General features: G+C 38.7%; 3 protein-coding genes across 7 annotated transcripts; all 3 read right to left on the bottom strand.

Moving 5' to 3' along the window:
* Nucleotides 1-20,111: 20,111 nt before the first annotated feature.
* On the bottom strand, nucleotides 20,112-53,211 carry LOC104013318 (macrophage mannose receptor 1). Of its 4 annotated transcripts, none has more exons than XM_009465806.2 (30): nucleotides 53,059-53,211; nucleotides 50,276-50,674; nucleotides 49,267-49,440; nucleotides 47,652-47,810; nucleotides 46,743-46,856; nucleotides 44,614-44,760; nucleotides 42,157-42,339; nucleotides 41,451-41,608; nucleotides 40,944-41,054; nucleotides 39,691-39,806; nucleotides 39,102-39,250; nucleotides 38,407-38,606; nucleotides 37,969-38,096; nucleotides 37,265-37,352; nucleotides 36,553-36,688; nucleotides 34,409-34,447; nucleotides 34,139-34,302; nucleotides 32,948-33,015; nucleotides 32,417-32,517; nucleotides 31,617-31,759; nucleotides 30,345-30,450; nucleotides 29,336-29,532; nucleotides 28,788-28,890; nucleotides 27,886-28,115; nucleotides 26,526-26,691; nucleotides 24,822-24,974; nucleotides 23,165-23,281; nucleotides 22,730-22,897; nucleotides 21,516-21,551; nucleotides 20,112-21,165 (listed from the first exon to the last, which is right to left on the bottom strand). In XM_009465806.2, exons 1-30 carry the CDS (start codon nucleotides 53,126-53,128, stop codon nucleotides 20,966-20,968), a joined length of 4,323 nt encoding a protein of 1,440 aa, XP_009464081.1. In that variant the 5' UTR covers nucleotides 53,129-53,211; the 3' UTR covers nucleotides 20,112-20,965. The 4 variants fall into 4 exon arrangements, with proteins under 4 accessions (XP_009464081.1, XP_087632232.1, XP_087632238.1 ...); XM_087776106.1 differs by having other exon boundaries at nucleotides 37,265-37,349; XM_087776112.1 differs by having other exon boundaries at nucleotides 50,276-50,540; nucleotides 53,059-53,194.
* Nucleotides 53,212-55,339: 2,128 nt separating this feature from the next.
* LOC104013329 (macrophage mannose receptor 1) lies at nucleotides 55,340-90,781 on the bottom strand. Of its 2 annotated transcripts, XM_087776141.1 has the most exons (29): nucleotides 90,625-90,781; nucleotides 89,258-89,431; nucleotides 87,956-88,117; nucleotides 87,068-87,181; nucleotides 85,324-85,470; nucleotides 83,870-84,052; nucleotides 82,808-82,962; nucleotides 81,410-81,523; nucleotides 80,095-80,210; nucleotides 79,037-79,185; nucleotides 78,001-78,200; nucleotides 76,575-76,702; nucleotides 75,161-75,248; nucleotides 74,418-74,562; nucleotides 72,062-72,097; nucleotides 71,798-71,961; nucleotides 71,224-71,291; nucleotides 70,232-70,332; nucleotides 69,748-69,887; nucleotides 68,464-68,578; nucleotides 67,665-67,846; nucleotides 66,899-67,001; nucleotides 65,148-65,377; nucleotides 63,026-63,191; nucleotides 61,511-61,657; nucleotides 60,305-60,421; nucleotides 58,820-58,987; nucleotides 56,977-57,006; nucleotides 55,340-56,413 (listed from the first exon to the last, which is right to left on the bottom strand). In XM_087776141.1, the coding sequence occupies exons 1-29, from the start codon at nucleotides 90,683-90,685 to the stop codon at nucleotides 56,169-56,171; spliced, it is 3,948 nt and encodes a 1,315-aa protein (XP_087632267.1). In that variant the 5' UTR covers nucleotides 90,686-90,781; the 3' UTR covers nucleotides 55,340-56,168. The 2 variants fall into 2 exon arrangements, with proteins under 2 accessions (XP_087632267.1, XP_087632273.1); XM_087776147.1 differs by lacking the exons at nucleotides 55,340-56,413; nucleotides 56,977-57,006; nucleotides 58,820-58,987 and adding an exon at nucleotides 58,997-59,843.
* Nucleotides 90,782-92,957: 2,176 nt separating this feature from the next.
* LOC104013327 (macrophage mannose receptor 1) lies at nucleotides 92,958-128,237 on the bottom strand. Its single transcript, XM_009465817.2, has 30 exons — nucleotides 128,090-128,237; nucleotides 125,818-126,219; nucleotides 124,723-124,896; nucleotides 123,011-123,169; nucleotides 121,992-122,105; nucleotides 121,380-121,514; nucleotides 120,338-120,520; nucleotides 118,537-118,694; nucleotides 117,751-117,864; nucleotides 117,301-117,416; nucleotides 116,847-116,995; nucleotides 114,293-114,492; nucleotides 112,871-112,998; nucleotides 112,279-112,366; nucleotides 110,325-110,469; nucleotides 109,302-109,337; nucleotides 109,008-109,183; nucleotides 108,337-108,404; nucleotides 106,623-106,723; nucleotides 104,443-104,579; nucleotides 103,292-103,406; nucleotides 102,510-102,706; nucleotides 101,181-101,271; nucleotides 99,592-99,824; nucleotides 98,827-98,992; nucleotides 97,502-97,654; nucleotides 96,951-97,067; nucleotides 96,579-96,740; nucleotides 94,483-94,515; nucleotides 92,958-93,833 (listed from the first exon to the last, which is right to left on the bottom strand). The coding sequence occupies exons 1-30, from the start codon at nucleotides 128,145-128,147 to the stop codon at nucleotides 93,664-93,666; spliced, it is 4,278 nt and encodes a 1,425-aa protein (XP_009464092.2). The 5' UTR covers nucleotides 128,148-128,237; the 3' UTR covers nucleotides 92,958-93,663.
* Between the last annotated feature and the right edge of the window lie 12,469 nt (nucleotides 128,238-140,706).

Below are 140,706 nucleotides of genomic sequence, written 5' to 3'. Positions count from 1 at the left end.
AACATGAGGCAGTTTCTGAGGAAATTCTTCTTCCCATGGATTTTTGGATGAATTCAAGGTTTTATTGAAAATCCTCCAAAAGACCATGGCTTTAGTTAATTTTATTGTTTAATAAAGCTCAGAATTTTTCATTACATTTTGAGTGAAATGAGCATCAAACTATAAGGCAAAACTTATGAAGAGAAAGATGGGAAATGAAATGAAAGAAATAATCAAAAAGATACCCAGAGCCAAGGACCATAAGGGCTAAGAAATGCCCCACTAGCTCTGAGCAATGTTTTACCTAGCTCAGCATTCTGTTGCAACAACAGAAAATGCTACTTCGACAATGCACGCAAGACTGGCACTGTCTGTGGTCTGTTTCCCTCACATTCCCAGCACATGTAGTCATTACAATTAGCTGTTTGTGGGTACACCCATGGCTGTTGCCTTTAGTACATGCTTATAAACCTGTTTTCCACAAATTTACCTAAACTCTTTCTGCACTGCCTGCCTTCATAAGATCCTGTGCTAAAAATTTTCAGAAATTCACTACCCACTGTGTAAAAGTGCATTTTCTTTCATCCCTTTTAAACCAATCTCCTACTAGTTTCAGTTAGTGTGCTGTAAAATTTGATCAATAACAGTTATGCATCCATTTTATCCACAACCTTCATGGTTTTGTAACCATCACTGATATCTTTCATCATCATTCTCCAGTCCAGATTTAAGGATTTTCCTTCTAGTTTCTCTCTCATAAAGCAGTTGCTCTATCCCTAAATCATTTTACTCGCTTTTGTATCTATTCTAACCCTATATCCTTCCCAATATGTGGAGACTCCAACTTCAAACAATACTCAAGATGTGGGTAGTATGCTACACTCTTGCACAGCTGGGACTGAATGCACCTTTTTGTCTTTTTTTAGAAGAACTAGGAGAACTCTTTCCTTTCCTCATGTATTTCTGAGCAAGTACTGGTAGCAGGCATTTGATTTAGTTAGTCACCTTAATATAAGACTGCTCCTGGAATCATTATATTGTTTTCTAGGTCATCTGAACTTTGGTATTGATGCATAAAGGCAGTAATCTGCAATGGTTTTTGCCCTTGTCCCACATGTTCTGTAAGGTGCTTGTCTCTAAAAATCAACACAAGAAAAATGTGTGCTGAGTTGGGGGGTGGTAGATAAATATAGCATGCCATACACTAAAGCTTATGACTACTGAAGCTGACGGCAGGAAAAAACATATCTTTATTTCCAAGAGTCCTGTCCCACAGCATGTTCATCGCAATCAGAAGTTAAAAGGAGATGCTTCTTGCTGCTGACATGACAGTAAGCTCTAAATACGGATTCACCTGGTGACCAGTTAAGCATTTCAAAGGCATTTACTCAAACTACAAATAAATGTTGCTTGGATTTACTACAGTTGCAGGTGAACAATGCATTCTGTGTTCTGACAGAAAATCTTGTTTCTTACCATTTTCTTGGTGTCTCAGGGAACATTCTTTTTCAGCCGTTATTAATTTCATGCAGCCGTTAGTTCGGTAAAGTCAGAGTTGGTATTGCTTCCTGTTGACCATACCTTGAGAAAATTACCAGAATGCTTTTGTAAGAATAATTATTTATAATCCAGATATTTTCTACAGAACTTCATGATATTTAACAAACTGAGATATGACCTTAGACTGAGTGTGAACAGATTCAGTTCTAAAAGATAATGTTTAGAGTTGATAACTGACAAGTTTTACTTGGCAGTATTCTCTCCAGTTTTCCTAAGGAACTGATGCTTGTTCGAATGACTTCTCTCTCTCTCTCTCTCTCTGAAGCACTTAATCCTCTCCCCTTCCTGAAGTTCCTATTTTTCCAAATGCTCCTTGTTAATATGTATCTAACCCACTAGATGCAATCCTTGGTGCACTTAAGAAAATATCATGTCCCCAAACTGGAACTGTTAAATTAATTTGCTTACTTTCAAGCTGTTTACAGAGAAGTAATTTTCCTTTTAAGTTGTTGTCTTTCAGGCTTCAGCTAGCTCCATATAAACACTGGATACAGTCTGCTTTTGTTTTCTTCTGGCTTTTTTAGCAACATAGCGCATTTTCAACATACAAGTCACTTGGAAACACCATTAGTCTAAAAGCAAAAGAAATTAAAACAGTGTAAGTATTGTCTCACGGGAAACATGACTATATTGTCTTTAAATTGTAGTGACTGCTTCCAGTTGTTGTTAACACGCTAATAATAATGCAGCAATAACGCAGCAAGAGTTTTTTTGTGTAAGACAGTGACACAGCACATCATACTGACAAAGGGTTGAGAAATGCTCCACAAATAAGGGAGTCACTGCCCAATGGAGTTTAGAGCTGTTACTCATTGCCTCAAGAACACATTAAAGCTGCTTTAGGTACGACTAGTTATACTCTCCAAGATCTCTGAGTTTGTACCTAAACAGGAACTGCCTAAACTAGGAAATACTAAACATATGTATAGACATATCCTACCTTGTCAGTCCTGGCTGATTCTGTTGGCTAGGGTTGCTAGGGTAATACATTGAATATATTACTTCCACTATTAACATAGTTCAGGAAAGAGCTGCTCTGGAGTGAGCCAGTGTGAGAGAAGACTAGCTAAATATACTAACTTCCTTTGTAGACTGAAGTATATTTTCTTATTTGTCAGCATGAATTCCAGCTGCTGATAACTAGATATGGGACAGCTGAGCTGCCAGGCACCAAGACATTAACAGCCTCAGTGAGTGCTGTGACCCTCTGAAGCACTGCTGCACACGAGAGTGGACATGCCTTGCCATGGGGATTTGCAGAAGTGTGACAGTAAACACAGTACTATGTGCTAGAATACAGAAAATGCTAGCAGTACTAGGTAACACCTAGCTGCTTAAGGGTCGTAAATTTGAGTGTATACATCAACATAGCCAACCTTTGTTCTGTTAGCCTACCTAAAACATGATTTTTCCCTGTATGAACGCATTGGCTGATAGTTTCCTTTAAAGTACCTATGTTTCCCATCATCTGCAAGACAAAATACTCTGTGTTTGACAGGGATGCATGAGGGTCATCATTGATGTAATTTTTAAGGTTCTTTTCATCAACAAAATGGCCATTCATGCTTTTAATTCTGATGGCCCTCTTACAGTGGCTACAATCTAGACTGCCACGCAATAGCACACAATCCCAGCAGCTCAAATAGGAATCCAGCCTTATCCACAGATAGGAAACTGGAGAGAACAGTGGTACACCTAGACACTTGTCCCATGATGTTTTCTTTAAATGCTCATATGAAATAAATGTTTTTGAAATTTAATTTCTAGCCTTGGCTACAACTCACATTGGGAACTCATCCAGGATAATATTACCCAAGACTAAGAATCTTAAACTGGTATGTAAAACATCTTCATAAAAAACATCTTCATAAGTAGTCAGTTTAATAAAGAATCCATTTAATTTGATAAGAATGGAGCTCTTAAATCATGTTTCACAGAGGGCCACACATGAAACATTAAGGATGACAACAGCATAATTAAAAAATATTATCGAGACAAAGAATTCATTTAGTTTGATTACATACCATTGTACAAATATGGAAGACAGCTGCAACACTATCACTAAAACCTACCAAGCTTTCATTTTTAATTTGCTAATTGAGCCAATGAATATTCATGATCTCAAACTCATAGCAATTCTGTAGTTAATTTCTCTGCTATTTGATTTGCAACATTGCCATAAAAATCCAGACTGGTAGGAAATGTCAAAGAAAACTAGCAGACTGTGCAAATTTGCCTTCTTCGCACATTGCCTCTTACTCTTTACGCAATAATAGAACATTATACTGAAGACCCTGCTCAGACTTAAATTCATGTCCTTTTGAACAGGGAAAGCAACTGACCACAAAAGATGTTTATCATTTAGAGCTCTATATTAATTGTATCTTTCTCTGAACCGCTATAGTTGAGAGAACTGACTTTATATTTTTTGCTTAAAAGATGGCACTTGCAGTTGCCCGCTGTTTTTCTACTACAAACATAAGCAAAAGATAAAACAGTAAAATTGCTGAACATACCAAGTACTGCAATGACAACTCTGCATAATGATTGCTTAAGGTTAGCAATAATTCTAGATTACTTTCTTAATGGTTTAATATAAAGCATTGGATTAATGTTTAATACAAAAAAACTTCTAAAAAAAGTGTGACTAAATAATGAGTGCTTTAAACTGTGTAATTTGAAAAGATTTCTTTGTCTGTTAGTCATCTGTCAAATATAACGTTATAGTTATTTGATACGAAAGCTTTTAAACCATGTTTGGTTTGTTTAATAATACATTGTGGGACATGCCCAAAAGATAGAATTACTGAAACCTCTGCTGAACTTGTAAGACCATGATGAATTTCACTGACAAAAGTGTTTGTGTAAGTGCAATTTATGACATTCCAAAACCAATTTAAATATAGAAAATAACTCACTGGTTGGGACTGACATTTGCCGTGCAAAATCCATCACGACAGATGTCTCAATTCCCTGAGACATTTTCTCAAGGAAAGACAGATAAAGTACATCAGCTAGATACAAATTATTGAACTTGAATTCATCAATACACCTCATCTATCATATTTATATAAGGCCCCAGCCCTGCCAGTCACTGCAGGATGTGCAGCATAGGGCACTTGACTACAGTGAGCAGAGCCTACACAGAAGCACAAATAAACCCAGCTTACATTAGGCAACCCTCCATTTTTAGCAGCAGTGAACTTCCAATAAATTTCTCAGGCAGCACCTGTACATGGTTACAGGCTTTTTTACATGTAGGTTTCCTATTTCAGTTTTGAATGAGATATTTAAACTGTTTTTACTAAACTGGAAAAAAAAGGTTAGAGTATAATTTATTACAATATAAAGCAACTTTGCATTTTTCATTTTACACTGACTAAAAGTCAAGCTACATTTCAATGAATATGAGGACGTCTATGCAGTAGATCAAATGAAGGTAATGATTGATTCAATTTTGTGTACAAACAATGATAAAACCTGAAACTAATTATGACTGGAAATAGTCAGTGTTCCTTGACTTTTTTAGTTTCCAGGCAGGAAAAATATATAGCAACCAAAGAGCAAGAGAGGATATCACTACAGGGATTTTTGTTTGGTCCAAAGATATTCTTTCTTTTGCATTTACAGACACAAAAAAAGCCAAACTAAAACAAACCTTCCCCCCAAAAAAACCACAAAAAACTGTCAATAGACAGAAAGCTTATTAACAATATAAGAAAATATATAACCACAAAAATATATTCATACCAAACAGAATCCTAAAGTCTTGCCCTGTGGATTACTAATATACTCTTATACAAACATAATTTTCTTCAGCAATTTAACAACTGGGCTCAACTGCCTTTTAAATCGCGTCATGACTTGGGTTTCACAGACATACAGTTAATAGCACATCAGGAAACCAGCAATTATGGAAGTTGTCCTACAGCTCTCTCCAACACTCCTGTTATTCTTAACCTTCTCTATCTTCCTACAAAATCCTTTCTCTAGCTACTGTAATTATCTCCACAAGTCCAGGTGCCAACTTCTTTTCCTTCAGTTTATCTACTTACTTCATATCTAAAGACTGTCACAGATCAAACTGTTGAGCAATACAGCCAGTATTAAACATTTTGGAAAATTTAACTACTTGACAATGAAAAATCCTGCAGTGCTGCCCCTGTGACATGCATAGTCCCACTGCCATAACAAATCCCTGATTCTGTCTGTCCTGACCTTAAGCCTTTCCCCTAACTACTTTTCCTATTCCTATTTTTCCTTAGATATGACTTAAATTTAGCTATAGCTTAAAATTGCAAATTCTCCCTGAAAGCAAGTGTGCTAGACTTTCTATTATGCAACTGAAAATAAAACGGTTAATTCTTTACACAATCTTTTGATTACTCAACATGAAACCTATACGATATGATCCTTCTTTGTAGTTTGGAAAAAAGTAACATGAAACTAGGAGTGTAAACTACTGTATTAATTTCAAAGTTCCTATTATTACAATAAAACAGTCTTTGATTTAATAAGAATTGCAGTGTTTCCCACTCATTTCAAATTACTTGAATTGAATAACAAATATCTGGTATCTAAAGCAAAAAGTAACATGTAAAGTACTAATGAGATAAACAAGAGGGAAATACAGTCTACTGCTAATAGATTATTTGCCTCAAAATTCCTATTTTTGTCTTGAATGTTTTTTCTGCGATAAAGTAAGTTTTGTTAATATTTATTCAAACCTGTTCAGTAAACATGGTCCTGTCAAATGAAGGGATAGCACCTTAAGCAGAATTTGTTTAAACAGTCCTTGTTGTTCATCAAAAACAACCATTTCAGTATGACTCAGGAAAGCCCAGTCATTTCTTCAATGTAATTATTTCATCTGCTTTCATCAGCCTTTTTGTATTCATTTTCCTTTCATTTTCTCCTGCAGTGTAGACATGTTGATGTACCCAGTGACATAGTTGTATAGTCATGTTAGTAACTATGAAATGTGTTTCCTAGTATATGCTTTAAAGGATGAAACCCACAAACATTTTGGGGAGTAATGAAAAGAAAAAATGCTGTGAAATAATGGGTTTGTTCCAATTCCACTAGAACCTTTAGATGCAATATTATACTTTCCACTTTATATTATTCAGTAAGAGTAGGAAAATATTTCTTCAGCTGCTCACTGTCCTGTAACTGCAGTTATGGAGAAAAACCAGAAGTGCTGACATGGCAATTGATGTTTCTGATGGTACAGACAGCTTTTAGATATCTCTCATTTCCACAACAGTTGAAGGACAGCATTTGTAGTCACATAGCTAGATATAGAGTACATTGTTTATTTCAGGAGGCTGTAGGTTTATCGGTCAAAAAAAAGCTGAGGTTCATTTCCTTCTAAAGAGACTGTTAATTTAGTAGGACAGATGGCTTCCTCCTGCAAAGCCTGAGAAATGACAGAAATGACAGAACATCAGAACACTGGAAAGAAAAAAAAAATGAGCACATCAACTAATCAGAAGACACGCATCTCTGAATAAGTGATAAGGTGTTTGAATGGATGGTGATTAGAAGGCTGCTATGCCAAAAAGCATTATTAGTTGCCCTACCCTAGGTCTTTATAGGTTAAGCAAAGGGCATTCTAAGTATTCTCAGATGTGAAGGACAAATTAGCCTGTTCTGTATTTCCAGCATGGTTCAAAGGTAAAGACAGTGCTGAAGGTTCATTACTTAGTCTCAAAGGCAAAGATTAAAGGATGTTTTTAAGGTAAGTGAGAAGCCACAAAAGGCCCAGAAAGGAAATCTTGCAGGAAATAAGACAGCATTTTTCTAAAACAAAGCTGACACTACGAAAACAAAGCTGGGAGACTTTTTAATATTTGTTTCTGTTGTTGATGGTAGTGGGAAAATATGTAATCTCTTTATAAAATAAATGAGATATGGTAGAAGAATAGCTTGACAAGAATTGATTCAGATAACTCTTACAATCTCTGGTTTCTGATTAAAGCAGGTAATTACCATGTTGTTTTCTGGCCTTGTAATCCATGAATCACTTGTGCTATATAAATATTTATTTGAATACAGGCAATTTGGCATAGACCTACATACTTGCTAAGCACCTGAATCAATGGAAAAGTAGTATCTTAAAGTACAATCAAGTCAAACACTCAAAGTTTTTCAGAACACCAGCACACATGGTTTTCTACTCATGTTCCGAGCTTCTATTAAAACACTAGTATGGAAGTCCTCAAAATAGTCTCTTAGTAAACGGAGCTAGAAGTCACTCCTGATGAAGTATATTTGTGCCTTTTAGTGTTAACAGAAAGTGTCTTCTTGTTAGTAAAATCTGTCTCTGTGAACGATTCCATACAAATAAACAGATCATATTTCAGGTTTGTGCTTCAAATGCTGGAAAACCATTAAGTAAGCAAGCATGGAACTTGAGTGCATTATTTTCTTCAGTAGAATACACATGGCAATGTCTTAGGAAAACCTACATTTTCTTTTCCAAGACAAAATTAAACATTGATGTAAACTGTCAGAATTCCTCAGTGGTAGACAAAGGAAAGTTAGCTAAGTATTTTAGACAGTAAAATAAACTCTTTGAAGGAATCATACCAGTGGACATATGCAAGGGAGATATGCGCATTTTATAGCCCTCTGAGATACTCAGTGTAAGGTATTTAATCTCTTCATGTCTCTGAAATGACAACACACCTTCTTTTGTGAAAGCGCTGATGAAGACAACAGTTTGTTGCTCAGAAGTCACCGTTTCCAAACAATGGGGTACATATGCAATAGCCGAGAGTCATGTGCCTTTTAGAAATATTTCAGGCATCTGACATGTTTATTTAGAAGATATGTCACAGAGTCATACTGAAGATACTCAAGAACTTGAAGCTTATTCTTCAACTGAGTGAAGCTCACTTCTTTTCAACTTTGTCACTAATAACAACAATAAATAGTAGAACAAGCATTACTACAGCGGCTCAGACCAGAAGTCCGTCTAACAAATTGTCTTCTCTCTTATAGAGGCTAATAATGGACGCTTACAGGTGTATACAAATAAGTATATCCTGAATAATTCTTCCTTGCTACATCATCCTGCTTTCTTTGAATTAAAGGTTTAGGAACCTCCTGAGCCAGAGGTCACATGACTGTATTCAACACATGGACCTATCCTCCAGAAAAATGGAAAATCCATTTTTGACAACATGCCATCCTATGGCAATTAAAAAGCTCATAATTTTACAGGCTTCCATAATATTTACCCTTAACCACCCTAAACTAAATTTCTTGGCCTAGCAAAGTGAAAACTGATGTTCATGACTTCTAGGCAGGTACTTCTACAACTTCAAAATAGTCACTGGGCAGAATCACATATCCTTTTCCTGCCAATATGTCTTTTTCTTTCTGAAACTGAACAATTTCTCTCAGTTTTTCAATTTGTCTTTCCTGTCTTGTACCTGAAAGCTCCCAGTGCATTTAACCTCTTTGCGTCCAGTAACTCCATCACAATGTTGATCATTTTGGTAACTGTTTGTCATGGCATATGTATTTTTAGCATTAATTTTCCCAAATACATTACTTTGGCTTTCATAACACTAAATTTACTTTCCATTTTATTATCTCATAACTCAGCAGCAGACAAATCTTCTGCAGGTGTCCACAAGCAAGCTCTAATTTTGACAACCATGAATAATTATGAGTAATCATTAAACACCATCATCAGCTCTTTCTTCCAGGTGACTCAGGGGTTTTTGAATAGCACATGACCTATATTCTCCATATGTTTATCGGGCCCTTCTAGTAGAGTTTTTAGGCCTCATTTTGCAATACAAAATACGCATTTACTCTTCTGTAAACTATGATATGTATTTCCTAATTCTTTCCTTATTACCATTTTTACTGGTCTACCTTGGAGAAAATTAGATTAGCTGGCTTATAGTGCTCAGGAAACAGAGACTGTTTTACAGACTGATGTGGTATTTGTGTTCTGCTGTTCCTTTGGCACTGGAGCTGTTTTCAAAAACAGGTTATGTAGTAGAGCAAACAGCAATTTTGAATTCTTTTAGAACAACTTCTAGGATATTTTTTCCATTTTTTTCTTAAAGTATGACAAATTTGAGGAGAATGTGATCAGTATTACAGTGACGTTCACCCACCATATCATGAACAAGGCCTTGTGTTCTTGGGATGGATTAACCTTCTGTTGTGAGTTTTCATTCCAAAAAGCAGTGATGTATGTGTACATGTACATGTGCTGTCTGCGTGATAGTCCATGTGATAAATACAAGTCTATGTGCAGGTAACTGAAATCTTCCATTATTACTCCTTTCTTTATTTGAAGTCTCTCAATCTGCTGTAGTCATAGCATCTTAGTGAACAGTTAAGAAGACAACTAAAAAGAGGAGAAAATTAGAGAAGTACTGTTAGCAATTACACTGATGCTCTCTGATATGTCAAAGTCATATTGCTTCTAAGTGCAATTCCATTTCACTTCTTGAAAAATCTGTAAAGAAATAAATGTACTTCATTAAAGTCTGGAAAAACATAAAAACAACAAAACAGACATTTACTGGAAGACAGCAAATGGACATTTACAGAAAGACTAGTGATGCAGTAAGACATCTTCATCCTGACAGTAAGAAAAAAGAAGCTGGAAATAAAAGTGGCCATATTTATACCCCCAAGAGGGGCAAGTCTGGTGTGTAAACAAGTTTCTGAAATTGAGCCAGGAGAATTCCTGTCAGTTCTCTGTCACTAATGATAATAAGCTAATGTACTTTGCATTTTTGTAGACTTTTCAGTTTTAAGATTTAAAAGCAATTAACTGATCTCGAGAATGTTTCTGCAAGATAAACACACATTATTATCCCTTTATTAGTGAGGGAGACGCTGGGGCACGCAGTTTTTGATTTGTCACATAATGAACTGATTACCAGAACCAACAGTGAATCACCCACATGTCGTCTGTTGCTAATATTGTACAAACTGACCCTAAAAGCGTATGTGATGACAAATGCCTACCTGGAACATTAAAGTGATGGTCCCACAAGACCTGTGAGAAGGAAAAAATAAAAAAGACACAAAAAAGAAACAGAAGAAAATGATCAGCATTTTACTGCTTCTGCTTCATTTACATGTCAAACATAAGAACTATAAGAAAAAAAATGTACACACCACATTAGACTAGAAAAAGAGACAATTTTAACTGGAGAGAGAACACCAGGGCATTATCCCATTCATCATCTAAAAAATTAATTATGAAATCTGAATTGCTTTCCTCTCATTTCCACTGTAGTTCACTCGTTTGCCTGCAGGTTCTGCCTCTCAGGGTCTTACCTATTTTGTTTCAAGCAAACCCTGCGCCTGCCGGGTTGGCAGTCCCTCGCAGGAGAGCGCAGCCTGCCTTTCTCTGGAGGTACGTCCTGGACAACTCCAGCTGAGGTAATTCACACGGCGCCTCGTTGCCCTGCAGAGAAGAAAGTCTCCTGTCATGCCACAGATGTCGTCTTTGGCTCCAGAGTTTCTGTCAGCGTTTACTCCAGTTAAAACAAAACAAAAACAAAACAGAAGCACCCACCCTGGGCTCGCTGCCCGGCCGCAGCCTGCCCCTGGCTCGCTAGATGGCGCCGCCGGCTTCTGCGGAAGATGGCGCTTCTCGCCCTGGCCGCCATCTCGGGCGCGAAGCCGGCGGCGCCCCCGCGCAGTGAGGCTAGCTGCAGGGCGGCCGCTCCGCTCGGTCGATCTTACCGCTGCTCTCTTCTAATCGGCCTCATCTGACCCCCCAGCCCCGACCCGTGAAAGACGAGAGACCCCCAGCCCCAGTGAGCCGGGCTGCTTCCACAGAGGCCAGGCACCCTGGCAGCGCCCATGAAGGCAGCAGAAGAGGCTCCCCTGCTCCCTGCCAGTGCGTGTAGGGCGGCGGGGATGGGAGCCCAGCTGCCGCGGGGCCTGTGCTGGTGGTGCGGGTGTGGGGGGAAGCGAGAGTGAGGGATGGGCGCAGCCCCCAGGCTGGGACGCAGGGTGCTCTGCACCCGGCCTTAGGGAAGGCTGTGTGTCTTTATGCCCAGGGATGCACATTAGCAAGGTGTAGGGCAACAGGCGGCTGTGCGCGGTGGAGAGGTGTGCAGGGCAGAAGAGGGATTTTGGAAGTCTCCCTTCACTTTGAGGCACCGTCACTTTGTGAGGCTTGGTTTGCCATATCGAATGCCAGCATGGCTGCCTGTTTGGTAGGGAGGGATGGCCAGGTCACGGAGTTGAGGTTGGAAGGGAAACCACCTGGTCCAGCAGCTGGCACCAAGCAGGGCTGTGAATATCGCTGAGCCTGGGGACTCCACAACACCTCCAGGCAGCCCGTGCCAGCCTTCAAGGCACACACCGAATCTGGGCTCTTTTACAGTGCAGAAGATACACTCTCTGATGGTCACGCCTCAGCCCACTGGCCAGAGTCATGCGGGACATGTAGAAAGTGGTTCCGGAGGGGGAGGACCCTTCCCCAAGGCCTTCAGTTGCTATGCTGTTCCAGGAGGTAGAAATAAAAGCTTTCTTGACAGCCATGGCTAGTCTTCAGCGAAGCCCTGTCCTCAGTTCCTGGCTCATGGAGTACTGGGATGCCACTGCAGACTTGTCACCTTGATGTCTGTGTGGTCTTGTAGGAAAAGTGTTTCTCCATTTTGCAGCTTCTGCAAAAAACCCTGAACTTGACTCAGCCAAAGTTCAGAATAATGTAAACCATGCATGTTCTGTTTCTATTAAAGACGGGATCAAATCAGGAAGTTGAACAATTTCCTCTGGCTATATAGCAGACATATGAACAAGGAATTATGAAGTTAGGAACAGCTGGGAACTGCTGAAACCCACTGGAGAAAACTAATGTTCAGTTAGGAAAAAAATCTTGTTTCATTGCGCTTGTGCACCAATGAACATAAAACTGTATCATTTGTTTTAGTTCCAATATACTTCTCAACCATAAAACTTTGCAAAAGATTCTGAAGTTAAGTAACTGTAGTAACCAGGCCACTCTTTATTGACATGATCTCTTGATACGGTATTCATTGAAAAATGGTGATGTAATACTTTGATCTCATTCTAACATATAAATTTGGAACTTAATACTAAAGTCACAACGGAGAAAGAAAATGGGGGGGAGAAGAGAGAGTGCTTCTTAAGGAGAGGAAATAACCTACATATTGGTGGTTCTCACCGCTGCCAGTAACTGGAAGCAGTTAGCTGCTAAAAGTTCAATTGGACATATTTCGGAGGTTGAGAAGGGAGGGGCCAATGTTCTTCTGACAATATTTGAAAAAAATAATTGTTGAGACAAAGTTTACAAAAATGGCACTGATTTTCCATGAGTAGGGAAAATAAATGGATTCTCCAGTTTCCTGAATTGTGCTGAAGACTTAGGATTTTAGTCTCTTTTCTCACTTTCCTTGTTCAGCTGGACTGACATAGATAGTGTCTCCCTGGGACTACAACTGAGTGTCTTCCACAAAGGACTTTTTACAAGTATCTGGAAGAAAAGGAGATAAGAAAGACACTTTTTTTCGTTGGGAACAGTGCCAGGAGACAATGATACTGTGCGAGTGTTGGCAAGCCAGGTTGTCAGAGGTTTGGGAGTCTCTGAATAGCCAGTGCCAGTTGCACAGCAAGAATCGAACTTACTCTTCTCTGGGTAAAAAACTGGGTGGATGGCCAGGCCCGAAGAGTTGTGGTGAATGAAGTTAAATCCAGTTGGCAGCCAGTCACAAGTGGTGTTCCCCAGGGCTCAGTATTGGGGCCAGTTCTGTTTAATATGTTTAGCAATGATCTGGACGAGGGGATTGAGTGCACCCTCAGTAAGTTTGCAGATGACACCAAGTTGGATAGGAGTATGGATCTGCTTGAGGGTAGGAAGGCTCTACAGAGGGATCTGGACAGGCTGGATTGGTGGGCCAAGGCCAATTGTATGAGGTTCAACAAGCCTAAGTGCCGGGTCCTGCACTTGGGTCACAACAACACCATGCAATGCTACAGGCTTCGGGAAGTGTGGCTGGAGAGCTGCCTGGCAGAAAAGGACCTGGGGATGTTGACAGCCGCCTGAACATGAGCCGGCAGTGTGCCCGTGTGGCCAAGAAGGCCAATAGCATCCTGGCTTGTATCAGGAATAGGGTGGCCAGCAGGACTAGGGAAGTGATCGTTCCCCTGTACTCATCACTGGAGAAGGTGCACTTCCAATACTGTGTTCAGTTTTGTGCCCCTCACTACAAGAAAGACATTGAGGTGCTGGAGCGTGTCCAAAGAAGGGCAACGAAGCTCATGAAGGGTCTAGAGCACAAGTCTTCTGAGGAGTGGCTGAGGGAGCTGGGGTTGTTTAGTCTGGAGAAGAGGAGACTCAGGGGAGACCTTATCGCTCCCAACAACTACCTGAAAGGAGGTTGTAGCGAGGTGGGGGTCAGTCTCTTTTCCCAAGTAACAAGTAATAGGACAAGAGGAAATGGCCTCAAGTTGTGCCAGGGGTGGTTTAGGTTGGATATTAGGAGGAATTTCTTCACCAAAAGGGTTGTCAAGCACTGGAACAGGCTGCCTGGGGAAGTGGTTGAGTCCCCATCCCTGGAGGTATTTAAAAGACGTGTAGATATGGTGCTTAGGGACATGGTTTAGTGGTGGACTTATCATAGAATCATAGAATGCTTTGGGATGGAAGGGACCTTTAAAGGTCATCTAGTCCATCCCTCCTGCAATGGGCAGGGACATCTACAACTACATCAGGTTGCTCAGAGCCCCATCCAACCTGGCCTTGAATGTTCCAAGGACGGGGCATCTACCACCTCTCTGGGCAACCCGTTCCAGTGTTTCACCACCCTCATTGTGAATTTTTTTTCCTTGTGTTCAATCTAAACCTACCCTCCTTTAGTTTAAAACCATTACCCCTTGTCCTATCACTAAAGGCCAGCTAAAAAGACTATCCCCATCTTTCTTATAAGCCCCCTTTAAGTATTGAAAGGCTGCAATAAGGTGTCCCCGCAGCCTTCTCTTCTCCAGGCTGAACAACTTCAGCTCTTTCAGCTTTTCCTCACAGGAGAGTTGTTCCATCCCTCTGATCATTTTTGTGGCCCTCCTCTGGACTCGCTCCAACAGGTCCATGTCCTTCCTGTGCTGAGGACTCCAGAGCTGGACGCAGTACTCCAAGTGGGGCCTCACCATAGCAGAGTAGAGGGGCAGAGTCACCTCCCTCGACCTGCTGGCCACGCTTCTTTTGATGCAGCCCAGGGCTGCAAGAGCACATTGCCAGCTCATGTCCAGCTTTTTGTCTCTCAGTACCCCCAAGTCCTTCTCTGCAGGGCTGCTCTCAATCCCTTCATCCCCCAGCCTGTACTGATACCAGGGATTGATGTGGCAGTGTTAGGTTTATGGTTGGACTTGATGATCTTAAAGGTCTTTTCCAACCTAAATGATTCTGATTCTATGATTCTGTGATTGCTTAATGAGCAGTCGGAGGGCACCTTATTATGTTAGGAGGCACGTTTGTGAAGCACACTGCCTTCAAAAGTCTCCACCAAACTCTTGCAACGATCTTCTATATGACATGCATAAAAGGGAAAATGAAACCCAAAGATTCAGGGGAATGAAGTCATACAGCAGGGAAAAAAGGAGGAGAATGTAACAAGATGCAAAATAAGTTCGTTTGAAAATTATTTATTAATCGAGTTCAAGTAATGAGCCATTTCTAATCACTTTTTACCAGTGGAACATGGCATCATTTGAAACAATTAGGAAAGTAATGCCACATAGTTCAGGAATGTTTCATACTTTGTAACAGGACAGCGCTGGGTGGAGTGGTTGAGATACACAAGATCTTAATGTGTAATGATGATTAAATGATATTGAAGATTTATCTATGACTAAAGCATGATACTGTAAACAGAAATGGGGCTTACATAAATTAAAAATAAATTCTGTCCAGATTTAGCTGAACTAAAAATGGAAGAATTCTCAGTAAACAGAGATTATCAGCCTGATGACCAAAAATACCAGTCTTCTATTCTAGTTTAGCATTAAGATAATGAAGATAATACAAAATGGATGGGAGAAATGTAAGGAGAATGTAGCCAAAGTGGTACAGTGGTTTTATGGCAGTCTACACAGAAAAGGAGAGGGAACTTCTAGCAGCAGCACTCAGTATGAGACTGAACAGGACTCTTATGCTCAGTTTTTTCTTCCTCAGCTAGATGCATCAGTGATGGAGATAGAAGCAGCAAAGCCCTCATTTCTGATGCTCAGCAGAACTTAACTTTCTCAAGGATTCATTGGTGTACTGTATACATCAGCTGCTGCTCAGGGAAGGAGAATTGGGCGTACTTTAAATACAGAGATTGTACCAGGACTATAAGCAGACACACCTCACTGATTTCTCACCCATCCTGGCACTGGGCTGGGAAGTGTTCACGAGAATGCAAAGGCAGATGGTTGCCTTGAGAGTTTATTTTAGATGTAGTTTCTTTGTAGTTAGGGTCAATGATTTGTGCTTTCATAGGAACTTCTGTCAATGTTCTTAATATTTTCTTAAGAAATGCTGCCTGCTCAATTTCCATTCTGAATTAGTATGAAAAATAAAATCAACAGACACTTTTGAATTTAACAGAAGTTTTGTTTCCGAAAGTAATGCTTTTCAAGTGGGGGTGAGGGGAACTCTATTAGGACTGGCTTTGATGGTTGTTTTCTGAAATAGCCTGGAGCTATTGACGTTAAAGGTAATCAACAACAAAACGATTAGTGTGTGCTGTGCCAGATTGCATAAGATATCAATTAAGAATTGGATTCTGCAGAACTCAATTACTGGGAGATAATTGGTTTAGGCTTTCTCTGTGCCAGTGAGAGCCTAGAGGTTCTCATCAGCCTCTAGAGTAGGTGAAGTAATTGCACCCTAATGAACCCATTTTTCTGTGTTGACCACAGTGGGGACCTTGGGTGAGTAGTTTAGCTGGATATGTCTACATTTTACATATCTGCATTATGTGAGATGAAGTCAATCCCCTTCAGGTGTCTTAGATAGATGAGCCTATGTATGAAAGAGATTATGTTGTCATTGCAAATGATTATGATGAACAATTAGGAAAATATTATGTGAAAATGCGTCCAGAATTTTTCTTTGTGTGACTGTTTCCACAAAACTTGTTTGTCTTCTTCTTCTAAAGACACAGTAACATTATTTTTAGAAATGTAATGATTAGAAGTTCATTGTAATAAGCAATTTAACACCTGGATTCAGTCTTTATGCTTTGTCCAAGTGTGAAGCTTTAAAATACGTAAGTAATGAAAAAACCCTTAAAGTATAACAGAGTACACTTTACTTCTGTTTTCCTAAATGTTTAAAGTGCTTAAAATACTCAAAAGTTTGACAATTATTTTTATAATTGTAATGAATGAATTTGCATATTACAAATTTGATATATTTCATAAAGGGTATGTGTAAACCACATGGCCCAGATCTGGTCCAATCTGTTACATACAGCAGTTTATAAAGGTCAGCAAAGAGAAAAGTAGGCCCACTAACATCTTCTAAAGGCTTTAATAAACAAACAGGTAGCAGAATATAAATTAATTAATCAAAATTAGTGCATACATAATTGATGGCCTGTAACAAGAAGATGAATTATTTCATGACTCCTTTTAGGATTGGTTGTTTAACAGATACCAGAAGGGTGGGGAGAGAGAGGACTAAGTTTTATCATCCTGGGTACTGCATTTACTATCTTCAGGGGCTCATGATTCACTGTGATGCTACTGCGGGTCTTTCTCCTGCAAGGCATTCTGATGTAACCATGACTTTCTGCATTGACCTAAATGTAACCGGGGAAGTTTACAGATAAAACCAACCATGGCCAGCAATGCCAGTCCTGTTGTCTATACTAAAATCTTCCGTTCTGTCAACAGTTTAGTCCATTATGCAGCAGTAGTGTCAGATACAAAATGTTCTAATAGATGCAAAAGCAAACTAGCACAGAAAACTGAAAAGATTAGTTCTCGAAGGGCTGACTTCATAACTGTGAGACAATAAATAAGTTGTAATTCCATACATCCCTGTGTTTTTACTCTGGTATTTCGAACACCTATCATACCAACTCTTCTGTGGCCACAGCTGAAAAATGAAACTTTTCCTTTGGCTGCAAGAAGACTAAGGATTCTGTATTTCCATTACTGAATTACATTTTCCTGTCACAAAATGATCACAGTCTAGCTACAGAGGAGGTGGTGTGTCCTTCAGAAACTGATGAGGAAAATCAGGCATTATTTATTTATGGAAATGAGAGGAAAAATCCTACACAAATACACACATGCACACCAATATAAACGCTTCTATTTGACAACAGTTCTGGGATGTCTGCTGTTCTATACTCTGAAGCTAATTTAAACTGCGGCATTCATAATAAACAGTATTTTTCTTATCCCAAGCACTGAACTGACAGTGGTTTTAAGTATAGAGGACTTTTTGAAGAGGAAAGAGAAGTGTGCAAACAACTGACTTGGGCAGAGACACTGGAATTAAGCATTGAAAGGGGTAAAGGTCTCCTGCCCTGTGCAGTTTAACAAAGTGCAACCCAGCCCTCTTCTGTGTCAGAGGAATGCATGAGGTGTGTGGCCAATCTCTTGGTTGTATCTGTATCCAAAAGACAAATACAGAGGAGTCAGAGTGTTCAAATGCATTGGTCTCTGCCCCAGTGCCTGTTCAGTTGTTTAAGACTCACTAGATTGAATGATCCGTCCTTGCTATGGCAATGCTGTCCCGCGATGCAAGCAGCGAGTAATGATGACAGTGCCTGCCTGACATGAGCAGGTCTGGTCAGGGCTGTGGCCCTCCACTCTCCCCTCACCTATTTCCACTGCTGTTCTCACCACAGCTCTCTCTGTCTTTCCTGCTTTCATAAGAGGCACTTTGGATCAGCCTTTGCGGTGTCTCAGTGTCTTGTAGGAGGATCAGCAGCATACCTGATGCCTAGCCTGTGGTCCTGTCCATTTTGTGATCAGGCATGATGTTCAGTCTAACTACAAGAAAGCTGCACATAAAAATGTATGTATATCAAAGGATTTTCATATGATAACATGGATAGCTGGCATACAGAGCAGCCCAACTCTTGAGCTCTCCGTGCTTCCCGCATGGTGGTGATACCAGCCAGGCTCCTCCTCTGGAGGTCCTAGGCTGTGCTGAATTTGATCACCAGAACACCTCTTTTATGAGTTCCCAATTTTTACAGTTAACTTACAAATAAATTTAAAAAATTTAGTCTCTTCTATTGTATGTTTCCTTTTTTTCTTTTGGGAAAGGTAATTTTAATTTATTGGATTCACTAAGCTGGGCATATATATGGTAGGATCCATCAACCTATACTGTTTGCAAGTATAGAACAGGAAAAGCACTTTCACTATTTACTCATCCAAAAAGCAAGTGTAACTATGTATTCCCAGATTTCTGTAGCACATACCAGGAAGCAGTTTTGTTTCTAGTCATCTCCATGGGAAGCGGGTGGTGTTTTTCTCGTTTGCACAGTTTTGTGCAAAGTTCTCTCAGTTATTTGCTATTTCCCCCTAAAAATAGCAGTGACTGGTTCTTTATCAAAGAAGTTGGTATTATGGGATTTATTATAGTAACTTAAGGAATTTCTTTTTATTTAAGGGCTTTTATCTCTGGGCTTTACAAAGTGTTCAAAGGACATTAATTGTAAAATTTACTTTTGGTTTACTTAATTTTAAGTGCTATTTTAAGTAACCTGTAGGGGGGTTTTGTTGGTTTTGGTTTTATTTTTTACCAGGTCTCTTGGTTAAGTAATGTCGTACAGACATACCAGAAAGGGAAAGCCAAACAATCTTTAGACGTCCTTCTATATCTGCGGTTGGTGAACCTTCTTTACAAACTTAGCCAAAGGTGTAGAATAATGTGTGTCCATCCAGCAAAGGAGTGCAGGGGAAAAAAATGAAAGCTCAGGAGGAAACATGTTAGCAGGGGTGCCCCATGTTTTAAGATAGCCCTTGATAAAACAACTGAAGTAATTATTCCTAAAGGAAGGAGGTACTTCCATTCTAAGTAGCTATCATCAAAAACATTTTTACTTAGGAGCCTTTATTGTTTACTGGATATCTAGAAAAAAGGTAAATAATAGAGGTAATACAAGTGTGTTCTCAAGCTGCTCAGGCATAGGCACAGATGTCCTGGTGCAGAAATCTATTCCACATGTACCACTTATTCCGGATATTCTCTTCTTTTTGAAAATCTTTAGAGTGGGATCATCTTCTTGTCAGTCAGAGGCCTTAAGCATAGGGAGAGGGTAAGAAATTCTGACTACAGTTCTCACAGAAGGGCCAAAGATAGAATGTTTCCCATTACAGAAGCTCCTCTGCTCTAGCTCTGCTCCTCCGTATGCTTCTTCACTGAGGCCTGTTAGTGCCACGTGCCTGTAGCTTGGAGAAAGGTGTTTTCATAACTCGGGAGGGATGATGCATGTCTTAAAATATGCAGAATGATAAACTGCCCCCTGAGGCAAACGCTGCTATTGTGTACAATTGAAGAAAAGCTGAAAGGGGATCTAGGCAGTACTTTATCAAATGAAACTACAACGAAAAAATAGAAGAATTTATTTTCAGAAAGTATATCAATGATTTTATTTATCTAAACTGGAGAGTTATATAATGCAGTATAGGGTAGCCAGTTATTATACATGCTTGGATTTTAAAAGGGGCATCTCTGCATACTGAAAGCATCATTACTGAAATAAAACCCAATGGAAAGATCATCTACTGTTGTATTTTTATTATTAATTTGAACCTGGCAGAAAAATGTTGATATTTACAACAAAAGTGCAAGGCTGCAGGAAATGGCATAATTATTCCCAAAGTTCAGACTAGAAGTAAGCATAAAGGAGTCTTTTCAATTTTTTCCCCTCTTTCCATCTATTTTTTGGTAAGAAAATAATATTTAATTCACAGATGCAGGTATTATAATAGGTTTTACATGAATGAAAATATAATGTCATAAACTGAAAATGATGAAAATCTGAAATGAGCAGTGTTTCCCATCATAGTCTAGATAACACTGAAGCAATACAGCAGGAAAAAATAAGGTAAAGATATGAGCAAAAAGGAGACTCTCTACATTGAGTTAAATAAAACAATTTCACGTAGTAAATATCTGTCAGAGTTTTGCCCTAACACCTCTGCAGCCAACTGTTCAGCCATCCTCATTTGTGTGAAAAATGTATGTGTACTCCTCAAACTTAACAAACAAAAGAAACTAACACTTTGGAGGGAATTTTGGAGGGAGTATGTATGTGTGTGTATTTATATAAATCCATAAACTTTATATTTGTGAAGAGAGAAGACTATTATCTGGGTAGGTAAATGCAAAGCTGGCATCAGGTTTCATGGATTCATAGACTGTTTTTTGTTAGTTGGAACATACAGGTATTTTGTCAGACTACACGTCCGTATGTGCATCTTTTTCTTGGATATCCGCAGTTGCTTCTGGTCCACTCATTCTGGTTGAAATGTCTAGCTGGTTTTGTCTTTTCTTCCTCAAGTAGAAATAAACTATACTTCCAGCTGCAACTATAGAAAAGGCTAGAAGAACGAACAGCCAAATGATGCTGGAGGAAAGTACTTTCTCCGTTTTCCCTTCTGTAAGTGGATGAAATGGAATAAATAGCTTTGATCTTAAGAGATTTCAGAATCCAGTAATAAATGGTATTTCTTCAACTAAAAGTCAGACAAATGCAATATGTGTGTAGATTTTCAGTTCAAAAACTGGGGTTTTTTTTACTAACAAAACCAAGTAAAAAATAATTAAATCTGATCAAAAAGCAGTTTACTTCAGAATTACCTCTATTTCCTATATCTAGATACAGATGAAGTTTATGGACTCTTTAGTTTTAAATATTCTCAAAATTCATACCTAGAAGCTATAAAATTATATTCTTGTTATATTTGAGCATCTCCTTGTAATTCTACTTAAAAGGAAGTATGCTTACCTGTATTTTCTGGTGACATCCCTGTGCTTTCAGGAGCTTTCAGAAGGAAAAAAACATGTTTATTCTGAGTGCTTTAAAAAAAATGAGTCATTTTAAAGTTCCTAAGTCCAGATGCTCCTGACAATTCCCCCTAAATCCACTTGCTGATGACAATTGCTCTCCCGGAGAGATGGAGCTAAGCATGTGTAAATCTCTAGTAGAATGCTCTGCTCTTTCATTCCAAGAGCATCGGACCTCCTTGGTAGAGATACCCAAGACATGAGAATAGAGCCAGATTTCTGTTACTTCTACAAGTGTTTTCAAATATATTCATTTCTACGAAACTGCCTACAAGATCTTTCATAATTTTAAGGTGTTTTCTGAAACGGGAAAAATTTCCTGAATGGATGTCTTGAGTGTTAGAAATATGTCATGAGCATTTTACTTGAGCTAAAAAGAGTCTTCTGTGAATTTAGCCCCTTCTGTCAGAGACAACCATTCCATGTGGATGTGGTTCCTATGGTAATTGCACTTCTTAAATTTATGAGGTAAAGGAAAGGTGAACAGAAATATGAAGTTTAACTGAACAAAATGTTCGTGTTCTGGACCAGTTTCATTTAATCTCAGTTGGTAATCGAACTCATGCATTTTCTTGCAGATGATAATTTTGCTATCAGGGGAGTACCAGCATTTTATTAAACAGGATTCTGTCACACTGTAGATAAAGAGTGCCACAAGAATGTATGTTATCTTATTCCTCTAATCCATCAGCTCAGAGGACAGTAATGAAAGGAGTTACCAATCCCAGAATTTCTACAAGACAGAGTTTTCATTGCAGTCATCAGAACAAGATTTTTTTTTTGGAGAATATATTCAGCTGAAATTAAAAAAAATGCTGCTTTTGAACTTAGATTGTGTGATATTTGAGGGAAACTTCTACTGAAAACTGACTTTTTATTAAAAATGAGGGGTCTTTGACCATTCTTTTGCCTACACATAGGGGTCTGAAGTATTCATGAATGCTGCATGGGGCTGATGGTAATTTTACAGGACTTATGGGAGATGCAGCCTTCTGAGGAGGCAGTTGGAAGTCATGTGGGGGTCCTCAGTATTTAGGTAGCCAAATCCTGCTATTTGTTTGCACACAAACCTGTAATGGTTTACATTGTTACGTTACACAATGAACATACACTGTCAGGCATTATTAATCTTAATGTATTAGAAATATTGCTTACTTTTTGTTTTTTTACAGATATATCCTTTTTTGAAAGAACAGACGTTGGTGTTCCAGTAGCCAGATAATGCACATACTTCTCCACACTCTTTATGCCTTTTGTTTGAAGGTTCTCCTATTTGCCAGTTGACAAAGTCCATTGAAGATTTGTCTGTCCATACCCACTGTCCTAATATTTAAAATGAGCATATGTGTATAAAATACAGGGGTTCAGATAGATAGAATAAGTTGTGATGGGGAAAACAAACATTTATAACACAAATAGGTAATTAAATGTTTCAGTTACATTTCTAAGCATATGTAAGCATGCTTTGACATAAACTTTGTATTTTTTTTATGTATGTGTACATTCAAGTATACAAAGTTGCTTTATTTTTAATCTAACATATCATATTGTATGATGTGGTAATGTATGATTAAATATTGAAGATATTACCTCTGTCTTTTTCCTTTAGCCCTATCCAAAAGTTTGGTGATTTTCCATGGAGTATCTTAATGGTGTCTGACAGAAAGTTTGCTTCAGAATAGTCTCCTACTGATACCAAATTAGCAGCTGAAAAAATATTAATGAACACATCACAATGTCTCATTTTCTTACAGCTTAAGTCAATAAACACATAAAAGATATGCAAAAGGATATAAAAGACACTAATTCTTGCACGTAATATTAACTAGTCTCGTTATGGTTATTATATCGCTATATTGTATTTTGAGCATGACTGTGAGCTGTATGGATGCAAATCAGCACAAAGACAAGGATTTTTGTTTAGCCTTTGGTATTTTAGAGAAGAAAAATTGCTCTCCTGCAATACTTTTTGGACAGGCCCAACCACACCCCAGAATGTGATGCAAGTAGGCTGAAAGTGGTACATATGATGTAGTTAGTCAGCACCATGCATGTTGCCACTACAGCTCTGTCACCCACCAGTGGCTGGGCAGCATTTTTGGCAGTGCTTGATGCTGTGTACTGCAAGGGTAGATAGGATGTGTAAGCAGCTAGAGGCTGTGGTCCAGAAGATATCCAGAAGTTGATTTATAATTGCCATATGCCCTGGCATTACAAATACACAAAGCTGTGTTGGGGTCATCAGGAAATGACCACCTTCCTGGCCTGGCCAATGGGTAGCGTGTAGGCAAAATTGCAGGAATTTAGAATATGGACCAATGTCCAAATGCAACCTTTTATTCTGGTTATTAGTGTAATGATTACTTCTTCTAGCAGTTCTGTGATTTATCTTTGTACAGAACCATTTCAGGAATTCTGTTGTCCTGTAGCTGTAAAGTAAAATGCCTTTGCAAAACTACTTTTCTGTTTACTCAGTCATAGGTCAGTGTTTTCATACACATGAGGAAGTGCTGCTAGAAATCCTTGTATTCTCTCTTACGCTGAAAAGGCTATCACTCAGACATATAGTGCTAATATATAGGATGTTTCCTATTCTTACTCACACTGAAATGCATGCTGCATCACAGCAATTCTCAGTGAATAGCCAGGAAAAATTGGAAATGTGGAGTAAAGTGTCTTTTTCTCTCCTCTGATCTACATACAGCTCTTCTCTCCAGATCGTAGACAGCAGTGAGAGCTGTTCCAGAGCAGGAGCTGCATGGCTGGGTATGTTTTACTGGTTCATGAAAGCTAAATAACTCCTCCATCTCATTTGTTGTCCAGTCAGTGAGATCCAATTAATAAACTGTGCCCTGGAACTAACAAAGACAACTTTCCTATGAGTTTGTGTCTCCTAATTTACACTGTGTGTGGATTCCCTCTTGTTTGGGGAAGAGAAAGCTAATCCTATGGTCTGAGCCTTAGTGGGACTATAAAAGTGTTTTTCTCTCTACCCAATTACTGATTTCCATGAAACTAGTAGGAATTTCATATTTTTGAGATATTCATATTTCACCTGGTATTTGAGATGTCGGATGCCTCTGTCTTTGACAAAGTATCGTTTTATTGTGAAAAAGCATGCTCAGAAAAGCAAGCTAAAAAGCATTAAGTTTGAAGTTTTAAAGTAAATTAAGATTTGCTTAGCAATATCACCCATTATTTTTTGTGTTTAATTACATCTTCAGTCTTTCTAAAAGAAAACACTCACCTAGTCGGGCACATTCCTGATGAGCTTGAGACCAGCTTCTTTTCCTGGAGGCCTCAAAGTAATAGCAGTGACCATGGAAAGGTATCCAAGATTTGTGTCCTATTGATTCCGGGCATTTTCCAGGAAGTTGCGGTGGCTCGGTAGGGGCCATTACTGATAAGAGATCAGGTAGTTGGAATCCAGTTATTTTATAAAATTTGTTTTTCCCATTATACTGGGAAGACAAAACTAAACAGACTATATTAGGTTTGTCATCATAGAAGAAATGAAGCATGTACTAAAAAGAGCTTGAATATGGCTTTGATTTTGTGTTTGAGAGCATATTTTGCTTCATTTTTATTTATCAAGGTGATCAGAAATACACTAGTCTATAAGAAGTATAGATTCTGTCTAATGATGATTTTTGTAGTTACTCTAGTCAATAAAATATTTAGCTGGTTTTCTGGCATAGATATCTGCCTAATTAGTTAAAACTGCTATTTTTAAAATGTCTTCTGACACTTCAGTCTCATTTTTTGACAGGGTCAAAACCTTATAGCAGAAACTGTGATTGTGAATGAAAGTGTTGGTATAACTAAACATGGCTTGCAGGATTTTTTATTAAACTGCATCCTGAATAAATTCCATAGTGAGTGATATAATAGGAAGATTTTGGATGAGAAGATAAATGCAGATGGAACGAAAATTAAATGTTCTGCCAAATTACATTTTCTTCCTGTGAGACTTCTACAGTCTATTTCTTTCCCTATTAAGGAATGTTCAGCTTTCAAATTAGATTTCCAGACTATTAAAGTGCAAAGAGACATTATATATAAAATCTGGGGATTTTTGTCAAATTACAACATCTTAGAATGTAATTTGGTATGCAATTTTAAATTTTCTAGTGATTCAAGATCTTCCATAATGTTGACAAAACCAAAAATATAGCTAAATTGTGAAATCATATTTATACTTATTTCCATAGAAATTGTAGAATTTTGTGCTTGGAAGGCTCCTCAAGGGGTTATTTACTTCATCTTTGTGCTCACAGGTGACATGAAGTTGATATATAATTATATAATTTCTAACGGATGTTTGTCCTGTCTGTTCTTAGCAACCTGTAGTGATGGAGATTCCCTGACCTGTCCAAAGTATTTATTAAAGGCTTCTGTACTGATAAAATTAGAAGGTTTTCCTTGCTTTATTTAAGTCTGTTCCAAATCATATCAGACATAAGGAAGAATTTGATTCCATTCCTTAGGGCTCATTTTTAATATTTAAAATTGATAACCTGGTTTCTCTTAGTCTTTTGTCCAACTCCAATTATAATCTTTCCTTTAAATTCTTGTTTCCTGGTCATCTGAAAACCCTAGGTCACTGAGAGCCTTTTCAAACTTTGGTGCCCCAAACTGGATACAGAATTTCATCTGATACCTAATCAAAAGAGATCTCATAGCAAGAGAATTACTTTTCCTATTAGAATGAATAGTGAAGAAGTTCAGGAGTATTCAAGCCTTTGTTTCTTAGGGTTTTGGTAATTATTATTATGAATTGATTTACTTCCAGGAAGAATTCGTGTCAATATTTAGAGCTAGTTAGTTAGCTACTCATGTCTTCCTATATACTAGTGTATAAAACAAGTATTTTTCCAGTAGCTTACTATATTTAGCACAGTTGATAAATCTACACACCCTCTAGTTAAAACACACATATTTAATTGCTTACCATCTGATTTTTTGCAGACAGAAGAGAGTTTTTCCTTGCAAGAAGCTGTCTTCCAGGTGCCATCAGTGTCTAGGTAGACACATGCTAATGTCTCTTTTGGTTCCCCGCTGGACCACTTGCTGTAAACTAATCTCCATCTATCAATCCATTGATACTTGCCATTGGTCTGGAAGCAAAATCTATATCGTAATTTCAAGGTTGCTAAGAGTGACATAGCTACTACACAGGATCCTCAGGAGGACTCTGATGTAACCAGTATGGAATTGTGTGCTTACAATGCCCCCTTTTTGCGCTTGTAAATGCTAACTGCAACAAAATGTGCAGTGTCTGTTATCCACAAATGTGAATGCAGAATGATTTTTTTTTTTGTGCCCTCCAAAAAGTATCTAACATTAATTCAGAGCATTTTTCAAGCACTGAGAAATGGAAGGGAAAAAAGAAAGGAGGCATGAGAGAAGGCATAAAACTGGGAGTCAGATAAGACATCATGTTGGTATGACCACCCAAAGGTCTGCGTGGAAAATGGGAGTGTGAGTAGGAGTGTTCTTAACAAGCAGCGCTGATCACCATAGCTTTTGTTGTAGTTATCGTGACTGTGATTCACGGGGAAGAGTGTAGCATGTCAAAACACACCTACCATCCAAATGTTCACCCTCCCCTGTCATACAACTGATGTAGACATCTCACAAACAGAAAGGATTTTTTTTTCCATAATATTCTAAGTTCTTAATGGGAGCAATTACACCAATTGCATTTTCAAATAAAAAAATATATCCGTTGGTCAATATGTACCGTATCATATAGCCTCCAGATTCCCTTAACTAATTTTTCCTCCTGTTTCTGTTTGCAACTGTATTTTGCTACTACTACCATAAATGAGACTACTCTAGTAGAATGTGTGAGCATAAACATACATGTAAAAACCATTCCTTTGCAGGTCTCAGATGTGCGACCCGAGGTATCCTGTCACTGATCACTGAGGTACATAAACACACGGGAGGAGGGCAGGATGCGTGTTGTTCCTGGAATATCTTTTAGATTAAAATAAACTCAAAATGTGGGAAATTTTACAATTTATATTTGAGACCCTTTAAATGACTCCCAACAACACACAGCATTGTTATATACTGTTTTGCAGGAGCGTTTCCTTGTGCTGAAGCATGTAAGAGTTCTTAGTTCATTAAAATCTCCACTGTATGAGTCTTATTTGAAGAACTCCAGCATAAATGGGTACTGTACTGATGTAACATGCTGTTTTCAGCACTACACTGTCAGCAGTTCCTATAGGTTACAAGATGAGAGCATAAAGATCAGGTCCAGTGTCAGCTTGGCTACCTGTATGTAATGTATGTGTTCTTACCACATTGCTGTTAAGACCAATCCACAGAGGCTCTCCATATTCCTGTGCAAGTAAGAACAACAGTGCCTGGCTATATGGGTCTAAAATGCTGGCAAGTTCTGAGGCATTGTTATTGCAGTTCTTCTGTGCTTCCTCCCAATTCATTTTGGAATGGGTGACAGAATAGCTAATGCCACCAGAATGGTCAAAAGCAAAGTCCAGCGTTGCTGATGACTTAAAGAGTTCAGGATCTGTCGGAATAAGGAAAAAACCCACCCCAAGAACAGTTAAATCTGGAGGCCGCATATTTGACTTCAGCGACTGAATAACATCTTCATTATTTATAAACCTAGCAGAAAATTGCTAATGGAATGGAATACCTTCTGATTAGTTGTTTATAAGTAACAGATAACTTCAAAACAACAGTGAACTTTCTGGATGAAAGAAATACATTTCAGCCTCTGAGAATTTTGAATCAGTAAATTCACAGTATCTTATATTGCAGAGGTAAATTAACTCCATCAGTCAAAAAACACACCTACCTTGCGTGTTTTTAAAATACTCTTTGTGGCTTAGCAACTTTGTCACTATCATCAGGTTTATTTGGATAAATGTAAAACGTACCAGTTATGATAATCTATAGATCATTATGAACTTATGTAATTAAAATGTTTGTGTTTTTTAGCTATTTAATTACACTTTTAAAAATAAAATAATTTTGCTTTCCTAAATTCTGATATTTTATCATTCCCTCCTCCAAAACATTGCTAAGTAACACTGGGATGCAAGATGAGCCCTTAGGTTTTCCTGATCCTTTACTTAAAAAAAAAAAAAAAAAGATAACTGACCTAAAGCATGTTAAAGAAGAAAAGTGATTTTAATCGTGGTGTTATAGATTTCAAGATTAGTGATACAGTACTCACCACTATTCTTCTGGCATATATACCCTGTGGACTTATAACACTCCTCATTGTTCCATTTTCCGGTGTCATCAGCATGACCTCTCTTCAGAGAAACACAATCGAACTGTTGGAGTAAGCGAAAGAGTATGAGTTCATTGATATTAGAAGTTATAAAAGAAGCTATAAAACATAGTTGTATGTTATAAAAGTTATAAAAGAAGTTATAACCCCCTAGGTAGTTTCACTACGTGTGTTAACTTCTAAAATTCTAATGTTGCATTTACATTTTCTCCAAAATGAACAGCAAATTACTATGAAAAAGAAAACTTTATTCAATCTATCCAATCTTTATTCAATCTTTCAATTCAGTGTGAATTCAATGCCATTTTGTGCTCTGAGATAGCTAGAATACTCAAACATTGAAACTTTTTATTGCTAATCCCAGTGTAAAGATAGATGAACGACTTGGGGAGAAGGCTGAGGCAAAGTCCGTGGCAAAGTGATCTATTTACTTGAAGTGATATTGCTCCTCAGATTTAACTTCATGGTAAACACTCAACAGTATTTACCTGTTGCAGATTGTGGCCGTCTTCTGGATGTAGACTGGGAAACAAAACAGGTTCTACAAGTTTTGGGGAATCTGGAGCCCAGTTTGTATAGGAGACAGCACTTCCATCAGTCCAAACAAAGTTGAGTTCACTGAGTATATCATTCAAGCCAATCCAGGGATCATTTGAAACATCCTTCAAATGGTAAGTGAGAAAAGCTGGGAAAAAAGCCAACAGAAAAAAAAATTAACATGTCATGTCATCAGTCAAGACATCAGCTCATAAACAAATCTCTAAGTATTTTGATTAGTTCAAGTCTTGTAAATACATTTTAATTAGCATTTGATCAGAAATTCACCCAAGTTTATTATTTCAAGGTTATGGCAAGCCTTTGCCTGTAAAAAGTCTCAAAGAGTGAAAGTATTTGGAACTATGAAGCAAGACTGGAAAGAGGAAAGATACAAAAAAACCTGCCTGACCACAGTATTATCTACTGAGTTCACTTACTTCACTTACAACACTCAGGATGAGCTGATTGACTGATGGAAATGTGTAGCTGTATACAGCTGCAAATGGAAGCCCGGGAACATAGGCAAGGTGAAAACGTGCCTTCCTCTGACATTCTACTGCTGAATTAAGTTGCAGAATTTAGGCAGTCATTTCAGAGAGGTATAGTAATATATCCCTTTCTATTTCTGGCAGAAACAGACCATGGATTACTTTTCTTTCTCCGTCTAAAACTACAAATGCCAGGTCTGAATTTGTTATTTTATGCTAATTCATACCCTATAAATAATATGAAGCAGTTTGCATGGAACAGGAGGAAGCAACCCTTAGCATCACTAGCATGCCCTAGACAGATCGTTCCAGTTCTTCCAAAAATGTTTCATGCTATGGGCATATAACCCATGTTGAGTATATATATTACGCATTTACATACTATCTCTTTTTGCCATGTTCTTTTTGCAGGAAATGACCAGTGTATACAGACTAAATCCTATCTATTACCTAAAGAGCTGTGGCACTATACCTTGTACTTGTTCATTATGTATGCTCGCCAGGTTTCCTCCAAGGCTCATACAAGTTGTTCTTGCAGTATGCCAGTATTCATAGGAAGAGCCAAAAAATTTGTAACACTAGGGAAAAATTAGTATAGACTCTTAGTGAGTGGCAGCAAAAGGAATTTAGGTTTGAATTGCACTAGTTTAAGTAGAAATTAGCCCAACTCAGACCCACAAAATAATTTTTCAAAGTTAACAAGGACTCAGCTCTGGAACCTAGTCAAAACCATTCACCAATTTGAAACTTACGCTGTGTCTTTCTGTGAGGGACTGAGAAAATCGCAACAAAACTCAACCAACCATTTACAAAACACAGTAGGAGTCTGATGAGAATCTAATGTGTTAACCAACTCAGAGATTTTGAGAAGCTGTACTCCATCATTAGTAAAAGACAAAGAAGTGCTGACTCTATAAGAAAGGCCCAGCCCAGGGTTTAATGTGGAATCATCTGAGCTTTCTGAAAAACGTTTTTGACCTAGAGCCTATGGTCAGTGTGCTCTCATGTGTGTATTCAGCCTTTTTCATTTTACAGCTCTTTTATTAATGGAAGTATATGACTCATGATTTCTTAAAAAGTGTGTAGTGATCACATTACCAATACACATTCACCCTGAAATGGTTTTGCTAATTAGGAGTGTGCCTAGTGTGTCCTCTCCATGTTTACAGCTCACCCTCTGCTCTGTGGCACGCCAGCAGCACTGTCAGAGAATTATCTTGCATAGTTTGTGGAAGATAACAACTCTGAAGACTGTAATAAAAATGCAAAAAAGGTACACTGGCATAAAATCCACTGGTGTGAGTATCCATGGGTGCTTTCATAGCAATATTGTATATACTAGAAAATAGAACCCTTGCTTAATAAGCACATGAAGTTTGTCCCTTTTGGGAAGAGACAAGCATTACATTGAAGCCGGTTTGGAAAAATTTGGCCTTATTTCTGACTCATTCCAGCTCAAATGACTAATTTTACGCTATAGTTGGTACTTTCAGTTGAATTCAGTTCAATTTTTTTTAAACTATATACAATGTAGCAGTTTTTCCAATGTATCTCAGATGACCAATTAAACAATTAAAAATCTGTAAAACCACCATTTTGCAAGAATTAGGCAACTGGTTCAATTTTTAATGCGACTTTGGATAATCACTGTCAAAAGATATCTGAGATTTGAAAGGCCTCTTGTATATCTTTAAGAACCTTCCCAAGGACTGATATGATTGTGCTTAGATGGATGTTATCATACCTGGTTTTTAAATAAAAGCCAATCTTCAGGACATCCTCCAGGAGGTGAAGGTACTGCTGAAGGAAGTGTTGCATTTGTAAAATTCCTGTGCCTCTCACAAATATAGCCATTTGAAAAACCACAGCTGACATCATTCCACAAGCCTGAAATCAATTTAAATATAGATAATAAGACACTGAATAAGATTGAAATTTGTGGGAAAGTGCACTGGCTTCCGTGCTTGTAGGTTTGAAAGCAATCTGCCTGGGAATGTGAGAGAACATCCTTCAGCTCAACTCTACCTCCTATCATCACTGGTTACAGTAGGACCTTGGTCCTGCTGTGACTGTGGAAGTAGTGGCCATGCAAGAGGGCTGATATGGCAGCTCCATGACCTCTGAGTAGAGCCCACCAAACAGCTTGGTTGCACTGAAACATGCAAGTGTAAGGTAACACTTTATCGGTGAAAACACTGTAAAATGTGAAACTCCATATATGTTCTATTCATTTGCTAACTATTCTCTAATTATTTTTTTGAAAGACCAATTTGCTCTTGACTTGAATAGAACATATTGTTTGTGCAGCTGAAAAATCAGTGATCAAAATGTCCCTGCATTCCCCATTAAAATCAATTTCTTATATTCCACTTTTATGGCTAATATTGCCCCTGAAGAAACCTCAGATATAATGACTATACTTTATTATGCATATTTTCCCAAATTGCTAGGAAAGAATGGACTAAAGTTGGCAAGATATTTTTAACAAACAAGGGAAGAGCAGTGCCCATAAAAATACTTTTAAAAAAAAGTTGTGGAACTCACCATCCTTTTTATTTAAGATCACACAATTTTCTTGAGTATCTGCAAAGTTGGGCTCACCCTGTGCCCAAGCTGCATAGTGCACCAAGCTTCCATCCAACCAGCTGAAAAAAAAACCAACAACAAAACAGTAGCAGTTGCTCAATGTTCCTGGAACAGTTCAGAAAAATCTACCTTAACATGCTAAAAATATTAAAAAAAAAATACAGCTGAGTCTGTCTGTAAATTGAGTTTCTATTAGGATTAAAAGACCTTAGATAATGAAATGCATGTCAAGTCAAAGAGCAAAAATACCTTTATTTTTAACAGACATTATCTATGTATTCATAGCATCTATATTCCCTATAAAAATGCCATTAAAAACAGTGTTTTTACAATGTAGTTAAACCAAAGGAGAGCACACGTTTCAACATGCAATTTAACTCTCTGAATCTGCGTTTAACTCCCTTGCAGTGGTCCCTCCAGAAGGATCTCTGGCAGTACAAAACTTCTACAACCGCTGTTTATGAATCTTGATGTATCTTTTTCACCTACCTAAACTGTCGATCAGCATTCTGAATTAATCCTATGAGATACGTCTCCAATTTGCCATTTTTTAAGATCTAAACACAAAAATGTACTTTTAGTTAGTTCTTTCTAATATTTAGTAGTTACCTAATATGAAAAAGTGTAAATTTTGCGCTATGGAAGCAAATAGATGAATACACATTGTATAAATGAATGTGTAGTCACCAGAGAGGACCCCTGTTGAAGTAAGTACCATACAACACATACTTTTGCTTTATTATCTTTATTGCTGCTTTCCCAGTTTTGGCTGCATTACTGGTATGATCGAAGCTTTCGAAGTTTTGGTCTCAATTTGAAAAGAAACAAGGAAGACTTGAGAAAAAACTTAGTATAAAAGTTTTCAGTACTTTCTTGTTCTCAAGCAGCCGGGTAATTCCTGTGTCTCAAGCTGTCTGTCCTCTCCTTTCATATCTTTTCCCACATAATAAAAGAAAGCATCTAATAGTGTGAAACAGAAAGGAGCTTGTGTGGCCACTTTGGTATTAGTAAACCAAACAGGATTACAGCAGAGGTTTGAGGCAACATCCATGCTGTTGAATTGTTAGCATGCCTCTGCCACGGCTTTGGCATGTGCCCATCAGAACCATCTCAGACAATGTGTAGATAGTGCCCTTGAAACACATGAACAGTTTTGATATGTGTTGCAGGAAAACTAATTCATGAAGGTCCAAGTTCATCAGTCCCTGACCTGGACCAGGCTAAACCTTTCTTTGAAAAGTTGTTTCGTTCAGCAACATGATGCGGTATGTGACCATCAGAGCTACGCTGGCAGTAGCCTCACATCTACACATAACACTGTATTCTAGAATACGATATTCAGATGAGAGGTAACCACCCTAGCAAAGGGACAGTTTTCACAGTATACACCTAATCTGCCTGTTCATTGCTCCTTATACATGTTTGGTCGTGGGCAGAACTCTATTTAGATTAGAATATACAAGAATATACACACCCTAGTAAATGGTAAATTCTTTTATATTTATTTTCCTAAAGAGAAGCTCTATCTGTAGAATAAATATTTTTTCATTGGACATTTAAATCTAATGCTAATAAAATGTAGTAATATTGTGCAACAAGCACATTCTCCTGTACTTCACAAGCATATGCAGCAGGGTATATAGGCCATATATGGTATAACATAATCAAATTTCCTCTTACACATTTCCACAAAAATTTTCTTTCACTGTTATTTCCAATAGTAGCAAGATCTCCATGATTGCTTTTGCAGAATGTTCTGGCTTTCTCCATAGACGTCTTTTCTGTGCTGAAAAAATATTGTTTGTCCCCTTTTAAAATCCAGCCATCTTCCGTGACTTCATATGCTGCAACACAGAAGAGGAATCTCTGTATTCTTCATGGTCCTTACACAAAGCTGATGTTGTTACATGATACCACCCTTTAGATAAGAGAAAATAAGCAGAAGCTTACTGGCAGAAGAGCCCAGAGGTTCTGGTTTCAAGGGTGTCCCTGTAATGAAATGGGAAAAAAAATGAAGATGTAAAATGTTTCTCAAATGTTGAGCCACTATAAGTGTTCAATTAGTGGAAATGATCTTTATATCTATCAATTTTCCATATTTTACATATTCAATGCAGAATATATTTATGTAGTATCTTTGGTGCAAAGCAAAAATGGATGTTTGGGGAATAACAGATGTATTACAGCCCTGCATCTCTGTCTTGGTAGGTTTTTGGTAAGTGCATCTTGTACATCCTGAATGTTGCCTAAATGAGGTGACTGGAGTTAGTCTGAAAGAGTACTTGTTTCTGAAAGAATACAAAAGAGTGAAAATACCTTACTTCAATGTTGGTATACTTTGCACAATACTAAGATTCTTTATAGACATTGTCTTGTATCTGAACAAGAAATTCAAGTACTAAACAAATGTTTGCCTCAAAATATTTTAAATTTTATTAGTATCCATTTGTTTGTGAAACTTTTTTTTTTTCTGTGAAACTACTTTGTGAAGAATCACATTTGACTGAAAATGCATCAGCTTTTGAGAAATAATTTAAATGAAAAATTTCCACATCACACAGAGTGGGATATTGGAGCAATGTATCTCTAAACATGCAAGACCAAGAGCTATACAAATGTAAAACAAATGTCACCTTTCTAATTTTTTTTCCACAGGAATTCATCATAATGTTTGTGTTGCTGTATGTGTAACTACATTAAATGAAGTGTGTGACACACACGCTTGGGTAAAAAAGTCATGTCACCATTTAAAAATAATCTCTTGTATTGTTTGTGAAAAGATTTAAAAGAAAAAAAAATATGTCTGTTCTGGAAGTACAAAGTATTATGACTATTTCAGCACCTTTCAGTATGACATTATGCACTGCTGACTAATGATGGTAATTTCTTCAGGTTATAATTTCTGCCATTCATACACTAATAATAATTAACAGTATACAACTACTATTGACACTTTTGCTAATGATTTTTAGTTGTGCTGGTCATGCAGGTGAGGAATTACAAAAGAAGTCACCAGGAAAGGTATCTTCACAACATCTCTTTGAGATAGATTCCTATGACTATTGCTTTTTAAGCATGAGAAGCTGAGAAAATGTGCCTTGGTTAGAAACAGATTATTTTGAACAATTCGCCAGCACAGACATGATCTTAGTTAGAAAACTATCACTTTAAACATTAACCCTTACTGCTTGTGTGAAGGAGCCTAGAGAGCCACCAAAGCAACTCTCCTGTTAGTCTTGGAAGTAAAATTTGTGATTCAATACAAAACTATAATTGACTCCTCTCTTATTTCACTGGATATCTTTCTCAACAGTAGTTACATTTTGAAAAAAAAAACAAAACACAGAAGTGTAAACATAGATTTTGCTGCTAGTATGAGAGGAAGATGTGAGCCTGCCTATTGTCGTAAAGCATATAAATTTTGAAGCTTGGATTACCATCTTTTCATTACCGCAAGCCTGTTGTTACAGGAGTTTCTTTACGTGTCATCTTACAAAGAGAATGATTCTAGTATGCTGGTAGTCTTGTTTAAACTAGAGTAGGTGACTATGTGTCCTTGTGTAGCATTCAAGCTACACCTGAGCAGAGTAGTGAAGTTTCACTTCACAAAGGATACAGAGATTTAAAGTAATCTTTTTTTGCAAATTGCAATCCTCTCTTTCTCCCTCTCTGCCCCCTTAGCCTTCAACTTGGAAATTCCCTACAAGTAAAATTTCCAAGAAACATACACTTTCATGTCAGTCAAAGCTTCCGTTTTCACAAAAACCTGCTTTTGGGCAGAGCGTTGGATTTTACCAGATAAGCCCTTGAGGTTGCTTTCACGTTATTTTTTACAAATCTGTATTACATAAACAAGTATATTTTCAGTGTAGCTTATCATAATATATTTTTAAATAAAACAAAGAAAAAGTTTAACAACAGTTGAAACATTGTATTCTGAAAGTATGTCTATGTCTTGACCTATTTTTCATTATGCAAAATTCCTGTGAAATCAACCAAATTTTCTACAAGCATGTAACTTGCAGAACTTTCTGTTTTGATAGATTCAGCTTAAATTTCTTCCTAATGTGAGTTTAGAGTAAAAAGTAACCTACCTTTCTTTATTCCACAAATCCAGTTATGACTGTATTCACAGTGCAAATTAATCCATGACATGGAAGGCTCTTCACTAATTGCTCCACAATATTCAAATGCAGTATTGTAAAAATAATGATTTTCCTTATAGTTCACCTACAGAAGAAACACAACTTTGGTTATTATTCTTGTCATACAGGGAAAAAAGTTGTACTCTGGAAGGAAAGAGAAGTAGCACTGAAGTTTCAAACCACTCCTTACTTTCCTTCTATGTCTGTGCAGCCTACGTAGGCTATTAAAGCAATATAGTCACTCTGCAAGAAAAAAGAAAGGCTCTGGGTTTATGCAGCATTTAACAGACTCCAGCAGTCCCATGAGAACTCAAATCAAATGAGGTTATAAATCAATAGCAGGGGAAAGGAACATGGCAATATATCACCAGAGACTAATAAAAATCAGGAAAGACCTTTCTCATATATTTGCCACTTAGATAATTGTCTCTGTAGCTGCAACTAGTACTCCATGTTACCACTGTTGTGATGGTCTAACTTCAGGGTTTATTGGCCTTTTTCTTTCCCAAACCGGTATGAAGAATAATGATTTAGAGTTACCCAGTGGCAAGGTAGACATTTTGGGGAATTCTTATACAACTTTCATCCACACCAGTCATGGAAACAGCTCCAACAGCAAAAAAGTCAGAACAGAAAGAAACTGGCAAGGTGAAACACTCACCGGGGATCCATCACTCCAGGAAAGCCCACCATCAGGATCCAAACACTGCAAACCTATCCAGAAAGGCTGAGATGATGGGAATTTTCTTCTAGAGTGTGAAAAAATGTGTATAGAAGAAGAGGATGTATGTGGTTAGCTCTGTTAAATTTTGCAATATGGGGACAATAACTCTCACACTTACTGAAGACTTTAAATAGAGTAGAAATTTTAAAAAGAGCAAAATGCTGTCGGTCAGCAAACTCCCATTAGCACGTAAGTTCATGTCAAAATTTTCTACTTTGCAAATGTTTGTGTTGAAAACACAGCACATTTTTTTTCTTCATTGATGTTGTGATTATAGTGTTCTTTGAGAAATAAAAGTTCAGGTTTGCTGGAAGTCACAATTTAGTTTCAAAATGGTTCAGTGAACAAACTTAGAAATGAGTCGGACAGAGAAAGATTCAAATTATTGGGTTGTTGGGTTGGTTTTTTTTCTAATTTAAAAGTTCTGAGGATGATGACAAATTTTAGGAACTCAAAAAATGTCTTTGAAAATGGTACCCAAATGAAATATTTTCTCAGTTCTTTTTCTTATGACTATGATGATAAACAGATACAGATTTTCAACTAATTATCTCAGGAGCAACTCAAGAGTATTTTTATTTATTCCTATATAAAGTATTGTTACACCAAAATATCAATTATTAGATATTTTATTTAGTTACGTTATTAAGTTTTCTATCAGTGTTTGCTCTTCTTCACTTCTAATGGCAGCCAGGTCTCCTCCTATTTCTCTGCAGAAATCTCGGGCTTCAAACCATGTTTTCTTTTGATTTTCTTCTCTCACAAAAACCTATGGATAAATTTTAAGGTAGAACACTGTGTTTACAGCATGTTGAAGTAAATGTACTGATGGCCTTGTATAAGCAAAATAGGAAAACGTTCCATTGCAATTATCATATATAATATGGATTAAAGAGTATGCTACTTGTATAACCTTATGTATCACTGATAGAGTGATAATTGCAGTGATTTCCATGAATAGTTGTGTAAAAGCTTGCTACATTTGTGCAATAACGTGCCATTCTCTGAAGTTTAGATGCCCTATCTACGTGGTGCTCTTCTGTTTCATGAGTAGGATTATTGGAAAAATTAATACTTACTCTGAAGCATGAATTAGTGCTATTGCTTGTATCCCAGCCCAAGGGACATTTGGAATCAGAAACAGTTTCAGGAGCAAGAGGAAGAGTAATTTTTCTAGCTAGTTTTTTGCAGAGAAATTTTGCCTTTACTTCACAGTTCTGAACATCCCATAGTCCAGCTGCATTTCCAGTCCTTAGGGCAACACAACCAGCTTCATTCCCTTTGTGAGACATAAAAGAAAATTGAAATGTGTTTTAAAGTGGTTCCCCTGACATTTTTACAGCTCATGTGATTCATTTACAAAAGACTGAAACACTGAGTGTAGTGTCTGCTCAAAGGACCAGCTTTGTAAAAAGAGGAAACCAGCGAGTGGAGTCCTTCATCATCTTCCCTCCCCTTTGAAAAGCTTTACAAGTGCATGAACAACCCCTTGCCTGCCTCTTTCCTATGCCACTCACTGCAAGAATTTGGCAGCCTGTCACCCAGGCTGGAAAGGATTTCACCCTTTCCACTTAGTTTGATTTTGCACTTGTAAGCAATGAGGAGCCAGAAAAGAAATATTTTTGTGGCAGCTTATATCAAAGACACTCCTCTTTCAAAGGCAGAATGTTCATATGTGTCATCATGGATCTGTTTTAGCAAAGTTGGGAAACAGTTCAGAATTACAACACAGAAAGTTCCTTAGTAGCATAAATTTACTCCAATGGCAGAGTACCAGGCATTGCCGCGTTCCAGTTTGTGTACAGAACACCTTCACCAGTCACCCACTTGAACATCCCTTGCTCTTCCATGTCTGAGAGACCAATCCAAAAATACTTCTCAGAGCTCAGACCAACGAGGCTGGTCAGGTAAGCTTGCTCATATCTGAAATGACAGGAGTCAGATGGGGGATTAAAGCTAGCTTTCCCTTAGTCTGCCATTTCTCAGCATCCTAAAGTGCACAGGACTAGAATGAATAGAGTCTCAATTAGGTTTCCTTTTAAGTGGAAATATGTTGCTTAACTGGAGAGCAGACGGACTATCTTCAATAGCAGGGAAGCCGTGCTATACTGAAAAACTGCTCCTTACAGACCAGGAGCAGCTGTGGTCTGTTTTTTCAGAGTAAAGTACTGGAAAACATGAATGTGTAAAATATATTTAGTTAGAAAAGACCTACTGTATTTGTTTTTTTTTTTTTTTCTCCAGAAAAAGGATATTCTGGTTTTCTGGTTTCACACTTTTTTTCCAAAAAAGTTCTCAACTGTTTTATAAAATTCCAAGATTATTTCATCAGATGTACAGGTTTTTTTAAACTCTTTTCATACCTGTCTCCTACACTTGTTAAATAACCACTGCTCCTTTCGCAGGTTTTCTTTGCTTCTGGAAATGTTACAGATGTATGTCCAACCAGGTAGCAGTAAAAACCATGTCTTTCCCAGCCCTGTCAAGAATATGTGGAATATATTTGCAGTAAAAAGAGCATGTGTTATAGTGCTTGAATTTCAGCATCTGCTCTTGAATCAACATATTTTTAGTATAACCTAATGCAGTAATATATTAATTTGAATTCCAGTGGACTAATGGAGATTAAGCTTAGTAAACATTCAGAAAGAAGAGCTTTAATGCATATGAGTCCCCCTTTTTTGACTGATAAATTTTAACTGATAAAAAAGTCAGAAGCACACAGAATGGAGAGAGTATTCAGAAGCGGGTGAGTAAAATACTTCCTTGCTCAGAACCAAAGAGAGTAGTCTGTGTTATAGTGAGATGTTGACTCAAGTTTCCTGATGTTTCTAGGTTAAAAGAACAGTAACTAGACTAATTAATTGATTTAACTCATCAGCTCACCTAAAAAGTCTGACTGAAGATGTAGAATAAAAACTGCTGAAAAGCAAAATCCTCAAAATTACAGCTGAATTCCAAGTTACTTTTCCCTTCTATACCAGCTCAAGATTTGCTTGCTGCATCCGAGAAAGGTAAATAAAATTTGTGTTCAGTATTTGCCTTCTGCCTAGTTCCATCTAGCACAATGAGCCTCAGCTCTGTTCCCCATATGGGGTTGTGGGAAATGTTACTAAATATGGAACGGTAGTAAATAGGAAAGTAAAAAGAGGGAAAAAAGAGAAGAAGAAAAAAAAAGCAGTAGGATAAAATAACTTGTTCAAAACAAATTGACTCATGAAAGCAATTTGATTGTTTTGATTTGGCTTCAATAATGAGATTTGTCATCATCTTGCATCATGTCACATAGTCCAGAAATGGTTCCCAGTCTCTACTATGTCTTAGATAACCGCAGATGGCTGTAGAACAATATAACAAATATGCAGAAAACCACAGTAATGGCTTTAGCCTCTTTCACAGACAGTCCAGAGAGATAATGGGCCTGACTCATATTGACTAAAAAAATTTCAAAATAACTTTATTTTAAATAAGGGAAAGTAGTGAAAATTATCACCCTGAATTTGATGTACAACCACACTTGTTAGGAGAAAAAAAAAAAAGATAGTTTCAATGTCAAGTGGAGCCTGAAAACAATGAATTTTTGCTAACCAGATTCTTGATTACACTTCCTTCTTACCTTCAGGCAGGCAGGATCAGTCTTTACTGTCCCAGAAACACCTTGTAGTGGGTGTCTTCTGCAGATGTAACCTAACTTTTTGTCACAGGCACTGTCTGCCCAGTATCCATCCTAGATGCAGTTTGGGAAGAGGTGAAAAATAGTGAGGCAGAACCTGTTTTCTTTAGAAACATTATTGATTTTTTTTTTTAATATTGCTTCAATAGGAGAATAAAGATCTGTACTTTTTAATGAGTTCCAAGTATTTATGCTTAATTGTGAGGTTATGTTAAGCTAAGTGTTACGGGCAGACTGTTAAGGTTTGCTTAGCATATAATGTATACTCACAATCAGATACGAACATTTATCTAGTTATTTCTAATTGAATTTTAAATTTAATTTAGAAGAACCATCTTTCTGAGTGAATAAAGATACCATTCCTCGATTTGTTTCTAAGTTGCATTCATTAAAAAAAATAGAAACAACAATCAAATAGTATAGTGCTACACAAATGCGTAATGATTCTACCTCTCCTGCCATAATGACACAGTCTTCTTGCCCATTGATTGCATGGGTTGGTTCTCCAGGCAGCCATTTGGTATACGTCACAGGAGTCCCATCACTCCACTCAAAGTACATTTGAGTGTTGAGGTCATTCAGACCAATCCACAGCTCATCCGCAGCTTCTAAGAACAGAAATTCACCTCTGTTAGTACCGGAGTTGAAACAGTCCATAGGAGCAAGATTTTATGGAGATGAGCTGAAATTGCCTTGTTACAATACAAATTCACCTAGACTAAATGACAGTGGAGTTCATTTTAAGATCTAATTCACATTCTTATTTCAAGAAGTTAAAAAAATGACATACCAGCAGGAAATGAGATTCCTCAGCTTTATCAGTAAAAGTCCATTACTGCATCTACAGCTACAAGGTGTCTGAGGCAGATAATGTGCCCAAATACTGCCGTAACTAGAGCTGTTATTTCCTTCAAGTGATTTCATGCAGTGAAAAACAAATGGAAATCAAAATGAAAAGAACAAAAAAGAAAATGAAGAGAGCACTAATGATTCCTCTTGTGGGTTTTTGGTGCTTGGTTTTTTTTGACCTATATATCTCTGGGCTTCCCTATAAATATTCTTATCGCACAAATAAGAATTTTTTTAAACATCCTGTAAGATTTCTAATGATATAATTCTCCATTTGTACCAAACACTGCACTATAGAAATACTCACTGTAGCCAAGCTGAGACAGTATGAAGCCATGCTCCTCAGGGTTGTGGATACTGGCCAGATTGCCATTGCTCTCATTGCAGGAAATCAGGGCTTCTCTCCATACTCTGGGCTCTCTATGAACCATGAAACAGTGATGTCCATAGGGCAACCATCCTTCTGGGCATTTAACAGGCTCTGCATCCCCTCCAAATCAACAGATATTTCAAGTTTTTAAACAGTGCAAACGGAAGTCTAGACTAACTGGAATTACATTTGAAATCAGTTAATTAGCTAATTAGAATGAAAATGGAGTGATTACAAATAAATGGTACTTCTATTCGTTGCTCATACATATAGAACATTTTAGTCTGTTTGCTGTTGCACACTGCACTTTTACAGAAAACACACTGCATTTAAACAAAAGAGGAAAATAATGGCGCCAGTGGTAACTGGGCTTCACTAGTGTGAAATATTCACTTTTGGACAGAGCAATATTTTGGAATTCCATGTATAGTGTTTTCACACAATATACCCTACCCAATTATGCTTCGCATATTTCATAAAGGCATTATTACCACAGCACAAATAATCCTCTGCACATGTGCCTTTCCATACTAAGTCTCATTAAATAAATCAGAGAGCATAGTAGAAAAGTGGTCTGAAGGAACTTGCTCTTCTTTGCCATCTTTCTAGAATCATAGAATCATAGAATCGTTAAGGTTGGAAAAGACCCTTAAGATCATTGAGTCCAGCCGTTAACCTAGCACTGCCAACTCCACCACTAAACCATATCCTCAAGCACCACGTCTACCCGTCTTTTAAATACCTCCAGGGACGGAGACTCAACCACTTCCCTGGGCAGCCTGTTCCAATGCCTGACCACCCTTTCGGTGAATAAGTTTTTCCTAATATCCAATGTAAACCTCCCCTGGCACAGCTTGAGGATGTTTCCTCTCATCCTATCACTTGTTACTAGGGAGAAGAGACCGACCCCCACCTCAGTACAACCTCCTTTCAGGTAGTTGTTGGGAGCGATAAGGTCTCCCCTGAGTCTCCTCTTCTCCAGACTAAACAACCCCAGCTCCCTCAGCCACTCCTCAGAAGACTTGCACTCTAGACCCTTCACCAACTTCATCATTGTGCTTCTTTGGACACGCTCCAGCACCTCGATGAACTTCTTGTAGTGAGGGGCCCAAAACTGAACACAGTACTCGAGGTGCGGCCTCACCAGTGCCGAGTACAGGGGCACTATCACCTCCCTGGTCCTGCTGGCCACGCTATTCCTGATACAAGCCAGGATGCCATTGGCCCTCTTGGCCACCTGAGCACACTGCCGGCTCATGTTCAGGCGGCTGTCAACATCCCCAGGTCCTTTTCTGCCAGGCAGCTCTCCAGCCACACTTCCCGAAGCCTGTAGCATTGCATGGTGTTGTTGTGACCCAAGTGCAGGACCCGGCACTTAGGCTTGTTGAACCTCATACAATTGGCCTTGGCCCATCAATCCAGCCTGTCCAGATCCCTCTGTAGAGCCTTCCTACCCTCAAGCAGATCCATACTCCTATCCAACTTGGTGTCATCTGCAAACTTACTGAGGGTGCACTCAATCCCCTCGTCCAGATCATTGCTAAACATATTAAACAGAACTGGCCCCAATACTGAGCCCTGGGGAACACCACTTGTGACGGGCCGCCGACTGGATTTAATTCCATTCACCACCACTCTCTGGGCTTGGCCGTCCAGCCAGTTTTTAACCCAGCGCAGAGTGCACTTATCCAAGCCATGAGCAGCCAGCTTCTCCAGGAGAATGCTGTGGGAGACAGTGTCAAAGGCCTTACTAAAGTCCAAGTAGACAACATCCACAGCCTTCCCCTCATCCACTAAGTGGGTCACTTTTTGTCATAGAAGGAGACCAGGTTAGTGAAGCAGGACCTCCCTTTCATAAACCCGTGTTGGCTGAGCCTGATCCCCGGGTTGTCTCGCATGTGCCGTGTAATGGCACTCAAGATGATCTGCTCCATGACCTTCCCTGGCACTGAGAAATTTCTAGGTTACAGGCAATCCCACTGAGAAGGTGGTTTGAGCCTATTGGTGCCATCTTTCCAAGACTTCAGTGATAAGCCTTGGTATTTTCATTAGAATGCACTGCAGGAAAGGTGAGGCATCTCTAACTTTATTTTCATGTCCATGCAGTCCATGGTACCTTTGTGACAGTGTATGGCTTAGACCAGTGCCTCTGGAATCATGAATAGTAACAACATGAAATAAAAATTGCTTGTGTGGTTACTGGGTTCCAGGAACATTTCCACTATTTAAGTATATTTGGTTAAAGAAATAACAGTATGCTTTGTTCTGTGCCAGTCATCAAAGCAGAAAAACAAATGGCAATGCTTTTTTTTTTTTATTTTAAATAGCCATGAAATTTCATTTTAGTGACACAAATTCTATCTTTATCAAAGAGTTTTTATTTGCTTGACATACCTGATGGAAGAATGAAAGGATCCAGTGTGGAGTTTTCCTTTTTACAGATATAGCCAACTTTCAGCTCACATGGCTGGTTTTCCCATTTTGCATCTCTTCTGGGATTTAGTACTGCACAGAGTTTCTCAGGCTCAGGCTCAGGGCTTCCTTCATAGAATAAAAACCAAATTATTTTTTTTGTAGCACAGGTTTTATGTCAGCAGCTGGAAGAACAATTTACTTCCAGCCTTTTCATGTGTCAATTATGGACTCATGACTTCATTGCTACAGTTATTTTTCTACCAGAGATAAGGAAACATGACTTAAAAGTACCCATCAAAACACTTCTTTAGATGCTTGTTGCATAATTCACACTTCCTGCCATATTTGATTGCAGAATAGTGGTCTCAAAAATACGACATTCCTATGTTTTGTGAAAATTGTTGGCTTGCACAGAAGAGAAATGAAGCTTTGAGCCTACACTGATGGAAAGGCTGCAGCAAGTCCTTTCCTTGCCCCCCCACCTGTTTAATCAGCCTGTGCACAGGAGTCAGCCATAGATCTGCTGAGGAATATGTAGCTCACAACCAGTTGCAGAATTATGTTGTCAGTAGATGCTGGACTGAAGAGTCCAGACATTGAAGGGGTACCAGGTGCTCCTACAGTTGCAATGCCATACACACACAGTATGAAATCAGAGTTCATGATTTCACAGCTCATGAAACGTCTAGTTTTATACAAAATTTGTGGTCAGGACCCACTTATGCTGGCAGTTGAGTAGGGAGTGGTGGGAACCTAGACTGGTCAAAGCCTGAGAGGGTAGGCTTCCTCTTTATGGGAGCATGTTAAATGACTTTTAGTATCTAAAGCTGTGTTTAGCAGAGTGCAAAAATAATAATATGGAATTCCTAAAATGAAATATAAGGCACATCTGTTGGATGAGGCATACCAAATCACATGTGAAAACAAATCTCATTTCCACAATGCTCTTGCAGGGGAGTATTTACTTTCTATGTCAGGTTCTGGTCCAGCAGCTTTCAGTGGTGTGCTGGAACAAAAAAGTTACACTCAGGCCCTTTGGAACGGTCCTTTTTGCGTGTCCCTTTGGCAACTTGGCTGCAGAGTTGCTCCTTACTGCAAGCCAAGTCTCCTCACATGCCCTCACACTTGCTGTGTGTCTCTCCCCTGACTGCCTCTGCAACGAGCCCTCCAGGAGGTTCTCCAAGACCACTGTCCTTGGGGAATGGCCAGTGTTTTCCTCTTCTCAGAGGGGTCCACAGTGTGATGACTTTTTTTTTTTTCCTTCCCCCAAAAGATACAACTTATAATAATTTTGCAGTAAACTGGAAAAGTGTAAATTAACTCATCATAACAGCCGTCATGTGGGGATACAGGAACTCCAAGGGTGTGGGCTGCTTGACCTGAAAGCAAACTGCTCTTCTTCTCTGCAAAGCTTAAGGAATTTGACCAGGTCAGCAGAAGGTAGAAAACCCTCTACCAGACTCAGCAACTCTGGGCTTTCCCTTCCTCTCCTGTGCCAGATAAAAACAGATGGCACCTTCGAGACTTGGGGAAGGCCAGAAGACAGAATATGTGTGCATTTATTCAGCAAGCAAACATTCAGCATTTGCTGCAACCAGCTGTTGCCATGGCAATCATTAAGTGACTTTCAAAGATAAACTGCCAATGCTGTGAACTCTATTTACAGTCTCTCTTGAATGTTAAAGAGGAAAGAAGAAAGAGGAAAAGCATACAAAGTGAAGGGGAAGCCTTTGAAAGACTGAATCTCACAAACAGCTGAGTCCTTGCAGGATGCAGGGTCTGATAACCCTTGTGAGAGTTGAAGAGACCCAGAGGTTTTAACTGACTTAAAGGCATTCCTAGCATGCTACAGCTCAACTAGTGCTTTTCACTTTATCTACTTCTGATAGGAGATGAGTTTATTTAACTCTTCTACTTGAAACTCCTTGTGATATATCCAGTGAAAAAAAAAGCATCATTCTCAGCTTTTTAATCTCACATGTCTCATAAGCCTTTCAACTCCATTTCCTCATGTTCATGGGGAATACTACAGGACAGCAATTAATAAGCATTCAGCATTCTGGCAGGAAAGATTAATTCCAAAAACTGTTAAAAAAAATGATTACTACCTTGTGCCCAGTTAAAGTATCTGAACGGAATGCCACCGCTCCACTGCCAGCCGCTGTTGAGATTCAGGCTGTTAAGCCCAATCCAGAGAGAGGATCTCTTGCTGTCAATCAAATCTAGGTAACCAAAAGAGTTGAATTCTAATGAGATTCGTTACGAAATGCTCTGCATTTTCAAAGTTTGGAGGAAGATAATAGACGTCTGCTTAGTGATTTCTAAGTTCAGTACAGAATCCATGTTTACTGAGAATAAACCCAGAGAGTTTATTCTGTAGTGAAAGGATAGAGAATGGCAAAAGACTATTTTGTATATTAGTTTATCTGAATTTAATGCTATTCTACAGTTATAGGTAAGCAATAAGCTTTGAAAACTGAAACACTGAATTGCTATTGTTAATATTTATGTTACAAGTTTGCTTGAGTGTGAAGCAATTGATACGGGGCCTTCATTATACAGTCTATGCATAAATCCAGAAAGTCTGTAGATTTTGATAGCATTTTGTATGAAATTTGTATGGTATTTCCAAAAATCTGTTTCATTAGATATATGTGAAGAATACTGATTTCTTAACACAAAAGTCATATAATGACTGCCTCCTATAATGACTTTCCTTCTTGTAAGGACACCTTCTGGTGTTTTCAGAGCTTCAGCCAACTTTTGCTTAATTAGCTGGAAATTCTTAACTTTCTGTGAAAAAATAATAGAAATAATTTCAAATGGCAATTCCACAACTTACAAAAGTTCCTCCTGTAAAAAGCTTAATTTACAGTAATTGTGCTATTTCTCTAGCAGTACATATACTATTATTACATCAGCTATTCATTGTAATGTGATTAAGGCACTGAAACATTTGTAATCAGTCAAAAAAAACATTAGACACTCTTTTTACAGGGTCTTGCTTATTAGTTCACCTCGTAGATACATTTGTTCATGTATCTCTGTGACACTTAATAATTCTGCGTTCTGCTGCTGGCAGCTCTTCCTTGCTTGGTGCCACGTGAGAGCTGACTGGTAGTTTATCTGGTAGTAGGTTCCTGTCAAAGGATCTGTACTCCAAAATCTGTCATTGTCTGTGTGAGAGAAAGAAAATTTAGTATTGCAGTTTGTTATAAACATCTTACACAAAATGTTATGAGAAAATTTAACTGTAAGCTTACTTGTGAAATGAGATTCTGGAGCAAATAAGGCTCAGACCCCCAAAACCCATACTCTTCCATTAGCTTGCTCTTTGTTAAGTAAAAGAGGGTTTGCCATTGACATTAGCAGAGATGGGCCTCTCATCCTTTATTTTCAGTTTCCCCTGTCAAATCTGATAATCTCCAGGTGAAAAAAAATAGCGTAAAGAGATCAATAAAGCAAAAATGTACCTTGGTCATTATCTACTCTGAAAACCTGTTCAGCAGCTCATAGGCTATGCCCAAATTAATTCTTGGCTGAAATACAACTGAAATGCAAACATTTCCAATGATGGAAAATTTGCTTTTCAAACTGTGCCATCATTAGTTACATTCACAACACTACAGGCTTGGGGAAGAGTGGCTGAAGAGCTGCCTGGCAGAAAAGGGCCTGGGGGTGTTTGTCGACAGCCAACTGAATATGAGACGGCGGTGTGCCCAGGTGGCCAAGAAGGCCAATAGCATCCTGGCTTGTATCAGGAATAGCGTGGCCAGCAGGACCAGGGAAGTGATAGTGCCCCCCTACTTGGCACTGGTGAGACCGCACCTCGAGTACTGTGTTCAGTTTTGGGCCCCTCACTACAAGAAGTTCATTGAGGTGCTGGAGCGTGTCCAAAGAAGGGCAGCAAAGCTGGTGAAGGGTCTAGAGTGCAAGTCTTCTGAGGAGTGGCTGAGGGAGCTGGGGTTGTTTAGTCTGGAGAAGAGGAGACTCAGGGGAGACCTTATCGCTCTCTACAACTACCTGAAAGGAGTCTCTTTCCCCTAGTAACAAGTGATAGGACAAGAGGAAATGGCCTCAAGTTGTGCTGAGGGATGTTTAGATTGGATATTAGGAAAAAATTCTTCACCAAAAGGGTTGTCAAGCACTGGAACAGGCTGCCCAGGGAAGTGGTTGAGTCCCCATCCCTGGAGGTATTTAAAGACGGGTAGATGTGGTGCTTAGGGACGTGGTTTAGTGGTGGACTTGGCAGTGTTAGGTTAGTGGTTGGACTTGATGATCTTAAAGGTCTCTTCCAACCTTAATGATTCTGTGATTCTGTGATTAGGCTGTGAGTAGCATCTCAGTTTTCAGATGGTTTTATGCTGAATGCAGTCATATTTAAAGCATACTGGTCTTTTCCTGGGTGTTAGCTACTGATGGACACATCCAGACAACTTTCAGCCTCACTATAGGCTCATAGGAAACATTTTTGTTTCTTCTATAAGGAATGTTATGGCATGGCAGACACATTTTTTAGTAAAATAGTCATTACAAAGTTTTTCCCTTCCATATTAGTAACAGCATCTCAGTATTGATATATTTACCTAACAGTGTTGTGTTATAGCATCTATGTCAGCATTTGGGACTTACTGCCAGTTGGACAGAACCCGTACAAATGGTCCGCATCGAAGTCAGGTGTTGTTGCACACCACAGCAAGCCGTCTGACCTGCCGGCAGCCGTGCACCTGGCGTGCCATTTGCCAGCCAGCTGGAAGGGGAAGACACATGGAGCTCCGTTGGCGTTTCCTAGCAGTGTAAACACATCTGAGGGGGCAAAAGAGAAATGATAATATAGATAATATAGATAGGAATCTGGGGGACCCAATTGTCTATGTATCTGTACTCTCCATAAGACTATGTAGAGAAAGTGTTACAAGCGTTACACCAGTGTAACTGGGGACCTGCTGTCACCAGCAGTATCTTCCAAGGAAGTTCTGGGTAGGTCTTGCAATTTACCATTTACTTATGATATTGCCAGCTGTAATGGCTGGAAATAGAGCAGTTTCATACTGTAGTCAAGAACTATGGAAAAACTGTAGTGATTTTTGTCTCACGTATTTAAAAATAATTTTCTAAATATAGCATTATTTTTTTTTCATGTAGCTTAACTTCCCGTCATTCACTACAAACAAATCATTGATTTAACTGCTAAATGTGGTGGGATTCTTTGTCACCTGAAGTCTTGTAGAGGAACTGAATGGTAGTATGCATGGAATTATTTCCTTATATTTACTATAGGACTATTAAAGATTTTTGCCTTTCATCTAACAATCTTAATATAATTTCACTAGTACTAGTATAGAGTTAAATAAAGCACTTTTTGATTAAAGCTAACAATTAAAAATAGCCTACATCCACATTTTGCTTTAAAAGTAAAGAAAAAAAATAGCACATTTTGCACATACTACATGCTCTCTGAAGCTAAGCACCTGTACGTCTCCAGGATGGAGGAACACAGGCCTGAGTATGTGAATGAATTGTCCTCCAGTCCGTCATTGCCTGAGGTGGAACAGCTGATGTTAGACTAAGAGGAGCAGAAATCAAAAGAACCTTTCCGAGTGCATTCAAGACACCATCAAAATTAACCTTTAAACTTTACCTTCATGGCCTTTAGAACACAAATCATCCATGGTTCCATAGATCTTCCATTTATTCGTTGTCGCTGATCCTGTGTTCAGCACAATATTGTCTCCTTTTCTTTTGCCAGCACTGAGAAATAAATCTTCCCCCTGGATTGCCAAAGTTGTATTTCTGCACTCCCATTTCTGGAATTCACTTTTCTTGTTGCAGGGGTACAAAGACATTTTAGCCTGGTTTTGCTTGTAGGGCACTCCCAAACATTGTGCAAATGCCACGCTCATCACCTGGTGATCAGACACCCACCTGAATTTTTGTAACTCAGTGTTTTTATTGCAAGCAGCTGTTGTGACTGCATGAGAACTCTGAGCAATTAAACAGAGCTTAGTATCCTCATTGTATATTAAAAATATTTCATTGTCTGCAAAACAAAATAATCAGAATTAATGTATTTATGATGAGCATCTGGTGAGGGGAGCTTGTGAGGGAAGAGATGTGCTGTTGATTCTATGCTGATCTGACTCATGTCAGGAGACTGTAAATCTGAGTCACTTTTGCAAAGATCAAACAGCATTTTCAAGACTTTTATCTCCTTCTCAGAAGGAAAAATAAGTGCAGCTCATATAAATACAATACAGAGGAATAAGAGCACATAAAATACATTATGACAGCTTCAAAAATATCATCACTACAATGGAATTTTTATGAGTATAGTGGATTTTATTTTTCTAATTCCCTCCTGAAATACACATTTCTTTCAAGATTTCCAAAAGAGACTTTACTGAAGATTTGCAAGTTTGCCATCACTTCATGGACTATAGATTTGGTCGTGTTACATAAATCTCCACAGGGCTGCATTTGTGCTTAATACAGTTAGTGAGTGAGACTTCTGTGACTCTTGTTCCTTCTGTAACTGGCATGTCCTGTTATGGTTTGGGTTTTTTTTTTAGGATGAAAAACTGTGGAACAGTGACTTGTTATCTTGCCTTGTTCCGGTATGCTCTCATTAGTACGTCTGTCATAAAAAGTCAACATAATTCACACAATCAAATCACAAACATGCTCACAAGAAGCAACACCAGGCAGTGTATAGAGGTAAAAATACTATAGGTGTGTGCCTGTGTGCCTGTGCATTGTTATGGAAAGACAACATGTGAATGCTAAACAAGCTAGCTAACACTCCCAAAGGATTATAGGTAGTTTAGTTTAGTAATCCATCAAGACCAGCAGGCCCTGCTGGGAAGGGCTGCCCAGTACTACAGTTGTACTGCCAACATGTAAAGCAGGTCATTCAGTGCTGGGCATCGGTCTGTGGACACAGCTGCCTGCTTTTCAAAATGTCAAGTAGCATACAGCTCCCACTGGCTTTGGGTCATGAGGGAGTGAGATTTAGACTACAGGGAATATTCTAGGACCTATAGGACAGGAGGGCAAGGCTTTGCCTTTCAGTTCTCTGTGCCTCAAATCCCCACCTGGAAACAGAGATGTAGCATCACCCCTGTATCCATCTGAGAGAATAACCAATAAGGGACAGTGAAATACCCTTCCAAACACTAAAGTAAATTTGTAGGACAAGGGTAGGATGTTAGGGCACAGCCAATGTTGAGTAGTGAACAGAGCAGAAAGTGTCTGGGAAATTCTGGGAAGCTATGACAGGAAGAATAGTTTTTGTTAGGGTATCTGTATTTAATGCTTGAACTCTCCCAAGAAGGCCCTGTATTACTTCGACCAGCTTAGTAATCTATGGAAGTTTCACTTCTTTAGATCTAAATTTGGAGCTAAGACCTAGTTTCTTCTTTTCTTGTCCATTTAGACAGAAAGTTTCAAATCTTATTAATCTTTTATTTCTTCCTGCTAACTAAAGTGCTTTGTGTAGTTTCTTACTGCTAAATAAAGTGCTAAGTTTCAGCTATTGCCCCTCATAGTATTTTTGGGTCTAATAATAGGAGTTCTTGCTTGAAACTGTGAGGTTCATGCTTGGGCTGTCATGTGGGTTTGGGTCCCAGCTCACAGAGCAGAGGGGAGAGCCCCTTTTTGCATGGGCTAGTGCTGGCACAGCTCACACGGCACAGTGTCTGCTTTCAGAAGCTGTGATTTGTACCCCACTCCTCCACAAATCTAATGAATTGAAGGATAAAGGAAAAACGTCCTTGAACCTTATCACCATCCTTACATCAAAAGGGAGCTGTGATCTGTCCTTGGTCAGCTTCTGAACCTTAATTATGCCTCTCATCCTTACTCTGATAGCCGTAGTGGTTATTCCAGGGCTGTTCTTGACTCTGATCTTTTTAATATTTTTTTCACTGGCATCTGCTCAGCCACAGTATTACGTCTCACATCAATCCACAAGCTCCATCTCATCCCACACAACCTCATCCTAAGGCTAGGACATAGATATACAGCACCCTATTTAATTCCTTTCTCTTTTTCATTTTTCATAACTCAGTCACATATACAAACAAGGACTGTGGAGCACACTGTGAAGTCCATCTACTTCACAGAGCAGACATAACCAATAATTAAGTTGTATCCAAAAGGAAATCTTTAGCCGCATACACGGCTCTGTCCTGACTTCTGATTCTCAGCTTTACCACATCTTGACTCTTCCTCTCTCATTAAAAGTGAACCAACATCTCTGTATTTGCATCTTTTTTAAACTTCTGTGGACCACTCCAGTTAGGATGAATATGAAATGCAGGGCAGTCAAGCTGTGTGAAAATCTTAAAGAGCCTGAGAAACAAGCAAGAAAACAAAAATGCCCACTTTCACCTCCACTTTTGCAGGGGATAAAAAACAAAGACTCACCGAGTGTCTGAAAAGCAGTGTGAACCAAAGACAGGAAAACTAAGACTGTAGAAAAAGTCAAGTGTTTCATTTCTTTCTTCTTATTCACAAAGCGATGAGCTGAAATTAATTGCTGCAGTAGAAGTCTTTAAGGAACCAGTTGGCGCTGGCTCCTTCTCAGTTTTGGAGAGTTTTAGTTGAAAGAGAAAACTCTGGGCTCTAAATAAGGAAATATCCTGTCACATGTGGTATTTTGAAATCTATAAATAATTAAAAAATTCAAACTTTGCAGTGAAGTTTCTTTCCATTCGAATGCAAGTGGCAAAGTTTGAACAGTTCAACATCATTCCGCTGAATTATTTTTAACTTTCTTGGTTCTGCTCTGGGATTGTAAAGTCCTGACCCTCAAAGACAAAGAAGCAGGGAGTGCGATTTAAATGGATGTACTTTAAATCTCATACGTACAGACCTGGGAAACTCAGAAAAAAATAGATGCAAATTTCTTGACCAGATAGGTCTTCGCTGCTACAAAAGATGTATTCATTCAATTTGATGCACCAGGCAATGTTGACTATTTCAGTGTGAAAAATTAACCCAGACAGGACAATTTAATTTTACTTGGTAGCTTGACAAACTGGGCATTGTGTATACACCTGGCTTTTATCTTCTCTGATTTATCAACTGGCAAAACTGCTGTTATTTCATGTGAATTTATCTCAGTAGAACCAATACAAATTAGCTAAATCTTTACAAATCTTTGTTAACCAGTGATTTTGACAACAAAATTGCCTTTCAAAATCATTTAATCCATAAAGTACAAATGAATTTTAATACTTAATAATTCTTTCTTTGTACCAGGTGTAAATGAGACAAGCAAAGAGGAATATTCTCAAACATTACAAATGAGCTGTAGCCTTTTATTAAGTGGAAATCAACTTCAGCCATGATGCAAAATCCCTTATTTGTTTTGAAGGAAAAGGAAGAAAGATATTCAGCCAAAATTGCCCTTAGAATTTTCTCTCATTTTTCATGGCTTTATTATGAAGACAAATTTCACAATATATTCTGCAAGGGCAAAACGTCACTTAATGTGACAGAAGAAACCCATTTACACAGTATCGGGTCTACAGAGCTGTGTTACCAATATCAACTGTCAAAATATCAAAATTATAAATAATGGTATTATTTTGGAGTTGGGTTTTTTTCATCTGTTTACTCTTTTCATTTGCCTTCCCTTTATCATTAGTCATCAGATAGCACTGAATCCAATTCAGTGTCAGTATTTACAAAAAAGAGAAATGGGCATGTGTTGTAACTTGCTTGAAGGAAAGAAAAGGTGTAAGATCAAGGGGACTGTCAGCAAAAGTAGTCTGAGTACAGACAGAATGCCCTTCATTCCTTATCCTCTGCACTATGTTTTGTTTGACTGCAGTATCTACAAACGAGCAATCCAATGTCATGTGAATCTCTCCTTCCCAATGACCTCTTCTATACAGCTCTTATGCACTTTCTAAGGGTCTGTTTTTCCCAGAGATCCTTGAGATCTTTTTCTTTTTTTTTCTTCAGTCTGTCATAGACAACATAGAATTCGTAAAAAACTTAAACAGCACAGGAGACCGCTAAAGCATTTCACTACCAAGACACTGTGGTGTGCCCCACTGCCTTCCTGGCCTGTAGCATGGATACAGTGCCCAGTCATCAGTCCATTTGTCAGAGAGCTGGAGGATAGTAAAAGAATCATAGAATCATAGAATGGTTTGGGTTGGAAGGGACCTTAAAGATCACCTAGTTACAATCCCCCTGCCATGGGCAGGGACACCTTCCACTAGACCAAGTTGCTCAGAGCCCCGTCCAACGTGGCCTTGAACACTTCCAGGGATGGGGCATCCACAACTTGTCTGGGCAACCTGTTCCAGTGCCTCACCACCCTCACGGTGATGAATTTCTTCCTTGCATCTAATCTAAATCTACCCTCTTTCAGTTCAAAGCCATTACCCTTTGTCCTATCACTACATGCCCTTGTAAAATGTCCCTCTCCAGCTTTCTTGTAGGCCCCCTTCAGGTACTGGAGGGCTGCTATAAGGTCTCCCTGGAGCCTTCTCTTCTCCAGGCTGAACAACCCCAACTGTCTCAGCCTGTCCTCATAGGGGAGGTGCTCCGTCCCCCTGATCATCTTCATGGCCCTCAGAAGGGGCCCTTAGAAGGCATCTTAAAATCAACAATCAAGTGAAATAGAAACAGGAATGGATTCTTCTAGCTTTATTTGGTATCCACTTTATTTTATAGTCTATTTATATTTCTTTTCAGTCATATGCCTTGTTCACGTTTCTGTGTTTCTTCCTGTTAGCCCCTCTCTTAAGGTAAATGACTCATTAGATCACCAAACCATGTAACATCTCTGCATGCTAATTAAACAACACTGAAGTATTATTATGTGAGCTATAGATCCTTTATTGATATAGTCTCATATTCATAACTGATACAAACCATTCAAAGTCATAGAATATGTCTGAGTGTTTGCAAAGATTTACTTGTTTTGCAAAATCCAAGTTGAAGCCATGAATGTAGGACAAGTATTTGCATTTCACTTATAATACTATGGCAAGGAAGATACTTGTGCAGAGAATGTGAAACAGGGGCAATAATGGGCAAAAAAAATTCCTGTAAATTTCTGTTTATTCCAAACACCATTTTACTTCAGTAACACTAAGCGTTCTTCAGTACGCTGTGGTGAGATATATTCTCGAAGTGCAGGCTTTGGGTCTGAGTCCTCTGCAAAGAGAGTGCAAACTATATGGCTGCACTTGACTCACTATGCGATGCTGCCACATATCTCTAAAAAGAGAGAACACTAGGGCATTAATCTATAACTTTTAAATCTAAATTCACAGTAGTTCTGCTATTTGTCATGCTTGTTTAATAAGCCATTTTATACAGTACTGAGTCTTAGTCCTGAGAGTATTTCTTGAAAAGCACAGAGCAGTAGCTCTAATCCATACCAAAGGAATAATTGCTAATTTTAGTTCATAGTGTCTGTTTGTTAGATGCATGTAACTTTTACTAAGATTTCCTTTGTTCCAGCTAGATTTTTTTTTTTAAGCTTAACCATATAGTTTGGCTGTGTTATCCCATTAGACGATGCTCTGTTCATTTTTTTCTTTGTCATTGGTAGAATCCTTTTCATCGTCCTTTCTAGTTAGGACACAGCTGTATTCTAGCCGTGTGTTTTGCTGCCTCACTTCTCTTTGCGTCTCACTTTGAGTTTTGATCTTGAATAAGAAATAAATCATGAAACCCATCCCTAATAAAATGATGAGGACCAGAGTAAGTAGCATCCACATATTCATGTGACTGTGTGCTTTGTCCTTTTTGGCATCTGTAAATAAATGCAAAGCAAATAGAAATGGGTGTACTGTAGCCATAAATAAATATGAAGAATACTGAAAACTATTGGTTTGATTTCCCCCTTAATTACCAGGCTGTTAATCAGCAACCCACATTTATGAAGGAAATGGAATATAACTTCAACATCTCCTGGCCTTCTTCCACTGTTCTCTTGGGGCAAGGATAGGAGGGTGGGCAAAGAAGCTATGATAATTAAGGTGTAGATATTATTGTATGGGGTTTTTTAGGATAAGTCTTTTATTAAAAATCTGTCATAACATCTCTGTGTCAGTCCCCCTCATAGATCTTAGCGTGCAAAAGAAGGAGCAAAGAGGGGGTGATCAGTTTACCAAAGCATTTAGTTACCCTGGGATGCCCTAAGTGTCTCATAGGTACTGCTAAATTATGCTGGGAATGAATGGCAACTAAGTAAATTAAGCTCATACAAATAAATATATAAAAGACAAATAAATAATAAATACCAATTCATAAAAAACCCCAAGTATTTCTTTTCATGTCTCTTTGAAACCATTGGGAAGAAAAAATAAATCGTACCTTCCATGTTTGCAGCTGCTTTAAGAATGGCTGTCAAAGGTAAAGACAAATGTTTAGTCAAAATCTAAAAAGGTCACATTTTCATCCTGACAGTTTTGTGTTAGCAAAAGGTCTGGTAACCTGCACATCAGGGTTACCTCATCACTTCTAGAAACACATTTGCTAAATTAACAGAGATGAAAAGGTGTGATTGATTTTTTAACCTGATATTCACTGTAATAAAACTGCAGTGTTTTGCATATTAAAGCCCCCTTCTTGCTTCTTTTTTAATAACCGAAGAATCTCCAAGCACGGGTAGTTTCTGACTGTTTTAGATGGACTCTCTCTTCTACCCTGGTTAATAAATCTTGCCCTTGTCACTGGATCTGCATGCCTGCAGAGACTGGGAAAAACTTGATCGAATGCTGAGGATATTTGACAGTTTTCCTGTACTGCACACAATTCCTTTGAGACCCAGCAGATTTTAATTTACCATAATTCATTTGCATCTATAATTATATTTATAAGCTCGAGCTTTCTTATGCAGTTTTTCCCGGCCGTGCAAAGAGGGCGCCATCTGCAAGATATTTCTCGGCGCACTGGGTGCGAGCTGGATGGTGGCCAGTGCAAGAGCAGATCTCCTCCATGGGCAGTGGGAGCCGCAGGGAGAGTTGGGGTGCGCGTTCCAGCACACAAAGCACCAGGAGCCGGGCTGCTGCAGCAGAAGCACAGCAACGCATTAAGCTCCAGCGTGTTTGCAAGCACGAAGGAAGTGCAACTGTTAAATCGCCCCTTGGAAGGATGCAGAGCTCACTGTAATGTAATATTTGCTTGTGCTGAAACCCCTTTCTGCTGGAGAACCTGGTGTCAGGGAATGCTCTCTGTACTTTGGCGTTGCATGTAGGGGCCACTCACAGTTGAACCCAGCAAATAAAGTATGTGTTGACACCGAGTTTCTGCTTCCTGATAGATCTGGTAACAAAATATTAGCTTTCTGTAGTGTCTGTTGCTCTGACTATCCAAAGAAATTTAGGAGTTGCCCTAAACGAAGAATTTTCCTTTTCAGAAAATGCTCTGATGCTGCTCTGAATGTGTATGGCTGCTTTCCCCACCAGCTGCAGCTTTGCTCTGGGAGGGGAAAGGACAGAACCTCAGAAACATCCCGAACCTCGGGGTTGTGAAACAGAGCAGGAAATAGTACTTTTTTTGCAGAATTAACAGTTAAACTGCAAAATACCACATGGCTGCTTGGCTCACGATATTCTGATATTTCTACTTCCTGACCAAAGCAGATGGTGCTCAGTTACACAAAACACAATATTAGAAAAAAAAAAAAATGCTAACCAAAACACTTCCACTATTTTCAAAGGTCACTATACACGCTCCGGATCATGCTTCCGTTCTGTTATTATTTAAATGGAATTGCTTCATCCATCTCTTACTGGAACAGCATGTGTCTTAGTATAGCAAGAGGAAGAAAAGCAAATTATTGATGCAATCCTTGTTCCATAGAAAGTGAATGCGAATGTTAGCAGGAAAATATATGTGTATGTTGGATGGGAGCAAAACAACAAAGGAGTTTAAAAATTTTCCGGAAAATATTGATAATCTCTAGTTATTAATTGAATATTCGTCACAGAATGCAAGAAAATCTGAAGCTATGAAGCAATAAAACATGAACAGAGCAGATAAAAAAAGGATAACTCTATATTTTCATATTATTTTTGTCTGAAGGCTGAAACAGGTGATAAGGAAGACTGTAAATACAGCGTTTTATGTCGGTCTTTTGTAATGGTCATATTGTGCTATTACTACTGAAATAAATCTATAAACATCAAGAGCAAATATTAAAGAAGTCACTTACTCTTTGGTTTCTTACAAATAAAACCCTTTTGGGAAGAGCAAGGAAGGATACTCCAGTAGCCGGAGAACGCAGACAACTCCACGCAGTAATCAAGCTTGTCCTCCGAGGGCTGTCCTTCACCCCAGTTGACAAAGTCTAAGGCACTGTTGTCTTGCCAGAGCATCTGCCCTAATGTTACAAATGTTAGTAGCAATACTAATAGTTCCATATCAAAGTTCTTCACTAATATTTGTGAATAGTAATATTAATATCATTACTTTATTCAGCCTAATAAAGCAATACTACTTTCTTCAAAAATACCATCTGTGGTTATTTTCTAATGCATTTTATTTCTTTTGATTCTCTTCTTAAAAACAATATAATTGCTTTTCCAAATTATGATTTGCAGATTTGCCAATCATAACTTAGTTTTAATTTACATATCCCCATATTTTTGTCTAGGGTACTGAAGTCTCAAAAAAAATAACGCTAGGCTTTCTTTTTTTTTAATTTCTAAATTATTATTTCAGCAGCAATCATTGAAAATCAAGCAACTTTTACTGTAACACTTAAACATATGCTTAGATAAAATTAAAACATTTTTGCATAAACTGAAACAAAAATTTTGATGTATCAATGAGTTAAAATGAATCTAAAAAAAAATCCTTTCTGACTGATTGTGGATTGACACTAGTGCATGTTTTCCACCGCACGCTTTTTCTGGTAGCCAGCAGTCTAATTGTCTTCATACAGAGATACAGAGAAGCTCGATGCTGTGGGCTCAAGCCAGACACCCGCAACTCCCACGTGGGTTCTCCCCAGCCGTGAGAAGATGAGAGCCAGCCGGGACATGTTCCCCACCGGGGCACAGAGCAAACAGGGTGGGAAAGGCTTTCTCACAGACCAGGAATAGGAGACATGTCCTCAGGGAGGGCTGAGGTCGGAGCGTTGGATACATGTCATTGGCTGTGGTCCTCTGTGAAGGTCCTTGGTGCCACTGCAACCATAAGCAGCTGTGCAACATTATCATCGGTTACAGCAGTTCCTGGATTGTTCAAATTTAGAAATGAGGCCCCATGATTGCCTCAGGTACGAACAGCTGAAATTACATGTTATATCTCCCTTTCTTAAAGAACAGTATCTTCTGTGTTGTGCCTCTCGAGATATTCTTATCACCTCTCCACATCTTTGCTACTGAACCAGATATAGACAAGATATTTTAATTGAGGCAGCCAATGGTGGCATCCCTTTGGTGGACCCATGCAATATCCAAGACCCATAACTGAAGCAAAGCAGATTTCTTTTCTACAGCCTTTCATACCTATTGGATAAAACCATCAACTTCCAAGAATTTTTAGGTTATATGCTATCAAGCTATCTTTTTGTTTTCAACTGGCTTCTATTGTACTTCAATTAGTTCCTTAAAAACAACAATGTATCTTATTCATATTTCTGTCCATTTAATGAAGTCTATTTGTGATTATTTATGGAAGTTAAAATAGTTACCATTTACATTTCTGTATATTCCTATCCAAAAGCCACTTGTCTTGGTTGTGTATAAGTCTGCATGCTCTGCTAAAAAGTTTGATTCAGCTGGATCTTCAACAGAAGTCAACATACCGCCTATAAGAAAACCAACGGAAGATGATTGGAGGTATTCTCTGCCATAGAAGTCAGTGGTAGTTACAGCCTTTGATATAGGATAAAGTTAATAATACAACCTCTCCTGCTGGTAGGGAGTAAGCAAGGATTTATATAAAGACCAGGAAGTAGCATTCAGCTGTAGGGGAACAGCACAGATTGTGAGTGATGTCATCAGAAATGAAAGACATGAAAGCACAGTGAAGATGATGATTTTTAAACACCAGGCAAACTGCACATTATTTTCAAGTGATTGGATAGCATTTTTCATAGGTATTACAGATGATGATTTATTTGTTCTTCATGGTTTGACAGGATATTATGTAGCATGTAATACTGTGCAGCAAACAAATTGGAAATTCAAACTGAACTATTAATTTTTCTGGCAATGGTGGTGGAGTAAGAGGGCTAAGAGGATCTAAAAAGATATGAAACAAAGGGACCCATTTCTTTTGGGTGGTATAGTGCTTCCCTTCCTCCTTCACAGCTTCCTGAAGCATGGATGATGTAGCTGATGATTCAGCAGCATAGGTGGAAAGGGCCAAGGAGCAGCTCATGGTCTTGGCCAGGACAAGATGCCGCCGAGATGAGGGAGGAAAGCGTTTGCCCTCCCCGGGCTCTGCAGGCTCCCAGGGAGCCCTGCTGCTAGAGCAAGGACTTTCAGGCAGTACATGCAACTACTTTCAGATCACGCACCCCGAGTTAAAAATAAGTGATTGTTATTATGATATTTATTTCTGCTCTTCTGTAGGGAGAGATACAGAAAAGAAGGGCTAAGGCGAGAAAGAAGTTAATCCATTTTAAAATCTTACTAAAAAGAGAAATTTTGTGAATGAAGAAATATAACAGGAAACAAGCACAGCTGGAAAAAAACCAAGGAAAATTGACCACCTTAATTTCAACATAACTGAAAAGCAAACAGCATCAACAGTGAAAAATAAATGAGACATTGATTTCCTTTTTTAATATGTGCAGATTTTGCAGCATTAGTTTTCAAGACTTTTTTAAAGTGATCTTTTTGTTTAACATCAAGATTGTAATCCTTTGTCTTTGGGCAAAAATAATAATCACCTGATTGAACACAGTGAGTCACAGACTGAGCCCAGCTCATTTCATTGGCATTGAAGTTATAGCAGTGGCTTCGGAAAGGAATCCAAGATATGTGATCAGATTCAGGACATTTTCCAATATCCTGTGGGGGATCAGAAAGAAGTATGCCTAGAAGAAATGAGATATTATGGATGCTTTCATTCAGTAGGGATTGCAGTTCTTCAGATATGAAATCCAGTTTAAAAAAACCCAACCTTTCTTAAAGGTACTTAAAATATTCTTTGGCACACAGTGCTAGAATTACCAGTGACTATGTCAAGACTGACAATGAGGAGCGGAACTGCTCAGTCACAGCTGAATGATTCAGTGTGAGCCAGCGCTCTTCTCTGTTACCAACTAAATCAAGCTTGGACTGTCTCAAGGATATTTGAGTGTTCAGGGGTTTTTGGTTCTAGCTTATTTTGTTATAACTGACGAATTTGTATAAATAAAAGATGCAGTAAAAAGCAGGAAAACAAAAGCCAGAAAACTCCCAAACCCTCAAGAGGCTCAAATAAGAATTTGATTCTAAATGAAATATCATCTAAATCGTAGTTTACTGTGGAAATTTCCCATTTAATATTTTCCTCAAGATACTAGTCCTTACATAAAATTTCTGAACAGCTTTTACTCTGACAATGCACAGAATAATCTGAAGCTCATTGAATATTTATGTAGTAGCCCCTCATTTTCCTGCGAGCAATGACATTATGGAATGATACAATAACGCTGTCAGTTACTACATGTGTTTTTAAGACGAAAGTTGCAAATGAATAGATATGAAGTTCAGAGCACGGTCTGGAAAAGAAATTAAAGAAAAACTACACAAGAACAGATCAAGAGAAACTCAGAATTTCCATTAACTCCGTATCACTAGAGCTAACAGCAGTTGCTGTAATACAAATGAGAGAGCAAAAAGGTTCAGTCCCATCCTAAGGTTTGCCTGTAGCTTTTAATTTGTAGTATTCCTCAGTGACACCCATAGAATCACTATGAAGTATGAACTTTTGTTTGGGCCAATAACAGACTTTTTTTTCCCAGATACAACTTTTCCTTCTTTCCCAGTTTTTAGAATCTAATAAGAGTGAAGCTGTAACCAGTGTATGAACGCTGCTTATGTTGAAGGAACGAAACTTATTTTATACTCAGTGGACTTTATTGATTACAATCCGTCCCACAAAATTCCTGTCAGCAAAAAGTCTCACATTCTAGACTCGAAGTGAAATGTTTAGTACTCCCACAATGTCTATGTTCTGTCTGCCTGCGACGTAGGATAACTCCTATGGCAGTTATCACCCCAGTCCAGTAAAATGGCAGTATCTTGGCTGGTGGACAACAACTCCATCAAAATAAAACATTGTTCATGCAAAATAAACATATTGACATTACATACTCAGGCTTATTATTCCTTATAATATAGTTAGAAATTTGTATTTCAGTCGAAGCAGATTGAGCAAGGTTTCTGCCCTAAAACCAAAAGTAATCACCATAGCTTACCCTCAGATTTTTTGCAGACAGGAAAATGTTTTTCATTACAAGGTGCTGTTTTCCAGGTCCCACGGAGCTCTAGGTAGACACAAGCTATTTTCTGTTTTGGTTCTCCATAGTACCACTTAGAAAAAATTATTTTCTTTTTATCAGCCCATCTGTAATAGCCATAACTCTAAAATTGAAACAGACATTTGACATAATTTTTCTACACTCTCATCTGATGTTTCAGGTAAGTGGATTTATACAAGTGCACATTTTCACAGTGATATATAGAGCTCAGTTTGTATATCTGTGCTAGTACTGTTAAAATATTAATTGAATCAGGACTCAGCAATGTAGAAGTAAGACAGCAGTATGCCTCCCATGCTGAAACAGCTCATGAAGGTGTTTTGAAGGCTAAATGGTGCTTCCCAGGTGCTGCTGACGTTCAGTCCCTTATCAGGCAACACCGTGAGGTGGAATCACTGTCCCAGAAGAGTCAGGTCAGCGTGAAGAGCAATGTGACCACAGGAACATGAAACCTGTGGAAAGCTCAGGTGGAAGTGAGTCTCAAAGTTGGCTTTCAAACAAGGACTCTAAGCTCAAGTACAGTTTTGAGGAGAAACATTCAGGAGTAAACTGCAGCTATCAAAAATCTGATAAAATTTGTTTGTTAGGAGCAAAAGATAAATACACAGCAGCAGGGAGTGTTAAGTCTTTGTTTAGTCTTCCCCCCCACCTCCTGCCCTTTTTTTCTCCCCAGAAAGAATCAGAAGAATTACAAGGAAAAGAGAACAGACCCAGACAGTATACTGCTGACATTAAGAACTGAGGGATAAAATGTGATCCCACTGTAGTGTCTAGGTGTGTCAAGAGGCCAGGTACACAAGCCCCTCCTGAGCTTGGCACCATCAGGGCAAGATTGCTGCCTGGGGAACAGGAGGAACCACAAAGCTTCACTCCCGCAACAGCAGGGATGGCTCATTTATATTGATAAGGACCAGAAGAACATGCCTGGTGATCCAAACTTGATTGTAATGGAATCTTAACTGCTTTCTAAACCATGTTTCTATGACTGTAAAAACAACCACATTTGATATCAACTGGACTTAAACACTGTTATTTTGTTTTGGATAGAGATGTCCCGTGGACTTGTGCGAGTGGGAGGATTCATGTCAAGGTTGGTGATTACCAATCACTTATATATTCTAAGAGCAAGCATTTTGTCTGGTAGGGAGAAGCACTGTTAGAATCATGAAATACGTATTGTTCAGCAACAAGTTAATTGTCTCAGACAATATAGCCTTCTAAGAGGCTTTATCAGAGTGCTGCTGCATCATATAATCAGAAATGCTATTTTTACACAACATTTATTGTAAGTTCTCCCTAGGGATACTGAATTTCAGACATGTTTTTCTATGTTATAGATCAGTGTGGAATCACAATTAGTGAAAACAATCACGAGGTAAGAAAATTACTACTGATGAAAAAGCTCTTTTTTATTATCAAGGTAGATTAGTCAGCTCAAAGAACAATGCAATAGAAACATGAAAGTTAAGCGCATTGAGCAACTGCATATTCACTAGGGAAGCTGAAGCTCATTTTGGCACTCAGTCACAGAACTAGTAAGACTGATGCTCACTCGAGTGTTACACAGTGGTGGACCTGGATCTCCATATTCACTTCTTCTGGTACAGTATAGCTTTTACTGCTTTTAATCTTTGGGACTTAGCAGGCGTAACAAGGAGGGTGTTCAGAAGCACATGGTATGTCCTGTGAACCCTTCTGAACCAAAAAGTAATGAAAAAGCTACAGCTGCCAATGAGCACAAGGCACTAGCCTTAATGACCCTGTTGGTCCCTTTGAGTAGAATTCAACTCTCCTAAAAATGGCTGTGTAAATTTAGCCAGGCAGTTTGACCTAAGTGTCTAAGATTCCCATAGAGTTAGTAAAGAGCGGCCTGCACTGTCAGAGGTTCCAATCCTTCTCCATTGCCTAAGATGGAGTTTAATGATTTAAGATGGATGAAGTTAAATGGAGTGCTGTCCACCAGTCCTACGTTCCTAAATCTGTTCATGCTACAATTCTCCCTGCTGATAGCAATCCAGTCATAGCATTTAACCACACCACATCAATTTATTAGTCTTACCACATTGCTGTTGAGTCCAATCCATAAGGGCTCTCCATATTGCGCTGCCTGCAGCAGCAGGAATATATTACTGTAATAATCAAAAATGCTGGCAAGCTCTGAAGATTTCTCCTTGCAGGCTTTTCTTGCTTCTTCCCAATTCATTTTAGAAGGAATGATTAAATAGCTGCTGTTACCATAATGGATGAAATCAGAATCTGGAGCACTTGTGGAATGAAACAGTTCAGGCTCTGTAGGAAAGATGTACAAATTCAAGAGGAAGGGGAGAAAACAGTGAAAATTACTAGCTACCTGAATAGCAGTATTACTTTTGAGTAACAGATGAATATAGTCTGGCAGCACAAGCAGCAAGTAAAAGCATTTCTTATTTGAAGCACAGGAGATCTATTTTAACGGTAACTTGGAATTATTTGTAACTATAGTGTAAATAGTGCATTCAGGGATTAGGGAGCGGCAGAGGACGATCTGTGTGTATCTATAGACATACACTGCACCAGATGAAATGATGTGAATACTGGTCATGCAGTGATCCTCCCCCCAGAGCTCTCTAGGTTCCTCTCCCACAGTGCAGGTGAAATTCCTCCCAAGCACAAGCATGGTGCAGGATCTCCACACCATTTCAGTCTCAAAATAGGGGTGAATTTCATTCTAAGCCAAGTTTGCAGCTCTGCTGCTGCTTCTTTCCCATGCAGGATCAAGTGAGAAAGGAAACTGTAGTTGTACCTTAAATGATATATGTGGAAGTAGAAGACAAAGACCTAGAGGTAGTGATGGGGACAGAAAAAAAGAACAAGAACTGCCTTCGCGTTCAGTCAGCGTCAAGAACACCCTGGCAATTGTTCTTGCTAGTGACGCCCTCGTGCAGCTTTCTGCACTTGCACGGGACACAGCTGTGAAGCATCTGGCCCAGCTGTGGTGCCTTCCTGTATTTTTGCTTGCTGCTCAGCAGTTCCCTGTTTCTATTCCTGCAGACTCTGCAGTGTAGCTGTGCTCCGGATGTGTCTCCCACCCTGAGGATACACGAAGAAAACTAGAACTTTTGCCCCTCTGATTATTGCTGGTCTTGTGATATAAAAACATTGCTAGAGACGGACAAGCAAAATAACCAGTTTAACTGACCTCAGTTAACTCCCCAGTGGAGTATGCGTAAGGGTTTTTTAGGGGTGGAGGGGAGGGTAAGGTCTGGGGGTGAGGGTGGGAAAGCTGCTTTTAGTGTATTGTCTAGCTAACTAAGATACCTATGGTGGAGGTCACTCATGGATTTGCCTTTATGCTTTGTATTTGCATTTGCAAAATAACCTGATTCAGATACCTATACCTGTGCTAGTTGGGTAAAGCACAGATGGCTAAACTTTCCTGTCAGTAGAGGAAAAAGGCATTTTGAAGGCATAGCTCTTCTAACCTGTTTTGGGCATTTGCCTCAGGATGAGGCAGGTGAATCCTGCCTTCAAAGTGACTACTTGCCATGTTCAAGCAACTGATTTAAGTGTAGATGCCTGCAGGGTAGGTGAAGTCAGCCTCTGTGAGTGTTGGTGGGTATGCTGGTAGGGGAGAGGCCGCAAAGTCAAAACTTTTTTATAATCCTTATCCCAGAGTGGGTTTTGTGTCTGGAACTCCTGAGCTGGGAAAGTAGCTCTGCTTCCCTCACCCTGGCTGCTACAGGCACAGCTGGGCAGTTACAACTGAGGACTCATACGGTTGGATTGTTCAGTAAATATCTTCCGACAAAGAAAGTGAAAAATAAAACTTACTGCTGTCCATCTGGCAAATATAGCTTTTGTTATGCTGGCAGTCAGTGTTTTCCCAGTACCCTACTTCATCTACAGATCTTTTCGTCATTGCAATACAGTCAGTCTAGGGAAAAATGGAAAAAGAAAGTTATAGCTGATAAAGTGCAAAATGTCTGACAAAGTAATAGAAATAGGTTTGAGAAGACAAAGTTAATAGCTTTCTTTTCTAATTTTCTGGCTCTTATTTTCATTTATTGTTTCTTGGAAATTAAATGTATTATATTATATATCTTAAGCAAATGTACTTTCCTTGGCAGATTACTGCAAGAACTTTTGTCAGTTTATTAAAATTTCTTGGAGTTCACTAAAGCTATTTTTATTATGTAGTTGCGGTAATCTGTACTGAATTTGTTGAACTTTCATTTGGATTCATGCTGTACAAGAAGAAACAATAAAACAAAGTAAAAATACTAGCTAGTAATACTGAATATTTTCAGTAAAATCTAATAGTTCTCATAATTTTAATTAATTCTAGCAGTAATTATAATACAGGACTCCTTTTCTGCAGTTCTAGACTTCTGCAAAAGAATGACAATAAGTGTAGACTCTAAACAGTCCTATTAATCTCTGGGTACAGCTTTAAAAACTTGATCTCTGAAATATTCAGTTGACTTCTGCTTTAAGCCATAGAAATATAGGATCCTAGCTGAAACAGAAGTCAGGCTGGTTACTCTAACCTTGAGTATGTTATCTAAGTTACAGGTTTTCTCATTCTTTTTCTGTTTACCTGTATTGTAATATACTTCCAGTCAACTTTTTTGTATTTATCTCTAAATGGGAATTGTCTTGCCCACTTGGAATAGTCAAAAAAGCTTCCGTCTGTCCAAAGATATATACCCTCACTGTTAATGTCATTCAGTCCAATCCACGTTTCATTGGCAACATCCTTTAGGTGGAAGGTAAAGAAGGCTGTTAAGGAAAAAGAAAAAATCAGAGAAAGAGAGTATCTAAGTAGTTGCCTTTCTTCAAATTCAATGTAAACTGAATTACAAATAAAACGACCAATCAACTTGTAAAAATATTGGAAATATCAAGTTCAGTATTGTTAGACTATAAGTTAATGGTAAAAGAGAAAAATTATAATGGGTAATTGAACTGAAGCAGTTTGTTTTTGTTAAAAAAAAAAAAAAAGGAAAAGTTTTTTAGATAACAGTTATACAGACTTCCTGGAAATATTGTAGAAATTAGGGCTAGAAGGGACTTCAAAAGGATTAATCGGTCTTCCCCAAGTAGCATCAACTGCACATATGTCATTTCTGATGCATGTTTGTTTACTGTCTAACTTGAACATCTGTAGGCATTTCATCACTATGAACTATTACTATTTATCCCATCTTCCAAGGCCATGGGGAACAGATTATTCCGTTCCCTCCACATGACATTTTTGCCTAGAGATGGGAAGTATCATAATATCTCACTCCAGTCTTCTCTCTGGATCAAGCAGCTCCAGGTCTTCCTTCATAGGTTATGCTATTTAGATCTGGAGGCTAGTTCGGCCTTGTCATTAGAAGGTTCAGATGTCATACCTTGCACTTGCTCATTGTGTATAGAGGCCAAATTTCCCCCTAATTCTATACAAGCACTTCTCGCAGAGTGCCAAGTCAGTCTCTCTTCTTCTCTGGATCCAAATATTTTATAACACTGTGGGGAGAGTAAAGGATTAGACAAAATTTCAGGTGTTGAAGAGTATTAAAACCATTGTTTTTGATTAATTCAGTTCTAGTCCCGGCATGTAAAGAGCAGCAGATGGGGGATCTGCTGAAATGTGAATACTTTCAGCGAGCAAGGAGACCCAGCTAATCACAGTGATGTGCGTGCAGAACTTACAGACCTGTGGTCTGTCTAAGGTTAGTGCTGGGCAAGAGTGGGCAACCTGCAAAAGCTTTTGAGGAATTAAATAGATACCCAAGGTGCATGGGTAGAGATTTTGGGTCACATTACTGAAAAGTAGAATTTTTGAGGGACTGAAACTATTTCCTGATTGGGAACATAATTTGGGGCAGGCATCTCAGGTCAAGTTGTTTCAGTTATATACCACAGACTTAGTGCTAAAGCCTGAGCTTGTGTGAGCACTCAGCATGAGTGAAACAGCGTCAGGAAGAAATACTCTTTTGTATTGTGTATTAGTATCTCATGGGGATTCTTCCTGAATACCAGTGTAAAAATTTGGTTTTGTGGTTGTGTATGTTCTGAGGGACAGAAGACAAGTTTTTTTAACTGGCATATGCTGCTTCTCCTTTTTTATGCCCTTTGAATTTTTCCTATTTATTGCACTGGGGGACTTATTTGTGGTTTTCCTTTGTGGGTTGGGTTTTTTAAATTCATATGGCCAGGTGTACTTTTGCTTAACTTAGCAAAAAACAATGCTTGCTTGTTTTCTATATGTGATTTGACATCTATTGCTGTTTGTGTTACTCAAGAGGAGTTGTGATAGCTGATTACATAAGAAAAGTGTGACCATTCATTTTTCATCTCAGTGTTATTCAGAAAAAGGGGCTTACACTAACAGATAAGGATAACGGAACAGGATTTCCATGCAGTATTTCTGAAATAAACAGAAAATTCTAGAAACTGAAAAAGTAACTATGGCTAACTATTTACAAAAATTATAACTTAAAACATTCAAATTCACTTTTTTTGAGGTTTAGATACAGACTTGCCCACATGAAAATGGATTACACTGCTAATTAGAATACCACTTAATAAACTGGTGTATAAAGTGAGAGAATTTATATAGTGAGATAAAAGGGATAGTTGTTTTCTCTACCTATAGAAAATCTGCTAAATATGGCTGAGATTTGTTACTGCACCTTATTCTTAAACAAAAGCCAAGTTTCCGGACATCCTCCCAGAGGTGGAAGTACAGTAGGAACAAATCCTGAGTATGTTGAATTGTGCCTTTCACAGATGAAGGCATTTTTCACAGCACAGCTTATATCTTTCCAAAAGCCTATGAAAAGATGGAATACAGAGAATCACTGTCTGAAACTCTTCTACCACCATTACAGCAGTCAGCCCCAGACAGTGGTCATAAAGCACAAATTGAACCTTCTGGAGACAGGTGAAACAGTTGCCAGGTACACATTTACCCAAGTACACTCCTCCTTCCTCTGTGGTATGTTTGTCTCCTAATAGTGATGGCATGGTTTTAAACCTCAGCATACTTGTGAAAAACTGTCAGTATTGTTCAACTACCTATTTGTGGAGTAGCCTCAAATTTAAATATGCAGCAAACATTTTGGATTTTGCTGCTAAAATTTTCAACCAAATATTTCTTGTTGCTATTTTACTCACCAAAATCTTTTGACATTATCACACAGTTTTCATCATTATTCGCAAAATTGGGTTCGTTCGGAGCCCAGGCGACATAGTTCACTGGGGTCTCATCCAACCAGCTGAAAGAAACAAGGGGAGAGTGGCTGCTGGACAGACATCTCCAGCGGTCATTTAGTTACAGAGTCTGTTTAGGTAAAGGGCTAAGCAAGATATTAGCAGTGACCAGAGGGCAAAGGCTGTACATATACTGGAGAGGACATACCCACAGCATTACTGCTGCTTCACATTCAAGTCCTATCAGCGTCCCATTTTGTCAGAGGCTGGATAAACAATGTCATACTCGAAGGGAAAGGTTCTTATGGTCTGGACAAGACTGAAACCCCAAGACCTCACCAGTGCACAGATTCCCTTTCATCCCAGAAAGGTGTCCTCCTGGAAGCCTTCTACAAACAGATTTCTAAAAGAGGTTCCCTACCAGTAATTTCAGAAAGCTGTTAGGTGAGATGTTGCTTACACTTCTTGCTTCCAGCTCACATAACTGGAACCACTGGGATTAGTCTGATTAAACCCTTACATCCACACTTTATCAAAACCTCCTGGGCTTTCTCTGTAGCCATTGGAGACCTGGTCAGAGTTAATCTCATCCTAAGGTTGATGTCTAAAGTGGATCAGGGGACTTAAATCCTAAAATCAGCTCCTTCTTCTCACTACCTATGAAGGGTTGCTTGGGTGTTTAACTCAGTTCTTTCAGTGTAACACATTAAGTGAAATGACACTTAGCCATGAACTTCTATTGGTTTTGCTCTCCCAGATTTGGAAGGAAAACACATTGCTCTGCTTAAATACAGAAGAACTTAACACTTCTGATCTGAGACGTCTCCTGAAAACTATCCAGAGGTCAGTTGCACAACACTTATTAACTTGGAAAATGAAAGCACACACAAATGCTCCCATAGAGCGAGATGAAATTACCATAATTTGTTGTCCCTTACCAGTTTTCCTTTACTCACCTGAATTTCTGATCAAAGCTGACAACTAAGCCAATGAAATATGATTCCATTCTGAGTTTTGTGTAAATCTAAAACAAAAGTGATTAACAGTGAAGCATTTAACAGTTCCTCAACATCAAGCAAAAATCTGTAAGCCCGTTAACCATGCCTGTGATTTTTTTTCCTATTTCTTTTTTTTTTATTTTTAGGATTTCAGCCTCAGGCAAGAACATTGTAGTTCAGACCCAGGTTTCAAGCAGGCAACAGGGATATGGGGAACATCCTGGAGTGAGGAACCCACTGGACAGGAAAGCAATAATCACTGTGATGAACACTATATATCTTAGAAGAAATAAGCAACCTGGGGCTGAACTATCCATTACTGCACCTTTAACATTTGCATGCCTTTTTCTTCTACCTACTAAAAGCAATAGTCATTTCTTTACAGGTCCTGAACAAATATATTGTTATATAAATAAGTAATGTAGGACAATAGCTCAGGACTCTAGCCTAGCTAAACAGATAAGCTGTTCCCTTTATTTTATCAGCTGCTCTGCTTCAGAATTCAATTATAATTAATAGGCTCAGTGCTTACATATTTCCATAGAAATTGTCTTTTGCTTTCATTCTCAATGACAACAAGATCTGCAAAGTTCTTCTGACAAATTCTCCGTGCTTCTTCCATATGGACACGTTCTTTGCTGAAATAGTACTGCTTATTTTCATATATAATCCATCCATCACTGGTGGCTTGGTATTCTGAAATATAAAGAATGATGTATATTACATTCATATCTGGTCTGTACAAAGTCTGAAAACTGTACAGTAAACTTTTCTTTGAAAGAGAGAAAAATCCTACCAAGTTTGTAGTTTGGTTCTGGTTTTAGCAGTGTACCTGTAAAATAAAAGATCATCATGAGCCGCATTCCAAGTACAAAAAAATCCACAGGGATTTGCTTTATGTAGTTGCAAATGCTTTGTATAATAGAGAAAAAAAAAAAAAAAAAAGATCTACGAATTATCTAATGCATTGTCAAGCTTTTAGAGCACATACCACTGGATTAAATTAAAAAATATGTATAATTTAGAAACATTTATCTAGTGAAAAATACGTATTTTTAAAGTATATACATGTATCTCCAAAAGCACTGTATTAAACAATCCAGGATGTGCAATAAACACTTTGTAGATGAAACTTATATCAATTTGAAAATTTATTTAGTATTTTTACTTAGCATGCTATTATTAATTTTTTTTTATATTCATGGGACTAGAGCCAAACAACGTAATCCAGCCAATATATTAAGTTCTCAAGCTTACCTACATAGTAGTAAACTATCCATAAGCTTAATGCTGGTATTTTGTTAATACCACTCATCATTTCCAGCGTCTCGATGCATTCCTCCTATTCTGATGGCTTGGCTTTTACTAGGAATGTCTGTTTTTTAGAGTCCTGGAGAGCCACTAGATACCAAACTGAAGTTTCTGATTGCAGGATGGACCAGGAGGAAGCAATTAACCTGTTGCTATTCCTAGAGCCAGCTATAGCCCCTCAAAGGTAGCTCTGCTTTCATTTGGATGCCTGTTATTTTGTTCTTCACACGGACTACTAATTCTGTTCTTAGCTTTTTCCATTTCTTCTGTGATTTCATGGAGAGCAACACATTATTAAAGAAATGACAGGAACAGTTTAGATGAGAAATAAGCAAACAAATGACAATTAAATGAAAATTAAATTAAAATTATTCTTTTGGGAGCTTTTAAACATTTTCTTCTTAAGTATTTAGTGAAGAATAGAATTAAAATTATTCAAATATCTTCATGATGAATTTACATACTTCACCTCATTTTGATTTTATTTTTTAATCCTAACATAACTATAACATTCCTTGTTTTTCAAAAAAATTGAGTATCTTAAGTAAATATGTGTCTTAAGTGAATATGGGGGAATTAACAGCTAAGCATCTCTCCTCTCACATTGATCATCATATAATCTAGATTCACAATAACAAGATCTAATTTTTTTTTTTTTCTTTTGAAATGACATCTGGGATAAAGACAAACTGATCAGAGTCTTTATGTCATGGTTTCTGAACTCCTCCTGAGAAATTTCACCAAGAGCAGAGAGCCACATCTGTACAAAGCAGTGTGCTCAGCGCACCAAAAAGTACTGCACAGGATGTACTACTCCGAGCAGTTATATGGAAGTCAGTGTTTTCATGGTGCATTTGTATGACTAATCTACCCACAAAGGAACAGTGATTCTTCCTTTTCGGTTAAGCAATTTTTCACCGTTGGCATGGTGCCTTATTCACTGTTGAAGGGTAACGGTTTGTTGGCAGAGTCATCAAATATTAGATATACTCAGTGCTTTTGATACAACTGCTTCTCCCTTCCCCTCCCTGTTGTGCCTCCTACTAGTTCCCTGTGTGCATCCAACTTTCTTTTCATTTCAAGAAGCTTTCAAGAACCTCCTGTTTCATGGAGATGCATACAAGTACTCAGTTTACAACGAGGAAGCAGGGATTTAAAAGTAGGACTGAGTAAGCAAAATAAATTCTTTCATTATCAGTTGTCACTTGGGGTCCTTAACCCATGAAGACCCCGTTTCCCACTGGCAGGCACCCCAGTGTCCGGCCATCAGGTCCGTTTTGTGCCCTGGCGCCAGGTACAGGAGGCCTGGCACTAGGGCCCTGCTTTCCAGGCAAAGCTGGTGGATGCAGGAGTCCTTCAAGGCTACACCAGCCTCTACTTTTGATCTCTTTTTCAGAGTTGCCAGTTCCTATAGCAACTGATCCTTCTCTTTGCTTCTCATTATTCATTTCACAGTGGGAAGCAAAGCTTTTTTCTCTTTTGTACAGAGAACTCTAGTGTCCTGCGTCTTTGGCTCTCCTGGGTAAGCCTGAAACAGATAGAAGTATAGGGAGGAAATAAAAGGAGAGACGATAAGTACCTTTGCCTTGCAAATTTATTCAACCCATGGCAGAAAGAGATAAAGCCAGAGATAAAGTAATAGGGACATCTTTAACTTCCTGCATCTGAGTACAACTGAAATATCTCAATTCATTCCTCTTGCTTTATGTGTTGCCTTCACTGCAACTGGTTTTAAAATGAACAATTCCCAGTATCTTTCTTCCTTTCAATTTGTTTAAATCCATACAATTTGTTTTTGAACTTGGGTTTATCGCTCCAATTAAATGGGGAAGTAATCATACCTTCTTTTGTTTCACAAATCCAATTAAGTAAATGTTCACAGCGCAAGTCATTCCAGCGCATTTGGGGTGATCTATTAAACATAACACAATGTTCAAGTTCTTCATGGTTGTTGGGTTCGTCTTCATCCCAGTTCTCATAAATTACCTGTGTTGGAAATACATCTCAATTACTATGTGATTCGAGCTGAGTGGAAGTAATTGAGATTGCCATCCTAACACAATTTCAGGATCTCATCATCTCAATTACCTTGTTTATGGGATCAATAGGAGTTCAGATAGGTCTGAGAGAGCTGTGAAAGTCATGCTGATCAGCTCACTTTCCCCATTGCTCCCTGGAGAAGGTGTAAAGATTACACGGTATAGAAAAGCATGTGTTTGATGCAGGAAAAACTGATGGGCGGAGGGAATCGTGTTTATCTCACTTTGTGTTAGATGGCAAACTGACTTCTCTGTACTGACATACAGCAGTACTCAGTCGGGGATGCTGTGAAGATCTAAGAGCACGGGCTGTGGAAGATGGGGTATAACATGGTACCAGGGATGAAACAGAGGCAGTTTTATACTTCCATTAGTGTGTTAAGACAGTGCCACCACTCAGCACTGCAGCTGTTCAGCTGATGGATAAAGGGCTCCCATGCACCTGCTGAAGGTTTAAAGAGATTGGAAAAAAGGCATAAAAAGATGAAAATCTATATATTCTAAAGGACAGAAAGTCAATTAATATCCAGCAAATAAGTACTCACAGGGGAACCATCAATCCAGGCAAATCCTTCCTCAGGATTTAAGAGAAACAAACCAATCCAGAAAGCCTGAGTGTGCAGTCCTTTATCCCTAAAATAAATCATACAATATAGATACATGAGCGTAGAAAGAGGGGCCATGATATAAATGCTGGAAAGCATAGAAACATGCTGCTTTCTGTTACATCTGCATTGGGAGCTGCTCCTTCACTGTTGGCCCATAGCCAGACTCACAGCCTGTACTCTGTCAAGGGGTTGATAGTGCTCTGTGCTGGGACAAGACTTGCCATATGTGAATGTAAGTTAAAGGACAAGTGATGTGTGTGGCACAGAGCTAGCTCGGGCTCCCATCCTTGTGACTGCAACACAGCTCTTGGCTGTAGCAGGAGTTCACGGACAGAGGCTTTAGCAAAAGTAAAACATCAATAGAGAGCTATAATACAATTAAACTAACGAAAAACAGTGAAAATAATTGTTTTTTCAACTGCTTTGATTTGCTTCTTGGCACTATCTAGTTTATTTAATTGTTCACACTATTTATCTTGTTGTGCCTATGGACCAGATATAAAATAGAGTCCTATTGCATTCACTACATAACACAAAGATTTCCCTCTGCAAAGATTTCAGTCTAAAGCAAAGAGACTTAACAGACAAGTGAAAACATGTTCAGCTTCTCACAATGCTGAAAAATAATAAAATGAAAAAGGGTGAGATCATGAAGACTTTTCTGTATGAGAGTCTTAAATCTATTTGAGAAATTAAACCTAGATTCACTACTATGTGAAACAGTTTTGGTTAAACAGCTATGTGTTATGTGTCAATGAGATGTCTGTACATTACAGAATACAATCAGAATGTAGTGGTCTAATTCTGGGGGAAAATAATGGCATAATTTCTACATTGTGGGCAAGACATGACATCTGCAGTGCTAGCAAAAATCAATTAAAATGTATTCCTGTTTGATTTCAGGATTCTTCAGTTTATAGTCAGAAAATTTCCACATTAAGTCCTTGCATTTTGGTTTATGTTACACATTAACTCAAGGGTTTTTTTGAATGCATTGATTAAAACATGAATTGTAGCCAGTTAAAAAAAAGGGACAGTTAGAGCTGAAAAATTTATTATCTCCCTTTTGGGAGAGGGACTAACATATACAAAGTTGATCAGATCTGGACAACAGCCTTGATAAAATCCTGTGATGAAAATTTCAAAACTATCAAAGCCTTTTGAAATATTCAAGATTTTTTTTTTAAAAAAAGCAATGTTTCAGGATGATATTTCCAGATGAAAAATTTCAAATTTAATTTAAAATTTGATTGTGTTTATTCACTCACTTGCCCAGCTCCAGATATATTTTGAAGGAATTCTTATGTAACATAGCATGAACGTGAAAAAGAAATGTTGTGCAAGTACTCACGATGCTAATTGCCATAATAAAATTTGATCTTCTCTTGTATTAATTGTGACCAGATTTCCTCCTATTTCTCTACAGAATTCTTCAGCCTCAAACCAAGACTTCTTTTGGTTTCCCTCTCTCACAAAAAACTATTGAGAAAGAAAAGCAAAAATAAATTACTAGATGTGCAAAGTTGGGCATATAAAAATATATACATGCCTATGTAATTAAAATCAGTATCGCTTTAGCACCCCTTTATTTTTGAGTGAGACAACATAACGTCTGTCAAGACCTATAATATTAAACATTAGTAATGTAAAGTGTTTTTTCTTAGCATTCTCTATTTTAAAATAAGGCAAGAGTAGCATAGGTGTCTGAGGAGAACAAAAGGTATCACAATGTACAGAGCAGAAAAAAATAATTTATAACTTAATTGGAACTTTTATCACTGAAAGGCTCAAAGAAAGATGGTATTTCCCAGTAGAAAGAAGGAGATTTTTGAGAAATTGAAGGTGGAGGGAAAATCAATAGGTTGGAATAGAAAAGGTAGTATGGATGGAGAAAGCCGTTTGGCAAGGTGCTGACCCTAGCCGAGGAAAAGATTTTTGTATGGTGGTGCAAGCATACAAATAGCTCCACTTTCTACTATAATGTACGTTCATTCTTGAGGTAAGGAACCGGATACTTGACATTTTAGGGAAAGGATAATCAACAATTTGGTAATTGGCAGAACCAATAATGTTAGTAACAATAATTAAGTGTGACATAGAAGTTGAGACCCTTATAAATACAGGGCTAAAATCATCTCTGGCTTCCCAACAAGCATAGAGTCTCAAGAAAGAAAGTGAGAGGATACTTATGTAAAGATTGGAAGAGCAATTTAGTGTATTTACTTTTACTTGATCTATTTTGCCTTTTCTTTATTTTTTTCTTTTCAAAAAGGAGACTTTTTAAGGCATTTTTAGCGAAATCAAGAGAATGCCCAAAACCTTTACTTGCTGAACAGTCACCAATGTCAAACTAAACCTGGATCTAAAAGTATCACATGCTGTATGAGAAAAGGTTGGCAAAGGGCCAGGTTTCCATGTTTTCTCTTAGAAACATTGCCTTATGCAAGTGAAACTGCCAGCTCTTGAGATGCAATACTACGTTTTTCTGAAGTCCCAAATTCCTGGAAGCAAATAAATTAGGTGAGGTTCTCACCTGGCATTTAAATAAAAGAAACCATATTTCTACTGCTCTGTTTTCATTGTTTCAGGTTTTCCAGTGTTGACTTTCAGTATATTTGATGGATTTTCTCGTGGTTTTTTGCCCTTGAATACCATGGAGAAGATAATTCCCAAAAAAATGACCCAGCACCTGGGTCCCTGAGTACCGCAGCGATCAGGGCACTGACCTCTGGGCTGCGCTGTGCTTAGGTTCACAGTGAAGGTAGACGCACACTTACTTTGAAGCACGAGTCTGCCCGGGAGGCTCTGTCCCAGCCTTCGGCACAGGTGGCCGCAGGGACCCGTGCCGGAGGAGCAGGAGGTGGCACTCCCTCTGCCCACTGTTTGCAAAGATAATTTGCTGTCTTCTCACAGCTAACAACATCCCATAATCCAGCCGCAATTCCGGTTCCCATGGCAACACAGCCATGCTCCTTTCCTTTGTGATATGGAAAAGAAATGAGTAAAACCAAAGTCTTAATTGCTCTCTAAGAAGTGAGACCTTTGCTTTTATTCATAGAAAATTATGAAAAGGAAAATGCAGATTATGCAGACTAAAATCATCCTGGATATAAAATTATTTTTAATACCTCCTGCCAGAGCCCAGATATGGGCCAATGAGTCTCACAGACACACTTTTGCCAAAATGGAGATTTGCAGCTTTAGAATATAAATCTTCCTTATCTTGCCACCCCAGGGAAATCATAGGGCAAATGGCACTTGATTTTATCTACATATGTAGCAGATGGCCTGCCAACTACTTTGGGATTCTCAGTATCCAGGTAATTCAATTTCAAGAAGGCTGATATCAAGTACAACAAGTTTGTTTCAAGGCATAACTAGCTAGTGTGAAGGCAAGAGTTCCCAAGTAGATGCTAATCTGTTTTGCTGAAATGCAAAACAGCTGGTCGTTCGCTGCTCATTCTCACATATGCACTTTGTGGGTCAAAAAACCATCCATAATAATTTTTCTCAATCTGATGAGTTGTTGTTAACTGGTGTTAAAAAGTTGAAAAAAAAATGAGACCATGGACCTTGTTAACTCCTGCACAGTATTGCCTTCAGTCTAAGATTGACTTACACAACACCTGACACTCAGCTGTGACGGTGCTTGTTGTACTGGCATCAAACACAAGGTCTGATGGTGTTGGCCACCTACGGCTACAAGCACAAAAGTGCGTACTCTAATTTCTGACACCAGGGGATGGAAAGCAGAAACTCAGATGAGTTGCAGCTGCACTTCTGTCACAAGGGTTGAGCCTGTGCAGAGCTTACCTGGCGTTGCTGTGTTCCAGTGTGTGAAAAGAGGAGTTTCACCACTGGTCCACCTGAAACTCCCTCGTTCTTCCATGTTGGAGAGACCGATCCAGAAATATTTTTCAGACTTCAGCCCCGTCAGACTAATCAGAAAGGCTTGCTCATTTCTGAAATGGAAAACAGTGTTCATTCACAACCTATTAGCTTGCAATATTAATAAGTGGTACAAATAGAGGTATCACTATCATGCTACCATGACCCCAAGGCAACAGCTCCTCAGTGAAGTTCAGGCAAAACCTCAGCAGGCTTTTAAGTGTAGTCAAAAGAATTTGGTGAGGGACAACTTTCTCCTTTCAGCTGAAGGCATCTTCTCTCCTTTCTACCCAGTTCTGTGAAATGTCGCAAATCACTGCTGACATGGGCTTCTAGTTGTATTCTACTATTTTCCTTGTCTTTCCAGATCTTTAAGGTGCCTCAAACAGACCACCAAGTCAGGACCAAATGATGGTCAGCTTTGCTGGCCATCACCTCTGAAGGCAATCATGTTCCTCAGAGGCCATGAAGCCTGCAAAGCCTGGCTGTGATATTGGTAGGTTGGGGATGAGACATTCTGGGTGTGGTGGGCCAGGTCCTAGGGAAGATTTCCTATGTTTGTTCAGAATTTGGCTTAGAAGGTAGTTTAGGAAAATATTTTTGTTAAAGCTTTCCTATCATAATGAGATGACACCCATCAGTAAATAGATGAAAATTGTAGTAACTACTTTCCAACAGAAAAAAACAAACAAAAAAACCCCAAAAAACCCCACAGAAGTTGCTTTAATTAGGAACTGAAAGAGAAGAGAGAACTGTTTAACTCAAGAACCCCCAGAATTTGAAAACTTTTATAATAGATTAAGTAGAAAGCCCTAAAAAATTCAGTCTTTTTTTCCTGCATGGATAATTTTATTTGGCTTACTACTACAAAATTTTTGAAAAGTGCTGATAAAACACTTTGAAGAGTTCAAAAAATGGACTATTTTTGCAAGTTTCTCCATCAGAAACACTGGTTTTGAAGTATAAAAAAAATGTTTTCCTACCTGCTTTCCACTGTAGCTAGATAAGCTTTGCTCTGTTCACAGGTCTTATTTGCTTCTGAGAATGTCAAAAGTGCAGAGCCCACCAAGTAACAGTGAAAACCATATCTTTTCCAACCCTGTGACAAACATAAGGTTCTTAATGTGAAATTGAAAGAGGCTTCAATATAAAAATTAGCTCTGCTCTTTTGTGTATAAATATTCGATATTAAATTTGTTGCAGCTAAGCTTAAAAACAAGATGAGACTGGGCCAATCTGTTAATAAACAAAAGCTGGTTTTTTTGTTGCTGTTTGCTCCTACAGAAGGCCTTTTTTGTTTAAAGGATGACATTCAGATCTTAGTTTTCATGTCTTTTACATGTATGTGACTTTTCAAAGAAAATTGGGACTGTGCTATTTGCTATTGCTTTCCAGTGCTCTGTAAGGCTGGGATTATGCAAACTGCACCATAATGAGCCTGTGATTCATTCAGGGGAGAGCTGCAGCTCCAGCCTTCCAGAGCTGCAGGATCTGATGTAATGAAATACAAAAATATTGCAATATGGAAATGAATTCACACAGAAGCACAGCTCCCCAAAGCTGCCCCTGCCACCCCTAAGTGCAATGGGTGAGGAGACTTTCTGAGCCAAGAGGGATCCAATAAGTGCTTGTTTGTGGGGAGCTTAGAAAGGAGGAATATCAGTAAACACCCCTGCCTCTTCCTGCTCTTAGAGCAATCTGTCCTGACCAATATAGATATAATGATTTTCTGAAAAGGTCAATTCAGGAAAAATTACTTGTTTGGAAAAAAATCGCCTGCCGATATCACTCAAAGGCCAACTAAGTAGTCCATCAGTAGAAACATGGTACAGAAAAGCTGATCCTTTTCTGTTGTGAAATTATTTTCTTTCATTTATCCTTCTTATATAGTAAGGACTTTATAACAACTTTAAGTAGACAAAAGATCTGGGAGAAGAGACAAAGTGGCTTCTGGTAATTTTACATGTATTGTTAGGCTAAGAGCATAAATGGAGAGAATAGTAGTGAAATTATGATTTAACAGATGTATGTAATTTTGTCACAGGGTGGCTCATCTGGGAATGGAGGGAAATGCAGTATTCATGTACATGTAAATGAATCTTGACTTTCTTGAGTATTTTCAGAGCAAAAATGAAAAATGCACATATATTAGTAAATCGCTCATAGGAAAAGACTAGGTTTCCTCAAGAGTAGATTTTCTAGAAGATACAAACACAAAGACTCTAAAAGAAGCAAGAACCAGTAAATTAATTCCTGTTCATTTTCCCCAACATAATTAATTTATGAGAGAGCATTTACTTTCTGACAGCCTGGGTCCTTGATTGTCTCTTTTTCAGAGGACTGTGATGAAGGCTTCTTTTTACAGATGTAACCAAGTTGCTTATCACAAACATTGGTTGCCCAGTATCCATCCTAGAATATCAGGGAGAAGAAATGAATGTAAAAAAAGGAGGCATTCATAAACATAAGAAAACTAGTGTTTTCGTCTTTCTTCACTACAAGGCCCACTGAAACATGTTACCTAGGAAGGCCATAGGATCATTGCTGGAGATTTATTTAAAAAAAAAGAAAAACAACAGACACAGGATTGGTTTAAGATCCATTTGATACTGTTTTGAGATGAAAGAAGGAAATAAATAACATCTTGAAATCTCAACATTACTTGCTATTATAACTATCTATTTAGTGAGAGGGTTTATAAAGATATATCTCATCTGGGGCTAATGGATCTGCATTTAGAGCAGGGTTATTTCACTACACTTCTGGAAAAAAGATCAATGAAACTGAAATAATGCACATCTGAGTGAGTTGCAGTAAATCTAACTATTTTATCCATCAAGGAGAAGACTCTGAAAATGACTGATTTATTTTAAAAAAGGAATTATTTAAAAAAGTAAAAATTAATAGGAGCTTTTTTCCCCCATAAAATCTGGTTTAGGATCTATTCTATTGATGCCTAATACAGGCAAACATCAATATTATTCTATGATAGAACAGTTCTTTCAATATCAGAATTTCGTTCATAACAGCATTTCTTTCATAACAGCATTTTCAATTTTTTTTTTTTAAATTCATGACACTTATTGTGTGTGTCTGTGTGTGCATGCACATGCATGTAAATGTGTCGAACCATGTGTTGCAAGAAAATAAAGTTTGTGAGTCAAGCAGTCAGAAATACTTTAGGTTAGGTATTTGGCAGATAGGTGTTAGTGTTCTCTTTATGTCACAGCTGAAGAAACATGCCCCAGTGCCAGGTCTCCATGCCTCCATGCCATGTCTCAGTGAAGTGACATTGAGCGACATAGTGGTCTATCGGATTGGAAAATGAGGTATGCAAACAGCATCTATGATAACCACACGATCGATGTATTTACTGGTTCATCCCCATTCCTCTCCCAGAGCTGTAACTTTTTTCATTGCTGCAGCTGAGAGAATGAATCTAGTGTAAAATTTCTGGATCAGACTTTTCACCACATAAGAAACCTCAAAAGGTAGCACTAGAAAAATGCTGCCTCTCTATTTCTGATCTCTTCTGTCCTCTGAACTTCTCTTCTGGTTGATGCCAAATTTATGGGGAAACCTATTTTAAGCTAAGGTATAGAACGACTGCTGAATAAGTATATAAAGGCAAGCGATTTCAGACTGATGTTATTAGTTGTTAGTTTGCATTACTATAAAATAACTGTATGGTTATACCTTCCCCTTCATAACAACACAGTCCTCCAGACCATTTGTGAAGGTGGGATGCCTGCGCTGCCATTTGGTGAACGTCACAGGAGTCCCGTCACTCCACTCGAAATAGAAGTGAGCCTTCAGGTCATTCAGACCCAGCCATAGCTCTTCTGTTGGCTCTGAAGCATGAAAAGAAATAGGTTTGCTTATGGTCTGCTATGCAACACAGTGAACAAACAGGGACTGATAAATTTGCGATGCGGTACATGAGAGGTGGTCTTCATGCTTTAATAAAAACGCTGGTTTCCTCTCAGGTCTGCAGTGAGAGATGTCTTGGTCTGTACTGAAAAAGCCTCAGATTCTATCCAGAAATCCTGAGTTTAATAAACATGGGGCTCTTTATGGCTGGCATAAGATTTTTGCACACTTTCTGAGTATCTGTGACTTAGAACAACAAAATGGCCCCTAGCACGGACGGTAGGACAGTGAGTGGCTGTGAGTGTCCCACCTGTCAGGAGATCATATTGAGCCCAAGCCATGAAGGTATCTGCCAATACATCTCCTTAATGGGGAAGCATTAGAGGGCTTGTAATGGCCCATCGGGGCGTCCAGCAAGTCCAGCACATGTAGCAAGTGTCAGGACTGGTTGCTACAGATCCAAGAAAAATCAGAAGTTAAAAGATATTATTCTCTTAGAAGGAGATATAGCAAGACATTAACCTCAGCAAGAGGTTTTAATCTCAGCAAGAAGTTAAATTTCTTCTAGGCTTGGAGCTCAGTTCTGAAGATATCGACCATAGGCTAAAGATGCCAAAAGTGCAATTTTTAGAGATCTTTATGCATCTCTGTTAGGAACACCATTTCTTTTCTTTTCCCACTTTATAATGTTTTACAATGTAGATTATTTTTTGATAAATATAAATATACTTCTATGTATATGCAATAGCAACAACGTAAAAGAGCACCGTAAGTTAGATTCATCCTTCCACTTGCGACATTTCAGAGAAAGCATTAATATTTAATATGAAGCCCAGCTTTTACATTACAGATGGGGCAAACACAATACAGGTCTACATATATACTCACTGTAACCAAGCTGTGACACTAGAAAGCTGTATTCAGCAATGTTGTGGACACTTGCCAAATCTCCACCTTGCCGCTTACATGAAGTCAGAGCATCTTTCCATATTTTGGGTTCCCGCTGAATGTTGTAGCAGTGGCCTGCGTATGGCCACCAGCCATCTGGGCACTTAATAGGTCTCAATTCCTCTAAAATCAAAGCACAATTTTTCAGAGCAATTTTGTAAGAGGAAAATAAAGGACACTAGAATGAGGTCTGTTGATCACTCTTTACAAAAGTGGGACTATATGAATAAACATAAAGCTGTAGCTAGAAATGCAAATACATGCAAATGAAAAACAAATATCATTAAGGCACAGTATGCTAAATGTGCAAATAGAATGATGTCTCCTTAAGCAGAGAATCATTGAAAAATGCCCACATTGTGTCAGAAATGCAATTTGAAATAATGCTCTGGGAGGAAAGGGAGACCAAAGCAGACGTCAGCCTCTCCCCTCTTAGCCCCGCAGAGCAGTTTGGTCAGCGTGTCATGGTCTGCCATGCTGTATGCAGTGGCTGACATTAGGCTTTGCCTCCTGTTCAATGTCTTCTTGCAAACACACATAATTTTCAGATATGGAAAAGCATGAAGTAATTCTTTGGTAATTGCAGGTCAGTAAACAGTGCAAGTTGGTACAGAGTTGGTATTTTTCTCTTCATATTAACTCAGTAGCTTTTTTATTGCTTAGATTCCTAAATATCTTTAAAAGCTTACCTTAAGCTTGCTTTAAAAATAGACTCCTGCATTTCTTTTTAAGGTTAATAGGGGAATAAAGATTCTCTGAAATGATTTCTCTACTTTCTTTAATATAACCGCTTCTTTAAAAGTAGCTTTTATAACATTCCTAGGTATGTGAATGCCTCCAGCAGATCCCTCCTGCATGTGGCATGTTCATAGCCACGTTGTGTCATTGAAACCTCAGGTCGAGGTGGGCCATGGATGAAATGTAGCCTGTGTGAATACTGCTGCTCTTCCTGCTCTGCTTGTATGAACCCAATGTGTTGCATACTGTTGTTATCAGAGGAGGATTTTTTGAATTAATATTAGAGTAACTGCAATTGCTCATTTGGAGCAAATGAGAAGGAAATGAGAAGCATAAGATTTCTACTGTATTTATGCAAATTTGATTGCTGGCACTGGTTACCCTGACAGAGCAGCTTTTATCTGTCCTGCAAGAATGAATGATAGCGTGATGGATCAAAATGATAATATTCTCCTATGAATGGTTAATACACAATGGGAGGACAAAAGTAATATTTAAAAGTCTGTGTGTGCATGTATAGCTGTGTTTTTCAAAGGTTTCTAACAAACACCTTGGTTGAAAAATAATGTTGCATACCTTTTATCATTTGCAGATGTTTACAGATTGCTCTTTCTAGAAGTCAAAGAAAAATCTTTCTTCTTATTTGACTAACCTACCTTTGGGTATAATGTCAGCCTTTGAACTGAAGTTTCTCTTTTTACAAATGTAGCTGAGTCTCTGGTTACATGCTTGGTTTTCCCATTTAGCATTCTTTCTGGGATTCATCACTCCACAGATTTTACCGGGGAGCAGAAAAGGACTTCCTTTGAGTAAGAGAGAAAATAGACTCTCACAGCAAAAATAAATAAGAAGATTAATAAAACCATCATATTAGCAGTAGAAATATCAACAACATATTCTGATTTCTTCAATGCTTAATGTGAAGAAGCCCTCTCCCATATGATAACTGGTGTTGTAGCCTATAGGATGCTGCTTTAATCTATTCTTTGAGAGTGAAGTAATGACCCTGCATTGACTTTGTGTCAGGATAGTACTGGGAAATTTCAGGTTCTTTTCCTGATATCCTGGTGCTCACAGACAGAACAGCTGAAGCTAGACCGTTATTCTGTGTCAAAAACTTCCAAACTTTAAAAATATTCAGTTTTAAATTATACCATCCCTCCAGTATAGCTCAAGAATTTCAGAATTCTACTTCTCTTTTCTGTTGCAGTGTGTAAAAACTTCTGTAAACAGCAACAGAAATTGCCTGATACAGAATTTTTGAAAACTTAGAGGAGAGTTTAATTATTCCTTTACGACCTTGTAACTTTTCCAAAACAGGAGACAGCTTGAAATGCTTGCGCCACAAAGAAAACACGGGACCAAAAAACCAACAAGCACACAGAAGAACTCCTCACATGTGAGGAGCACCACAAACCCACCCTGTGTCCCTTCCTTGAGATGGCCCAGTGCAATCTTGCATAAACTGCTGAGGAATTACGAGCTGGCTCTGTAAGCCTCTCAATAATATTTAGAACTTCTCCAGACAACATAGAGCCATTATTTTATAAATATTTTGCTACTTTTGGAAGATTTGATTTATATTTATACCCTTGGGCAACACGTTATGGAAAAATTCTGATTTCTGGTCCACAAGGTTATATATCACTCCGAAAGATACTCCGCTTTCATAAACAAGCTCTTTGCTTATATAAGAAAATAAAAAAGAACTTGCTGTAGCTGATATCCACACTGAACTTTGTAATTTGGAAGTGTACTTCTTAAAATAAAGATCTAGATCTTCAACTATTGTAAATCAGAATGGGCTTTCCTGAAATAGAAGTTGCTAGGGCAGGTTTTATTATCATAGAATCATAGAATTGTTAAGGTTGGAAAAGACCCTTAAGATCATCGAGTCCAACCATTAACCTAGCACTGCCAAGTCCACCACTAAACCATGTCCTCAAGCACCACGTCTACCCGTCTTTTAAATACCTCCAGGGATGGAGACTCAACCACTTCCCTGGGCAGCCTGTTCCAATGCCTGACTACCCTTTCGGTAAAGAAGTTTTTCCTAATATCCAACCTAAACCTCCCCTGGTGCAGCTCGAGGCCGTTTCCTCTCATCCTATCACTTGTTACTTGGGAGAAGAGACCAACCCCCACCTCGCTCCAACCTCCTTTCAGGTACTTGTAGAGAGCAATAAGGTCTCCCTTCAGCCTCCTCTTCTCCAGACTAAACAACCCCAGCTCCCTCAGCTGCTCCTCGTAAGACTTGTTCTCTAGACCCTTCACCAACTTTGTTGCCCTTCTTTGGACATGCTTTAGTGCCTCGATGTCCTTCTTGTAGTGATGAGCCCACCATTAGTTGATGTCCTGTCAGAATCCATTCAAAGATTACAAAATAGGTACAGTTCTTACCTGGAGCCCAGTTTAAATATCTGAAAGGGCTGCCCCCAGCCCATTGCCATCCACTGTTGAAATTCAAAGTGTTCAATCCAATCCAGAATGCAAAACTGAATTTTTTTGTTAGTTCTAAATTAGAAAAAAAAGTCAGTTGCATCTCCCTGTTCTCATTCTTAGCAAGTTCATCTAAAACAAATAAAGTCAAAAGTAAGACATTTATATTTCTGAGTTTAAACCAGCCCAAAACCAGTACTTTCCACGTTACTGAGGTGCACAGATTAAAAAAGTAAAATATGTAAATGAATAAATATTGATTTAGCAGAGATCTCAGTAGTTAAAAGGGCAAATGAACTTCTTATTTCACTACTTAAATAAGAGTTTACTTCTCTCACTTCTTTGCATTACAACGTCAGAGATGTAAAAAATACCTTTTTTTTCATTAGGGAATTGTGCTAAAATGTTTCTGTAACACATTTCATGGAGTAAACACACCAAAAAGACAAAGACAGTGTAACAATCTGTTGCTTCCAGATTTTTTTCTATGTAAGTGGTTTCAAAGCTTCCTTCACACGATTTTTAACCAAACTGATACCATGATACATGTATCTGAAATCCACTGGAGTTATTTGGAGTTTATGTATGCAAATGTACCCATATTAGGACCAATCTAGCCATCATCATATGGTCTTCTAGAAAGATTAATAATCCTTGAAACACAGAGGAAAAAGGTAAATTTAAGGACCAGACTATAGCCCTGCTCAGGAATGAGTGCACTGGCACAAAAGCAAGTGGAGAAAACCTGACACCCTGTCTCCTTTGCTGAGACAGAAGACAAGGCAGCCAACTTCATCGTCTAAAGCTCTGGGGCAGCATATTTTAAGGTCTTGTTCTCTATCATTTTACCTCCTATATATTCTTGCTCATGAATCTCTGTGATGCTTAATAGTTCTGCATTTTGTTGCTGACAGCTTTTCCTTGCTTGATGCCATGTTAGAGCTGATTCTGAGTTTATCTGATAGTGAATGCCAGTTGAAACATCTTCTGTCCAAAATCTTTCTGTGTCATCTGGAAGAAGTGACATAGAGCACTGCTGTTAGAGGATCGACATTGCACCAACTAAATGCAAATAAAGTAAGTAATGACGCAAAATCTCTAAAAATGCCCAGTATTAACTGTATGCTATCATCAATTTTAAAGCACCAGAAAAACTGAAATCAGATTAGACACCAATTTAAAAAAAAAGGTGTAAGTTTTTAGAAGGGAGTGAATAGGTTTCCAATATTTGCTTTTAAATTTTCTTTTACACAAAATGTAGTACTAGGTAAAACAGACATATCTGTTGATTAAAAAAAGAGATTCCAGGGTGGAGTCAGAGGAGGAAAGCAAGCATGATGGTGAACTATGACCCTGGAGGCTCTTCATCCCTGTGGGGCAGGAACTCCCTCTTAGCTCATCATCAAGAGAAGCAGCTTTTTCAAAAATGGCCCTTGACAGCCCGAGGAGCTATAAAAACAGTCTGTGTAGCACCAATGTGCAGAGCAGCTGCAGTCTTTGCAGAACAATTCACAAAACCTTGTGAAACTTGTGTTATTGGGAAGGCAGTTGATGAGAAAAGTGAAACAGTTTGTGTCCTGAGATGGAGGGATCCAAACGTAAGTTTGGTGCAGAAGATGATAGTACAAAGATGGGAGAGGAGGATAATTTTAGCAACAGCATTTTTGCATAGGCTGGCAATAGGAGACAAGAACAAGATAGGAAATGGATGTTAAGGGGAAAAAACAGTATGTAGCAGTTTAAGTGAGAATGACCTACAGGTCATGCTTGAGGAATAACGAGCAATGGGAATTTTTTGAAAGGAAGATATCGGCCTAAATTCATGCTGGTCATGCCATGCACTTAAGTCACGTAACATGAGATATCAAAGAGCCTCCTCACCTCTCTGGGCCACAAAGAGAAACAGCCACCTCCCGCAGTGAATCAGAACCTGGCTGGGCTGAACCACATTCTGGAGGCACCTCTTCCTCTCTACTCACTATAGAGGGAGCACTTGGCTACTGGGGCTAATGTTCAATCAGCTGATTTTCATTTGTCCTACTCCGACAAGGTGTTTGTGCAGCTGGTAGCTGATAAAGAACCTAGTAGCTCACTAGATAGTTTTCTCAACAACATTTCATGACAAGTTAACAAATAAAATGCAGGACTTACTTATTAGCGGGCAAAATCCATACAGTTTATCAGCATCAAAGTCTGCAGTTGTCGCACACCAGAGCCAGCCATCTGACCTACCAGCATCTGTGCACTCATTGTACTGTTTGCCTTCATATTTGAAAGGGAATACACATGGCTGTCCATTGGCATTTCCTTGTAATGTAAAGGTATCTAGGGGGAATAAAGGGTTAAGAGGTCATATGAAAATAAACATAAAATGATAAACGGATCTATTTATCAGTATATCTATCTAAATTGAGACGTCACACCATCTTTTTTAATTAATTTTTATCATTTTTCCCCCTTGTGTAGCTAGAGATTTAAAATAAAATGTTGTTTTAGTAAAATTTGGGCTTTAAATACTCTGTTTAGGGTTTGATATATACACCTTGCAGGAAAGTCAAATTCTGTGATGATAAGTTGCTGATAAGTTGTGGTTCCTGTAGACAGAAAAACCACAAGTAGATCTCAGACAATGAGTTCACTGCATTGTTGTATTCTCTATGGCTCAATAGGGTTTTTTTATCACTCCATCTTTTCATTAATTGTTTAAGGAAAAAGGATAGCTGACCAGAGAGAATACAGATCAAGTTGTCATGAGTATATTTACATAGTAAAAATTTTAGGTTTCAATTGCACATTTCTGCACTTGGAGAGGTCTTGCAGATTCACCCTCAACTCCAATTCTTTAAGGTTGGCAATGCTTCATCTTTTTAAACTATCACAGTATTATGGGAGCATTCTTTTATCCTGAAATTTCTGATATGCACTCTCAGTATCACATTCATGCAAACACATTCATCCACCCAGTTCTACATGCATTACTGCTTTACCGGCTCTCTCTATAGCTATACCCAATGAGTGATACGCATCTTCAGACTAGAACTATTCTTCTAATTTGGTCAGACTGGAGGGGAGGAGCCAGTTCTTCCTTCTCGTACCTCACGTCTTGGAGCAGAAGGAGAGACTTGCACAGCTATCATGAAAACATGACTCTCAAACCCTTTGACTGATCACTGCACCATGGGTGTGATGGGGAGGGTAAATGGAAAGAGCTCCATGCTTCCTCATCTCTCATCGCCCTCCCATACAGTGACATCTGATTTAATATTTCCACAGAAAGAAATTCCAGTTTAAAGATCGTGCTCTTGTTACCTCCATTTCCCCCAACATCCCTACATCTCCCCTCTTTTATTCTGTGAATCAAGAACTGCCAGGATAATACCCAAAATACTCTTTAGATCATGTATCAAATCTGATAACAAATACAAAATAATTAGTCTATGCATTAAAACTGTAAAGCTGCCCAAGGAAAAGCATTTCCATATCTAGTTTAACACAAAACCAACAGGAAACTTACTTACCCAGGGACTGTAAGGAACCATGCACGAGGGAAAGAAAAACTAGGAACCTGGAGAAACTCATTGCAAATGTAACTTGCTTTTCATTCCTCTACCAAAAGTTGGACTATAAGATTGAGAGCGTATAAAATCCTTCTGAATGAGGATAGTAACAGGTCCTTCTCTGTGTCAAAGCATTGATGGATGAAGCTCTGTACTCTAAATAAGGAAATACCCTGTCACATGGTATTTTGAAGTAACTAGAGTGCATGTTGCAAACACTGCTCTCTTTGGAGAGCGAGTCGCTTCCAAAACTGAAGTCTCCATCCTTGTAACTAGAGGTGGTGACATTTGTCTTTTTCTGGGACTTTGCTAGTATTATATACAGGTCAGTTGTTGGGGTGCTACACAGGACAGACCTCTAAAAAAGCAGCTTGAGAGTTGGTGACAAGAAACCTGCAGTGAAATATCATTGATTAAAAACTCGGTTTCTGTTTTAATCCTTACATCTCACAAAGAAAGGGAGACAAAACTCCAGTGGTTCAGTACATTGCTATAATGTCACAGCTCTACATATCTAGAAGAAAGAGCAAATTTTACAGCATCTGAAGTAATTGGAGCATTATGAATTGTTGCTCACTTTGAGGGCCAAAAATTGCTTGTTTTTCTGCACGGTTACACTGCTTGCTTTGATCACAGTTTGAGGCTGGGCTGTTTATAAGTACTTGTCAAAGATCTGAAAGAAGTGAAGATGTTCAATGCTATAGGCTAGTGGTGAGCTTCCCTGTAACATGAGGGAAACTTTTGCCTGGAATACATTTGTCAAGCAAAAGGATGTGTTCATCTGTCTGATAAATTCCTAATGAGGGTGCTCCAGGACAAAGCCAAAGGTAAGCTAAATTGGAAAAGCTCTGTTTAATCTGTGAGCAAAGTGCTCATCTGAAGACTTATATTGGCATGGCAATTCTTGTACAACTATGCTGCAAAGCTGTGCTGGCAAATATTCACATGCAGACAAGTCCTACTGTTCCTTCTGTTTATTTACATCAGTGAAATTAGAAGAAGTTGTGATAATGAAATTGAAAAAAACGAGAAGTTAAATAGTCAGTAGTGAGATATATATAGAAGCTGAACAGAAGTCATATGAGGAGCAACTATCTTTGGTTTTATTTATAAGGTGTTAGGGGAAACTATTGCAAGAACTGGCTAAACTTGTTGGCTGTTAGAAAGTACTAAGAGAAAAAAACATTTTCAGAAAAAAATGTCTGGATTTCAGTAAGCATAGGAATTGAATAAATTGTTTAATAGTAACTAGTCTATTTGCAGGTGACATTCAGGGAGAGCTTAGTGTGAGCAAGGCTCGCAAGAGGAACCAAAAGTCGTAAAGCCGAGTGGTGCCACAGACAACAATGGGGTGGGAGAGAAAGAGAAGCTGGATTTACTGAATGAAACCATATTTCTGATACATCTGAAATCACAAAATGAAATGGCTCTGACAGAGGGGATCCCAAAGGAAAATACCTGGAGGACACAATTCCTCCCTAGTTCCCTCCTCTGCCTCATTAAGTGCCAGCCGCACTCTGGTCCAAACTGGGCTTTCGTCCTCCTCTTGTGTAAATGGATGTTTGTGAGGATTCAGCTCCCCAGGGCTGCAGAGTGATGCGGAGAGATTAGTGCAGACACTGGGATAGGCTAAAAGAAGAATTGAGCGCTTCAGAGCTGCCCCTTTCACATGACCAACCAGCTTGATGCTGGTTACAAACTTTTTGGGGTCAGTGTCTTGCGTGCCGCATTTTACTTGTGCAATAATCTGTTCTCACCATTGTGCTAAATTCTTGATTGTATTTATGCCAAGAAAACAGGAGTCCAGAGCCTAGAAAAGAAAATTCTTTATATTATTATTTCTTTTAGCTTTCCAGCTTGCTCAGTAGACCCTGTGCAGCCTGGGGAAGGCAGGTTGCTTGCTAGGGCTATCTGCTAAGCACTCTTCCCCATAAAGTGCTTAGTGTCTAAATTATATTTGCAGCTCACCTAAATGCAATTTTTTACTGCTTTCCACTGTTTTCCTAACATCTTAAACTTAGTCTTCTTGCAGATTCCTAGTACAGTATCATCTGCTACAGTCCTTACTTTTCAGTTCCTTTTTCTCACATTTAAAAATGGCAAGTTGGTGCTTATTCAAGCTGAATTCAAAGTGGTGGGGAGAGAAGCCCTCCTTGTTATTGACAAAAGAGTTATTGTGCAGACAGGAGCACCTCCCTTCTTTATCTCACTTGATTCACAGGGAAGGCTGAAGCTGGATATTATACTAATAAAAAGTTTATTTATTTCAAAACATTAACAAAAAGAAGGAAGAATGCAAGGGTAAGAGTATTTTAATTCATGTTAGTGAACATACTACAGTTAACAATCATCTATCAGATTGAAAAAAGACCAAAACCTACATCTGAGCTTAATATCCTTTGCTGGTATGAACTGTATTTTCCATAGCAGAAAATTAAAATGGCAAGGTTTGCTATCCCAAAGTTATCTGTGATAAGTATATGAAGCACCATTTTATAAGTGTAATAGGATACAGCTATAAGGAACAATAAACGTGCTCGTCTGATGGAGTGAAGTTCGTGGGACAAAGCAAGTTCAAGATTGCAACAGAGTTGGGCAGATTTTATTTTTTGAGTGCTTTGCAGTGTCCACAAAGTCATGGGAATACAGTTCTAAATAGTAATCACACTTTATTGAACATTCATTCTCACTAGTTGACTTTTATAGTCCTTTTTCAGTACATTTATTTGTTCTTGACAAGTTATTTACACTAGTGTTTTTGCTAAGGCACTTCAGATCATCTTGACTGTTACAAAACTATAACATCAATCTGTAATTCCGATTTTGTAAAATATGCATGATACAAAAGAGTCTGCTAGTGCGAAAAGAGATTTAAGATTACAGATATCCTCACTGGAGACTTTTAACAGATACATCCTTTAATTTCAGCAAGTAACTTACTCCTCTGAATTGGTTCATGCCACAGGACCCCTTCTCACCAATTATTCAGTCACCGACACATCATTTTAGAAGTGTTTCATTGCCAGAATCTGTTGATAGTTGCTTTTGTCTTTTTCTCTTGTAGAAATAGACTGACATGCCAGCTCCAAGAAGAGTGAGAATAGCCAAGAACATGAGTGGCCAAACAGAGACATGAATAGGTGGGTGAGTCTCTTCATTCTTTTCGTTGCCTGAAATGAATGCATGTAACTGAGAAACCTTAGTAATTTTTTATTCCACATACAACATGAAAAACATGGAGATGTCCTCTCCTGCCTGAACTTGGAGTTTGTTCAGTGTAAATCTGAGCCCTGAATTGTTGCTGATCAGTAGCCAGGTCTCTGTTGCTAAAGCTGACATGGTTTTAGTGGATCTGGAATACAGTGATATAGAGTGCATGCAGTGGATGCTTGTAAGAATTTAATGAAGATGCACACTTCAGATATGGATATGGGATGATAATTATTTGGAAATTAGTTTTACAATATTTTTATGTTACATTATTTACAATAATACCTATGGAAGAAATTTTCATATACATCTACATAGGTTTTAACAGCCTAATTAAAGCTCTCTGTGTCTATTCTCAAAGTTAGTCACAAGTTGGGACACTGCTGAGCTTGTCAGCTCAGGGTTAGCCCTGCAGCAGTCCAGTCGACCAAGAACCTGTGAGTGCTTGTGTGCACATAAAAAGCACGGTGGGATTACCCCAAGTGATTTATAACCTTGCATCCCAGTAACCATCAGCAGGACTTGTTCTCTAAAAGGGGATGATTTGGGAAAGCTCATTTTAAGTTCTTGTATTTAGATCTTTGTTAATTTTCTTATGAAAGCTCTTACCTTTTTGCTGTAGAGGACTCCCACTTGGCTCAACTTCAATGAATATGAGAGAGAAATAATATGACACTTCATTAGAATTCACAAATTTGACTGTTTTGCTAAAATGATACAGGAACAAAAACCCCTGAAGTATTACCATTGCATTAATAACATCTATGTCTGTTATAAAAGGCAACATAAGTGAGGCAAAAAATACATTACTAAGGTTTTACCTTCCTACTTAACATTACCAAACTATAATATTAATTCATTTAAAACTTTATATTTTTTTTATATCTACCAACATTCAATTACTGACTCTATGTTCACTCAAAAATATCTTTTCACATTTTTCCTGAAATATTAATTTTAATTTACTAAGAACGTGATGTACAACTCTGGAGATTAATTTCATATTTTAGGAAGCTCTGCATGTCCAGCAGGATTCTGCTGTTACAATTAGGTTTAAGATTCTTAAATGTCTTCCCTAGAAAATGCCCTCTGAATCAAGGCTGTAATCTTCCCATTTGCCTATGATAAGAAAGAGACAAAGAAAAAGAAAAGACCTTTATAAAATCTTTTTTTGTTGAAGAGGTGGAAAAAATGTTTGACACTCAGAAAAGAAGAAAAATTAACCATACTGGATTGGATCCTTATAAAGTAAGAAAAACTATTCTGAATCAAGATCCCCTAAATTACCAAGAAAATATTTCTCCTCTTGGCTCTTTCACATTACAGCTTGAAAACACACTTGCTACTCAGAGAAGATATAATGGCAAAATGTAAAATGAAATGAACACAGAGTGGAATGTAAAATTAATAGGTACAAAGCAACAGTATCCCTTACTAAGGCAGGAAATAGTTACATAAAAGAGCATCTTATGATTCAATGGATGGATTTTAGTGCTTCCTTATTATTTTAGTACTATATGGGATGGAATATAATTTGCATGGTCTTAATAAATCTTTAATGGGGATTAACTGATTTACTGCCATGGGCATGTGCTGATCCAAGCATGGAAATTAAGAGTGCATGGAGATGACTGTTTCTTGGTTACATTTCAGTTTGTTTGTTTGTTGTTTTTTTTAATTAAAGACAACATTTGCAAAATAATTAAAAGCTAATTCCAAATTTTCAATTCGTTTTCTGAGAACTACTGTGGCTTGCAATGTCTTGAAATCACATCCTTTCACCTTTTCACCTGAACAAAGGAATCCTAAAAATTGTTTGACACAGGAATTAGGTTTTTCAGCATAGGACAGAGATGTTCCCCATGATTTACTGGGGACAATGCACAATGCAAAAGCTGGAAAATTAAACCTTGATCTCACAGCTACTAGAAAAGAAAGTACAAAGTTTTAAAGATGGCAACCTACCATTTTTTAGGTAAGATTGATTGTAACACCTAACTTAAGAGAATGAAATGGTAGTGCTTTCTTTCAGACAATTATATCTTTTGTATCTTCACTTGGGAGTACTACATGTGTTTTTTTACCTCTGAAACATTAGTCTGGCATATACAGTATTGCACGAAATTTTCCAGAAATGATGATAACTTGAAGTTTTCATTTAATAGGGAAGTATTCCTTATATTATTACTGCAACGCAAACAGCTGGCCTTTTAGTATCCCTGAGGCATTGCTGACTTAAAGATCGTTGAATCAGGCCCAATATGAAGCCAGTTTTTGACGCTGGGCAGTAATATAGGTTTTTGACTATAACAAGCTTGAAGAGGAAGCTTGATTATTCACATTAATTCCTCCTTTCAAAGGTATAATAACTGTTATAATACTTAGTTCCTCGGAAAGTCATAAGTTTGCACAAGTGTTTGACAGATGCCATACTAATGCCTGTGTTAGGTATTCAAAAGTTTTCTGAAAGTCTCGTTCTCAACCTAGGATGCATACAGCTCGTTACCATATTCCCATGCGAATGCAGACGGTGATGCAAATTGCTCACAGTCTGCAAAAACAGGCAACTACAAATGTTTAAAAAAGTGGGATATGCCAAACGAAACTGTCAGAAATTAGTTCCAGACATGTGGTGGAGGGCTGTAAAAGTTACTAGTAAACAGATCTGCTTTGTCACTGAGGTCTTAGTCACTAAGGACTTTTACCTTTGGGTTTTTTGCATATAAATCCTTTTTCAGAGGAGCAATCAATGTTGTCCCAACAACCGGATGGTGCAGTCATTTCGACACAGTGATGCTCCATATTGGGCTCTTTCTCCTCCCAGTTGACAAAGTCCAGTGCAGCATTATCTAGCCACAACCACTGGCCTGAAGAGCAACATACAGAGTGAAAAAAAAATTTAAAATGTATATTTCATGGATATTTTAACTCCGTAGCTCAGCAAATTACTTCCAACATGTAATAGTAACCCATTTTTCAGCAGAAGACCGTGTAATTTTTTGTAAAAATACAATTGTCCTAAATTTTCTCATATTAGCAAAGCATTTTTCAATTAATTATTGAAAGCAAAACATTACCATCCACATTTTGGTAAAGTCCTATCCAGAAGCCTCCTACTTTATTCCCAAGTGGTTGTATCATATGGATCAGAAAGTCAGATTCATCCATGTTTTCTACCGAAACCAAGGTAGCACCTGAAAGGCATTAGCAAGAAAATAACCGTAACCTATGGGAGCAACTACTGGAATGACTCACTCTTTCAAGTCTGTACAGACAATAACTTTTGAAAGTATTATGCACACTACTCTGTTGGCTTCCCCATTGCTTCTTGCAGGGGGACAGAGCCCTGGAGGTGCTTAGTGGCTGTGGCCCCCCACCACTGTCCCCAGGATGGCACCCCAGGAGCTGATGGGGAGCTCTGTCCCTGGGGAGGCTGCAGCCCCTGGGAGGACAGAAGGCTGCACAAAGTCACTTGTGTCAGTTTATTTTCATTGTGCCAGATTTAGAATAGCTTGCTAGGGAAATAAAGTATTTCTAATGATATTTTAAAACAATGTTTTTACATTTTTATGTGTGTTTTGTATAAACTTTCATACAAATCTTGTCAGTTGATAATGAAGGCTCTCACCTAACCGAGCACACTCAAGGGAGGCCAGTGCCCAGCTTGTCCCAGCTGATGCTTCAAGGTAGTAGCAGTGGCCGCGGTAAGGGATCCAAGCTCGGAGTTCGGCTGCTTCAGGGCAACCTCCAGGCAGCTGAACAGGGTCAGTAGGAGCTATAGCTAAAGAAGCCATATGGTATGAGATTGGTATTGCATTATGAGTAACCTATGAGGTAGGATATGTGTGTAAATAGCATGGGATTTCTCTCACCTGGCTTTAACTATCTGGACCTCTACTCCTGACCATTCCTACATGCCCCCAGCTCAGACAACTGGGAGAGCCAGGCAGTCAAGAGTGTGAAACACCTTATTTCTCCAATCACATTTCTTAGGACAAGGAAACAAATCATATCCTGCAGCATCTAACTAATTGCCTTGGCAGTACTGTGAGGAAAGCAAATCCTGATGAATGATATAGATCTCGAATTTGCATTCTCACTACACAGAAAGCTGTTGTAGGCTAATGAATCATTGATACCACAGTCCCATATTGTATGGCTGTTCGGTCTCTGTATGTTGTCACTTTATACAAAGGAGCCATCAGTGGAGCATGCTTCTGCCAAATTAGTCTCTGTTTCTGATCATGTGTGCAACTCCAGTTCACTTCTGTGGGTCTGCAGTTCTTGCACTGCATATGCAGACCAAACGTACGGCTGGAAGGTTTAACTCGGAAGCCACCTTCAAGTGGCAAAATCGATCTTGAATCTCACATCAGGAACAGAGTATATTATGTAGCCTTAAAACCTCAAGGAGGGAAAACAACAAGCAAACATACCTCTGCATACCTGTACAAAGAGTTAAAGTATCATTCAAATTCCCAGGGCTCTTACAGCTACATCAGAACTCCTTTAGCTCTAGCAAGAGTGAATGGGAATGAAACTCTTGCTTGTACTTTGGCTTAGTGACACCTGTGTGTGAATTATCCAGTTGCTGCAGTCCACACAGTCAGTGCACGTTCCCAGCGCTTGCTTACATTACACACAATCTCAAGTGTGAGTTATGCTCACGTCTCAGAAAGAGCAAAATACCTTGAAGACAGAGCTTCATCTTATGTAAACAGTTATGACTACCATGAAAGCAGTGCAGCCATATCTGTTTGCACAACAGGCTTTCACGTGCCTGAATTCATATATTACCCAATAGCAAACCTCCAGATACTGCAAGGAGGCAGATGGTATCCTGAAGCATAGTACTCTGAGAATTTTAACCCAAGCCAGAGCAAAATCTCTAGCATTAGGCAGAATAATGGAATTAGGAATGTGTCTTTAACATTATTACATTCATTTGCTTACCATCTGATGTCTTACAAACTGAAAAGTAGCTTTCATTGCAGGATGCAGTTTTCCAAGTACCATCAAGATCTAGGTAGACACAAGCATTTTTCTCCTTTGGTTCCCCTGCTGCCCATTTCGTGTATCTGGTTTTCCAGTTATCAGTCCATTTGTAATAGCTGCCAGTCTGAAAACAAAGAAGTTCTGGTAACATGGCAAGAAACTCAGATGAGTCCATCTGAGGTCATTTAGTAACTCCCATATCAAGAGAAGCAATTACAGAAAACTTGTCCCCTCTGCTCTGCTTAATTTAAATTAAAAGTGGGAGCTATATGGTAAGTAAAGATTACTTGACATTAAACAGTCAAAATAATCTTAAAATATCTCTCTAATACTCATAATAACTTTTATTAATATAATAATAGCTAGAAGTAGTCCTCTATATAGCACGGAGTTAGAGTTTCAGAATGGCTAATGGTTGCTTCACAATAGCTGCACATCCTGGCTTGTGACTCAGTCTGCACCTTTATTGCTTTTACTGTTTCTCCAGCTTTCTGCTTTCATCTCTTGCTTCCTGCTTAACTTTCTCTGTGATTCTTCACTCCATTTGGTGCATGAAAGTCTTTGAGTAACTTTAACAGGACCACTAGAAATTTATGCATATACACAGTAAAGCCATTTAGAGTACAGTTGTTTCAGCACTGCTGTAAATTGGGCATCCAGCAGGTCTATAAAGAGGAGGAGAGCTCAGCAAGCACCCGCACCTCCTATCTGTCCAGCACTTACCATATTGCTGTTAAGACCGATCCATACGGGTTTTCCATATTTCAATATCTGGATCCACAGGAATGAGTGGATGTAGGCATCTGAAATGCTGGCAAGTTCTGCAGATTTGTCTTGACAATTTTTTCTGGCCTCTTCCCATTGCATTTCAGATGAGATGACTGAATAGCTACTGTCACCATAACGGGCAAAGCCAGAGGATGGATTTGTTGTTGGTACTTCAGACTGCGTGGTAACTATGGAGGAAAAACTGAATGCATGAATTTACAACATACCACTCATCTCTAGCCTGGAAGCTATAAAAAAATAGGTCAAAAGGTCCAGTATTAAAATCTTTATTTAAGCTCATGAACAATTTGTTAGTGAAAAAACACCAAAATCCAAAACAAAACAAAACAAGCTCAAAACAAACTTGTTGTAAAACATGAATCAAATTTGTTAATGTAAAAAGTAGAACGAAATCCTGGATGCCCTGAAGTAGAGAGTATGCTTGCTAGAGTCCTGACTAGTGCAGACTAAGACTCATAAAGTGGATATTTGAGTTCCTGTACTTTAAGATATTTTGACTAAATCTGGATATCTGAGTATACACCTATTTCAGATCACTGGTGGAGATGACTTAGGGCTAGACATTTAAGGCATTTAGTCTTGTACCCTGTTGTCACAACCTGAGACTTTGATACTTAATGTCAATTGATCACCACTTGCTGTGGACTCAGAGTCGTTAGCCTGTCTGCAAGTGCTGCCTGAACATAGCCTGCACATTCGAGTCAGGCAGTGTGTATTTCCACCCTTGAGAATGTAAATGTATTCAGAAAAGCTGTAACTGGGATTAACCAAACTAAAAATGCCTCCCTAAAACTATATGTTTTCTGTGCAGGGAGAGGGAGTTTTTTCAAACAGGTTAGCTCTGCTGAGAGTGAACAGGCTGCAGGAGCTGATTGAAGTGGGGGGGAACTGTTTTTACTAATGCTGTAATAAAGGTGAGGCAAAACTCTTTTGTTATCTGTGCTTTGCATTCTCCGTTCCTGTTATATGGCTGGGCAGAAGGGATTTGCATAATTACAGTTCTGCAGCAGGCAAGTCAACATTCATTACTCATTTTGGTGAAAAAAAAAAAAAATAAAAAAATCAATATTCTTCTACAATAAAGACACAGCCAAGAGGCTGTACGTTTTGATAGACATCATATGGCATTCAGTAGAAACATTAAGGGAGGATTAAATGCTCTGCTCAGAGACAGCCAGGAGTATGGAGAGATCACTGCAAGAGCATGGTTTTACACTGCACTTAAAGAGGATGCCTAAAAGCCTCATATTTCACTGAGAAGAAATCCGTTTCCGTTTATTATTCTCTAGTATTACTGATGATTTAGGTACAAAACCCCAATTAAGATAGCGATTCCTCTCCAGCAATTTCTGTGGAACAAATTGTACTTTAAAACAGTACAGCCTTAAGACTGGTGGAGTTCTGGAAGCCTGAGAGACTCAGAATGAGACTCAAAGCTGAAAGAAATCACATTGGGTTATATATCCAGCTTACCTAACTGAGATACTTTTTCTATTTAGGAGACCGGGTTAAACAGAACTCACATGAATTCATCTGGCATATATAGCCTCTCTCGTTGTCACAGCTATCATCTCTCCATTTCCCATCTGACTTCATGATGAAGACACAATCTGTCTGAAGGAGAGGGGAAGATACACAGCCATTACAAAAGGCAATCAGGAGGTGGTGAGCTGAAGCTCCTATACTCCTAGTGCAAGCCTGCTGGCAGAGAAAAGAGGAGAGGAGGGAAGAGGACAGGAGCTCATTGAGCACCTGTGTAATTAGTTCAAGCCTCCTAGGTTTCTGTCAAACAGCTTGACGTGGTATTTATTAGTGACCCCTTAAATTTGAACCAGGCTTCAACTGGTACCAGTCAAGGTCTGAAAGAAAGGTCTATAAAAAAAATAATCTTACCAGTTTTGTTAAGAATCCTTTAATGGCTACAGAAATGAATATGGTACCTATATATGTCTTCTCATTTCTGATTTACAGTTATGTAGAACTGCTTCAAAACATTTCCATCAATGAGAAAAACAATATAAGAGCTATTACTAAAAGCACTAGTCTGGATTTATCTTAACTGAAGCAGACTATCTTGCAGAAAGCAAGTACTCTTTACCAGCTGTTTGTAGTCATTATCAAGTTATCACTATCTGATGTCTTTAGTAACAACCAAATTTTCCCTTTACTTCCTTATGTTTAACTGCTTCAAGATTTCCTTCATGGCTCCCCTGATTTCAAGACTGGCCATGACCATCTTTCAGCATTTCATCCAAGTTTCTCTCTTATGCTGATTTAAACAAGTTTTAGTCATAAGCAAGTTGACTGATGGTAGATGTTAAAAATCTCTGGTGACTAGCTGCCTATCATTTCCCCAGAAACTACATGTTTACCTCCTTTGGAAAAGAGACTGAATTTCAGCAGAGAAATAGCCTTTTTATTGAAGATGTCTTTTTGTACCATCAGAAACTAGTAAAGCACATTAGCCAGGAATGGGACATATACATAGACAAATTAATGGTGCACCAACAACCTTAATTTTGGTTTATCATAATTTTTCTGTGTTTGGTGTTGCAATTTTAATGTTTGTGGTAATGCAGTTTGTGGGGGAATGGATGTAATATATGCCTCTCCAGGCTTGTTTTAGAGAACAGTTTTTGCAATAGGTCAGATGGAAAGCACAAGGTCCCTTTTCTTCAGAACCTCTGCCAAACATTTTTGGTGTATTTGGAATCATTATCAGGTGATTTGCTAAGCCCCATTCTGCTTACAAAAGGACTTGTTTCAGCATCTTGTTATTGCTTCTGTAACTTCACTTTTAGGAAAAATCATCTCGCTACCTAAGATATACAGGTTACTTAAATTTCCTGTACCTCCACAGTGATGTCTGTCAACATTTCAAAGTCATAATAGTCAAAGTAGCTTTGTTTCTGTTCTGGTGCACCATTAACCCAGTTGGTGTAGGATACGGTGCTTCCATCTGTCCAAAGAAAAGTGGACTCTTCATTGATATCATTCATCCCAATCCAAACATTAGTCGTGGCATCCTTTAAATGATAGAAGAGGAAAGCTGGAGGGAAGCAAAGATTTCTCATTAAGGAAAGCTCACCATGACTTACCCGAAACAGGAAAAATGTGCAAAAGCCCAGAACTGGAACTGTATTAAAAGGATAACATTTCCCACTCCAGAGCCCATCTGCCTTTAACTAAATGTTTAGATAAGCATCTCTAGGAACATAGGTTACACAAGCATTAAGGTTGAAAAAATAGCCAAAAAGAAAGCTCTGGAGCAAATTAGAAAATATCCCCGTCCCCACTGTGTATGCACACATAGTGTTCCAGCAAATCATATTGCCAGTGAGAGAGACAGAAAATACAGATGTCTGTCAGTTTGAGGGATCTGTGCAACCATACTCAAAACAGACTGGAAGTTTCATGAAAACTGAGCAACTGAAAAAACTAGAAACACACACTTTATTTCTTACATGCAATAATTTAGCTATTGTTTCACACTTTGGAGTTAAAACAAAACATAAACTGACCTGGCTAATAAGCAATTTTCAGCAGATAATCCCAGAATCTATCTTGGAGAGCATAGCAGTTTCTTTAGTGAGAGTTTAATATTTTTTTCTTTCAATAGAGCCCATATATGTACCTTGCACTTTTTCATTTGGTATGGTAGCCAGGTTTCCTCCCAAATCAATACAAGCATCTCGTGCAGCATGCCACATGAGCTTTCTTGTTATATTGGAAGCAAATATTTTGAAACACTAGAAAAAAAAAAGCAAGGACTTCATTCAAACTAGATGGGAACTGTTGTATGTGACTAATATCAATTAGCTATAGGATGTACATTTCTCCAGAAAAAAGAAATCAGGGCTAGAATAAGTGACAGAGCTCAAGAGCAGAAAGTATGTATGTCTACCTAGGTAGATACTTAGCCCCTCTCATTGCACAAGGTGTAATCCAGGAGTAATCATCTGAACTGATTGTAATGATGTCAACGACATCATCTTTTTTCACATTTCCATCCACCTGCTTTCTGCAATTACAGAGGGATCATTTAAAACCAAGAAAATGTGGCTTTGGGTGACACAGCTGCAGGGAACGATCTCTGCTGTGGCTTGTCCTGCTTCCAATGACTGTGGTTACGACTGCTCATCCTGCCAAAGTGTATGAAATATCCTTTGACACATTGACCTAACATTCTGAGGATGTAATAATAGCACAGTGTATATAAAGTAGACACAACCACCTTTGGCAAACGGAGCTTCAACTCAAATTGGTACAAATTCTTCTGTTACAGCAACAAGGACTTCCAGACCATGTCTGAATGTAAAAACTATACTCAAAACAATTGTCATTTGGCATCATCTTTCTGAACTCAAAGCTTTGGGAACCCTGTACAAGCCAAAGGGATTGCCCAAATATATTCTCTCTAAATCATTCCACCTGAAGGGCTTTTTTTTCAAGACTGACCATTACAAATTTCAGTTTCTGATATAAATATGTAAAACAGGAGAGGAGGAGGAAGAAGAGTTTTCTTAAACAGTAACAGTGTATTTTAAGCCTGTGCAAACTATGTTCTCTGAAGTTTATTTGGCATACATCTACTTTTACTGTATTTCTCTGCAAAGTTAAATGTGTATAGTCACCTCCAAAAAAGCCCAACCACTCAGCCAGCATGTTCTGACCGGATGATTACTCTCCAGATTTATTTTGTAATAATAAAAAACATAAATTCTGCAGTCCTTTTTTTCAGTTCCAGTGCTTTACACAATTTACTGAAGATACTTGTTGACATACCTTGTTGTTAAAGAAAAACCAGTTTTCTGGACATCCTCCAGGAGGCAATGGAGAAGCAAATGTTGATTTAATAGAACTGTTATGTTTTTCACATATAAATTTATTGGAGGAACCACAGTTTACATCATTCCACAAGCCTAAAAATAATTTGATTGAATAAGCAATTCAAGATGTTATAGTATTTGTAACAATAATTTATCACTTCTTATTTTGAGTTAGAAAGAGGCTAATTTCTACTGTTCAGACTGTAAAAGTGAGTAAAAGAGCCACGCACTATATTTAGGCACTCAACTATTTTTTACAAACAGAAGATGTTTATGGACTTTAGCTGCTCAGCACTGTTAGTTACCGGGCTACCATCTAGCAATTGAAAAAAGAATAAAGGACTGGGAAGAAAGGGCCAGTGACTCAGAAGAAATGCTCCGGTCATCAATTAACTTCATTCTACTTTCTCCACCCTCCCCACCCCTATCCATCAAAGAGTCTGAGTAGGAGAATTACAGGAGAAAGAGGATGAGGAAAAAAATGAACTTTTTTTTTAGCAGAACACAATGATGTTCTCTATTTTATATTTCAGGCTGCAGCCTGATGTGAAGGCAAAGTAACCATGGCAGCTTTGAATGAGCCAGTTGAAGCTCTAATAGTAGAACAGCTGTAGCCCCTTGTGCTTCATTTAAACTGCTTGACCCTTCCACTCTTCATCCAGGGCTCTCCACAGTATGGGTACCTGTTTATGGTTTATTCAAGCTATGGCATCATCTCTTTGCAGGCAGCAGGGAAAATACACCAGCAAGCAAATTTGAAAAGAAAATGGATCAGAAATGGATGAGATAGGAAATACTAGGTCAATCTAAGGGCACAATATAGTTTTCAAACATACGTTATGAAATATGTGCCTTCTCCTGGGGCCCAACATCTCAAGTTAATATAATGTTATCTAGGGATGTGGTTTGCAGATTAAAATACCTCATTTCAGTTGTCAAGATATACACTAGGTTTCTAAGCCATTACAGTCAATGGAGAGCTAGGGCAGGATTCGTTTGTCTAAACAGAGATGTTTAGTGACGTTTGAAAGGCTATGCAAGGTACCTGCAGAGCTGACAGATATGGCACTGTTTCTGTGGGAAACTTACAGTCAGGTGGGCTAACTGTAGGACATTTCAGATGGCTACAGTCACCTACATGTAGGCAACTGAATACTGCACTGGAGTAAACTGAATTGCTCTTCAGGCAGTACTGGCCATGCAGGTGAGATCTCCATTTGGCCATAATGAGACTTCAGGGGTCTAGTTTACATTAGCTGCATTTGGTTGTCAGCTCAAGCTTAATGCTTCCCTTATGGTTCAATTAAGTTGTCCATATGTAAACTTCTAGCATCATCTGAGACAAGTTCAGGAATGCTGAGCCATCTATGGAGAGCTGGTAGATATGGCAGAGACTGTTGGGATAGCTGCCCCTTTCTGGATCAATAACTAAAGAAGGAGGGATGCAACTCAATCAGACCAGATGCCTATGTTTAGAAAAGTGAATCTTGTTCTTGGTGTCTTCATATAAAGGCAGAATTTCAGGTGGGATTGCTGAGTGAATTCTTTATAAAATATAAATTGAGAGATTGATTTCTTTCTACATATATTACCGAATTCCCATTAACCTCAGCTAAGTTACAGAAATACAACCAAGAGGAAAAATTAGGTCTAGGATTTGCAAGTTATTTACATTTAAGAGTACTCATAAGCACGTAAGACAGACTTAGGTGATTAGATGTATTTGTCTGTCTCTCTCCTCTCCTCATTGGCTTCTACCTTCAATCCCTCTATTTCCTGTAGCTGCCATAAACGTTTTCTTAAGTTCATGGGAGTGAAGACAGATCCCACCCAGCCTTTTACTTAGAGAAGTAGTGAAAAGCCCTGTAAAAAGGTGCAATATCAATCTTATAAATCCAGACAGAGACATCTGCATTACATTATACATGGTACTGAAATCTCCCCATTCTAAGGACATAGACTCTTCCATGACTGGTGGTTACACCAGTTACTGCATCTTATTGGCTTGTCACTGGAAAGGAATTGCAGAATACAGCCATAAAATATTGTGTGACAGCTGACAGCAGAAGATGGACAGTATCAGTTATAATCCAAGCAGAGACAAGGAAAATCTAATAGTTTAGCCTTGTTACTTACCTTGCTCTGACCACATTATCACACAATTTTCCTCATTATTTGCAAAGTTGGGTTCGTTAGGAGCCCAGGCCACATAGGTTACTGGAGTCCCATCTATCCAGCTTAAAGAAAAGATATACAAATAGTTATTAATTAATACATTTCAATTGTGAGATGAGAATCCTAATTATCATCTCTCAATTAAGAAGGTCCATGAGCATTAATGGGAACTGGCTAAAATTGGAAGGACTGTTACAGATTTTCCTCTCCTTACCTGATTATTCTAATTTGAACAAATTTATTTAAAATATTACTGGTTGCAAAATACAAAAAGAAAACACCAAGCATATTTTCCATTGATGGGCAGGAGTGATCAAACATCATTTAATAACAGAAACTATTTTCAGTTAGCCATAACATGTAACATAGAGAAGAATATTAAAAGTTTTATTTATCTTAACAGATTTCATTGTATCACCTAGTTAATATTATGCTTCTTGGTCTGAGCATTCCTGATGTTTTCATAGATGCAAACAAGGACAAAAATACTTTTCTGTGGGTTTTACCCTGAAGAGAAATATCTCCATAGGTTATTTCTATTAAGTCTTGTGTCTGGAAACTTATGGACATTCTGTCAGCTTTAAAACCACCCTTTCTGAAGTATCAAAACCGACATTTTTTCTTTATGCCTACATGCTTTTTACTTTAATATATTGCTGCTGAAGGAACAAGAGGTTGGCACTGCATTTTAATCAATACTGCAGAATTTAGGTCACTCAGCCTGAAGTGGGAAACAAGTTCAGCTCCCTCATCTATCTCTTGCTGCTGCTGATACACTTGATCTAAATAAAGGAGATGCTCACTGGACCCAAGCAATGCCTTATCTCCCTAATTTGTGTCCTAAATCAGGAGGTCAGAATTATGCACTGACTCAGTCACTACCAACTTCTCTCTCCCCACTCCTCTTTTGCCCTTTCCAAGGTTAGCAATTTACAGTCATTCAACAGTGGCATTAAAATAGAAAGGTTAAATTCAAATCTCCTTTAAATGTATTTCAGGTCAAGATTAGAAGCATGGTCTTTCTCCTCCCAGATATGTCCTAACTAGCAGATGCAAAGGCAGGCAGTGTCTGTATCATGCTCTTCAGTATCTTTTGCTTTAGTTTCGAGTTTATTTGTGTGCTGGTCTTTTTGCAATACTTGTGAATTTTACTGTAATGTAAACTTCTGCTGACTTTTCTCCTGGAACAGGAGTTTGCAGAGGCTACCTTAAAAATCTCTATCGGAAAAAGCTTTTGTACTCATTGTCCACATCTTCCTAATTCTGGAGGACCTCTCTGAAGTTATGATATATAGATAAAAAGCATAAGAAAGCTAGGCTCTATGGTATGGAGCGTATTTTAAGTGTGTGTGTGTGTGTTTATAGGTATAAAATCCAACATAGTAAAGTATCACTCCAAATCTTTGAAAGAAACTTGAGAAAGTGTGTATGGAGAGTACAGCTGCCAAGCCTTTCTTTGGGTAACTGTTTACTCAAGAAAAAATGTTCTTTTCCTGTTTCTTTTTGGGAAAAACTGTTGGACTTTAGAGTATTCTAGGACTATTACATTCTGCGTTGTACTCCTTATGTGCAACTGCCTTCAGTCCTTGCAAACAACACATTTAGTACCTTCAGCTACATAAAATACTGTGTTTGTTTCTACATGTTAAGAGCTGCAGTGATCATCTTAACTTACCTAAACTTTTTATCAAGACTCACTTTTAGCCCAATGAAGTACCCTCTTGGCCGACTCCAGGATTCCTCCTAAAACAGAAAGATACTATTTTAATTAAAAAAAAAAAAATCTTTGCAGTAAAAGGCAGAAATGGATGTGCCATTGATTAGGTTCACAGAGCAGTCACTGAAGTCAACAGCAGTAAAACACATGCTTACATTTAAGCACAGCGATGTGTTTACACACTCAGGCACAGAAGCCAGGTTTTTATCTGGCGCATCAGAGCTGAGTCCTGCAGCGCTGAGGGCCCTTAGGATGGGGTAAGAGAGAAGCAGATCTTGAGTCAGAAACTGGTACACGTCTTTCATTCTCCCTCCAGGACTGCAGCATTGTCTAATGCCGACCTCAAGTCTCCCTCTCACACCAGCTACTTCCCCCAGCACAGCTGGCACCCTCCCTGCATCGCTTTTCTCACCAGCCTGCCTTACCACCTCAGCACAGCTGGCACAGAGCAGGAGAAACGAAATCTTATGGGACCAAGGGGGGAGTTTGGAGGAAATTTCATAGGTCTCAGCTCAGGCAGATTTTGTTAGTGAAATGCTGATGGCTTTACTTCTGAGGCAATTCAAGTTTTGCAAGCAGATTGTCAAAAGGGTTTCTACTTTAGGCTGTCTGCTTATAATGATTCTTACATTTTGTTTTAGCGCTCTCTGTAGGAACCTTCTCTCACTATTACTATTAACAACAGCCAGGTCTGCAGAATTCATCCTGCAGAACTCTTGGGCTTTTTCCATGGAGACATATTCTTTGCTGATGTAGTATAGCTTATCTTCATATATGACCCATCCATCCGCAGTGGTTTTATATGCTGGAAGATAAATAAGGTAGCTTTAAATTCTGTATCTGCAGAACACATAAGCTCATTTTAGAATAATTATTTTGATAAAAAATAATGAACAAGATGAATAAATTATGCAAAAACCTACCATATGTGTCAGTTGGTTCAGATTTTAATGGCACTCCTGCAAAACAAGAGAATAGAAGGCATGATGCATCTCCGCAGTGTGTTTTATGATGTAGCTTGTGACTGACTGCAAGGAGCAGAGTGAGGAACAGGGCAGGATTCTGCACTCCTTTGCCATTGACTATAAAGCAGGCTTAACCACACATTTCAGCTACACAGTGTGCAATATGCATGGTGATCTACTTATAATTTTGTATCATAAGCTGTGCTTCACGTCAGCAAAGTCATAGCTTTGGATGGATCACATTCCTGCGCAGAGCAATGTAAGGGAAAATTGCTATTCCAGTCTGTAAGTCATGGTAGATTTATCTGAAACACTTTAAACTTTGGTTTTACAGCCCCTTTATTGATTCATCAGTAAACATTCCATAATCCTCCAGAGGGGTCTCCTTAACAAGGGGAAGAAAATTTCCACTAGATTTACTTTAGCTCTCTCAAAAAATTCTCAGTCCCAAATATTCATAAGCAAAAGGAAATATGACTATATATACTGACTGTGAGTTATTTCTGGTTCTGATAGAAAAAGAAATGCCACTGCTTTGAACCACTGCTTTTCCAAAAGCAGTTGAATCCTTAATAATGTTAAAGGAGAACTTGAAGCACCACTAAATCTTTGGTATACAAACATATTGTATTTGGTTTTTAGCTTTACCTGTGTTAGTTTAAAAACAAGTATTGTAAGGAATTCACAACTCCTTACTTCCTACATTACAAAAATACAAGCAAGAACTTCTTCATTTTCAAAAAGTCTGCAACCTATAAAACCCTCACAAACACTCTAATTTACATGAAGAAATGAATTTATTTATTCTCATCATCTATCATTGAAAGATCCTGGCCTATATTATGTGACACAATGCTCTTGACCTCCATTTGGAAAAAGCAGTTCTTCAAAATTTTGTGTCTTTCTCCAGCAACTTATATTAGAAAGCAACTACTTACAAAGTTATTTAAGTTTCTTGCTTAAAGAGAAGAATAAATCTACCTTTTTTAATTTGACAAACCCAGTCAAGCTGTACTTCACAGACCGAAAGAAACCATTGTTTAGAATGAGTCCCACCGTTGAATACGCCACAGAACTTGCGTCCTCCTGAATTTCTTGGACTATCATCCCAGTTTGTGTACCTAACCTACAGAAGAAATCATCTTTGTTACTCTTTTCATCTGTTTCAGTAGTTGTACTCTCCATTGGCAAACAGAAACTGGTTTTGTCTCAAAGATTCTGGCTCTCACTAAAGAGAGGTGCAAACATAGGGAAAGCAATAGGTATAAGAATTTTTACAGTGGGGCAATGATGTCAGTGAGCAGGAGATCAGGCTGTCTTGCCATGGAGGGCTTTTCCTCTTGTTTGCGCCTCAAGCCCTAGACACAGCCAGAATAGAAACAGGCGAATGGACTGTTTCTAATGAACTTCACCTAGCTATGAACTTCCCACCCATTCCACTCATGCTAATCATGTGCAGACAAGGTAGTTTTCACTTCATCAGCTATGACCTGGTTCAAAATTACATTGTCCAACAGCTGGCTGGTGGCAGTGACCGTATCATGCATCAATTCAGCATGCACATCTTCCCTTCCCTGTGGTTAATGAGGATGGGAATGTGGCTTTTGGGAGGGAAGTCATGTCCTACAAACCTAGTGGAGTTACCTCTGAAGAAACTAACATCCAAATAGGAAGGGAGAACCACATGATATAACCTACTTGGGATTTTCAAAAAGTTCTTGATAAGATCACTTCCCAAAACATTTATGGAAACTAATGTGTGACAGGATAAGAGGAAACGTCCTTGCTTGGCTTAAAAAATAGGGAACAGAGAGCAGGAGGAAAGGGAGGGTAATAAGCAGTGAATCATAGAATCATAGAATCATTAAGGTTAGAAAAGACCCTTAAGATCATTGAGTCCAACCATTAACCTATCACTGCCAAGTCCACCACTAAACCATGTCCTCAAGCACCACGTCTACCCGTCTTTTAAATACCTCTAGGGATGGGGACTCAACCCCTTCCCCGGGCAGCCTGTTCCAGTGACTGACTACCCTTTCAGTGAAGAAGTTTTTCCTAATATCCAATCTAAACCTCCCCTGGCACAATTTGAGGCCATTTCCTCTCGTTTTATCGCTTGTTACTTGGGAGAAGACACCAACCCCCACCTGGCTACAACCTCCTTTCAGGTAGTTGTAGAGAGAAATAAGGTCTCCCCTCAGCCTCCACTTCTCCACACTAAACAACCCCAGCTCCCTCAGCTGCTCCTCGTAAGACTTGTTCTTTAGACCCTTCACCGGCTTCTTTGCCCTTCTTTGGACACGCTCCAGCACCTCAATGTCCTTCTTGTAGTGAGGGGCCCAAAAGTGAACACAGTACTCGAGGTGTGGCCTCACCAGTGCCAAGTACGGGGGCACTATCACCTCCCTGGTTCAGTGGAAGCCTGCAGGAACATTTCACACATCTGTGGATATCTACATGGACTCGAGAGGTGACTGGATAAATTCATGGAAACAAATAAATTAAGGTTACTGATCTGAGCTCCAGTTCTGAAAGACCCTGAGCCATCACTTACTGGGAGATGCAGGAGTATAACGGGAAATATGCTTGCTGTTTGATTAGCCCTTAAAATGCTTCTGGCCACTGCCAGAGACAGGATACAAGATCCGGTATGATGAATTTTTATGTTCTGATGTTATGTGTTCATATTATATTCTTGGAAAAGAAAATATGTTGGAATGCTGTGCAGAAAGCTACAGATCCTGATGAGATACAGATGATTTCCATGTATTCAAATGTGGTGCCATGATTTTACTCCTGATAATAAAGGTTAACAGCCATGTAAATGTTTGCAGGATTAGTGTTTTCTTTGATAACAGTAAAAACCCAGAAAGTATGTGTACAAACCCTAAAACATCCTAAGCAAACAGATTTGATGAAAAATTAAAATACTCACAGGAGAGCCATCACTCCAGGCAAATCCTTCATCTGGATTCAAGGAAAATATACCGAGCCAAACTCTTTGAAAGCTACAGCGAGTGCCACTAACAGAAATTACAAGGCAGAGCAGTGTGTAAACATCAACACAAAAAACATCCCGAAACACCTCATTAAACTTTCTAGAGCACATTGTAAAGTGCAGTGAGGTTGTAATAATTACCATATTACCTTTGTTGAAGGGCATACAGATGCATATAGTCTTCATAGATATATCTAATATTTCTATGGCTCAGTGGCAATGGCTTATTTATCAGACTTATTAGTAGCATTGATCCTGTGTTTCCTCTGTGTTCTGTTTTCTTAGGAAATGCCTTCACAGATTCAGAAAATTATCTCAGCATTGACTACTTCAAGGTGAGTCAAAAGTAAATATATTGGCCATGTCTTCTACCCTACTGAAAATACCACCCCCCATAACTTCATGTATTTCTAAATTATACCTAGTAATCATGATACTGTTTTGTTTTGTATTTAATTAAGAGCATTCATAATAGTTCGTATGAAACACCTCTTAAATCTGGTAAGATTAACATACAGCAGATACTCACGACATTGCTCTTGTTAGTAACGGTATCTCCTCTTTACTGTTAATGGTGACCAGATCCCCTCCTATTTGTCTACAAAAATCTCGAGCTTCAAACCATGATTTCTTTTTAATATTTGATCTGTAAAAACACTATGGAGAAATTACTTTAACACATATTATATATGTTATAATAAAATAAAGAATCATAGTCTTGTTCACCCATAAATGACGTTTCATACAGGCCAAGTAAAGTCCATAAGAGAAACAGCATTAATTACTCTGTTCATAAAATTTTTGCACTAGAGTTGTCTAGCTAGTTAGCGTAGTTTTGACAAAAAAGGGAAGGAACTGCTAGAAGGGAATACAATTCCCTTTAACTTGTTTTACCTAGAGGAGGGCCCAGGCCACCTTCCAGATGAAGGGAAAGGAGAGCGGTTGTGGTGGAGATGCAAGGTGGCCTGGGAGGTCTCTGAAGATACAGGCAAAAGAATGACCTCATGGTGGTTTACAACTCTCACTTTACATTTGCAATATGATGTCTAACATTTTGGTAGTTTAACAGAGAATAAGTGCAAGTTTGACCAAAGCTAAAAATGGTGATTTGGGGATAAAGGGGCCCAAGTAAATAGCATTCCAGCAGAGTTTGAAAGAAATGGAAAAAAAAAAAAAACACATAATAAAAAAGAAAAGGACTCATTAATTCAATAAAGTGATAAGAAATATTAACACCTCACACTTACTTAGCACATTTCTAGTCTGCACGATCCCAAATCAATGTTTGCACATTACTCTCATTTCTTGTTCAAAGTCCTTTTGTATGCCTGCTCAGGCATAACTGAATGTACTTCAAATATGAGTTATCAGTAGCTTTGCCTCAGAAACTCTCTAATAAATGTCCTTCATAAACACTGGTTTAATTAACCTTTCCTGTGACTTCTTATGCTTTATTCTGGGGGGTAATGTGCTTATCTTAGCAAGATCCAGCCTTAGGCATTGTGCTGCTTGTAGATACATTTCACTGTTTCTCTACTTTGTTCCCTGAACTCTCACACACCTCAGATAAATATGGGATCTTTGCACAACCTAGTGACCACAACTGATATAAAGAGCCATGCTAGCAGCCAAGCTTTGCTGCTTCTGGTCTTTAATACAGCATTTTGACATTGTTCTCCGAATAATTTTGCAAATATTAAGTTGTTTCCTGTTTCTTCTTATTTCTCTTTTCTTTATGTCTTTCTAAGGACTTGATATTTATGTTCCTCTTCCATTTTCTGCTCCAATGAGATGTTTGTTTGTTTTGTTTTTTTTTTAATATTCCAATCTCAGACATTGCAAAATGAAGATGTCACTTCCTTTTTTTTTTGCTTCCCTCCCCCCCACCCCACCCCCCCCAAACCAAGCAGTTCAAAGCCTTTCTTCTTCTTTTAACTATTTAGGGACTTACTTTAAAACAGGAACTACTATGGTGGTTTGATACCCAACCTTCAGGACATGTGAGGACCGGAGCAGTAGTTGGAATTGGTGGAGCTGTTACACTCTCTGCCCACTGCTTACAGATATATTTTTGCTTTGTCTCACAGTCAAGAACATCCCATAATCCAGCTGCAGTCCCAGTTCTTATGGCTACACATCCTGGATTACTTCCTTTATGAGAAACAAAAAACAGGTTGGAAACTTTACACAGTCTAAATTGTTTAATTCTTACTTAAAATCTTTGAGCAGCAGCCATTCGCTTCTTGCTATACAATAACACTTGAATAGCAGAGTTATATTTTAAAAGTTTTTTACACAAGCAAAGAGTAGTATTTTCTGTTTGAGGAGGTCATGATCTGTTCGGGATCCTGCTTTTTTTTATTTTGAATGACCTGCATAATTAGTTCTATGGGTAGAAAGTTTGGTTGTTTGGTTTTTTTTGTTTTGTTTTTTTTTTCAGTGAAAACCTGTGTTTTCAAGTGAGGACCTCACTCCTACTTACTTTAAGACTGTTTTATATCAGGTAGCATAACCTTGGTCACTAGTGATTTTCATATAGATAGAAACAAAACCCTCAGTGCATACATAGGGCAAGCATGCAAATCTCGACGGAGACATGATGAAGCTTATCCCATGACATTTGCTATAATTTTTATATATTCTCTCAGATGGAACCAGAGGTGCATACATCTCACAAGATGCAGTCAAATGCACACAATGGCCTTATACAATGGCTTATTTGTGTTCTTTCTTCATTTCCTAAGTATTCTTAACATTTTTGTTTCTTTTTGATTCCTGTTGAGCACAGACCTGATGTTTTAATGGAGCTGTCTACCATGGTGCCAAGAACTGATTCCTGAAATGAAATGGTTAGCTCTAAGTCCACCATTTTATGTCAATTCAAGACATATGTTTGTTCCTATGAGCATCACTTTAACTGCATCAAAGTTCACTTGCGGTTTTACTGATCATGCTCAGTCACTTATTCTCCTGATATCATCCTGCGTTTTCTCACAGGCACATCTTCACTATCATAAATAATTTAGTATTAGCAGCAAATCTTGTCACCTCACTATTTCACCTTTTCCAGATTGTCTGTAAATATGTTGAACAGCATGGGCTTTGGCACAGATCACTATAGGACTCTGCTGGTGAACACTCTTCCGCAGTAAAAAATAGCCTCCATAAAAAAACCCACCTTCCATTCCCTGCCTTTTGATCAAAATTTTTATTCATGTAAGAGCTTTCCTGTATCAGGTCAGATTAGCCGAAAGGCTTTTGGTAATTGAGACAGACCACACTAACTAGATTTCCCTTATTCATATGCTTTTGACTCCTGTGGGGAGCTCCAGGAGATCTGTGAGCATGACCTCCCTTTACACAAGCAATTTTATATATCTATCTCACTATATCTTCTTTATTCTATTCTTTATTACAGATTCAGCTAATTTACCAGTGACTCAGTATTTCCCCACATCTCCATGGAACCATTTTAAATGTTAGCACCAAATTTGCCTTTTTTCACCCCTTAGCTCTCAAGGCAGTTTTAGCAGGTAGTTACACATTAAAGTGCACAGTTCACTTAATATAACCTTTATGGCTCTTGGATGCTTTTGCAGCTGTGCTTAGTCCTGACTTGCTATTCTTCAGGACATCCATTTGTTCCATAATCTATTCTCCCGGTATTTCAGCTTGAAATAGACTCTCTGATCATACCCTCACAAAGAAACTTTCCAGGACGGAAAGCCAGTTTTCTTCCTCAGTGAACACAGATGCAAGGAAACTAATTTTTCTTCACTGTTCCAGACTGATCTCTGAGTGCTCCCTTTTTATACTCTGAATCTGCTGGCACCATAGACTCCCCGGCAAGCTTTCTTCTCATGGCATCTACAGAAGTTTTATTACTCTATGTCTTTTGCAATTTTTTTATTACTTTTTTATTTTATTTTACATTTTATAACCTCACTGAAGGTTTTTGAGAAAGCTTTCAGACAAATGATCACTGGGAGGGATGTAGTATATCTTGGAGAAAGCAGATTCCCTCATGGCATTTTGAAATCTTGTTTTCTGTGCTTCTGCACAGTATGATCCCGTGAATGCAGTTTTCTTAGCATCACAAGTAAAAAAAAAAAAAATGATATGATCATTTTTGATACTGTGATTTTGTAATTCTAACTTAAAATCCTTATTACAGCTGCTCTGTTTCAGACTCTTCTCCCAGGCTAACTTTACCGCTAGAGGGATGAGTGTGGAATAGTGTCAGGAACTGCCTGTAACTCCTGTTTATCTCGTTGTGAAGATGAGCCGAAAGGTTAATCTTATGGGTAAATATATCGTATGTCCTAATATAAACCTACAGTTCAAATTGTTCCCTTTGAAATTAAAAGATGGGGTTTGAGAACTGCCAGTTCTTGTAAAATATACTGAAAGCTTAAAGCATAAAATTCAGAGGACGCTGCCAATGCAAACCCAGATAGGGACCACGACCTCAGAGAGTGCCTACCATCCACTGTCACAGCACCTACCAGGCATTGCTGCATCCCAGTGCGTGAAGGAGACAGCTTCACCGTTGGTCCACCTGAAAGTGCCTTGGTCCTCCGTGTCAGAGAGACCAAGCCAGAAATATTTCTCAGGCCTCAGCCCGACAAGGCTAGTCAGATAGGCTTGTTCATACCTGTAAAAGGGATCATAAAGACGCAAGTGAAAACAAAAAGTCATTTATCCAAATCCTATTTGTCTAATCTGAGATAAATCCTTTTCTCCTTGCTTCAGACTGGGGGAGAGGACCTTACGATACAATTCTGACTCTCTATAAATCAACAAACAAAAGCAAGACCTAATCTTGCTTTTTAACCAGAGACCTCATCTGTAACTTAGATAATTTTTTGTTTGATGTTGTGTTAGAATTGTAATTCCAGGAATATTTCAGAACATACAACCTTTACCTATTTAAAAGCCAAGGAAAAGTCATTATCATACCTACTTTCAACTGTGGTTAAGTAACCTTTTTCTCCTTCACAGGTGGTGTTTGCTTCTGAAAATGTTGCTGGAACACGTCCAATAAAGTAGCAGTAAGTCCCATATCTTCTCCAGCCCTGTAACATGATTTTAAGATTTCCATGTAACTTTTAAATAGTTGTGATATCATGTAGTGTGAGCTATGCCATTTCACAATGAATGAAGCACAATAATCATTAATATTATGAATCAGAAACCTTTTGCAGTGAAATTACAGATTCCTTCCAAGTGATTTCTGTAAATGGCTTTCTAAAGTTTAAAGTAGCTGAGAGAGAGAGAAACTTCATAATAAATAACACCAGAAAAACCCCTACATGTAAGTAATATAAATAATTCAAATAATTCTAGATGATTGTCAGACAAGGTACTTATTTGATCTGGGAAATTGATGTTCCGTTCTTGTATACTTACTTTTTTGCAACCTGCATCAGTAATTTCCTTTTCTCCAGCTATTTGTGATATAGGTTTTCTTTTACAAATGTAGCCAGCTTTCTTCTCACAGACATCATCTGCCCAATAGCCATCCTGTGGCAGGAAAAAGAATGAAATAACAATGAGATGAAGATGAATAATCTAAAGAAAATGAATAATTTCTTTCTTTATAATGAAGACTATTCATTTTCTTTCTCCTTTCATTTTGAAACAGCAATATATTTTTTTTTTCCTTACCCAGTTCCTCTAGTTGATAACAAAAATAAATCTGCTCACATTCAGGGAAATAGTAGACTGGGCTATAGTAGTACAGTTATAGCTGGTTGTGATAAGCAGGGATGAGGTTGCAGGGAGCTGGTCCCCAACCTGTTCTGCAGGGCCCTGCACAGGCAGTTGTGCCACGCAGGGATGGGCAAATGAGCAGGCACAAAGGAGCCAGCAGGGATCCCCACATGCCACCATTACCACCAGAGGAAGAGGAGCAGGAGAATGTACTCAAACTACATTTAGAAACCTGTTTCATAGCCCTAATAATTTCATTGGTGACTTCCAGATTAACTTAAAGAGAAAATTTCATCAGTGAGGCAGTAATGCTTTCATTTTATTTTTTCTTTTTTTTTTTTTTTTAATGAAAAGTCATATTTAATCTCATTCTTTGTCCCCACATGCCTTTTTCTGGCCCTAGCCAGTTGCTGAAATAGCGGGGCACTTTTATTAAGAAGTTAGTTTCAATATTAAAGTAGAATATATATTGCATAATCTTACCTGGCCCTTGATCAGTACACAATCTTCTGGCCTGTTGTTTGTGGAGGATGGCTCTCCCAGGTGCCATTTTGTGTATGTAACTGGCGTACCATCACTCCATTCAAAATACATTTGAACCTTATGATCATTCAGCCCAATCCATAGCTTGTCTGTTGGCTCTAAAGCATGGAAACACAGAACTAGAAAAGACCTCTCATGCCACTGCATTCTTTTCACAGCACCTTCAAACTCTAGAACATATAATCCCTGTCATAAATTTATGAAACATAACATAATTTAGTGTGTTGCATGATCATTTTATAAATTAATATTTTCACATAGATATTAGAATAAAGACAGTATGCTTTGGAAAATTAGGTTGTAGTGAAATCCCTGCACTGGATCAAAAAATTTTGCTTCTCTTCCTCATAGCAGTGGGAGAGGAGTGGATTCCCAGCCTAATTCTAATACATTATGGTGGTATGATACAACTGTGTGAATAGTTACTTCTAGGTTCTGTTCCACAGGTCAGATTTTAAAATACTGTTTTTATGTAACTTGAAGAGTGAATGTTTTAAGCTTCTTTCAACACAATGATGAAAAAAGCAGAGAAGACCCCTAAGCCCAGTCCCCCAGCCCTAGATCAATTGTTCAGGCAATAAGTAAAATCAGTTTTCACAACATCCAAAACTCAGCAGGGGAAGGCTGTCAGCAACCGGATCTAATTTTGAGGTTGGCCCTGCTCCAAGCCGAGACTGGACCAAATGACCTCCAGGGTTCCGTCTGGCCTAAACCAATGTATGATCCTGTGATTTTAGGCATTCTTATGAAAGAAAAGCAAGGAAAATTAAAGGTGAATTTAGGCAGCATTCACAAAAATGAGAAAGAAAGAAAGATATGGAAGGATATTCACAATTTCTTCAGGAGTCACTAAACTAGGGTATGATACCAGAATGAAAAAGTATAAAAAACCCCCAAATATCTCCTTGTATGGTTGGACACTAAGCAGACAAATTACTCTTTCTGAAGAAAGAATTTTTTCTGTCCTGAATATCTTTCACTTTTTCAATAGTTAATTAAGGCTTTCACTACCTCTGAGCATGAAAAAAGAAGAAATGCAAATAGTTAACAGGGGCAAAAAGTAGCAACATGTCTACAGACTCCTCACGTTTCTGCCAAGGGTATTAAAAAGGCCATGGCAAGACCACACTGACGTGTTAGATCCAGTGACCTGAGTATGGTTCTTTCGGCAGCCCAGGCAATTCCACAGCTTGCTGCCTGGAAACCACCTTGGCTAGCTTTGCTGATCTTTTCCATCTGGCAGTGTAGAGAACTAAACTTTTCTTTAGTAGGTTTCTTCCATCACTTCTGCAGAGACCTGTGAACTTGCTAATCTGGGTGCTGGTTGACCACAAGACACACAGAATGAGTTAGAGCCACAGTGTAAGTTCCCCAAATGCACAGAAAGCAGTATAAATATCTTGGTTTTCCATAAAAAGCACTCTTTCAAAGTGGAAATTATATTTCATAATCCTTTCACTAAGAAAGCTTCTCACTGGGATGACTGATGTCCTTCTATCCTCATGCAAAGCAAAGCACAAGTCAAGACAGTTGTGTAAGTCTGCAAGTTGCAGCACTGAAGGTGGCATCCATTTTGAAGCAGAAAGGAAAGCACTGCACCAGCCTAACGCCACTGGACTTGTGGCTCCTTGCACGTCCTTGACTGCAGTGTTCATGTTAATACAAATGCTACATCTCAATTCAGCTAGCTGGTGCTTCTTACATGCAGACAAAGGCAAAAGCCCCCACTGGCAACACTCACTGTACCCAAGCTGAGACACCATAAAGCTGTGCTCCTCAAGGCTTTGGATGCTGGCCAGGTGACTCCCTTCCTTCTGACAAGCAGTCAAAGCTTCTTCCCATCCTTTGGTCTCCCTGAACATCTTGTAACAGTGATCTATATACGGTACCCACCCATCTGGGCAAGTAACAGGCCCAATGTCACCTAGGAACAAATCAAATATCAGTGTTTTAGAGGAGTTCAAATGCCATGCAAGGGACATGACACTGAAAATATTTTCACTTATTCTGTGCAAAAGTTCTAAACTAAAAATTTTCTTTGGAAATTCTCATTACAAGGAAATGATGGACACAAAACATAGTAAACAAAAATATGATTCTAAGTCTGGCATTTTTTACTTGGAAAAGGAAAGCTTTTTAATATAAATATTATTAAATACAAATTCTCAAGTTCTTATGTAGTCAAATGTCTGTAACAAATACACTAATGCAGTAATTTTAACAGCTTCTGTATTATTCTACTTATTTGTCAGATCAGAGAAATCAGAAATTATCTGCACCTAACATAGAATGCTTATGCATTTTTAAAAGATTAAGTATATTGATAGAGTAAATGTCATCTAGACAGATTTACAACTAGACGTATACATAGGGAAACACCAACAGGGAAATCTTTATACACTTAAAATATCTTTTATCTTTTCAATGTGTGAATCTTTCTTCCTTTTGTTTAATTTTACTAATGTCCCTCTTCTGAAAAATTATTTTTGGTTTGTTCTCCCTTTTCATGCTCAGTAGTGTGTGTATTCAAAGAGGAGACCCAACTACCAAAACACAGACAGATGGGACAAGTTGGACATTCTTTGCTTTTACCTGTTTCATTCTGTGTGTTGTGGGACTGGAGATCAGCCTAGAAAGGGTGCGATGGTTGTAAAAAGCAAACCAGATAAACAAGAAATAGTTTCTATTTCTAATAACATTCTCCTGCTCATCTTTGTCAATGTGAATGCCGAGCAATTCAGATAACAGCTTCTACTTTTAATTATCAACGTATATCAACATACCTGAGGGAACCAAGGTAAAGTTTCTTTTCTTACAAATGTAACCAAGTTTCTGATCACATTCCCAATTTTGCCACTTAGCTTTTGTTTCAGGATTCAAAACCGCACAGAGTTTTCCAGATTCTGGAGAGGGGCTTCCTTTGGGAAAGGTACAGAAAAAAAAGTGAACTCTTCTGAGAGGCAAATAGAGCTCTAAGCTCTAAAATGCACAGGAGAAATCACTCCTGGCTGAAGTGAGAGCCCCAAAGATCACATCTTGCCCAGCTGTGGCAAGAACTGAGGTAGGTCTCTGGTAGTGGGAATGTCTGTATGAAATGTAGTATCATTTAAGTGGATATGAACATGTAACCCCCTCGTAGTTTTGTTGCTAGAAACAAGAAATGGACAACTATATATTTTTGGGAAAGACAGTATTGCTTTCAGAGCTAAAATATTTTTGCAATACATAGAAGTTTCAGGCCTATATTGCTATAGAAAAAAGCTTTTTCTAAAGCTAAAGCACGAGAAGCTAAAATACATATCTCGTGGCATATCTAGCTGATAATAGAATTTAAAGCAGTATTTGAGGTATGTATATTTTTTTCTTCAGAAATACAGAATCAAAGACACAGCTACCTGGAGCCCAGTTTAAGTACTGGAAAGGGCTGCCTCCAATCCACTCCCATCCACTCCTCAAGTCCAGTCTGTTGAGTCCAATCCACAGTGGAGAATCTGTACCTTCTGTTAACTCTAAGTAACCAAAAGAAGATAAATGATTTTATAAATCACTTCTTATTAGCAATAGTCACTAATAATGTCCCTAGGGCACTTACAATTCTTAAATATCTAATTAAAAATATCATTAGATACTGAGATACCTGATAAATTGAAATATGCCAAAGCTTTGATTACTGTAAAAAGCAAACAAAACCACCCCTCTCTTATTCTATCGCCTAATGCAAAACGAGCACAGATGAGATGCCACAGAGTATATCCAAAATGAAAGTGTTTCTGTAAAATAGGCTAAATTCTGTACAACATTGGATTTATTTAAGTAGAAAAAATGGTACAGTGTAAGTATAAACAATAATAATAAAGCTCTTAAAAGTTAAATTCATCAGTAAAGATAACAACAGAGAGTTTCTTCCATACCATTCCTCCAGCAATACATGGGTAGGTAGACCCACGATTTGGGATCTATGAATAATAATTTTTCAGTTTGTCAAAGGAATGAAAAAAAAACCAGATGTCAAACTGCATTTCACACAGAACACCTTTCTTTTGTCACAAAGGTACCTCTTTTCTCCTATTTTTAATTTGTTTTAAAGGTTTCTTTTGACCAAAAATGAAACTTTCATTTACTTTTCAGAATTTTTTTCGTCTTAAAAAAAAAAAAAAAAGTAAGTTTTAATATAAGACAACATTTTTAGATAGCAAATCAAACTATTACACTTGCAGGATGCTGGGATACTTTCAATTCTGTTTAAACTTGGTAGCGATTTTGGTATGAACTTGCAAATTCTAAAAGATTTGGTTACTTACTCATGCATATTTAGGTCCATAGACATTAGCCAAAACAATACTAAATAGTCCTTAGCTGTGATGATGGACTGAACAAATCTTGAATGTAAGTCAGGTTTGCTTTACTTGCTTACCTTCAAGGTATGTTTGTTCATGAATGTCTGTGATACTCATTAATTCTGCATTTTGCTGCTGACAGCTCTTCCTGGCTTGGTGCCACGTGAGAGCCGATTCAGAGTTTATTTGGTAGTGAGCATTTGTTAACAGATCTGTACTCCAGGTGGTGTCTTTATCTGTGGAGAAAATAATGATTTTGGGGGTGATTGATAGTAACTCACCCACAGAAAAATGTGCTGCAGGTTCTTGTTATGCATGGCATTCTCATTAAATGTCACCTGTGCTGTTCTTTCAAGAGCACTGAAAATGTCACGAGCAGGATGGGGAAGAACGAAGTTAAGGCCTGTAAACTGACAGGTAGAGCTGGCAAATATTGCCTCCTGTTCCATGAAGATACACAATTCAGGAATTACTACAAGGGAAGTGATTGCATCAAAAAATATATTGCATGGAGTGCTGTGGCAGAAATCCTAGGTGAAAGCTGTAAAAAACTTCTCTTCCTTCTCTTTCCAGACAGCAGTTCCCACTGAGAGCTGTGAGAACCAGCTCTAGACCTGAATTTAGAATCAAAACAATTCTTAGATAAATCCCCCTCTTGCAAAGAGCTTCTGGATGTGCCTGTCACGCAGCTTCAGAGCCAGGGCACTGCAATGGTGCTGAGCTGCATTGTACTCCTCTTCTGATTACCTTTGCGTCTTTGGTCTGTTGACGATCTATACATGGTCAATCAAGCACAATACAAAATTGAATCAGATATTTGATTATTCCCAGAAGTCGGTAAGAAGTTGAATTAAAAAAAGAACTGAGAGCTGGGACTGGCTTTCAAAAGCTTTGAAAATTATTCATTGACCCTATCTCACATTCCTTGCTCAGTGTCCTAGGTATCTTTGTAGGAACCTGGAAAGCATATTTGACTATGGATTTGAACCACACCAAAAGCATGTTTTGAATCAACTGGAATAAAGGGGTGTTTTAACAATAAAAGACATAATGTTGAACAGAAGTAATGGGGAGGAATATAAGGGAAACCTGAGAAGTGTGAGGAATATAGGGGAAAGCTGAGAAGTGTCAGGAGGAGTCTTCAAAGCCTTTAATGAAGAGCTCCCCTGTCAAGAGCAAGTCCATAAAGGGAGATGGGGGGGAAGTGACCACAGAAATAGAAGACAGTTTTCAGAAAGTGATTGAAGTTGTAGAGAAATGCCAGGGATGGGAGGCAGTTGTCTGAAGGGGTAAAGACTGCTTCCCAGGCAGTATGGATAGGGCTTAATAAATAGCATGAATAAAAGGACACATTCCACTTAAGTAAAAAAATATTCACATGAGAATTATGCAGACTGAAATGTTAACTTCATCATTAATCTTCCTACAGCACTCATTTTTGTGCCCACATCCATTGCAGCGAGGGTCCTCAGAGAAGGGTTGTACAACAGTGACAGCACACATCCTGGCTGGGAAACAGCGAGGAGCTCAAAATTACTGTGCTGCTCAACAACACCCCCACAATTAGTGGGAAGCACATGCTGTTTTACTCTTCAATCACACTTTTCTCCACATCTTTATGGAATGTGTTATTTCCTTGCATAGAGAGCTGCGGGATGTGGCAATGCATCACACACTAAAATACATTCTTGTAAACTATGCGTTATTATAAAGACATACATATTCTGCTAGTGCTGGTTTGCCAATACTGCATTGAGGGGAACTGCATGGGAACAGGTAACTTACTTACCTTTTGATGGGCAAAATCCATATCGCTGGTCTGTGTCATAGTCTGCAGTGGTTGCACACCAGAGCCAGCCATCTGACCGGCCAGCATTGGTGCATTCGGAGTACCATTGCTTATTGTACATGAAAGGGAATACGCAGGGTGCCCCGAAAGCATTTCCTAGCAGTGTAAATGTCTCTGAGAAGACAAAATGAGAAAGGTAGTATGAAAAATAATAAATGAATGTAAACTGTAAAAATGTGAAGCCTATGCTAATGGCTGAATTGCATCTCAAAGTGCTTTTCATGTTACCTCTCCCATAACCATAACAAAATTAGAAAATAGACAATCCACCTCTGTTTGGATATTCCAGTGACCATTTAAGTATCTCACATACATTGGAGCAGCTCCCACATGCAAGACTCAGAGTTTAATACTTCAAATATCTTGTGAGGTGGTTTTTAGAACATTCATCCTGGATGTGGGAAAGCCATTCAGAACAATCAGACTTCAGCTAATCACAAAGGGTAATTGCAATGGTAATTATAATTATTCCATAAGCATTCTCATCTGCTGAGTCACAAAAGCCACACTTCCTCTGCCTACACTGGTGCTTCCAGCCCTTTCTCAGCTCACCCATATTATGCTTCTTTCTTGAGGATGTAATTTCATTTCCATGTTGCTGTATAAGAAACTTATCAGCGTTTATGCTCTCTGTTAACAATGTAGTGACACAGTACGGTGAGCAATAATGACTTTCGAGAATACTTATATATAGTATAAGAGTAAGTAAGTATGTATATTTGTGTATACTAATATAATATATATTTAGAGAATATAGAGTATATGTAATACTTGCAATACTTGTAATACTAATATACTATAATACATATGCTAAAATAGTGTGTCTGTTATATAATATATAAATATATATACGTATATAATACATACTTGGCCATAAATATGACATTAAATTCAAGGTTAACTCCCTCAGTACACTGATTTTCTAAAACTGTGATGGTCACTGAAGGAATCAGAACAGTCAAAGCCAAAGATCCAAAACACTCTAATACTCACAAAGAAATTAGTGCAAAGGATGAAAGAATCAATTTTCTATACCTTCATATCCCCGGGAACATAAAACATCCATGGCCCCATAGATCTTCCACTTATTCTTTGCACTCAGGCCCTTCTTTAACAAAACATTATCGTGTTCTTCATTGCCAGGACCAAAAAACAAATCTTCTCCTTTGATTGCAAGGAGGCTTTCATTTCTGCATTCCCACCACTGGAGCTCACTTGTTCGATTACAAGGATACAGGGCGATCACAGCCTGATCCTCCTTTGACGGCACCCCCAGGCATACGTTCAGTCTCACACTCATAAGCTGATGATCAGTGATCCACCTGAATTTTTGTGATTCATTGTCTTGATGGCAAGTGGCAGTTCTAACTGACTGCGCAATAGACGCCTGAAGACAGAGCTTGCTGACTTTATTATATATTAAAAATGTTTCAATGTCTGTAAAACAAAACAGTACATAGTAAATGGTTAATACAGAATATATGTATAGTGGATATGTGACATGATTCTGCTCTCCATTCACATGAACGAGGAGTCATTGCATTCATATCAGATAAAAACATGATGGTTTTGAGCAGAGTCCAGTGCAACATCAATTTTACTGGTTAAAAAGCAATAAGGTAGACAATAGGATATGTATTTCATGATTATATGTCACCATACTGTAGATTAGTGCAGTCAGCAGCATCAGCAGAGCTGAGCACAGCTTATTGGTTTGATTTACATCAGTTACGTGAATTCCCTCAACCACACTGCTATTACCATTACCCTGTTTCCATCCATCCTCAGATGCATGGCCTTGGAGATCGCTGACCTCTATAAGCCTTCCTTACTCTGCCAGATCTTACAGGTCTCCTAGTGGGGTTACAGCCATTTTTCCTTAGCCATTTGTCTCCCCACTCCCAAATCCATGTTTCCTTTCCTTTTCACCATGTAAATGTGGGTGAACACCTCTTGGCCTCACAGCAGGTACTTTGGGCTCATTGGCCTTGCTGATCTACAAGACCTGCAGTATCTACTATGAGCCACTGCAATGCAAAACTAGGAATGACACTGGAAAACCAATCACAGCCTGAGAAAGTAGCAAGGACTGGGTAGTAGTGGCATCTGACCAACACCTGGCAATGTGGAAAGGCTGGTGGAACTTAGAAGGTCCACCTGTACCAGAAATTGGGGTCCCTAGCTCTACAGGTAGTTTCTCTGATCATGTCTACAGTGTTGGCTCCAATGTACAGTAGAAGCAGCTGAGCTAATTTCAGTCCTACAGTGAGTTATCAGTAGCAGTAGTGAATCATGCCTATGAATTTGCTCTGCTGCTTTGTGGTATACTTTGTGACCCACCTGGTTGTATTTCCCTCCAAAGCTTGTGGGATTCATAATCAATTTTGGTCCCTGATACATCTCTTGATCACTGGGCATCATATTTAATTAAAATGTATTTAAAAAGCTAAAGAAATTTCATTAAAAATCCTGCAAAAAGTTGAAATCAATTTAGTTGATAATATACAGTACACTGAAAATAATTATTCTGGCTTGCAGTGATACCATGGGCAATTAAAAAAAAACACCACATACTCTGAGGCAATCTGTAACAATTTTACTCAGGAGTTAGTTACAAAACTAAAACGATTTGACCTTAACATTCAGGTCTCCAGAAGCCATCTATTTAACACCTACAATGGAAGCACAGTTAAAGGGATGGCAATAATATTGTCACTGCAATTCCACAATAACTTTCCTAAACTTAACCTGACTTTATTTCACAAAAATTTTACTTCATCCACTTTATCAATGCCAGTGAATTCAGTGAGTCTGTTCAAAAGAGTGAATGAAAATAATCCTCTTTATAAGCACTAAGTCTCTCTGGATTGCACAGCCATCCTCTGTGAACATCTTAATGTCCTACAAATAATTCCACGTTTCACCACTCCTGAAGTTTTGCCTACCTGATTTTGCTAACCATTACTGAGACACAAATAGCTCAAAAATCAGAACACAGAAGTAAAGAATTAAAAAAAAATAGACATTTAAACATATTTCATTATTTTCTTAGGTCTGATCTTCTGGGCTATAGTGCCACTACATATGAATAATGCCATTAAGAATTCAGTCTTTGCTTCCTTCTCTATCTATTTCTTTTTTCTGTTAGATCCTGCCCTTGCCTCTTGCCTGCCATTAAGAGGCTCCCCATGTGTATGTCCCAAACTAATAATGTACATACAGGCACTGCCACAGAACCATAGATCACCCAGAAATGCCAGAGGACATGGAAGCACTTTCACAGACACCTTTACAGGAGGCAACTTACCCGCCAGCTGCAAAGCACAGTGAATAAGAGAAAGAACAAGCAAGAACCTGGAGAACATAATAGTAAATGCTGTTTTCTTTTCTTCCCTTCACCAAAAGCTGGATGATGAGGGTTGCTGGCAATTAAGTCCTGCTGAAAAGAGGACAGTGACCAGTCCTCCTGCGTTTCAAAAGCTGGATGGTTGGATAGAAAGCTCTGAGTGCTAAAAAAGGAAATATTCTGTCACATGCCACATTTCAAAAAAACAAGACCACACAGCACAAATTTTGCCTTTGAAAATTAATGACTTCTCACTGAAGGCAAACTGTGCTGCCTTGGGAAAGCAGGTGGTACACAGAAGGTTATATCTCAATACTTTCCTGCTATCTCTCCTGAAGAGACATCTGGGAAGCTCATGGGGTCAAATCAACAGTGAAATAGCAAAGACATAAATTCAGCCTCAGCTTTTAAATCTTAGGCCTTAATTACACAGTGAAAAAATACCATCAGGAAAACATGTCAGTCTCATATTTTCATGTGTGAGATGAGACGGGCTTGAATTTTAGAGGATTTAAGTGAAATTCACTCTGCAGGTCATTATAAAAATTTCTTCCCTTCTAGATGAGATTGCCATTGCCCTACTGACCTTCATTTCTGCATAAATGCAACTAGGAGACCAGCACCCAAAACCACCTGAAAAATGGCTCATTTTAAAAACAATCCCTGTTCTTCTTGTGAAGTAGCTCAATCTTGTCAGGCAGTCATACCAAGAGCCAGCCACAATTTCAGAAAATGCCACATATCTCTTCTTACCCAGATCACGGGGCAAGCACTCAGGAGTTTGGTTTCCAAATGTATAGGTCGGAACCTGAAAGAAACAGCACTCCTCTCCAGACCACTATAGACTGTCCCTATAACTGCATAAAGGCCTGACTTTATCACAGTAGATTTTTACCATGGAAATATTTTGTTTTGTTTAGAAAAACTGCTAAATGGAAAAAAAAATTTATGATGTGAAAATATTATTGGAAGTGTAGTAACATATTTGTTCAGCACCTGTAGCAAAAAGGTGATAGCAAGGAAATTTGGCATCATCTCCTGTTTGTTGCCAAAATGATTGCATTTCCTAAGTGCAGGATTTGTTCCTACTTGACTGCTCAGCAGAAAGACAATGCGAGAAAGAGAGTTACTTCCCTGAGAAAGTCTCTAGGGTTAAAATAAAAAGGAGAAACTGAATTGTGAAATAAGAAATTACAAGGAAATGCTAGGTACAGATGTTAGGAAGTTATGGGCAAAGTTAACTGAATTTTCTTTTTTAGATGATGACAAAATATACTAACAACAACGATAAAGTCAACAGCTTTTTCTGGAAAAGACATTTCTAGAACTTATTTTTTATTTTTAAAAAAACATAAGTGTCTCAATCAGCTGCCAAAGACCTTGCCTAGAAAGAGCAAAAGTTTTCTTTGGCCTGAACTGATTTGTCTTAGACTGACAGCATTTCCTTTCAGCATGTGGCCTATTTATATAAAAGATACATTGTCATTTATATTCAGGAGTTATAACAGCCTTGTTTTATTCTGGAGCTCGTACGGCGCAAGGCCAAGAGGAATTCCACTTTCTTCTCGCTTGGACATTGTGCAATACTAAAGAAGCAAAAAGGGAACAGTCTCTTTTCTTCACCCTCCTCTGCTCCTCAAGCCACACCAGAGCCAACTACAGCCTGGCAGTAAAACAAACATTGGTTCGTTCAGAAAAAACAAGCACTTGATAGGAATCCCTTCAGCCAGATTGCAGACCAGTTTTAGGGCTAAAAATCTGAACAATTTGTACTGCGTTCTTGATATTCCAAACACACCTTGTGCACTTGCAGCTTTCCTCATATGGTGAATTGTGGGGTGCTGTGCTGGTTCCTGGAAAGGGATGGCTGCTCGAGGCTGTTGAAATCCCTGAGGCCAACCTCCAAGGAAGAGCAAAGCCAGAAGAGCAAACCTCGCTATGTCACCTGCACCTGACACCTCCTGGTCACCGTGAGCCACCAGACGCATACCTCGGGGAGCACCAGGCAGGAGGTGGCACTACCTTCTTGCTCCTTTGCATTTCAGAAATCCGGCAGTGTCAGGCACATTCATCTCACCACTGCTCACGGGTGTAGCCCCAGCGCAAGCTGCATCCCGCCATGAAGTGCGGATTGGCCAGTCCCAATCTGGAAGGCGAGAAGCTGGGCTAAAAGCAAAGTTGTACTCCCTGGCATTAGTTTAATTAATTCTCTGTTACTTCAAATTCAATTACTAGACCTACATCCTAGACACTAATTTCATAAAGAGATCACTGATAATGTGAAAGTTGACTTGCTAAGGATTCCCTGGAAATCCTACTGAGCTCATTAAACTTCTACTCACTCTAAGATTAAGAGGAAAGGAGCAGCCTATACCTCAGCCTGTCTAGTGAATCTAAATGAATAACAAGTGGGAGGCAACATATGATGGTTGCTTTGCAGGTGATAATTTGCTAATTACTGATGCCAGGTGTTCACAGACAGCTCCAGTGACATAAAAAGACCCATAAAGTGCTTTGGAACCATTTAAGAGCAAAGATCTTAAAAGGATCTGGTCTGCTGAAAGAGCAATTCCTGCTAAGGTAAGTCTCCCCATGCACTCAGCTGCAGTGGCTGAGAGCAACTGATGAACTCCTGCACTTGCAGACCAGCCCCAGCCATCAGGGACTGACTGCAAGGCTATTGCTTTCATGGGTTATCGCATTAATTGGTCTTGCTGTGCCAAATTTACTTGAGTATTTTGATACAGAGGTGAGATGAGCCTGCTATTTTTCTGGTCAGATTCCAGCAAGGGGGATAGGTACTGTTTGCCATCCTTCATAACCCTTCTCATTCAGGCTGATAAAGGCATCAGTTTAAAGCTGCCCTGTTTATCAAAAGTACAGACAATAAAATCCAGACAGGTCAAAATAAGAACTAACTTAGGGAAACATACCCTTTGACTGAAAATACCATGGATATTGCATTAATTTGCTTGACTTTTGTACATACCTAGTGAAAGCAACCACAAGGCATGGCATAATTAAGCAGAAAGGCATCTTCATCATGAAAGGGAGAACAGAAAGATTTCCCTGGGGAAAACCAAGTTTGAACATTGTTTGAGAAAGGATATTGTTTCTTTATTAACGTTTTCTAGAAAATGAGGATTTATATGCATTCCTTCTGAATAAATGGTATTGCATAAATAAGTAGTCACCAAAGAGTCTCAGAAGAGCACAGTTATGATGTCCTCACATCTTACGTCTATTATGCACTGCCAGAGACTACATGTATGGGTACTACTCTATTGAGTTTTCATGGCAAGGTTTTGGTAGCAGGGGGGCTACAGGGGTGGCTTCTGTGAGAAGCTGCTAGAAGCTTCCCCTGTGTCCAATAGCGCCAATGCCAGCAGGCTCCAAGATGGACCCGCTGCTGGCCAAGGCCGAGCCCACCAGCGATGGTGGTAGTGCCTCTGGGACAACACATTTAAGGGCGGAAAAACTGCTGTGAAACAGCAGCAGAGAGAGGAGTGAGAATATGTGAGAGGACCAACTCTGCAGACACCAAGGTCAGTGAAGAAGGAGGGGGAGTTGGTGCTCCAGGTGCTGGAACAGAGATTCCCCTGCAGTCTATGGTGAAGACCATGGTGAGGCAGGCTGTCCCCCTGCAGCCCATAGAGGTTACCGGTGGAGCAGATATCCACCTGCAGCCTGTGGAGGACCCCACACCGGAGCCGGTGGATGCCTGAAGGAGGCTGTGACCCTGTGGGAAGCCTGTGCTGGATCAGGCTCCTGGCAGGAACTGTGGACCCGTGGAGAGAGGAGCCCATGCTGGAACAGGTTTGCTGGCAGGACCTGTGACCCTGTGGGGGATCCACGCTGGAGCAGTTTGTGAAGAACTGCAGCCCTGTGGGAAGGACTCACGTTGGAGAAGTTCATGGAGGACTGTCTGCCATGGGAGGGACCCCACACTGGAGCAGGGGAAGAGTGTGAGGAGTCCTCCCCCTGAGGAGGAAGGAGGGGCAGAGACAATGTGTGATGAACTGACCACAACCCCCATTCCCCTGCACCACTGGTGGGGAGGAGGTAGAGAAATCGTGAGTGAAGTAGAGCTCAGAAAGAAGGAGGGGGAAGGTGTTTTAAGATTTAGGTTTTTATTTCTCATTATCTTACTCTGGTAACAAATTAAGGTAATTTCCCCAAGTCGAGTCTGTTATGCCCATGATGGTAATTGGTGAGTGATCTCCCTGCCCTTATCTCAACCCACGAGCCTTTTGTAATATTTTCTCCCCCCTGTCCACTGAAGAGTGGGAGCAAGAGAGTGGCTTTGGTGGACACCTGGCATCCAGCCAGGGTCAACCCATCACAACTACACAGAAAATAGACTTTTTAAAAGCACATTTAGTGACACACAAATTTAAAATGAAACTTTAAATGTAAAAACATCTTCCTAATATGGAATTATGAAATTAATCTTCACTAATTAGTAAGGGAATGCATGAAAAGTCTGTACTTTATTTTCATCCAGAGTAGGAAGTATTAAATTAACTAAACTAAAAATTTACAATGTCAGCAAGGTTTTTGGGAGTAATGAAAAGCCAATTGTCCTATTGTCATAAAATTGACTTACATTTTCTACAAAAAATGGTGTGAATATTTGTGATGGGATGAATAATTTGGTCCATGTGATCTAGCCTGTATCATGCTAGCAGCAATAAAATGTAATTAGTAATTAAAAATGGCCATATTCATTTTGCATCTAGAACTTCTTACGTATTAAGAAAAAGTCGTGTACTCTGTAAAAGTACTAGGACAAAAAGGGAAACAAAATGCAAAGAAAGTGTAGCTCCATGAATAAAGAAGACACAAATACATCAAGTTTTTGTTATCTTAATCTTCACAAAATAACTTAATTATGGTAGAATGGTCAACAGTGTTAACTACATTGAGAAAGAACAGAAAATAGAGCAAGGAAAGGATGCGAACTGAAATTAAATCAGCTTTGTCTTATGTGCTTATATTCAGACTGAAGAACTGAAAAATTTCATGTAGCAATGCTAAATCATTAATGGTAATCTCCTAGAAATTATGCAAGATGCGTAACATCTTAGAATATTGGAGAAGAGAGTTACACATGCTTAAATCAGATTTAACAATAAATTTAATTTGGTTTAAGAGGGGAAAACTGCGGATCACTTAATTCAATAAAATGATCATGAGAAATAACATGGAATTTTGACTGATATGAAGAGATGTTCCTTTAATATCTAATTTGCTAATGGTCTTATTTTTTAGCAGTTACCAGAAAGATATTACATTCATTATACATTGTATGCTTGCACAGCAAGATTAAGATATAAATGTAACACTATTGCTCAATTCAAGAAAGCATTTTACTAAAGTAAAAATCCTGACAATCTTCTTATCTTTCATCTAACTCTGAGATTTGGCAGGTGCAATTAACAAATATCTGTGATCTCAGCTTGAAGAGCAGTGGAGGAAACATGTTTCATACCAGAAAATTCTCTTTATCTGTTAGGACTATCTAATTTATGTATTCCCTTTGGGACTCTGTAAGGTGATATACCCCAAAACATGCTCTGAGTAACATATTCTGTTGACTGAGATGTACATTTACACATTTGACACAGGAAGCCACTGGATCATTATCAGATCCTCACTTCTTGAAGTGTTCAGTAGCAGCCCAGCCTCATTTCATAAACAATTTGTAGGGACAGCTGAGGCTAAAACATCTTTAGGCCTTGCCTAAACATACTCCAAATTAATGCCTTAATTCATTATGATGCTACTTTATTATTCCATCCATAAAATCATATGTGATCTTCTGTGTTTAAGGTTCCTCTCCTATTTCTGCTATACAAACTAAGAAGAGTCTTTACTATCTGTGCCTTTTAGGAATTTGTTTTCTTTTTGTAACAAAAAAATTTTTCAATAGAGGGTGACGACTTTTCAAGGGCAAATAATGTCAGACCTGCTAATTTTTCTCCTTTGAAGGAATACCAGAATCCCAGAAAGATGCAGAAGAATTACCTCTGAGGAGATGCTGGAAGAACTTAGTCCACAGGAGGGAAGACTGGAGCAGGACATGATAACAGTCTGCGAAGATGTAAAATGTTGCTGCATGAAGGAAGGTCATAAATTATCCTACATATCTACTCGGAAAAGAACAAGAAATACAGGAAAAGAAACAATGGAATCAGTTTATCAAAGGAGAATTACGTACCAGGAAAAAACTTAATAGTATAATTAAGTACTTGGGCAGATTATTTAGTGAGAGACTTTAAAAAAAAAAAAATAGGAAAGTAATTGTCAGAAATCAATCAGATTCACTTGTCTCTCCTTCACCAAGATTAGTCTTCAGCGTTTTCCAGTTTACCTTTCTATCTCTAGAAATTAAAAAATATTTTCCAGGTTTCAATTCAACATTAACATATGCACATGAAAAGAAAGATAATTGTGACATTGATTTGCAATCTTAAAGCGATGTAATTTCCATGTTAATGCAGTTCAGTACAAGCAAGTCCTGGGCGCTTGTGGGACACTGGGGAAAGGCATGACAATGGATGAGTGACTGCCACTGAGAAGTTGTCACAAGTGGCCTGTCCACTTCGGTGGCCTCTCAGCTGCTTTACTAGCCCCATGAGGTACTAATGCTACACTAGTTTAGGAAGGGGGGGGAAAGAGTCTGTAGTTCCTCAGCCCAATCGTATAACCAAAGGCACACAGGCTCAATTTAAAAAGCAAGCAAATTTGGTGAAAAGTAAAACTCAATCACCCTTTGCAAAATGAGTAAGAGAAAAGTGAAGGGTGAAGGAGAGGAGATTTCAGGCTGAGCTGCACCAACAGGCTGAGTCAGTTCCACCAGGGCCTGCAATGGCCTCTCTGTCCTGTGCCTGGAGCTGGCACTGGGTCTGCCTGCTTCTATACAGAACCGTTTCAGCACACTAAGACAGCAGAGATGTAGTCCTTCTCGTAATGTGTTGAAGCAGCTCATAACAAGGTCGAACTAGACCCAGAGCGGGTGGAAGGTGAGAGTGAGGGCTGAAAAGGTCCGGTGTGAAGACCAAACTCTAGGTCCATCATGCAACATCAGCCTTGGACTTGCAAGGGATGGTGAGACCTAGCTAAGCTTTTCTTGGAGAGAAGAAGCAGCTGACTGCTTGAAAATTTCTCTTCCACAATAAGAGCATGAGGTGTTAAAATGATAATAGCATGCTAAAATGAGAGAGTAAACTGCAGAGCCAAAGTCATCACCATCCTGACAGACGTCTGAGCAAGCACCAGGAGCTCAGGAGGTCTCAGACCTTGTTTCCAGTGATGGAGCCACAGGTGCCACATTCGAGGGAAGGAAGGCCCTCATCTGGGAGACTGCACCCGAGGGTGCATGTCACAGCTGCAGACGTTGCCTAGCCCTGCCTGATGACCCAAGAGCATTTGAACCACAGTATTTTAGCTGAGGTACAGCAGACCAATGTATGCTCTGTGACTGCTGATTTACAGATGCACTCACCAACCTTTTGTACTACCCTTTAACTGCTTCTCATTAACTAAGCCTCAGTAATCATCAGAAATAATCAACACGTGTCTTTGGACTATTGTTTAAATAATGGATTGTGTAAGAAAAAAATAACTAGTCCAGCCATACTTCCTGGATAACAGTATATAGTTATAAAAATAACTGGAAAGATGCCTGTTCTTCATATTATCTCTGTGATGAGTCATTGTTTTCTTCCTTTGCTTTATCACTGTTTCCTTCCTTATAAAAAAAAAAACCAAACATGTACCACTTCCCAGAAAGAAACACTTCAAAATATTTTCCATGGACTAATACTTCAAGGAGCATCTGGATGATGCTCTTAGTCATATGGTTTAGTGTTAGGTAGTCCTGTGAGGAGCAGGGAGTTGAACTCGATGATCCTTATGGGTCCATTCCAACTTGATACATTCTATGATTCTATGGTAATTTTCTACACCTTTTTAATCCCTTTCTTTATGTTAATTCCCTACCATATCTAAATGCAACATTTGACTTGAATATTCAAGAGAAACATATTGAAGCAGAAAAGCTGGCAGAAAATGTATTTAAGACTGTTTTCTTCCCCCCACTACCTGTGGATTAGTGACATCCAGAACATGACTTTAAATATGGATAACAAGGGTGTGTGAAAAATGTCATATCTGAAAAATGTCCTAATGCTAGCTCTCCAACACCGATCCATGGCCTGACCTGCCTGTCAGTCTCTGTGGGGATGGGAGGTATGTAGTAACTGAGGTTTCTTTACATCAACTGGCAAGGAAGACACTATAGACCTTCCTCTCCTCACATACCTTCCAACTACAATTGTATCAAACCTATTTTCTGAAAGAGGAAGGAAATTTCATAATTAACAGCACAGAAGGAGATAGAGAGAACAGACATTCACATGGACTGTTACCAAAGGAATCTATTAACTACAAAACTATAAAAAGATCTATAGGGCTCGGTTTCTTTCTTTTCTCAGAAGTTACATACAGTAGTTCAAATAAAGAGTAAAAGGAGCTCTGTGAACAGCTCTAAGGGCTGGCTTTAATCTGAAATAGTTTCCAGATTTCTTTGTTATGATGAAGGGCATCTAATTACAGCTCTTCCAGGCATAGTCTGAGCATTGTAATACTACTGCAATGTAACTTGTTCTTTTATTTCTTTTTGGGGGTTGAATTTATAACTCTGTGGGAGCAGAAAGTGGTTTGCCTAAGGCTCAGTCATCAGTTCAGTTTACCTACTTCTCAGGACTGCCTAATCCTGAAGCTGTCACCTGAACATGCTCTGGGCACACTACTTTGGTCACATCATTTGTGCAAAATTGGCTGTTTTGGAGAGAAAGGCATATCCCTTACCTAAAGTAATCCATATTTAGGCAGACAGTCATCTGAGCTCCACTAACGAGCTTGAAAAGAGCTACAAGGGTGGTCGTCATGGTTGGGATTTATGGTTCAGATCCTGTTTGCAGGACAAGTTTTGTCTGGTTTGTGCTGACAATGCAAACTACACATGCTGCAGGGAGCTGAGGCCAGGGCTCCAGGTCTGCTTTAGCTCAGCCACCAGCCATGGGCATGCAGTTAGACCGGCCTCCCTCTTGCCTTTTCTCTCTCTGACTCACCTAATCCTTGCTGCATGGACACAAAACGAGGTGTGGAGAGTGTCCTTATCTAAGGTAAGCCAAGCACCACATTTAGGGAACTTTGAAGGGTTTAGATTCAACTCCTTTTACCCACTGCTGGTCTTCCACAAACACCTTGACTGTTACAAACAAGACAGTCAGTAACCTGCAGCCATTGCTAGCACCATGTAACCATCTTAAAAAAGACTTCAGCAGACCAGACCACAAAATGCTGAAGGCATCTAATGCTTCTTGTTGCGTCCAGTCTTCTCAGGGAAAAGATAAACACCTAGCATAAATGTACCAAGATGTTTTCTGGGGTTATATATCCCAAGAAAAATGTAGAGAGAGGGAGAAGTATAATACTTAGCTCCCTGGTAAAAGAAATCTGAGAAAAAGTGAGAAAATTGAGAAAAACGTGCTCAACCTGGGCATTTCAGACAGGAAGACTGGATTACACCCACTGGTGTCAATAGCCTGGGGAATTATCTAATGCAGAAAAAATTACCAGGTGCTCCTTTTCATTATTAGCCAAAAACTAGCCATTTCTTCACCAAAGCATAGACAGAGAAAGAGGAAACTTAGGAACTTGCAAAGCCAAATCTTGCCATTCCTGTTTCTGCAACAAATGAATGTTAAGAGCATGGAAGAGGAAGTGAAAAATAATTAAGAATGTAGGAACAAGCTATATGTAGAAACATCCATTTGACAGACAGCTGTGAAATGAGCTGGTCATCTCCAGTCAGATTTCTGTGGACAAAACCAGGATGTCTAAGGTGAGTAAGAAAATTTTGCACTGCCCAAACCTGCCCTGATTTTCAACATATCTGGACACAGAAAAAGTTAAAGGTTAATGTTTCTGTTCCCAGGTCTGCCCTTGTGCAACCTATCAGGCCCTCCTCCTTTCCAATCAAACCATACATCCTCTAATTTTTACATCTGCACAAAATGATGGTGTTGTGAAGTCTAACTGACATCTAGAAAATGTTTTCAGCCCCTCAGATACAAGACCTTGTGTCATGATACACAGCATTAAAAGCTACTAGGATGATCTGAACTACCTCTAGAAAGCTGGTAAGTCTTGGTCAACACTTCAAATTCAAGTCACAACCAGTTCCCAACTAAAGGACTATCCAAGACCCCATTCTCTGCAGCCAGTGTCATGCTTTTTTCAGTTAACACTTATCTCTAAACATTCGTCTAAGTAGGCACATCATCCATCAAAGTACACTTTTGTGGATGCTGTTCATATCACTGCATGTACAGAGCGCTCTTAACTTAGCTGAATTTCCATATTTATGAAGCCAATGTGCATTTAAAATGAGTTTGGGCTCCTGCCCACATTTTTAGTAATCTTGCTCTTTTTCTTGGCAGCATCACAGTCTACCAAACTTAAGTCTGTTCTGGAAAGCTTCAGTGCAGAATACATTTTCCTTGTTATTTTACATGAGGCAGTGTCACTGCATTTATGAGCTTAATTCTTCATACCAAAACATATGCGTGCACTGTTTAAAGTATGCTCTTCATTTCAGTAACGTCTTGTCAGATGCTTCATTAGGAGGCATGTAAACAATGGAAGATGAGTGAATATTTGCAAGATCATTTCCTATACCATGAACATTGATTAGTTCTGCACAAGTTCTGCCCAACTTTGCATAAAACAACAGTATAGATCAAAGATCGAAACCACCTGTGATGTTTAGGCTGCAGGACAACTCCATGCATTATTTTTGTCTACTATATATAGCTTTTTTAAAAAAAAAAAGTTTAATTTGGTTAGTCTTAAAACACATAGAGACTGGCTGGAGTACTTGAAGAGATTTACAATTCTCAGTAAACACTGATGAAAGCTAAACAGGGTTTGAGCATGTCAGAAAGCAACAGACAGTATGAGAAAGAAGGGAAACCAAGGAATTATAAGCCAGGCAGACTAACTTGAATTCCTGGAAAGGTAGTAGAAAAAAATTGTACTATTTGTTAATCATGAGAGGATAACTAGATAGTAAAGAATCATAGTCAATCCCTAAGGAAAGAGCAGTAATTAACAGTTTATGTTGAACTGGAAGGTGTACTGACAAGGGTTTTATGGAAAGATTTCGTGCTGTTCTGTGTGTTAACAGCTCAGATAATAGCAAAAGATGTACTTAATAAATTATTAAAACTTGGCAAATGAACTTAAATTAAACAGTGCTCAGTAAGAGGCATTATTACGGAGTTGTCTATCCTGTAAATGGATGTAGGCATGTGTCCTTCACCCATGCCAGCGAGCGATTCCCCAGAGGGGATTTCTAGGTCCAGTTTGGCATGTCCAGCATTCAAGGGACCATTCCCATGAAGCAGTTTGAACACAGCCACCACCAGCCTGTTCTGGAGCAACCAAGAGTTTATTACTGGCATAGATGTGGACCGCTCTAGCCCAGTTGTCCTGAGGAGCTGGCTAAATTGCAAAGCACACCGACATTATTAGTATAGACGCTTTGAGTAGGTTGCCCAGGGGAGCAGTGAAATCATCATCACTGTTGGAAATTTTATAAGAGGTTGTATCTGTCACCAGCTGCTTAGTTTTAGCTGACACTGCCTTCGGGCAGGACCTTTTCAGTTCCCTATTACTATTATGTATATGATAATAGGTTCCTATTCACAGGATATATAAAATTCTAGGATCTTTAACCTTTAAATTATGTCATGCCTTCTATTGCTTACTTTAACATTAGAAGAAAGAAGCTCCATTTGCACTTTTCTTTCAGTGGCATCCAAACCAAAAGAGAATATGTTTATTCAAGCATGGTTGCAATCCCTCCTAAATTCAAAATCAGACATTTTGTAGCTGGCAAATCTGAAGTGACGCATTTTTTCACCATACAGCTAGTGTGACATGGAAGTGAACACCTGCCGGTAGGAGAACACAATGTGTCAGTGTACTGAAGCTTTATACACGGATTGTTTTTATAAGACTCTGAAGTAAAATGCAATTCTATCAGCTAAGAACTTGACATTTCCAGCATTGCAACAGATTTGCACAGATGCTATATGTTAGGAATTATAATTGTTATTTTTGCAGTTACCTTGCTGAATTTTACATTTTGAGTATCTCTGCATGATACTGCTCCTGTGTACAGATCAGAATGGCTGGATAACTGCTTCACCCCATGTGCAGCATCATCACCTACTTTTCCTCACATACCAGGTAAAGCACCTCTGTGGTTTTCTCTCCTCTGTTGCCTCTGATTCTTCACACAAGCAGGAATGATGTGAAGGAAGAGACTGGATCCACATGTGCTCCTCCACAGCAATTTCTTTTGCAGAGACCAGCAACTAATGGGCACTCACTGGGAGTTCCTGCACATCAGCCTCATCATGAAAAAATGGAGGAAAACAGGGAACTGGCAAGAAACATGCAGCAGTTAAGATACTAACAAGAAGCAGAGGACTGAGAGGTAG

This window comes from Nipponia nippon, unplaced genomic scaffold (genome assembly GCF_047370975.1).
Source record: "Nipponia nippon isolate SJK-2023a ecotype South Korea unplaced genomic scaffold, ASM4737097v1 scaffold_1, whole genome shotgun sequence".
In the NCBI taxonomy this organism is placed as follows: domain Eukaryota; kingdom Metazoa; phylum Chordata; class Aves; order Pelecaniformes; family Threskiornithidae; genus Nipponia; species Nipponia nippon.
The sequence above is the reverse complement of the archived record's forward strand: the minus strand, read 5'-3'. Positions and strand labels throughout refer to the sequence as shown.

Bases quoted from the DNA above. Each gene is read 5' to 3' on its own strand.
- LOC104013318 (XM_009465806.2), bottom strand. From the start codon at position 53,128: ATGAAACACTTGACTTTTTCTACAGTCTTAGTTTTCCTGTCTTTGGTT. The intron at 38,607-39,101 runs GTACTCTGCCAT...TGTCTCACAAAG, and splicing joins CTGGAACGCGGCAATGCCTG to GGAATGAAGCTGGTTGTGTT. The intron at 26,692-27,885 runs GTAAGAACACAT...TTTTGCTTCCAG, and splicing joins TTGGTCTTAACAGCAATGTG to ACCAATGGCAAGTATCAATG.
- LOC104013329 (XM_087776141.1), bottom strand. From the start codon at position 90,685: ATGAGTTTCTCCAGGTTCCTAGTTTTTCTTTCCCTCGTGCATGGTTCC. The intron at 71,292-71,797 runs GTAAGCACTGAG...CTTTTGTTTTAG, and splicing joins GACAATTTCTATGGAAATAT to ATTTACACAAAACTCAGAAT. The intron at 67,847-68,463 runs GTATGACATCTG...TTTCCTTAACAG, and splicing joins ACACAATGAGCAAGTGCAAG to CCTTCTTTACCTTCCACCTA.
- LOC104013327 (XM_009465817.2), bottom strand. From the start codon at position 128,147: ATGTTCTCCAGGTTCTTGCTTGTTCTTTCTCTTATTCACTGTGCTTTG. The intron at 123,170-124,722 runs GTAAGTAAGTTA...TTTTCTCCACAG, and splicing joins TGGATTTTGCCCATCAAAAG to ATAAAGACACCACCTGGAGT. The intron at 108,405-109,007 runs GTAAGAATCATT...TTTCTGTTTTAG, and splicing joins AGAGAGCGCTAAAACAAAAT to GAGGAATCCTGGAGTCGGCC.